At 42.6% G+C, this 113,110-nt stretch overlaps 7 protein-coding genes across 9 annotated transcripts in view; 4 read left to right on the top strand and 3 right to left on the bottom strand.

The window, feature by feature from the left end:
- Positions 1–1,688: 1,688 nt before the first annotated feature.
- LOC311356654 (growth hormone-regulated TBC protein 1-A-like) lies at positions 1,689–9,858 on the top strand. The gene is made up of 8 exons (XM_084476455.1): positions 1,689–1,982; positions 3,065–3,216; positions 3,918–4,076; positions 4,624–4,748; positions 6,860–6,956; positions 7,690–7,862; positions 8,089–8,274; positions 8,867–9,858. Exons 1-8 carry the CDS (start codon positions 1,885–1,887, stop codon positions 8,957–8,959), a joined length of 1,083 nt encoding a protein of 360 aa, XP_084332581.1. The 5' UTR covers positions 1,689–1,884; the 3' UTR covers positions 8,960–9,858.
- A 15-nt stretch (positions 9,859–9,873) lies between these two features.
- lamp1a (lysosomal associated membrane protein 1a) lies at positions 9,874–17,755 on the bottom strand. Its single transcript, XM_084476454.1, has 9 exons — positions 17,469–17,755; positions 16,323–16,426; positions 15,695–15,914; positions 14,970–15,131; positions 14,126–14,358; positions 12,787–12,912; positions 12,617–12,683; positions 12,354–12,521; positions 9,874–11,238 (listed from the first exon to the last, which is right to left on the bottom strand). Exons 1-9 carry the CDS (start codon positions 17,518–17,520, stop codon positions 11,099–11,101), a joined length of 1,272 nt encoding a protein of 423 aa, XP_084332580.1. The 5' UTR covers positions 17,521–17,755; the 3' UTR covers positions 9,874–11,098.
- Positions 17,756–19,941: 2,186 nt separating this feature from the next.
- cul4a (cullin 4A) lies at positions 19,942–32,785 on the bottom strand. The gene is made up of 20 exons (XM_084476002.1): positions 32,186–32,785; positions 31,715–31,830; positions 31,360–31,463; positions 30,802–30,871; positions 30,573–30,646; positions 29,866–30,028; positions 29,466–29,555; positions 29,293–29,375; positions 28,967–29,034; positions 28,586–28,704; positions 28,299–28,491; positions 27,707–27,811; positions 26,914–27,024; positions 26,305–26,390; positions 22,967–23,074; positions 22,667–22,780; positions 22,460–22,565; positions 21,903–22,075; positions 21,091–21,243; positions 19,942–20,784 (listed from the first exon to the last, which is right to left on the bottom strand). Exons 1-20 carry the CDS (start codon positions 32,328–32,330, stop codon positions 20,689–20,691), a joined length of 2,277 nt encoding a protein of 758 aa, XP_084332128.1. The 5' UTR covers positions 32,331–32,785; the 3' UTR covers positions 19,942–20,688.
- A 329-nt stretch (positions 32,786–33,114) lies between these two features.
- On the top strand, positions 33,115–44,779 carry tgfbrap1 (transforming growth factor, beta receptor associated protein 1). Of its 2 annotated transcripts, none has more exons than XM_084476684.1 (13): positions 33,115–33,309; positions 33,899–34,622; positions 35,369–35,563; positions 35,879–36,033; positions 37,513–37,595; positions 37,758–37,938; positions 38,136–38,296; positions 38,541–38,598; positions 38,685–38,828; positions 39,296–39,442; positions 41,460–41,622; positions 42,137–42,588; positions 43,097–44,779. In XM_084476684.1, exons 2-13 carry the CDS (start codon positions 33,923–33,925, stop codon positions 43,331–43,333), a joined length of 2,676 nt encoding a protein of 891 aa, XP_084332810.1. In that variant the 5' UTR covers positions 33,115–33,309; positions 33,899–33,922; the 3' UTR covers positions 43,334–44,779. The 2 variants fall into 2 exon arrangements, with proteins under 2 accessions (XP_084332810.1, XP_084332811.1); XM_084476685.1 differs by having other exon boundaries at positions 33,115–33,353.
- A 1,261-nt stretch (positions 44,780–46,040) lies between these two features.
- lims1 (LIM and senescent cell antigen-like domains 1) lies at positions 46,041–56,182 on the top strand. Of its 2 annotated transcripts, none has more exons than XM_084476446.1 (10): positions 46,041–46,197; positions 47,481–47,637; positions 47,757–47,823; positions 49,036–49,156; positions 49,416–49,565; positions 50,043–50,193; positions 50,596–50,688; positions 51,157–51,205; positions 51,586–51,661; positions 54,781–56,182. In XM_084476446.1, the coding sequence occupies exons 1-10, from the start codon at positions 46,169–46,171 to the stop codon at positions 54,893–54,895; spliced, it is 1,008 nt and encodes a 335-aa protein (XP_084332572.1). In that variant the 5' UTR covers positions 46,041–46,168; the 3' UTR covers positions 54,896–56,182. The 2 variants fall into 2 exon arrangements, with proteins under 2 accessions (XP_084332572.1, XP_084332573.1); XM_084476447.1 differs by lacking the exon at positions 54,781–56,182 and adding an exon at positions 51,970–54,749.
- Positions 56,183–56,618: 436 nt separating this feature from the next.
- On the bottom strand, positions 56,619–66,180 carry nkpd1 (NTPase, KAP family P-loop domain containing 1). The gene is made up of 6 exons (XM_084476102.1): positions 66,150–66,180; positions 64,198–64,233; positions 62,707–62,823; positions 59,864–60,192; positions 58,044–59,504; positions 56,619–57,883 (listed from the first exon to the last, which is right to left on the bottom strand). The coding sequence occupies exons 2-6, from the start codon at positions 64,208–64,210 to the stop codon at positions 57,650–57,652; spliced, it is 2,154 nt and encodes a 717-aa protein (XP_084332228.1). The 5' UTR covers positions 64,211–64,233; positions 66,150–66,180; the 3' UTR covers positions 56,619–57,649.
- Positions 66,181–71,191: 5,011 nt separating this feature from the next.
- The window catches only part of LOC311356320 (protein diaphanous homolog 3-like), a 235,268-nt gene continuing 193,349 nt past the window's right edge, over positions 71,192–113,110 (top strand). The window contains 5 exon segments of the mRNA XM_084476091.1: positions 71,192–71,720; positions 77,352–77,384; positions 77,802–77,993; positions 82,114–82,218; positions 108,428–108,558. Coding sequence (XP_084332217.1) covers positions 71,613–71,720; positions 77,352–77,384; positions 77,802–77,993; positions 82,114–82,218; positions 108,428–108,558 — 569 coding nt within the window. The 5' untranslated portion in view covers positions 71,192–71,612.

Below are 113,110 nucleotides of genomic sequence, written 5' to 3'. Positions count from 1 at the left end.
CTGTGTCAACTAAAGTGTTTTGCTTTTGCAGTGAAGCAAAATACATGCAAATGTGAGTTTATTTAACATCCACAAGAAAGTAGTTTTGTTTTCCAAAAATAATCAAACACTATTAAGAACAACATCTACAGTCAGTGGCAGTCTTAACATAGAGGCATAGGTAGGCGGCCCTGGGGCCCCCATAGTAGGGGGGCTCCCAATCAACCTAAAAAAAAAATCATATTTTCTTTTAGAAACGCTAGGTGAAGACCTGTGAGAAGACTTCACTAAGTAGGACTCTGTGTCAGAAGCGTGTGATGTGGAGAACAATTTATTTTCTCTCTCTCTCTCTCTCTCTCTCGTAGGCCTACATAGGTTTGTTTGTAGAATGATTGAAATGTCAATCTCATCTCAAATGCAATGCCAATTGCAACCTCACTCACACATACAAAGTAAATTATTCATCTTGGCAATATTTGGTAAGTATATGTCTGTTTGTGATGTTTTGCTAAGTATATGACTGTTTGTGGCAAGCAAGACTACTTGTCTTGCTGGTTATATTGATATTGATTTGATCTTAAAAAAAAAGAATAAACAGTGCTGGTTTTCCTGGCATTTTGGCAAAGACAGGTGTTATGTGAAACCTCTGTTCTCTGTTGGGTTCCAACGTGACTATTGGGCATGACTTAATTTTGGAGTAAAGAAGTGTATGCAGGGTTTAAAGGGGAAGTTTTTTTTTTCTCATCTCCAACCAATATCTTATCTCTTTACTTCTGCGTAGATTAGCTTTACCTGCCTATCCACCATTCTGTTTGTACATTTTTTTCTCTGTTCTCTTCGGATGAGGTGGGCCCCATACATATCTTTGCATTGGGCCCCCAATTTGCTAAATCCGCCACTGTCTACAGTGACCTGAATGAACCAATGTACTCCCTGGCTATCTGTCCATTAAAACCCCTTCATACTGAGTAGTTCAGTAAAGAACTACTTACCCAAATGTATGTTAATGCATCCTAGTTAAGCTCCATGAATGAATGAATGGATGTATGCTATATATTCATGTGGGTCCTGGACCGTTACTAGATGTTTTCATATACATGTGGGTAAGCTGCTCCTTACAAAATTGCTCAGCATGAAGGAGTTTATTTTCCATTCCACAAGAACTTTAAAATCTAAAACCGAGCCACTGGTCCTTTAAATGCCATCATAAATGTTGTATGTGTATATCAACGACTGAACGATGAATTACCTATATAACATATTCATATACGTCAATATACGAAAACAAAGTAGGCCTACATCCGACCCAGTCGATAGGATCGCCATGCTACGTCAATCAAAGGAGGCGTGGTTCCTTAAAGCCTTAAGTTAGATTGACGTGTCCCAGTCATCGGGTTTGTCGCGCGTGAAACGAGTGTCGAAATCCTTCGGTGGAACGCAACGCATCTAGCAGCGCTTCAGATTAAATTTGGAGTGTAGTTACCCTCTCCGTCCAGATTGTTGCATTGGTGTCTAATAATACAGAGGGTTTGTAGTGGTGGGAGGGTTCTGGTTGCAGGTGAATCCGTGTCGTTTCCGCCCACCGCTCTTCCTGAACACAGTCTATCTCAGCTGTGGTTAAATCCTCAGCTCACACAGTAGCGCTTATAAATACCTGCAAACAAGGGCGTTTGGAGTGGTATCGGACGGGCGCGTTTATCCCAGGACAACAAGAACCCCCTGTGGGGGTTGAGCCGTAGTGTATGAGCCCGCATGGACAAACTAACAACAACTTCTGCAACCTTCTGCCTATAGCTCTGGATTCGGGGTGGGGGGGCGGCAGGATAAATAGGCTGACTGTAGGAGAATAAAAAAAAAACGTCAATGGAACGTGTTTCCCAGACGAAGGCTGTGTAAAGAGAAGAAATGGACCGCCGGAGGAATATTCCAGCTTCGGACGGGACCCGCTCGTCGCGGCGAGTCGCCTCCCCCGACCACGGCGGCGCCAAAGACCGCGTAGAGAGGTAAGCGCCATGCTAGAGTTGACATTTTATTGTATGTTTTATATTTATTTATTTGGATATAAACTAGGTTGTTTTTATGTACATGTTGGTATGTGGTTCTTTACTAAACTGCTCACCATGAAGGAGATTTAATGGACAGATGAGGAGTGACGTTACTTCATTCAGGTCTTGTTGTTTTGGAATCGGAGTAGTGTTTTATACTTTTTGGAAAAAACAAACCTCTTTTCAGTGTTTCGCCAAGTTGTGATCCATTTAAGTCAGGTACAAAATCAAAATATATCTCCTGCCAACATGAACCAGCCAACTAGAATGTCTGTAAAGAAAGACTTTCTTTGTGGATGTTTTCCAAATAAACTCACTTTTGCATAATTTGAATGTATTTGCTTTGGCTACAACCAAAATTTGTACTTCAATGCAAAAGGAAAAAACTAAATTAACTTCAGTTGACACAGACTAGTTTTTAGAGGTGATTTTTAAATGTACAGAGTAGTACTGGCTACTTCTCAGTAGGCTACTGAGGGGAAAGTGCTCCCCATCAGCCTCTTTCCCATTCAGTAGTTTAGATTATCGTGTTACGTAAGAGCTTCAAGACCAATCCATAGACTGAACCAATCCCTTGTTCCATGACCTCTGCATCTCCAGGAAGAAAGTTATCATAAACAAAGTGGAGACGGAAACAAAGCAAATACTGTGTCATTATTCCTTTTGAGCTCAGTTGAAGTGGTTAGATAAGCCTTTATTTTGTGAAGGAGTAAAGAATTGCTCCCTTCATTATTAATCCTGTTAGACTAACTGTTGTTATGTCTGTGACACCTTTCATGAAAGCATAGCTTTGTGGTGGCTGTTTGAGGAAGTAAACGAGTAGATTTTTATTGATGTGTTAAATCTTTATATCGTCAGGTGGTTAGCCTCAGTGAGATTGAACATCTATTTCACAATAGAGACCTGGTGGGGACCGCTGCATAGAGCTGAAAGTTTGTCTACCTGCACCTCACGTCAGGGTGCCCCAACGGCTCGCCACATCCACTCGTTCCTTTTCCACGGGGCGTCTACGCCCGCTATTTAACGGTTTAACTCTACAGGGTGGACCCGTACGGCTTCGAGCGCTCTGAGGACTTTGACTTTGGGTCGTACGAGCAGCTGATGTCAGAGTACATGGTCGTCCTCACCAGACGCTCCATCAAGTGGTCCAAACTCCTGAAGGGGAAGAAAAAGGTGGACAAGAATGTTAAATGTAAGTGTGTGTGTGTGTGTGTGTGTGTGTGTGTGTGTGTGTGTGTGTGTGTGTGTGTGTGTGTGTGTGTGTGTGTGTGTGTGTGTGTGTGTGTGTGTTCTGATCATATCATGGTTATCTGTTAAGAAATAGGGCAACATTCTGTTCAAAATTAATCTGCAACAAAGAAACTTTCGTGTGAGCTCAACCCTTGGCTGTGCTGGGGTGTGCTTTTTTAATCTCTCGCCCACTCAGTTAAACCACTGCTAGTCCCAATCACTTTAGTCACCACTTGCAATTGCGTCACATCAGCTAGAATCTTACTCAAACCAAACTTAAGTTAAACAACTAAGGGGTGGGGGGGAAATTGACTGTAATGTTGACTCAAAAAGCAACGTCAAAATCATCTGAGTCTATAGAGCGGCTATAATGTATTCGCCTAAAGTTGATTGCCATCAACCTAGTTCTGTTCAACCATATTCATATGAAAAACAAGGGCTGAGCCTGACACCAGCAGACCTGTTGAACCACACAAAAGATATCATCTCACAGAAAATGTTAATATTTCGCCGAATTTTTACAGAATCACAATATACTGTATATCGTTTCGGCACTCAGTGTGCGCAAATCTGTGTGCCATGGTGAGGTCCCTGCCGATTCCCGTCCCCTTTAACCTCTGCCAACAACGCTTGCATCCTGTGTGTTGGTGTGCTCCACGCTAGTGAAGCGCTATGTCCGAAAGGGGGTTCCCAACGAACACCGCGCCCTGGTCTGGATGTCTGCCAGTGGAGCCCAAGATCAGCTGGACAGGAACGCTGGATACTACCAGTCTGCACTGGGAGCCCAGCATGACCCCAAACTGGTCGACAGCATCCGCACAGGTGAGACCTGGCTCGCCCGTCTGTACAGCAGGAGACAGATCAGCTTTACCTGTGCAGAGTCAGCACTTCATAAAGACGGCATCCATGTGGCTGCAACAGGGACACTAAAACAAAAAAACGTTTCTGGTCCATGTCCAGTTTTTGGTCCATGACTCTTTTTGGTCCATGACTCTTTTTGGTCCTATGCGTAGTTTCAACCCCTTCAACATCTGCCCATGATATCAATGTCCCAGCAAAGGGATTAGTATGAGTTAGCTTGTAGCTATGAATCATCAGATTTAAGGTCACTTTGGATAAACAACAAAATGTAAGGCAATAGGTTAAATATCTATAGCTTATAAGTGAGTGCCACCTGTGACCCCATATGCATTTCAGGTGACCACAAGGGGGGGGGTCCCACTCCAAAGGTTTGGAAATACTGTTAGTCCATCCATCCATCCATCATCTCTCCTTCATCTAGCCCTGCAGATATTGCTGATCAGTTGCACACAAAATATACCTCAAATAATTATGTGTGTGTGTGTGTGTGTCTCTCTTCATGGTCCAGACCTGAACAGAACCTTCCCTGAAAATGTCCTATTCCGCAAGTCATCCAGCACGTGTCTCCAGAAGGAGCTTTACAATGTGCTGGTGGCCTACGGACACCACAACCCCACCGTGGGCTACTGCCAGGTACCCCCACCCCTCTACGCAACATACACCCATACCCCCCCCCCCCCTTTCTCTACGCTCCAACACACACCACATGGAACACTATTAGTGTTTTCTCCATTGGCACCGAACCGTACCATGCCGCGCTGATTTGCATTGCCGTTACCAATTTAAATTCACTGTGCTGTTGCACACGAGATGGACTTTCTCAGAGGTCGGGCCAAAGTGCTCCAAGTGCCTCCAAGTGGGCTGTGGTGACGTCAGCCCTGGTTGCTGTTTGGAGCGAGAAGTCTCTCAATTTGTATGAATATAAACCTATACAATACAATAATATGTGCATTCTTGTATATGAGACGCATCGCCATGCACAGAGAGTAAAGCTAGAGTTCTCGACAGCCTGATTCTTTATTTAGTTTGTTCCTAAAACTATATAAGCCAAATTAAAAAGGGTAATAAAGGTTTTATCGATATCCAACGCAATCTTGTCCTTATATCAAAGACATTCTCTCTCTCTCTCTCTCTCTCTCTCTCTCTCGCTCTCGCTCTCTCTCTCTCAATATTGTGCAATGTGGGACTGAATAAATGAGCTATTGAGATTAGAAAGCAAAAAAGGGGAAATATTTAACACCAAACAAAATTAATCATCGCAGCTATCATTGTGTGTCGCCGTCTGTCTGAAACCAAATATTTAAAATTAGTCTTGAATGTTTTCAATTTTATGGGAGGCTAGAATATAAATTAAATTAAATAGGCAATAAAAGTGGTTAAAAACGCCACATATATGTAGAGAACCTTGTTTAATATGCCTGTGGTTTCATGTTGATATGCCATTGCAAGCCATTTTCCAAGTCTACTCATTAGTGACATCACAGGGATTGACCACAAAGATGTATGATGGGTCAGCCTACCATTTGGTATAGTCTGCTAGTTAGGCTGGTCTACAGTGTAGTAATACAGGGGCCTTTTTAAAGTTTAGTATACAGAGTGCTATGCCCAGTACCAAAACGTGGTTGCTAATGAACTGACGGCACCAACCCTGTCTTTTAAATGTCTCTGTCAAGGTACTGAACAAGTAATGAACTGGAACCCTGTTCATGGTAGTGGTATTTCAAAATAAACAACCATAGCCAACCTTAAGAATAATAATGGCTACTCAAGTACTCAGGAATGAATGGGTGTGGATAAATGTGTCCGCAACAAAGACAACATTACGTAAAAGTAAGTCAAGTATGTGTTTTATACCGTGTGTACTACAGGTGAATGTGCCCTAAAGGTTCCCCTTTTTAGGTGTTGTAACATTCCTCCCTCACAGCCGGCTGCAAGGTGTGGTCTTATAATGTTATGACGATAATGACCGGGGGTCATTGACAGTTCTATGCTACAATTCACAGAACGTTTAAAATTAAAGTGACAGCTCAGACGTAGAGGAAGAGACTTCGGGATTGTTCTAGAGAAGGTGACTAAGTGTACGTTCTGTACTTTTGAGCCGTGTCTCTCTCTTCGTTACTCTGTTTAAGCTTCTGTTGATATTTGGCACCCTCTTGTTTTCTCCCTGGGGCCAGGTTACTAACTGGGTTGGTTCCTCTCTTCTCTTCCTCCTCCTACGTCAAACTTTCATGTACCAGCAACTCAGTCAATAGACCTGAGGACTATAAAGAGAACACTATTAAGAGATTATAGTGGTTACATATGTAATATCAATGTAATCAAGATAAGATGGTACTTTACTTTAATTAATCCCAGATGGTCTGGTGCTTAAGATGAAGTTATACAATGCAACATAAACAAACCAGACAGCTGGGGAACGCAGAATTCATTTCACAAACTCTCTACATTTCTATAGTGCTTAATCAGACACACAGTCTCAAAGGGGTTCACAGGCCCACATTATACGACCTGCCCCCAACCCTAAGCACTGTAAAGACTAATAGGAGAAACTCCTCCAACTCAGGGAGGAAACCATGAGAAGGAACAAAACAAGGTACAATAGGGACCAGAGTACTTAGTGGGGCAGACGTAGAATGGAAGCATAAAACAAGCCAAACACCAAGGTTAAGTTAATAAGATTAAGTTGTGCTCTCTCTATCTGTCTGTCTGTCTCTCCCTCCTCCCACATCTCTTTCTTTCTTTAGGGAATGAACTTCATCGCTGGCCTCCTCCTCATAATCACCAGGGACGAGGAGAGGTCTTTCTGGTTGATGGAAGCTCTGCTCGGTCGGATACTACCAGGTGGGCCTCGCCGGATAAATACCACAAGTCACATGTCTGTCATTAGGGTCACATGGTCTCTGCGTCACATGGTCACCTAGATTAAGACCTACTGTATGTTTGCCTCTCTCTCGCTCTTATTCATCCGATTCAACTCAAAGGGCTCATTTGAATGGGGAAGGTACATTTACAGAGCCAATGAAGTCAAAAACTCTTTTTCGAAAACAATCTCTTATCTTTGACTCTATTAAATTATAGTTATTTGTCAATACTCTGTGAACGACAATACTCACCTCTCATCCAACAGGGGGCGCCAGCCCTTCATGGGGATAACGTCATCATCTTGAGTTGAAGCTATGAAAATCACACCATTCATAAAATTTCTGTTCTGCTTCATATCTAAAAAAAATATTTAACCATTTACACACAATTATATGATTTAAATTATTAACATGAAAAGATGGGCAGTCTATGCATGCATTTTTCATTGCTTTGGACGTTCAATACTCATGCAAGTATAAGTACAGGTACGCAACAAATCAGCGTATGAACTGATTATGGGCCATAATTATGTATTTTCAGTACGCACTGGCTTGCAAAGTTAACCTACAGCATCTTTAAATTCAGTCTCTCCAAAAGAAATACCAATTATTCCTATAGCCACTGTGCTAGATTGTAACCTAAAACATATTTTTTTTGTAGCTAACTTCACTTTAGATGAAAGCTTGTGCTGATTATAGTCTCCCTCCATCAGACTACTACAGCCCGTCCATGCTGGGTCTAAAGACGGACCAGGAGGTGCTAGGGGAGCTCGTGAGGGAGCGGGTCCCCGGAGTCTGGGGGGTGATGACGGAGCACGGGGTCATGTGGTCACTGGTGGTCTCGCGCTGGTTCATTTGCCTCTTCATCGATGTGCTGCCAGTAGAGGTGAGAGACGCGCACGCGCGCGCGCGCACACACACACACACACACACACACACACACACACACACACACACACACACACACACACACACACACACACACACACACACACACACACACACACACACACACACACACACACACACACACACACCTGTCCCCACGATGCATCGACTGACCAGAACTGACTAAACAAATGAACAGGTCAAGATGTTAAACCTTCTTGCAGACGGTGCTCCGGATCTGGGATTGTCTCTTCTACGAGGGTTCGAAAATCCTCTTCCGCGTTGCCTTGACGATAATCCACCAGCACCAGTCAGTGATGGAGAATGCTCGGTCACTGCCAGATGTGTGCCAGAGCTTCAAACACATGACCCTCGGGCCCTTTGTGGAGGAGTGCCATCCTTTCATGCAGGTACAAGACCAGTATGCTAGGTAGCGTCAGACAGCTAGAATCTAGATTTCCCGATTTTTTTTTTTGGAGAAAGTGCCAGGCGTGACTTTTAACTGTTTTACAGTTTTACCACATGGCTTTATGTTGATTAGACATTACAAACCATTTCAAAATCGACCCTATAGTAATATCTAAAATGGGAGAGTCCGCCCAGATTTATTATGTGCTACATCAGCCCAACATTTGGTACAGTCCACTGGGGTATGCTGATCTACATCTGGTATGCCACTTCCAGATGTGATGTCACTAGTGATGAAGGGTAGATTTTGAAACGGCTCGGTGTTGACATGGGTTCAGATGCTATGGGAACTCAATGATAATTATCTATATTCACTCATAGCTTGGAGCTCTCTGGATCAATAACAAATATATCGCAGATGTGGGCCCTCACCTCGCATTCTAATAGTACAATGCTTTTTTATTTTTAGATTCTTTATTCAATTTTTTTATTCTGTTAAAAATACACCCAGAAGTTTCATGTCCTTTTATGAAGTTCTCTCTGTTCGCTCATTTCCCATCATGTAACGCTCTAAACATTCCCTCCATTCCCTAGAAAATCTTCACCGAACCAGGAAGTCTGTCCATGGCATCCATCGCCAAGCTGCGGGCCACATGCCGAGCCCGCATCCTGGCAGAGGGGTCATGACCCTACTCCTATGGATACCTGTCAATCAAACTCACTACATTCCAGAGGAGACCTCGTCGGGGACCTCACTGGACCTGAAATCCGTTTCGAAGTTTGGGACAAACTTCAAACACAATCGTTGCACTTTCTTTTGAATGTTTCCATTATTTCCAAAGTTGCTTATATCGGTCTTGAACATTTCTTCTTTGCATTCAGCATTTGATTGTCAAAAGCACAGCTACTACTTTAAAAAGGTCCCTATATATTACTAAACTGTAGACCAGACTACTGACGTAGAATCACTTTAAATCAAAATATTTTGTGGAGTATGTGTATGTGGAACAATATGTGGAACCTTTTTGTATACATATAAATTATACTAGTTTTTCATAAGAGTCAATTACAAATTGGTAAACATTGATTCACAATGAGTTAAGTCTCTAAGAAAGGTACAATTTCATTGTGTTGTTTAAAGATGAGGCTAGCACCTAGCTTGCCTAGCGCCTCTACAGCAGCAGCAGAGTTGATTGGCTGAGCAAAGCACAGCTAGGCCCGCCTCATCAGCCAAATGTTTCTACCTCCAGTGCAAATGAATGACTCCTCCAAACCGACCATTTCACTCCAACGCAGCTAGAAACTGCAATGCTGTACCCTGAATGTGGAAAGAGAGAATTTTGATGAAATGTTCCAATGTAAAATGTTGAGGTCAGGATGTTGAATGTCGCTCCGGCGCATGACTGAACCAGCCCAATAAAAATATGCACTCTGGTCCGCACAAAATGCAGATAAATGTGGTTTGTGTTTTTTGTTAACTAATAGTTGAGACACACATCCTATTTTTGATGCTGTTGTAGTCTTTATCCAATGTCTCTTTTTTTTTTTTTACCTTAAATCAAATATGTAAACCGCTGGTCTAAAGTATGCCTCCCATACACATTTTAAATGGGACATTTTTAAATCAGATAAAGGCTTTAATTGACTTCAGGAGGATGCAAAAGTCTACAAAACGATTAAAAGCATTTTCTATAAAAATAATGATCACTACACATTTCATATCAAACAGGAAGTAGTATTGAGACGATCATTGGAGGGGATAAAGAAACATGTTCACTTCTCATGGTGCAGGAATAAAAGGACAGTCTGTCAAATCTCTTTCCATGGTATTTGTTGTTTGTTCAAGAAGATATAATTGATAAACCCAGGGCAACTGAAACCAGCATGCTTATAGGAACACCTTATGTTATGTACTTTGGCCACAAAGAAAGTGGATGAGCTGTTGAATTCTGGGATGTTTATAGAGGACTTTGTGCTTCCAGGTCAATAGACTGCATCAAGGTGATTATCTTTCCCCAGCAGTATCATATACTTGTCTACTTACATAATTATTAATTAAACAACAAAAAAACCTAACACATCCAAGCAGGAGTAAAGGAGACTCTAAACTAGAATGAATAGTACAGTGTCCACAATCGGATTTCACTTTAACATCCATGAACATGAAGTCAATTTTAACATCAAATAATAAAAATACAGCTTCACACACACGCAAACAGTGCAAAGCATCCTTGATTAATTTCACTCTTTTAACAATCTTTCACTCATTCATTTTCATAGCATGTCACACACACACACACACACACACACACACACACACACACACACACACACACACACACACACACACACACACACACACACACACACACACACGGGGGCCAGGTGAAATGGACAGGTCTCTCACAATTGGGCATATCTCAAGGAAGGCTTGTCCGGCCGGATGAGAAGGTGTGGTCTGTCGGGCTAGACGAGGCAGAGTCTATCGTATAAGCTATGTGGCCTATAAGGGGAGTTTTCCATCAGGTGAGGGTTGGGTTTAATCTAGCATGTGAAAGGGGCTTTTCAGGTTAGAGGTGGGCATGGACTGTCAGGTGCGGGGGGCGTGGTCTAGCAAGTTAGAGGTAGGTGTGGTTTGTTGGGTGAGAGATGGGCGCGGTCTCTTCAGTGAAGGGGTCGGGTCAGGTGAGAGGTAGGGGGTGGTCAGTGTGTTGAGAGATGTTCTGGGCAGGGAGAGGTTGGTGGGGTCTGTCAGGTCATAGGTGGCCACGGTCAAGCAGGGGAGAGGTCGGTGTGGTCAGTCAGGTGAGATGTGGGCGGGGTCTGTCAGATGGTTTGGTATCCTGCGTTGCTCCTCTTCCTGCCGATCAGGTAGGCTATGAGGACCACAAGCACCAGACCAGACAGGGCAGCTCCCACAACGATGGGGATCAACATCTGGTCCTGGTCTATCTGGCACTCTTCCGCTGGAACCCCAGACAAACAAACACACAAACAGTTCCACCAAACATTAATGGCCTGTTTCAATTAGCAGGTTAGGATATCTTTAAAACAGGAACCACAACTCTGAGTAGAGCTCAGAGAAAGGGCTTTTCCACACTGTCGGTTTTGGATTTTCAACAAAATGAAACTAATAATAAGAAGGTTAAAAAAAGTGATTATTTTTAAAGCCTTCATTTGCTAAATTTTGTTTGCTAAAGATTGTTAGATTGACTCCTGACAACTCTGGTACTAATGCTAATAGCGGCAGCCATAAGAATCTAGAAACGAGTGCTGGGTCTTTCAGCACAAAATATTTGACTGCAAACTGAGAATATTCGGTTTGAGGGTGCGTCAAAAAACGAACGCACCCTTTTTACTCTGAAGTCCCCTTTAAAGCATTTTTGTTTTTATGGTCCCCCTCCATCCCGCTAACCCTAAAAACTGGGGAGGCGGCACTACCCCCTGTTCCCCCTTGTTGAGAAACTCTAATCTAAACAAAGTCGCCACTGCAGCCATAGATGGGGTTATCTCGGAGCTAACCTTCTGTCTGGCAGGTTAGCTCCAGGAAGGTTCACAGCGTTTGACACAGCGGTAGCTTAAGCTGAAGCAGCTCAGCTGTCCCAATCGGTCCCAAGTCCACATGGTTGCTTTACTGCTATACCGATCGTGTTGATGCTCATGTGATCATTTACATGAGCATCATGTTTTACCACCAGGTGTGTGATGTTGATAAGCCGTCACAATCAACCTTATAGTGACATTACAAGCTGGATGGATAGACCAGCCTACCAGTTGATACAGTCGACTGGGTAGCCTGGTATGTTGATCTACCAATAACATAGGGCTGCTAAACAGGTTTACAGTGATTAAGTGATTACACATGGCATTCAGTCTATAGTTTATAGTATTTCAGTCTGATGCCACTCATGAACTGACCTTTTAGTGGAAAACATATGATTCATATTCAGGGCCTTTGCAAGACCTTTGAAACCTTTGACATGATTTTTTCGAATGAAAAATGTACCATTAAATATCCATAGCTTAGTTCTAGGCAGTCTCCCGCAACCCCATTGCAGGTAAAGAGTGAGCACAGGCCTACCTGTAGCGAACTGATTGCTGATCACTGCAAACGGCTGAACCTGCACTCTGAAGGTGTTAATGGAGACCGCCTCGGTTATGATCAGACTCTGCTCCGAGTTACACGAGTAAGACCGACCCAAGACGCTGGTCAGGTAGGCCAGGTTGCTGTTGCTCACCGACACTGGTTCTGAGGGGAACCAGAGGACAACACCATCACATCCACAGCTGGTATAACGTGGGACGGTATTAAGACATCAGGGTCTGTTGAAGAGTTGGACTTACCACTCATGTCGGACCAGTTGGCCACCAGCATGAGGCCACTGAGGTGGTACTTGTTGGATGTGGTGTTCTATAAAAAAGAATTGCACGTTGATTGAAAAAGCTTGAAAATGCCCTCACACACACGCGCCTACAATCGACCACCCACACAATAAAGGAAACGTGGCGTTTACCAGAGTGAAGGTGAACGAGATGTTTGTGTTTCCCTCATGGTCCAGGACCAGCGTGGAGACGTTGGCTCCACACGTGCCCGCCGCCGCCGTCAGGTTGGGGTGGATGTTCACTATGTCCTGGACCGTCTGGCAGGATGAAAGAAGAAGCAGAGTCATAAACACTACACACTGTATGGTTAATTAAACAAAAGTTCTGGTGAATGCGACAAGTAAATATTTCATGCTCCATGAGCCCCGGTGTCAAGTCACTACAGCTACATGCTAGATAAGTGTACTGAGGATAAGTGCTACAGGTAAGTGCTACAGGTGAGAACATTTACCTGGATTTCTCAACAAACTGATTGATGATTCAGAATCATTAGTGTTTGTTTTAATATATACAATACAAAGGGAAGGGAAATGGCGAAAGTGGATATAAACTAAATCTGCCAATTGCACTGGTAAACTGGTTACTAGTGCTAATCGTGTTACTGCAGTGTACTTACTTACTTTCCTCCTTCATAAATATCTCCCATAGATTTCAAGACACTGCACTTCCTTGACTCCCCAGAAATAACTTAAAACGTACATACATAAAGAGACTCCTTTATAGGGGGATTAGACAGCTTAGCCCCTTTCTAATATAGTTCCCGGTAAATTACTGGGCTAACCTTTCATGCACTAGTGATTTCCCTACGTTCTGGAAAACTGCAGTCTTGTGCCCTTTCATATTGAAAAGCAATGCCGGAAGTGGAGCCTCCTTATTTTGGAATCTATCCAGTTTCTAGCTTTTCTTGTAAAAATGAGCTTGATTGCTAACAAAATAAGCAGTATTTTAATTGTTTTTAAATCACCTGAAAAGCATTGGTGTGTTCAGATGACACTCACTGAAAAGGTAATATGTCAGACTAACGTTACCCATTCCGTGCCTTCTCTGACAATGTTACGGCTTTAATTCAAACACAGCCGTACCGGCAGTGATCCGGAGATGTTACTAGGTCTTGAGCATCAAAGACTTCCCTGAATATCGATCCCTGTTCCCATTCAGGAAATGTTCCTGAGCATTGCAGGGAAGCAAAGCGAAATGGGTCTTATAACCTGCAATATCTCTCTCTGCCTCTCCCTCACGGTCCTCTCACTACAGGTGAAATCTACAGGTATGAACTCCAGAGAAATGCTACAGTTGAGAACATCAGGTAAAAATGCTACAGGTGAAAGCTACAGGTAACCCGAAAGAGATGCTACAGGTATACGTACTCCATGTAAGCACTTACCTGTAACAATTCTGAAGAAATGCTACAGGTATACGTACCTCCATGTAAGCACTTGATAACTAGTATAATCTAGGTCTCAGACTCACGTTGTTCTTGGACCGAGAGGTGTAGGTGATGTTGAGCTGCAGTCCCATCCTGGCCATCAGGCAGGTGTCGTTGCCCCTGGTAACGGCGTAGGTGCCCTGTTCGGGGAGACCTTGAGGGGTGGGCGCCGGCACCGGTGTCGTTGTCGGGCTGGCGGTGGTCGGGCTGGCGGTTGTCGGGCTGGCGGTTGTAGGCGCTGCCGTGGTAACCGCTTGGTCGGCTGTACAGACGCTCTCTGGCGGACGGGACACGATTGGTCAGAATTCCACGAGGTTAGTGTGATGTTTTGTGTCCAGACGCCACGCCTCACAAGGCTAACTGACCCATGGACACACATTAGTGACATACAAACACACGGGCCTCTATAGCTCCGTTGGTAGAGCATTAATACGGCCAGGGTTAGAGGTCTGAGTGCATGTCTAGCCTGACTAATGGAGCGTGGCATTAATACGGCAGATGTAAGGGGTGTAATTCAGACTGGGGCCACCCATGCTGAGAATATTGTTTGGTATTGTAAGACACTTTGAAGCTTAAACCAAATGGCAAATATATTATAAACACATGAAACTGTTAGAAATAAGAGACATCTAGCAACAGGTGCCTGCTCTGAAATATAACTTTTATATATATATATATATATATATATATATATATATATATATATATATAATTTTTTTTTATTAATATATGAATATATTATATATAGATTTATATAATTATATATAAATTAAATACATTAACACACATTACTTCACAGCAGGACAGGGGAACACGTGAATAAATGACACCGGTTTCTTATATGAACACATGGAAATATGAATAAATGAAAAACAAGAGCAGTGTTACCAACGGGGCTCAGGTCTTCTTGGGTCATGTACGCCTCCATCCTAACCCCGGAGAAGGTCACTGTTGCCCCTCCCACTGGGATGGAGGCGGGGCTTACACAGCGGTAGGTGGTGTTGAGCCACGCCCACATCCCCACAGATTCCGTCATCACCGTGACAACGTCTAATGGACCAACAACAACAACAACAGCTTACTTAACTTGTTAAACACTGGATTAAACCGATACAATGTCTGACATAATAAATGGAAGAGGTCCTGTTATATTATTTATACAATTGTTTATGTAATGTATATATGTAATATATGTAATACTATTAATATCATTAATTTAAAAGCTATAATTTTAAGTGGACCAGTTATCATCATTCAATTCACAATGTGTAAGATTGAGCCCCTTCCAGTAAGTGGGCGTGAGACTTTCAATATTTAATTATCTCAAGAACAATGTTTACTCCACTCTAACCGGCTGTGCAACTGTGTGACACGTAGCTCGGCTGTTTCTGGAGGGTCGATAATAAGATTCTTGTCAAAAAAGAGAAGAGGTAAGTGCTGGCCGGCATATATCACTTGTACTGTATATCAGTGTGATTTAATTTAGAACATTATGGAAATCATTATCGATCGACATTGATACAGATATTCTCATGTTCTTTTGCTAGGAGTTAGTCAAAACGTTAGACGTTGCGAATTCACCACAATGTTAGATATAACATGGAGTTTCTGACCTGAGCTGTTAGCGAGGGGGAACAGAGAGCTGTCACTCAGGTTGTATTGTAGGCTCAGCATGTCCACGCGGTACACGCTCCCGTTGTTGGAGAAGAAGAGGCCCAGGGTGTGGCCTGGCCCAAACACGGCCACCAGCGACACCGGACGCCCATCGCCGCCACACGAACTGCTGCCCTGGTCCACCGTAGTGGAGTCTGGGAGGTCGACCTGTACTGTGGTCTGAGAGAGAAGGAAACGGTGAGCCAGTGAGAATAAGAACGAGCAAGATATAGATAAAGAGAGATGGAGAGAGGGGTGGAACCTGTTAACAGTATAAAGTATGTGTTTGCTTTAGCTTTCTGCTAAATCTTAAATACATTGCACTTTCTACATTGCATTTTTTTTTTTTTACGTATTTATTTTATTTTATTTCTTCATTTTATTGTATGTTTGCGTTAGCTTTCTGCTGAATCTTAAACTTATCTATCTTATTTTATTATTTCATTTTATTGTATGACGATGTTTCTATGTGAAGCACTTTGAGTTTTGTGTATGCAAAGTGCTAAAGTTGCCTTGCCTTGCCTATATTCTTCTGGTTAACAGTATAAAATAGGATGCATCTGTGGGTGACTGACTAGTTTTCCTCACCGTGGTGTTGGTTGTGTTGTAGGTGATGGAGAAAGAGGCGGAGAGATCAGCCTTGATACAGGTGGAGTTTCCCTCTCTCAACTCCAACGTCACAGCCGTCAACCCTAAACACACACGTTTATTGATATAAAAAAAGACAAAAAACAAACCATCTCCCTTGCAACATAAAACCAAAAAACACAAAGTTCCTTGTGGTAAACCAACGATTTACCACAAGGAGGTTTGGGGTTCTTTGATAGCAATGATTATACTATTTTTGATGATATTTTAATGATATAATGATTTTAATGATATATTGTACCTTTGTCAGTTTGCCTAATTGTACCGTACGTGTAAGTGTGTTCAAGGAAAACATTATATATTATATATATATTTAATATATATATATATTAAATAAATATAAATATATATATATTTAAAAGCCCAAGTGCTTTTCACTCCCTGCCGTAAGCTTCTGGTTTCGATCCCCAATGTCCACAGTTTACCTGTAGTCATCTGTACATTTCCTCTAGTTGTGTTGTTGTAGCTCTAGTATCTATTTAATTACTGATACATCAATATAGCTGCGTATTGACAATTGTACTTCCAGTCAAATTGAGTGTGTGCTACTCCTGTGCTGGTTCTCATCCTGGTTATTTAAATAAAGCAGTGGAGTGTGTCCTGGATTACTGGAAACCACTGTAATTTGTAAAACAACCAATACAAGCACAATACGCCGAGAATCATTTCTCATCCAGTCTCATAGAACAAATGCCGTCCCGTCACGTGAAGGGCGCTTGCATTGCACAGTGAACAGCCCGGAGCGATCTGCGCACGCGCCGCGTGATGACCAGAGAAAAGTAATACCATTGCTCCCCATTATGGACCACTATAAATAAGAGCAGATAACAGGCAGAAGACCGATTGATACAGATCAACGCCAAGCTCTACTTATGACGTCACCTGAGCGCAACAATGCCATGGCCAAAAACTGACGAGGCAGGGCATTCCCGCACCTCTAGTTGTGAAATTATTTATGATCGTCAGGAGGAGGATTAATATAATTGAACAACCACACAACACCGATATAGCTGCCATACACAATGGCACAAGCCTAGATTGAATGACGTCGTTGGTATGTTTTGGGTGTGAAACATGAAAACTCACCTAAAATCAAAGAACAGGCGACGAACTGGAACAACAAGTTGGACTTGTTCATGTTTCCAATCCAGAAATGTCACTTTAACGCGATATAATAGCGCAGAGAGTCGCGGATGGAAGCAGGTCAGTGCGCATCCGAAAATAATAAAATCCTTTGCCTTTGATACAAGTAAGACTGATTACGTCCTGGTTTCTCCGTATGCATTTATTTGTATTCATCCATTAGGTATTGTAGGGCTCCGTTAGTGGCATGTTGCGCAGGAAAGCGACAGCAGACGTCAGGACGCGTTCAAGTCCCGGTGCGGAATGCCGAGTCACATGGAACGAGACTTTTAGTCAGCCAGTAGTCACGTGAGAACCCGCCCACGCCTCCCGCTCACCGAAAAGTTCGTTATAGGCAATACCAAGCTCGGAAGCATGGCAGATATCCGAAGTTAAGTTTATATTTTGAATAATATAGGGGTCGACTCGTCATTCATCGAGCTAGAAAAATCACCAGCACCACCACACCAGACTAATGTCACACCTGCACACAGTGAGTCATAACGAAAAAAAACATACAACACAGGACTGCTCCCACCCTCTCGACAAATAGTTTCAGCTTCTCCTATCTGCTCGACGGTACAAGGGCACCCTGACCAAAGATAAAGACCAATACAATAGTTTTATTCCCAGTGTCAACATCTCCAAGAAAAAAACGTAGCCTACCTCTAAAAAAAACTATTAACATGCACTTCACCCAAATCAAACCCGGTCTTATTCTATTAGTAGCGTTAATTTTATTTTTGTAAATAGTTTAATGTATGAAAAATCTTATGAATAAAATATAAGATCAGATTCTGAATAGGTTAACGAGTTCCAATGAAGAAGGTAGCAAGAAAGTACCCACATAAAAAAAATAACAGTGGCTTCTATTATTGTGTCTCTAACTGTTTCTCTGAGTACTCATCTTGCTTCTGGAAACATTGGACCCGAAGCTAGTAGGCCTATATGTTTGTGTACAATTGTTGATGCCTCATCTACATTCTTCTCAAATGTTTTGTATTGTTTTATATATATTTTTTATTTTTTGGACCTTCCTGTGTCTTGAATAAAGTTGATTATTATTATTATTATTATTATTATATTCATATATTAGCTACTAGCTGCTGAGAGCTCCAAGAAGCTCCAGTGCAAGCCATATGTTTGTCAGTGTCGAGGTACCGACCTGCTGTGCTACGTAACCTGATGTATAGATTTATTTGTAGGGCATCTGAGTCAGAAAACGACTTAATCGCTGTCTTGGTTTCCAGACTTTGGAACCATTGGCGAACATGTCTGTATGCTAGACATTGAATATTGTGGAAAGCTTTGTATTTTTGTTACTGTGTCTTTTCTGTTTGCATATACTACTATACTACATACCTACTACTGAGTTTGCGCCTATGTAGAGCCTAATTTCTCATCTGGGATGAATAACGTAAATCTCATCTGAGTTTCAGCGCTGACGCCTGTCCTGAAACGTCCTCGAGTGCTTACCTCGAAAATAACCGCTGATCGTCACCAGATGAGTCGTGAGAAATCCCGCGGCAAAACCGATATCATGTGATGTCACCACGCGCACCAACGTGTGCATGTCGGCTCATGACTTCTCATTTCACCGGGCGGTGAGGAAGAAGGCGCGCGCTGCTGTCCAAGAACTGTCACCTCCCCGAGAGATTCTTTCAGATTTTAGGCCAACATAGAATAAATAAAAAATACATAGGCTATAATTGGTGCTTTTCAAAAGTAACCTCATAAGTAAGCATGTTAATTCATATCTATTATTTTGATGAAATCAATTATTTTTCCTTGGCAGTTTAAGAGGTCGGGAACGATTTAGCACGTTTTTTACAGCAGGCTTATGTAAAATCTCGAATCTTAACTTTGACATTTCCAAAGCCAGCATCTACACAGTGCATGTGCTGCTGTGACCCCGACATTAGAATACGTTTACCTTGTCTCATACCGTATCAACATTTTTATCAAGAACTGTTTCGTTGTTGCTCTCCTTCATTTTTTGCTGGACTTCATGACAATAAATTAATGAGTTTTCAATGGCATAGCTGCTTCCATATACAATACAGCTCACCCAAAACGTTTTCTCAGTGATTGAAATCTATTCTACAGCCACGATTTTTGTTTTAAGTAAGCTTGCCTATAAATTGTCAATCATGTTTTGTGGTCTTGTTGACGGGTTGTTTCGTTAACTTGCACAACTCATGGTTGTCTTTTAGCCCACAATCAGCTTAATGGAGAGACAATGGGTGTCTTTGTCACACAGCAGTGCTGGTCGTCTCCAATAGAAAAAATGTGTATTTAAGTAATGAATTTAATTGAAGGGATGGAAATCAAATTACCATTTGAAGTATATAGTAGTAGCCACTAGCACAGGAATCCTAATAACTACTTACTACTGAAAAGTTACAAAATCATCATCATCACAATCATCACGTCGTCATTCATTAAATAACCATTTATTCAGGTTAACTTTTCCCACGCTTACAAAGAATACAATCTGATCTACAAAAACTCTTGTCTTCAACCTACTGGACATTTTGCTGGAAACGTGTTGAATGGCATTTCTCTCCTGTGGTTTGTTTCTGGCTGGTGCCTCAGATTAGAAACCCACCTCTCTCCCTCCCTCCCTCTCTCTCTCTCTCTCTGCCCCTCCCTAACCTCCACCCTCATCCCCCATCTCTACTCCCAGACCCTATATCATCTCCTCATCTCCAACACCCAGCTCTCGACAGTGGTCTCTCCACGCCACAGGGCTCCACGCAGGACGCATTTCTGAAGTCAGGAAGTGAACTGACTGAATCCCCCAAAATAACATAACAAGCATCCGCAAGAAGAAGGCATTCTAAAAACAACATACACCAGAAATCGTCTCCTGGGTCTCTCCTTGACTCCGCCGTGACTGTAGTGAGACAAGGATTGCCAGAACTTCACCCAGAGAAAAAAAACAAAACGGAAACATCACGCCAAAGTGCTTGTTTATCTTCAGTTTAAAAGTGAGTCAATGATCCGGCCAATCAGGGACAGAACTTCCAGCCGGCTTGGACCAATCGCGTCCAGAGTTTATCCGTTTGTGTCCGGAAGTACGTGAGAACTGGGGATCGTCAAACATAACGAGCCAAAAAAGGGTCTTTCAGTAATACAAGCCCCCACCCCCCCCCCCCCCCAATAGTCCCTCCCTCCTCCCCAATCAAGCGACATAGTGGTACTGGGTGGGTGTGTCCTTGTCACGCTCCATATAGTCTCTGTCTATCAGGGACTCGATCCTCTTCTTCAGGTCCCCAGGCTGTGGAAAGACAGGCGAGATAAGCATTTATATTATTATTAGAATGATGTGTTTAAGAGTCCCCCTACACACAGACATGTTGGCAAATCTACCACCCTGTAGAAAAATGAAAAGTCCCTCATATTTGTTCCACAAGACAGAACAAAATGTTTAGAATTTTCTTGTTTTACTTTTTGTAACTTTTATCATTACTGCAGACTGGTCTTGTAATGGTGACGTCAGACTTCAAAACAGTGACGTCAGGCAAAATGTCAGCCCCTGCCGTAGTGTAAAGTCACAAGGAGGGAGGGCCTGTGATTAAGTCACCTTGACGGGGAACTTGAGCTGGTTGTAGAGCTCAGACACTAGCAGGTTGTGGCTCAGAGTCTTCCTCATCTTCATGATGCGCACGACGGCTGCGTCGATCTGGTACTGCCGGTCCTGGAACACGCGCTCTGTTGTACTCACCTGCTCCTCCACCTGGTGGGGCGGGCACAAGCACAGCTTCCTGTCAAATACTGAGCCTAAAATACAACCTCCTGTCAAATACCCAGAGCCCAACATGAAGCTTGCCGTCGAATACTGAGCCACATACACACTGACTACTGCTAAACCTATGTGGACTGGTGAAACCAGTTCCTCTTTTTTCCCCCTGCTGGCATAAAAACAACATCATTAGTGAATTGTGAACGAATTACGAATGGACCTGTACCATTCATATGGTACAACTGATACTAGAATGATTAATTGCTACCTTTCATGATACGCTAATTAGATGGGCCAAAATTGATTCATAAACAATTCATTGTGTGTCCCTGGGTCAGCTGAGAGTAGAGATCAAGGCTGAGAGATAGAGATAGAGATAGAGAGATAGATAGAACTTTATTTATCCCTGGGGGGAAATTATTGAGGAAAATACAGCATAACATGAGGAGAGGGGAGGAGAAAAAGAAAAAAGAGGAGGTAGATAGAGGAGGTAGACGGGGAGGTTGGAAGGTGGAAAAAGAGGAGGTAGTGGTTGGTGGAGAGAAAATGGGATAAGGAGAGAAAATGGAGGAGGTAGAAGTAGAAGGAAGTTGGGATAGAGGGGATGGAGGAGGTGGACTGTGGCTGATGTGACAGTTCCAGAGCCTCCGTACCGTTTCTTTCATCTGGATCTGGTTGATCTTGATGCGGAACAGCTTGTGTTTGAAGTCCTTGTTGAAGTTGAAGCGGTCTCCGTCTTCCACGTCCTTCCCCCGGGGGTTCTTGTTGAGGACACGGGCCTTACCGCAAGCCAGCGACTGGAGCGTACGCTTCAGCTCTCCCTCCTCTGTAACCAGGACGACAAACACCACCGTGAATTCCAATAACTTGTCGATTTCTTTTTCAATTTTGTTATTTGAATAATTTCACATTAGTCATCCTATTTTATCTCAGAAGAAAACAGAAAGTAGTAGGACCAGGATCCCCTTGGTAGAGGAAGCCAGTAGTGGGGCAGGATAAGTTGGAGGACAGGGGGTTTACTCCCAGCCGAACAGTACTGGGTTCGAACCCCATAGTTGTCGGTCTGCCTGTATGCATCCTTGGGCAAGATGCTCCATCTGCCCTACCTACTCGGTTATTCCAAAAATCCCTGACAGTTGCTTTGGATAAAAGCGTCACGCTAAACGAGCGATTAATAAACCCAAGTAGGAGACAGGAAGAGAGCGAGCACCTATCCCAGTGGCGGCGCGGATCTCTTCCACGCTGAACTCCTCCCCCTCGTTAAACATCAGCAGCACCAGGGTCTGGAAGAGGGACACCTGCAGCTCCTTCTTCCCCTGAAAGACAAGTTGATTTTAGTCTCACGTTAAAACCCACCATATTAAAACATCGTCGCTCCAGAATTTGACCTCTAAACCAGTTTACCCCCTGGTCTCACCTCTTTAAACTCGGTCTTCAGGACGGCATGGCCCAGAGTGGGCTGCCACTGGAGCTTCCTTCCACTGTGTTTCCCCAAGTAGAAGACCTTGAACACCTCCTGCAGCTTCACCATCTACACACCACACACACATATTTTAGTACCCAGCTAGAAGAACATTAACACCTCATGTAGCGTCACCATCGACACAGCAAAAAGACGACATAGCTTAGCTGTTACACAAAAAGACATTTGACCATACAACACAGGCGGGATTCTGACACCGAAAGGCTGACCCCTGACCCTGAAACAAAGACTGACCTCGGCGGGCAGGTGGACTTCCATGGGAGTGTAGGAGGGCCAGTAGCCCATGGTTAGAATGTTCACCGTCAGCTCGATGTTGCTGGGGCCACTCTGGTTCTGGGTGTACTGCAGGGGAAACAAGATACACATATACAATAGCCATACATAGACGCCTCCTGAAGATATTCAACCAAACTATTCCATAGACACACAGATTTATCATAGCTGTTACACCGTGATATTATACATAGATGTATATATGCACATCTATACCAGGGGTGCAAACTGGTGATGGCCCAAAAAGGTGACATTTTTTTTGCCAGAAAATAAAGAATATACAATACGACTTTATTTGTCAGTTTGCACTGAAATTCTTTTTGCATATGAGCAATGTACAGCGCCTAGGCCCCTTACTATGATCAATGCTACCTTTTCTAAACAAACTCTGTTGAAGTGACACATAAAACCCTGTCAGTGATTCAGACCTATTATATGAAGTAGTGCTGACAAGAAGAAACACTCAGTTGCAACTATTAGCATTTTTTAGGTGAAATTACAAATAAATAAAAAATAAGTGACGTACAATAACCATTTATTTTTTAAATCTCAGTGTTCCAGAATTCCAGCTAAAACAGTAGATTCACAGGCTCTTTAAATTCACACGCTAACCTTATTCCCCGCATAATTACATGTTGCTTACAGTGAGTAAGTTCTCCACACTGCCTGGAAGTGGAGCTAGCAGTTTGCGAGAGCAAATGAGCGCCACAAGACTATCTATCTTGCTATCAGCAGCAGCAGAGTTTATCAGATGGAGGGCGATCATAACAACCAGTTTAACTACACAGAAATGTGTACAGTCCATAGCTGCTTTCACATTTGACCGCCGTCTTTTCTCCGCATTTGTGGAGCCGGAGGTTCGACAGTGAGGGTCATTCACACTTATTCACCCTTGATGCCCGATATGCGGAGATCGGTGTCAGTAGAATCTCCGGCTGCTTAAGGGGGGCGGGCTTGCAAGGGGCGGCATATGACGTAGGGTCGCAAGAGGCGGGATCGGGTTTGTTTTGGTTTGACCGCAGACAGCACGCAGGCAAAACGGGCAGAACTCATCGCGATCATGTTAAATGTTGCTGCAGCGATGCATATATTCCGTTGCATCCACAACATCCGCATCGATCGATGAAAGATTGAGTTACAGACAAATAGAAGAAACGACGAACAAGAAAGGGGTCGCGACCGACTGCGTTGCCGGAGGAAGAGAGCGTCTTCTTTGGCTTCATTTCACATCTAACAAACGCTGGGACAAATGTAGTTGATTTCTGTGTTTAACTGAGAAAACAGGGAATGGAAGGACAGGCCTTATAATGTTCAGCTAACTGTTGTCAATAATAATTGTTACGAGAGTAGCGCATGTGTGTGGACGAGAATGGCTCTCTGTGTGTGTGTGTGTGTGTGTGTGTGTGTGTGTGTGTGTGTGTGTGTGTGTGTGTGTGTGTGTGTGTGTGTGTGTGTGTGTGAGCGAGTGTCAGTTTAGTGAGGTAATGAACGAGTCTGGTTGTGTCTGTGCAAACGTGTAGGCCCTACTGTAAAGTTAGTGAAACTAAGAATAAAGTACACAGCCTGTCAATAATCGGTGGCCGCTTCATTCCGACCATATTCAAACCTATAAGCAGACCCACTGCCGGTCAAAGTGAAGGGTGTTACTCCCGAGAAAATCGGCGGGAGAATTTGGGAGCCGACAGCAGTGGGGTATACTACGAACCTCGCTGAACATACAGACTTTCTTGAGAAAACCTGGATCGACAGAGACGCAACTCGCGATCAGAGTTAAATGGTACTACGACACTCACTTAGGATTCGATTAGTCGAGCCAGGTTTTCCGCTTTAGGTTCAACACGTGTTCACGTGAAAGGGGTGATTATCGCGTCATTTTACTCAAGAGGAACAGATTGTCATAATTAACACCTAGGAGTTCAAAAATCTGCACATAGGCTACTGGCTAGGGAGGCATGCTGGCAAAAAATTGTGTAAATTCGATCATGTAAATTCATACAAGTGAAAGGATTCTGCATTTAGTCTATAAAATAACGATGCCAAATGATGAATTGTTCGCCATTAATCCCAATAGAGTGATGCTGATTTCAAACTGCATAAGCAACGTCCAACCTGCCTTGTTCTATAATTTAGGGAATTCACTTTAAATACACCCTATGTAAGAAATGTATTGCATATGTTTTCGACCGCTGTGAGGTAGCGGCGGTGGCGTAGTGGATTATTATAAGACCCGAACGCCAGCGACCGGCGTTCAAATCTCGTCGGTCCATCATCATGCCTTTTACCCCCATACTTGTGGTGCCAGCACAGTCGTGAGAACATGGATTCAAGTTTGAAATAAGTACAAAAATATAATTCCATAACCTTCAGTAAATTAGTATTCCATAAGACTTATGACTTTTTAAGCTTCACACAAATGCTCATCAATTGGGAGACGAACCCCGCACGCAGAAATTCAAGATTGACACGCTACCTCCACTCTACCACTCTCTCACGGAGACACACTGCGCAACAGTAAGCACTGTCTCCATAAGGTCCAACAAGGACGATAAAGTAGCGAATACCCTCTGATGAGAACCTGTATCTCTCATAAAGAATAATTCTCAGGCAATGCCAAGGGATCGGATCTGTCCCGAAAGACCCTCTGTCTCCGGAGAGACCCCTGTAGGATACGGGCTCCGAGGTCTACGGGGAAACCCACAAATGGTGACGTCATTGTCAACGGAGGGGCGAGGAAGCTGCGCTTATCTTAGCTGAAAACCTGCTCCCGACCAGGTTTGGTTGACAGCATAAGTCACCATGGTGATACAGCGATGCTAAAATAGATCGACTTTCGTGTCCAAGCTAACCCAGGCTTTGAGCGCAACATACCTCGCTAACCCACTAATCGAGGTTCGTAGTCCAGGGCACAGGAAAGGTGTAACATAATAATATATATTTTTTTTAAACCATTCAGCGAACAAAAGGCAATAGGCTGATTATCAATTGGGTTGAGTGCGGGTGCCACTCAATGACATGCAAACGTAGACCGAAGCGTCATCAACACGCCCACTCAACTGGTGTGAAATGCCGACATCCTACTGCTCATTCACATATAAGGTAATTAGCATTTCCTGCGGAGAACATACTACCTCGGGGGTAGTATTTTTTCAGGAGGTCCAACGTCAGGATATGTCATTCACATATACGGCACCTCCGTAGAATAGACGGAGAACAGACGGATGCACGTCCATAGGTGAAAGCAGCTCATGTGTATCTACAATCTTATAGCTTGTCGTCCGTACGTTTGTTTGTGTGCGTACCTGTTTGAAGTGGATCATGATATCTTTGGACAGCTCCATGTCTTTGAACATTCCCTCTAGTTTACTGGTGAAGGCTGCACCACATTCTGTAGAGGAACCAGAAATACAACAAACATCAGGCTAGTAAGCAGTAACAAACAGTAGCCTAGCCATTACTCCATTCACTTTGTATAGCCTACGGGAGGTAGCATGCATGCTAAACAAAAACAGCAAAACACAATTATGGAATTTGCTGGAGAAGGAAACGGAAAAGTTTGTCTTAATCAGTAGTGTTAGATGACATGCTGTAGTTAAGATCTGAATGTTTTAAAGATTGATCAGAAAAGAGCAGAAAGGAATTCTACAATCCTAAAAAATGTCCCCTCCCCTCCCTCCCTATGGTACTCCACCATTGAGTGTTGCATTTATGGACCTCTGATTGACCCACAAGAATAAAGGGTTGGTCTAAAATCAAAATAGTTTTATACAGAGACAGGTCACAATCAATCGGAGCAGATATTTCACTGAGCACTAAGCACCATCAAACCTTACCTACAGCACGTTTAAACCTTACCCACAGCACCATTAACATGGGAGCCAGGTCAGTGTTGGATATGGAGGAGGGCTCACCATGTTTCAGTTTCGACAGCATGGACTTCTCTGCGTCTACAGAAGCGCTCTTCCCCACCAGCAGACGCTTAGCCAGGTCCTTCTTGTAGAAGGCCTCAAACACATCCTTTCCTGTGGAGCATGTCAGTCTCATTAAAATACTGTTTATTTATACTGACCTCTCGGTCGTATGCGGACTCCTACGCCGGCAGAGCAGCCGGAGGAGTCCACATACGACCGAGAGGTCAGAACAATGGAGCGTTGAAGAAATGATATGGACCCGAAGTAAACTGACAGCTGTCTACTGAAAACATATTCTCGAATGCCGCAGTTTGTTGTTGCTGGTGATGTAAAGAGGTCAGCCGGTGGCTCTATTACCACTAGTTGAAATGGGCACAGTGCCACCTATCGTACCGGGGCACGACACGCTTCGGCCAATGGATCGATTTACTCAGCGCCATGTATACCTGGACAATTGCAGTTGTCCAATTGCGGCGCATAGTCGAACTATGGCTTTAATCGGATTAAGCTGTGCATGTAAACGTACTGACTGTTTCAGTCTAATAGACTATGAAACAGTATTTAATAGGTTTTAAGTCACCCCAGAGTCTGATTTAAGTCCCATCCTTCCTTATGAAAACATACTATGTAAAGCCACAAGTATAAACAGCAGTAGAGCATGAGTACTACCATGTATTAATATAAGTAGTGTATATTATTGTGTAAAAATGGCAGGGAATGTATTATCCTGTATTGATAGCATTAGAGTATTAAACTATCAAAACATACAACGGAAATATAAACAGTGAATTACCATGTATAAAGCGGAAGATAATCATGATCTTGTCCAGGATCCTTTCCAGTTCCTCCTCCGTAGCTTCCTTGTTTCCGGCACGCAGCTTAGAGTCCACGTACTTCGCTGGATTCACAAAAAACATGGCAAGACCAATAACCACATGGACCAAACCACCACCAGTAAATAATCTGTGAATAATCATCCACCAGTGAATAATCCTCCTTGTGCATGATGCATGCACAACACGGATGATTATTGACTTTCAAGCCACTTGATTCACTTTCAATTCTAGGGTTCAGTCCATCAATCAAACCTTATTTATAGAGCAATTTTCCTGCAAATAAGCTAAATAAATAGCTTGACAAGGGAAACCACACCACAAGGGATATGTTGTTTAAAATAACCGTAAATTATGAATCTGTAATCTATAAAACAGAGATTTTAGAAATGGATTTTTAGAATACAAATATTAAAGATTTTCTTAAAACATCTACAGCTCATTTGATTTCAGGCCCAATACATCAAATGATGTAAAAACAAATAAAAGGATCATTAAAATACTATATAAAGCTGCCCGGTACCAGTAAGGGGACTTCCTCATGGGACCAACCTATGAGTTCTGCCGGCTTGTTGGGCCTCTTGTTGATGAAAGCCTCGAAGGCCTCCTTCATGGCGTTGATGAAGCTCTCGTTGCGTGCGAAGCAGGTGTGCACTACATTGTCCATTTTGTCCTTGTAGTCCAGGAGCTCCTGCACCATATCCTTGTCCTTCTCCGGGGTCCCCACAATCTCCCCTCCAAACGCCTGGAGGAGAACAACAACAACAACAGCTGGGAGTGTTTTCTGAGCTCATGACATGTCTCCTCCTGGTCACCATGAGCATGTGATGGTGGTATACCTTGATGTAGTCCCTCCAGAACTGCAGCAGTGTGTGTAAACCTCCCTTGACCTTACTGAAGAGCTGGTAGAGGAGGGTCAACTCTGTCACCCTGTTCTCATCCAGTAGAACGGTCAGACCTGACGGTACACAAACGCCTGGATTAACATCAAGAACCTGACAGTACAGGTTAGACCTGGGAACATGCTTCGGTCACACTTGGCACACCCACACAGCCTTAACAACGGCCAGTGACCTGGTTATTAGTCTTCCTGCATCCTCCATGATGCATATGTCTTCTTCTTTCTTTATTTTTGATGTAATTATTGATTCAGTTATTTTACACCGATTTGTGTATATAATACATACAGTATATAATATCAATGATTTTGCCTGGCTCACCCTTCTGGAGGATAGAGGTCATGTGTTCGCCTAGCAGTTGTTTCTCCACACAGTAGACGAGCGGTTTTCTGGAAGAAAGGACACGTAACGTCACCATGCTGTGTTCAGGGGCAGCGGCCCAGAGAGTACATACAAGTTCGAGTTCAACTGTATCCACTTGGAATGTTATCAATATTCTGATCATATACACTGACCGCTGTGTGTCTGACAGAAAAAGATAAAGACAGAGAAAGAGAGAGAGAGATATATAGATGTATCATCGCAATAAGCCCTTCACATTTGAAAGAAAGATAAATAGAGAGCGAGGGAGAAGAAGAAAGTCTTACTGAGTGCTCTGGTCAAGGTAGCTGATGACTCGATCGTTTTCCTCCTCCAGCCGACGAGCCACATGATGCAGGTATTCAGGGACCTGGAGAGAGAGACAGAGAACACACACATCATTTAGTGACAGGACACAGTCGGGTAGGCAATGTGACTGCAATTTCATGTGACTGCTTACATCTCTCTCCTGCATCAGCCTCTGGCCCTCGGCTGCATACAGGCGGTTGGTCTCCACCAGGAACCTCTCCTCAAATGACTCCTTATAGACCTGCAGGGACAGCAAGACGTTATTACACACCATCACAGGCATGCAGCAAATTAGAGGGCCATGTGGATTCGGATGCATGACATTAGGGGCAGGGAGGGTACATTGCTCAAGGACGCCGACAGGTAAGCTGCAAACCTCGGGGATCAAACCCAGAACCTTTTGGCTTGGAAGTCGAACATCCTAGCCACCACACTATCCTGGCCCCCAGTTTGACCTCGAATCTAGACCTTTACTATCCGTTTATTTTTGTCATGTAGCAAACAGAAACATCTTCCCTCCGTTCCTGTCTAGACATCCTAACCAGCCTTACCTGCAGGTCTGACAGCATGCCAAGAAGACTACGCAGCAGGCTACGGTCCACCGTCTCCCCACTCCGCTCCAGCTCAATCTGTTCCAGGATGCCGTCCACAGTGCGCTTTTGGACCCCGCTGTCGCTCACAATGTGGGTACGAAACAACTCCAGACCTGTGTCCCTATAAACCAGCCAATGATTCTGTCAAAACTAGTACACAATGTTATATTAAAACTACATCCTAGTGTCCCCGTTAACCAACAAAGACTTTATATTAAAACAAATACAGCCACAAACCAGTGGTGTCATACTTGTCTTATTTGAGTAAAAGTAAAGATGTCCTTGATGAAATTGACTGGTGAAAGTTAAAGTCCTCCGTAAATAAATAACTTAATAAATAACACTAGACTTAAGTAGTTATCTGGGTTAAAATGTAAGTAAAAAAGTAAAGCAGTATGTAAGGATAACCCATTAGCACGACAAGACAATTAACATATTTTATTTGTAGAGAGCAACAATAAGTCCATAATATCAATAAGTCCTCCTGAGCAAATGTATTAAAATATAAAAACTAAAGTAAAGTACAGATACTCAAAAAACGACTATTGTTACTTTACACCACTGATGAAACCTAGAACAGCTCAGTGTCCCAGTAAAACAGACACTGGTATCAATTTCGAGACAGACAAACGAGACAACTTGAATTGTAATGGTAAATTTCCTACCAGATAGAGGGAAGCAGGGAATTCTGAAGGACGTAGGTTCTGTCCAGAAACAGGAAAATACTTCGGATCATAATCTAGTGGGAAAATAACAAAAAAAAAAACATTAAAAAAAGTCAAAGGGGTTTTCAATATAATCTTAACATTACCATATCATAGATGTATCTTCACATTTTAAAAAGATTCACCAAAAAAGTAATGTAAATGAATTGTACAGTGAAGCGGAAGTTACCGTTTGCCTGCAGTGGTCTTGCCAGCAACGGTTCATCCTCTTGAGGAAGGACAGGCTATCCACAGACTCTGTTAGCTCCATGTTAAGGAGAGACCAATACTCACCACCGCTAGCGCCATCAATAACTGGTGCAAGGTCACCCTTTCAGATGACATGTTAAACCGAGTTCCTGACTCCCTGTGGTCCCTCAAGATCCCATTGAACTCGTCACAATGTAGGGGAGGGGTGCTAAGTGCCCTGGCTCTTTACTAACATTACCAACTAATCACCCCCTGGTCTCAATCCCCTGGTTTAATTCCTCACCTCTGTACTGATATGTGTGTGGTAAGCATTCTAGTGCAAACTGCCATCCATACATCACCTAGGTTTGGTACTGTAAGTGAATGAGGTGTGATATCCTCACACTCAGCGTTTTGGAAAAGCACAAATAAATTTGATTAATTATTTAGTATTATAAACATTAATATAATACAATTATTTAACTAGACTAGCAAACTAGAAGAGACTATGAATGATGATAGTGAAGTGCAGCCAAGCAGTCATGAGTGTAAAGGATATTCTCTGAACTGTTGGATCTGCGCCTGTACGTGGTCTTCACAGAGCTGCCGCAGCTGTCTGTACAGGGTAGGGGACACCTTATAGGAGCAGAGATTCTCTACCGCCTGGACATGGGGCAAAAAATATTTCAACATAAAATTAAGCAAGCTCTTGTTCATGGATCATTATAGATGTAGTGGGTGAATTTGTGAAGTAGATAGAGTGTTTGACACCTTACCTTCCAACCAACTACTTAATGATATTACTCTGAATTCACTTTATGTCGCTCTGGCTAGAAAGGGTCTTCTATATACACCAAAAAAGATAGTTCTTATATAGTTGGTAAGTAAGGTATAAATTAATAAAAGGTACACACCTGGTAGAGCTCCTCCAGGTTGTATTTAATGGAGGTGCTGTTCTGGATGGCGCCCACAGCATCGCAAAGCTTCAGCCAAGTATCCTCCGTGTAGTTCTCAGACAGCTTGGGCTTGTCTGTTATGCAGGTTCAACCAAATATAGATGTTATGTAAGGTGCAGAAAAAGAGATGCATTTTTGACTATTAAGATGGCTTTTGACAATTCAAATAGTTTGGTAAATTATATACATGTGTATACATAAAGGTGTTGGGTATAAACATGAATTACCTATGACGTATTTGAAAATATGGTAATGTTGAACATTCTAGAAATTATACATATAGATGTTGGATAATGTATCATTTTGGAACCCAGAAGTGTTGTATTGTTGTATAGTCGTGTATTGTTAGAATGTGTGAGAACAGGTGAAGAACAGATCGTTTCTGGTACATTGGACATAACGGTAGGTGTTCATAATGAAATGCATTACCTTTGAAGTTTTTGATGACCAACTTCTTTGAGGCGCCAGTCTTACTCGCAGCCAGAGCCGAGGACCTAGTCACCCCGTTGCTGTTGTGCTCCATCAGGGCAGAGAAGTTACCCTTCTTGTCCTGTCGGATATCTTCTGCCATCATATCACAAAATGAAATCAACTGATCTTGAAACAAACTCAGGTGGAGTTAGTTAGGAGAGTAGTGGCTGCAGTGTTTTGATGGCCAGTCACTGCTTAATTACTACTCAACTGAATTAAAAGAAAATAATGAAATCCGAGTAGAAACGCACCAAGAAGCAAATTCCAACTTATAAGATACAAAATAACACCTTAATATCTTAGAGAGACCATTTTAGTAGAAAGCTATCACGCTAACGATGTGTCAGCTTCAAGCTAGCCGCATATAGCTAGCAGTTATTCTTTTTTTTTTTGTAGCACCTGAAGGCTAATGTTCACAAGCACGTCCCCATGTTAAACAGGGACAAGCGTCGTCTAGTATCCATGTTTGGTATGGAGTGTAAATGCAAACTAAACAATAAAAACAACATTTTGCCACAGACCTACAGGAGCAGTGGCTTTAGCCACTTAGCCAGCTAGCATAACAAAATGGCTTTTCTCGCTACTGTTCAGTTGCGTTCAGGGGCACTCAGGAAATGTGCGGTTTGATGGGAACTTCCAATGTTGACGTCAGATGTTGTCATTTTAATCATTATTATTTTCTGAACATTGTAAATGGTTCGAATAAGGTTAAAAGTCATTTAAAAAAATATATATATTTACCGATTATTCATATTATCACAATTGTCATTTGGCGAGTCAAACCACAGACCGTAAAAAAAACGTGCGTTTGGACCCAGCATCATGCGCTGTAAAGTCGAGACCACGCCCATCAGCGTGACGTCTGGACGCGCGTCGTTAGCCACGCCCGGAGCTCTCGGCTGAGCGTAGACTTCTTAATTCGTAGTCTATTAAATCATTCACCAATGTTTTTTTTAATGTTTTTGTAAAAATGCAGACAACATGGATTTGTTAGATATAACCATGAAGAGTTCGTGAAGTCCAGTGGCCACGCCCATCCCTTGCGATCCGGCCTGCGCTGTGTCAATGTGGACTGCGCTCCGGTAACGTAACGTTGTATTTGCTGCAAAACCGCTAAAGTGAGGAGGTATAAACTGTATAACAAATTACGTTTTTTTTTAGGTAACAATAATAAGTTAGCTGCACACTACTTCTCAGATGCGTCTGATTGTTAAATACATTAGCATTTTAGCGCAAGGGCTACCATTAGGTTTATGCTAATGCTAGTCCATTTATTACTAGCTAGTGTGTAAGGTGGTAGCCAATGCGTTATGGGAGAGGTTGGTTTATAAACTTGAGCCTGAGTCAAGTGTTTAAAGAAAATACGTAATATTATTAGTTTAACTGTCGCTCTAAGTGATCATCAGTAAAGCAAGCCCCTTGATTATCCAGTGTTGTTATTGCAGCTAATTGTGGCTAATGTTGAATTTTAATGTGATTCTAATTCTGGCTAGCAGAAATGGATGGCTGGGAGATGGCATTCCCTTACGTCAGTAAACATTGACGTCGTCTAAGTTTCAATCAGCCTTTATCTATCATTATGATTGTGCTGGCAATGCAAGCTTGACGTCATCTGTGATTGGTAAACAATGCTGTCCCTGGGTGTTGTTGACTTCTTTCCTGTCTTTCCAGGCTTCTGGTATAGATGCCATCGCGATGAGTGTGAAGGCTTTTGAGCTGGTGCCTGCCGTGGAGCGGGACCTGCTGATGGGGGACAAGGCTCGCATCAACGTGGAGTGTATCGAGTGTTGTGGGAAACACCTGTACGTGGGCACCAACGACTGCTTCATCCACCACTTCCTGCTGGAGGAGGTGCCGTCTCAGAAAGGCGGGATAAAGTACTCGGCCCAGAAGCTGCAACAGAAATACCTGGGCCTAAAGAAACCAGTCGCAGAGCTCCGTGCCGCCTCAGCCTTGGAGCGCCTCATCGTTCTCTGTGACGGCGTGCTGTTCCTGGTGGACATGGCCACGCTGGAGACGGTTCCCTCGGCGACGGGCTCGGGCGGGGCCAAGATCAAAGGCGTGACGTCTTTTTGCATGAACGGAAACCCGGTGAACGCCGACCCGTTCTGTGTGGAGATCGCGGTGATCTCGTCCAAGCGGCGCACCGTGCAGGTGTACACGGTGTACGAGGACCGCGTGCAGCTGGTGAAGGAGGTGACGACGGCGGAGCAGCCCAGCGTGGTGATCCTCGACGGCTACTTTCTATGCCTCGCGCTGGCCAGCCAGTACATGATCCTGAACTACACCACTGGGGCCTCGCAGGACCTCTTCCCCTACAACAGCGAGGAGAGGAGGCCCATCGTCAAGAGGATCGGCAGGGAGGAGTTCCTCCTGGCCGCGCCTGGTGGCCTTGGTGAGTGGAAACGCAGCGTTTGGTGTGGGGAACCTAGCAGATAGATTAGCAGTCCTTGTCCCCATAGATCAGTAGGTTCTATGGGCTCAATGGCTGCTAGTTTACTCTACTACTTTGCCCAGGTCTTCCATTTGTGCCAGGATGAAAGTTAAGGCCATAACCACTGAAAATAGTTATTCCCTCAAAACTCAAGATTTCTTTATCCAAGTGCTTAAAGGGAATGGCGAGTTATTTGTAAATTGTTCCCGTCTTACCCAGATGGATAATTCAACAGTACTTTTGGCGCTGTTATTATTAGGGTACCTGTTATGCGCCGCTGGCACATATATATTGTCAGCTGCTCCTGTCTGGGTAGTCTAGACGGAGAATAACCTGTCAGCGGTGCATCATGGGCAGCGCTGAAAATAGTGCAGAATTATCTATGTGTTTTTAAACAATCTACAATCTTTTTGTGTGGTTACTGACCCTCGTTTTGAATAAGCTATTCAGAACACGTAAATCAAACTGTATTCCCCTCACATGACCAGGAGCTAGGCAAGTCAAATATCTTGTCTGAATCTGGGAACACAGGCAAATGCCAATTTACTGATATTTCGGCGTATCCCTTTATAGAAAATATTAATATATAAAACACAGACCAAGATGTGTCGATGCCTATAAGTACTATCTATTTGATGGCGATTTAATGTCTACTAGTAACGTACAATTCTACACTATCTCATGCCTTGCTTGTATTCTTCTTCCAGGGATGTTTGCCAATGCGGAGGGCATGTCCCAGCGTGCGCCAGTCAACTGGTCTGAGAGTGTGATTGGTGCAGCCGTGTGTTTCCCATATGTGGTGGCCCTGGACCAGGACTTCATCTCCATCCATAGCATGCTGGATCAGCAGCTTAAACAGAGCCTGGCCTTCAGGGACGGACACATCCTGCAGGACTTTGAAGGTACCTAACCTTTATTCTCTATTCTCTCTTTTTCTTAATTTTTGTCCATGCAAGTATGAGTGAGGGAGTGGAGAATGCTGGAGAGGTGTGATGACATGAGGAGAACCAGTTGTGAACTAGTTGTTCAATGATTGAATGTTCAAAGTGAATCTGAGAACTTGTTTATCACTTAAGATTTATCCCAACCAAATGTTTGCATCATCATACAGTTCTGCAGAGATGATCAATATCTTATCGTGCATTTCTGTCTCTGTCTGTATCCACACATGTATGTCTGTGTGTCTATCTGTGCGTATTTTTGTGTGTGTGTTGTAGGTAAGGTGGTGTTGGCCTCCACCAAGGCAGTGTATGTGCTGGTTCCGCTGCCCCTGGAGCAGCAGATCCAGGACCTGCTGTCTGGAGACCGGGTGGAGGAGGCCCTGGTGCTGACGGAAGGAGCCCAGCCCAACATCCCCAGGGACCGCTTCGAGGTGTGTGTGGGTCGAAAAATAGACCAATGGTGGGCCGCTCTAATGGATTAATTGCCAAGTGCAGGCAGGACGATGCTTTCCCCGACTTCCTTAATTACCTCTGCATGATACACCAACAATCATTATGTGCTAAAATGCTAAACATGAAAGAGATAATGGCAACGGAAATCGCCTGTTTTATTCCAGCGAGACCTCTTTCGTGCACATATGGAAGAGGCTGACTGCAACTACTCAGACCTCTTTCTCCACAGTTTTGTGAGATGGCTTAGTAGGGGGAAATCCCTGCAGAGATTTTGAGAACTCCAGAGAACTGTCCAGAGATAAAGGACTTTCTCCTTGAGAGTAAACTCACGCAACTTAATGACACTAAATGGCTGCTAGACTTTGCATTTTTTTATTGATTTGACCAACAAGTTGAATAAGCTTAATTTAGAAAATAAAAAATCCTGGCCAATATCATCCACTCAGTTAATGCTTTCAAACGAAAAATGCAACATATATCCTCAAAGCTGCAGCGCCATGATTTTTGGACTTCAAAAACCTTGCATCAGAGCTGGAGACGCAACAGAAGGCATGTGCGAGCAACCTGAGTGTTTCAAGACTTTGCTTTACTCAAGCCAATCGCTGCAATTTTGTGCGTTCCATTTAGGGAAGATGTTGAGGTTGATTTACTCGCATCAAGAATTGCAGCACTGTTTCACCTCATCTGCAATGGAGGATGAGATTTTGATCGTACAAGCTGATATTGAGCTTAAGTCCGGGTCTCATGGACAACTTTGGAACTTACTCAGAGGAAAAAGTATCCAAACCTAAGGAAATTGCTACCTCCTAGACTGCATTATTTGGCTCTACTTATTTATGCAAGTCAGTCTTTTCCCATATGAAGATTATTAAGTCCAAATACCGTTCCACTACGACTTATGATCATTTTGAAGCCTGCTTGAGACTAGCGACGCAAGTCATCAGAGTATGTACTCAGTATAAATTGATATGTTTTTTATATGCATTTTTGTACATCATTTTGACCTTTTTATATGCATCTAGGTAGATCATTTTTACCTGGTCATTTTGAAAGTAGCTCGCAAGCTTAAAAAATATTGGAACTCCTGTTCTATGTCAGCCCCTCTCGACACGGAGAGTAGCGGACACCAAGACAGGTGGTGTGACCATATAGCAGACATGGGTGTCTGGTGGCAAGCCTTCAGGTGTGTTTTCAAACAGACATCGCATTCAACACGGTGTAGGAGTCGCTGTGACAATGAGGTCAAGGCTTACCAAGCTTTGTTACAGAGAAGAGAAACTGAGATTTGAATTGAAGTGGATGGAAAAGGTGCAGTGTAGTTCTCCTTTAACCAGCCACTCAAACAATGTTGTTTGTCTTGCACTTACAGGAAACGTATTGCGTCTATGTTTTAAAAACCAAAATTCAAATTCAAGGCCATGTGATATGTTGTCATAATATTGTTTTTGTTGAACCAGATCCTGCATAGACGAATCCTACAGCAGGCCGGCTTTATCCAGTTTGGGCAGCTCCAGTTTCAGGAAGCACAAGAATACTTCAGGTGGGATCATCTGGTGACGTGTCACTGCAACACTTGGTGTTTAAGTGCTGGGAGCTCTGTGGACTATTTACTAGGATACTGCCACCCCCCCCCCCCCCCAAATTGTATTCCTTGTACTTTGCTTTGGCAAATATATGTTCTGATTCTGTGGTCTGTCCCCAGGAAGGGAGAGTTGGACGTCAGGGAGCTAATCTCTCTCTACCCCCTCCTGCTGCCCCCCACGTCCTCCTTCACCCGCTGCCACCCCCCACTGCACCCCTTCGCAGACCTCAACCACCTGGCCCAGGGCGACCCGGAGAAAGTGCTGCGCTGCAAGCGGTTCCTCATCTCCTACCTGGGATCGGTGAGGAGAGCCATGATTCATGTTCCACCTTCATGTTCCACCTTCACGTTCTACCTTCACCTTCCTGTACCTGTAGATTTGTTTTGGAGCAGCTCCAATTTTGATAACGTGCTTTGATAGTCATCCATCTGAATTGCCAAGTCACTCTGGATTCAAGTGTCTGCGAGATGAGTGTGAGTGTGTGTTTGTGTGTACAGGTCCGTGGTACAGAGGCCTCCAGGGCGGCCCGGGAGGAAGTGGACACGGCGCTGCTGAAGCTGTACGCTGAGCAGGACCACGAGAGTCTACTGGACCTGCTGGCCTCCGACAACACCTGCCTGCTGGCTGACAGCGCTCCCTGGCTGGAGAAACACGGCAAGTATGTATAAGCTTTGACCTTGTATTTGGACTTCGCTCCGCCATAAAACAACTTGTGTTTTTCGTGGTCTATCAAAACAAGAGTTTTTAAGGAATGGATTGTGTGAAAGCTCTGGTGAAGTGTAGTGTAGCCGGAGGAAACTTTTACATTTAGCCAGTGTCGTGTTGACATGACCTTTGATGTGTCCTTTGTGGTTTTCCCGCTCAGTCTTTCTCCAAATGCAATATATTCGGTCTCTTCTCAGATATTTTGCCCTGGGTCTCCTGTACCGCTGTAATGGCCAGGACTCTGCTGCTCTACAGGTATACCCCAACTCTCCTAGCAGCAGACGGTTGTGCACTAGTTGTGGTCTGGGTGGTATAAAATGTTTCTATGTGTTGTGGTCCAGTTGTGGATCCGTGTGGTGGATGGGGAGCTGCAGGACTCGACCAGACCGGACCTGTACGAGTACATAGTGGACTTCCTCACCTTCTGTCCTAACCTGGACCTGGTCTGGAGGTACAGCGACTGGGCTTTGAAGAGAGACCCCAAGGTATGGACCTACAGGACCTGGAGAACTAAGACCTATAATCAGGGCTGATCATTTTTAGGGCCGATGCCGATACAGATTTTTTTTCAACATTTTTTTTCTTCTTTTTTTTAACAACCGATACGCCGATGCCGGTTTTCTTGAGCTGATATTTGGAGCCGATACTGCTTTTGCTCCCTCAATTTACATCATAAAAATGACACAATGATGATAACAAATGTTACAAGTCTCAATTTAAAAAAAGGAACATTTATTGAACTGTCTGTCTGTCTGTAAATCATGCCGATCAGCCGATGGCGTTACATGTAAAAACGCAAATATCGGCCGGCCGATATAATGGTTGATCACTACTGCTATATCAATAATACTTTAATTCGACATCGACGTGTACAGATACATTCCCTCATTTTTCGAATGCTAAATCAGAATTATTTGTCTCAAATGAATCATTCTGACTTTATTGTTCAAAGGTAGGAGTCCAGATCTTCACCAAGAGGTCTTCTGGCAAGGACCAATCGGGTCAGCCAAAGCCTGACGATGTCATCACTTACCTGGAGAAGCACAGCCCTGCCCGCCTCTTCTACCTGGAACACCTGGTGTTGGAAAGACGCACTAAGGTAACTCTTCTGTGCTTACCTTCTGTTAAAGGTCTAGTGCATAGAATATAGTGGTTGAAGCAAATGCAGGAGAAATGGAACATTTCAATAATCATGTATAATCCCATGAAAATATGAATAGTTGGGTTGTGTTACCTTAGTTTGAGCAGGCCGCCTTTATATCTACATGGGGAGTATTTCAGGGAGGCCACCATGGTGCAACGCAGTGGTTCTATAGTAGCCCTGAACGGAAAAGAATGCTGTAGGGGAACGCATTTACGAAAATGCATTTTGGACTAAGAGTTGTAGGAATGAGTTTTGCGTGTTATCCCAATAGGTATGACCTATTTGTGATTATGTGAAGTACAGTCAATAGGAGGAGTAAAGGAGCTTTATAATTATAATGAGGGATGTTGTATATAAAATGCGCCAGACAATGTGGCGTTATACTCTGTATCCAAGAAGCTTAACCCTCTCGGACGCGGACATCAAAATCAGCTGCTGGCCAGGAGCTCCACACATCTTCAAACACGATGTGGCGTTATACTCTAAGGGTCCTAGACGCTTAAACCTCTCTCATACGTGGAAATCAACCGCTGCACAGACATCAAAATAGTGTAGCGAATGGCGGATCAGAGCGATAAGGATGAGTGGGTGTGCATTCTTTAATGCATCCATGTTTTGGAGATTTTACCTATCTCGGTAATTTCCCTATTTTATGTAAAAATGGAAATTGCGGCGTATGCGTAAAGTCCCGTTAATCTCCATTAATTGTAATTATTTTATTGACGTGGGATAAATATGGCAATGAACAATCGCGTTTGTATTATAAGGACCTATAGTTTTACATTTACAGACTAAGTACAACTCATAAATCAAAGACCCTCATCACCCGGCTACTTGATGCTGATTTATACGATTACATCATATTGGAAGTACCTAACGGCACCTTACACAATAATGGCCAGTTCAGGCCATGGTAGTCGTTGGAAAGGGAAGGGTGAGGGGGGTTGGTTGAAATCTGCAACCTCACCGCTAGTGGCCCCCTCAATTTTACACAATGCAACTTTTAATCAGAGGGAATTTATAGGGTATTACAATTCTTGCAACTTGTTTCTGTGTTTCCTAATACATCGCTTTCCTCCCTATCCAAATCTGCCGATAATACGGCACAATATCCACTGGGCTAGGTAGTAGATATTAGTATCCGGGTCTGTGTGTACAGGACTGTTCAAACCTTTTCCTTTTCCTTTTCCTTTTTCTTCAGCAAAAATACAGATTATACTGATTATAAGTCACTAACCTAGCCTGGTTCTCCGAACCTTTCCTGCAAGTTCTTTTAGGTGAACCCTATGAAAAGAGTCTGACCTTTTGCCAGAATCTATACGTCACCAACGTATCAAGCTTATAAATACAGCTTTATCTGATCCCGGTCAAAAGGACAGTGTACACAGCTCACCTCTTTTCCTCTATTACAAATCCAACTGCACATTCATGTCTGTGTTTTATTGCTTTTGTTTGATCTTTTTATGGTAAAACTGCCATCGCTGCATTGATGCGACCGTCTTATACAAGCCGATGCTGAAATGAGGAATATGCGCAATACTGCAGTGCCTCACAAAGCTTTCCAAACCATGGAACCCCTTAACCTCAATTTATTTTCCAATCCAAAAAAAACAGTTGAAATGTAGTACCTGTAGGTCAAATGTCCACTTCCTCTTGGGAATAAAATCTCCCTGATACATTCTTCCTTGTGTTGTACGATAAATACCTTCAGCACACAGGCTATCTGATATTTTTAATCAGGCGATATGAATTGTACCTGTGTCGGATTGCAATTTTTTTTGTTATTTGTGTATGTGGTTGATAGATGATACTCAGGACCCCAAATACATATTGTGTGTATCAACATATTTCCTGCATATTTATTATAGTTTATCATTATTTAAAATGTTGATCTTTTTAATGCTTCAACTTTCCTTCACTTTTTACACTGGGTCTGACTGGGTGTGTTTTCTCTTCTCCTTGTTGTGTGTAGAAGGAGAAGTTCCACAGCCTCCTGGCCGTGCTGTACCTGGAGCAGGTGTTGTCTCTGCTGGAGGGCTCTCCTCCCCCGGCCCCAGACCAGCTCTCCCTAGCCCGGGAAAGGCTCCAGGCCCTCCTCAGGGAGTCCAACCTCTACAGGGTCCAGCTTCTACTAGGTCTGCTGACCATGCCACATCTCCCTCAACCTCTTCACCCCGTCCTCTTCCCCTTCTTGTCCTCACCCCTCCACTCCTACTCCTCTTAGCCCCCCCTGCTCCTCTCCTCCTCCTCACCCCTCCGCTTTCCTCCTCCTCCCCCCTCCACTCTTCTCCTCCTCCCTCTACTCTTCTCCTCCTCTTAATACCTTTGCTCTCCTCCTTCACTCCTCTCCTCCTCCTCATACCTTCACTCCTCCTCCTCATACCTTCGCTCTCCTCGTCCTTTCCCCTCCACTCCTCTCCTCCTCCTTATACCTTCGCTCTCTTCTCCTCACCCCTCCACTCCTCTCCTCCTCCTCCTCCTTATACCTTCACTTTCCTCCTCCCAACCCCTCCACTCCTCTCCTCTCTGTGAATGTGTGTATGAATGGTTGTAAGTTGCTCTGGACAGAAGAGTCTGCTAAATGCCCTAAATATGAATAGAAATATAATTGGTGTCAAATATATAATAAATGTGTTATAATTGGCCCAGGTAAGATGGAGGGCTGTGATCAGCTGCTGCTGGAGCGCGCCACGCTTCACGGGAAGCTGGAGGATCACGGAAAGGCGCTTGACATCCTGGTCCACCAGCTACAGGACTACAGCTCCGCGGAAGCCTACTGCCTCTGGGCCTCCTCCTCCTCCTCCTCACAGGGCCCAGCCTGCAGACAGCAACTCCTCCACCTCCTCCTCGACCTGTATCTCGGCGAAGGAGCCGGAGAGCGACGAGGAGACCTCGAGATGGCGGCCGTGGACCTGCTGAATCGTCACGGCGAGCAGTTTGACGCGGTGCGCGTGCTGAGCATGCTCCCGGAGGGCTGGTCCCTGCAGCTGCTCAAGCCCTTTCTGGGCCGGGCCGTGCGGACCAGCGTGCACGCTAGCCGGACGTCTCGCCTGGCGCTGGGCCTGTCCCGCGCTGAGAACCTGCAACTGTTGCACGACAGGGTGAGCACCGCGTCGGCGCGACCGTGGCTCTCTCCACGTCATTATCATCCGGTGTGCCCACACTAACACTCCCGCTAAGGGGCTAAGGAGTCCAAATACGAAGGGTCAAAATACGACGCTGACTTGTCCGCAGTACAGTCAAAACAGACGTAAAGCTAGAGAGTATTGCTGTTAATGCTAATGCATTTACAACTATAATACTATGATTCATGTTAGAAACTACCCCCTCAAAACAATCAGCATGTCCCCCTGTTTATTCAGACTATACGGGAGGGAATGTTGGATTACTTCTGGTTCTACATCTTGACAAATAGCATCAGCGTATCATACCTCATCTGTGAATAATTCAGAATACATCCCGTGTTACACCGTGAAATAATAAAGGTGAATTTGATTAATATATCGCCTTTTAACAGGACCCCATGCACGTTATGTGTGGGAGACAGAAAATCAATGCAATGAAGTAAACACCAACAAATGACTAAACATTGTTTTTTTGTTCATCTAGTTGAAGGAGCGGAGGATGCCCATCCTGGTGTCTGAGAAGCGGGGCTGTCACCTCTGCCACAACACCTTCAGCTGCCCCGACGTGGTCTGTCTGCCCGGCGCCGTCCCCGTTCACACTCACTGCATCGCACACAGACTGTCAGACTCCGCCCTCAACGCGCACGCCGACTCCGCCCCCAGCAAACACGTGGACTCCGCCCCAAACAAACACTCGACGCAGAACAGCAATCACACGTAAGACTCCCGATAGTGTGGAATCTGGACCAATCAAGGATCTGGGATCGCCGGAACCAGAAGGCTAGCCCAGTCATGCTATGTGCTACTGAGACACGCGGAGAGGGAGCGCTTTTACGTGGGTGCGTGCTCGTTCACACGTGCCTAGGAGAAATGGTTGATTTGAAGCTATTTATTTCAGTGCTGCTTTTACACTAATTTCTTTTTTTTTTTTTTAACTGGATGATGTTAGAATTGACTAAACCAAATCATTGACTGCCTCCTTCCTTCCCTGACCAAGTCTGTGAGGTGCTGTTTCCCCCACTGACCCCTTGCTCTGGGAAAATGCAGCCTTATCTGCACCCCCCCGCATATGTATCAAGCTGATGTCCACACCAAACAGAACTCTTTAACTTGAGCTCCACTTCTTTGGAGCAAACGCTAATACCAGAGGGTCAAAACCTCCACTGCTCTCTTGAGACATAGAACATTAGATCAGAGTTTGTCATTCAGCGCGTTATCTGGGGAACTCCTTGGCATCGGACGCATAACCACCACGGGACTCATTTGTACGGTTTGGTATTCTTGCACAACATAACGTCTTGCCAGGTTAGGAATCAATCTGACACGAGCTTAGCTTGGCTGTTGTCCCCCATCACAGTCGGTGTTTTCATGCTACTGCTAGGCTAATGCTAGGCTTATCCTCCAGGATGCACACAGCTTGCTAAGCTTGTGGCTATCTCGATGGGACTATATGTGATGTATCAACAGCTGCTTTCGAAATAAAAGTGTAATTTGTAATTTTGGTTGAGGGGGTGGTACTGGTTATTGTTAACATTGGGGTGACAAATGTACTAGGGTTGTCCTCTGCTGGTTTGTATTCTGGTCTGAGGTGGTCCTGAGAAGGTGTCTGTCAAACTTCATGTTTCACAATCGGCAAATGATCTATCATCTGGAATATCTGCAGTAATATTTGAGGTTCCAACATCTGACCATTACAGGTGAATGTGTAGTTATTTATATTTTGTCCCATTGGGACTGACCGAAACAGCCCAATATACATTTTGATTTGACTAAATGTTTGATGTTTTTCCTTCTTCAGTTACTTAATGAACTTTCAGAAGTTGAGGTCCCACAGAGTCATGCAGCTGTCCTCAGTTGACCCAGCACTGAAATTAGTGTTCTTGTTTTGTGTGTTTAAGGAGTGGTCAGAGAGAAATAATGGTGGGACCATTTTACATTTCAACACCATGAACACTCTTTTATTTGTGTGTGACTGTCCTATAATGTTATAATGGCATACTGGACACATCCCTCAGGGTTACTACCGAGACAACATTACCAACTAGTGAACACTGTTAGATAATTAATTCATAATTTATTCATTTATTTGTTCATGGAAGGGAAATTACCTCTATATAAATATAAATAATTAGACCCAGTCCTGACCATATCTAAATCCAGTATTGGCATCTTGCACAAAGTATTTATATTATGAAATAAATAAGAACAACGCTTGTGTAGAAACATTGACATGTATAAATATTCAGTATTTATACTGCTTTGTAAATCACATCCAAATGGAATGTTGACTGTGAGCGGACCATTTTAATAAAGATTAACTAATATTAACGTTCACATGATATTCAGTCATAAGCTTTATTATATCTGAAGGATTGTGGAATCATTTAATTATCAAATGGTTTCACATTATAGGTAAAGGACTATGGTTTTGAAAACATCACCTTAGTTATACTGGCAGGACGGCAGTTTTGAAATAAATGAGGTATAAAATAAGCCTTATAACAAAACAGGACATTTGGGAAGATGTAAGAAATGTATCAAGTGGCAGACAGGGATGGGTTTAGTCTTTTTTATGGCAAAAATGAATTTGCCATATAAATAGCGTGTCTCTTGCTTTCCACTAGAGGGCCATGTGGAGATGTGCGCCCATCTCTACTTGGCAACGTAGGCGGAAATTCCGACAACCGTTAAAAAACCGTGCCAAATGAAACGAATGCAACAAGCCAGACATGCTATCTAATAAATCACGGGTGTTCAGTAAACCAAAATGCTAACAGTATAGTTGACGATAGTGTTGTTTCAACGGACTCTGTGTGTTGCATTATGAGGGTTAAAATCACCGTTTGGCTTTAGTTTAGACCCACCCTGATGGGTGATTTCTCTGTTTCTACTTGACACGGGCCACATCGCTCCCGCCGTTGTGTGAGCATGGCTAACTTTGGACGAGTTGCTGCTTCAAGACTCAAATGGCTTTATTGGCATTGAAACGTACATGTGTGTTGCCTAGGCATAAGTAAAATAAGATACAGAAAAAAAGGGTGAAACCTCCCCATTTGCGCTTCCCATCTGGCCGCGCGTCAAGCATACACCAGATTTGGGAGTGGGCGGAGCCTCGGCCGTAGCGCTGCGGCAGGGAGTGGGTGGATGGAGGATCCTGAATTGTAACGTTACTCCGGTCTACTCAACGTAATATCCGGTCTCGTACTTGGTGTCTTACTATGCATGATGTACGCCGGTTTAACGGTCCACGGAGGAAGAAGAATAAGAACATTACAAGAATAACAGTTGTAACGTCAACGGCTATACCTTTATCGTATGTCCCTCCCTCTCAAACGCCTACAGGCGTGTAACCTATGTAACCTAAAGTCCCGCCCTCTCTCTTGTCACTAACGCTCATTTGGGCTGTCTCACGACGGCACGCCTTGGGGCGAGCGTCAAAGAGCGACTCTTCCAGGACGGGTCTTCCAACGAGTCTTCTTCTGTCCCGAGTTTAGAAGAGTAAAAGTAACCAAGTCCGGGTGGCGTTAATTTAAAACGTCGCGGTGTTGTAGTGGTGATGCTTGGGGTTGTCGGAATGACGGGCAGGTAATGTTGTATTATCTGCTACATAATTACATTTAGGAGTAACATACTCCTAATGTCAGCTAGACCCGATAGCAACGTTAGCTTAGCGTAGGCCCCGTTATATTAGTTTACTTATTCAATGATAATATAGACCTGAAAAGATGCCAACAACGATGGGATTTTACGTTTAATACCTGGAAATTGTTCATAAATAATCCTGTAAGAATTCCATGCTGTCGTCTTTATGAAGCAAATATTCAGGGAAAGTAGTGATGTTATTCTATCTGGAGAAAGTAGTAACTTGTATTCAATTAGAATGAAAGCTACTCAATCATTTACAAGCATTTTGAGATCAAGTTAAGCTTGTCCTCATTTAAATCGATATAGTTAAGTTCATCCTCATGTTATTCTGTAAAGATAATTTCATCCTCATTTTATTCAATAAAGTAAAGTTCACCCTGAAGTTATTCTGTACACTTCGTTAACTTAGTCAGCATCCTTTTAAAGTGGAAAGCTTTTGAAAACGATTTGCCATATTCCATGTATTAAGCCTCACATGTCAACAAGGTGTAGTGTACTCTCATGCCCAAATTAGGTTATGACTTGTGCTGAATATTTCATCGCCGTCTCAGTATTGGCGGAGGAGTTTTGTATAAACAGATTTACAACAGACCCTCTAAACGTTGTCATTCCAGTCGCCACGTTTAGGATTACTTGTTGGTCTTAGCCTAATCAAATATATATATATATATATTACATGTAGGCATACAAATAATAAAGTAATGTTGTTCCCTGACTATTGTAGTTTTAATTGTTGAGTAGAAACATCCTGGATACTACTAAGGTCATTTTTTTCCAGGGCTTGCAAACTCGAATTATTGTCGCTAAGAGAAGTATATTAGCCACATTTATGAAATCAATACCATAACTGTAGTTGCACGGTCCAAAATGTACTTTTAGAATGTTGTCTTTTTATCTGCCAGAGTGGGAAATCTACCAACCAAGCAATTGTTTTAATATATAACCCAGATAATCATTTTTTTTTACCTGTCAAAGCTATCTCAGTGCAGTGCAGGTATTCATTTTAGACCCTGGGCTAAGGTGTTTGACTCCCAACCGAAAGTTCCTGGGTTCATTCTCTATTTCCGCAACCTAACCTGTCCCCTTGGAGCAAGATGCTTTTAACCCCTACCTGCTCCCTAATTATGATGTCATTACAGTTTCTGAATTCACTGCCAATTTATTTGGATTGAAGCGTTGATCAATTACTAAATAGAATTCCAAATGTTTTTTTTGATTGACAGCATGGCTAACGCCCTGGCCAACGCAGCGTGTGAGCGCTGCAAGAGTGGCTTTGCTCCTGCGGAGAAGATTGTGAACAGCAACGGAGAGCTGTACCATGAGCAATGCTTCGTCTGTGCTCAGTGCTTCCAGCAGTTCCCAGAGGGACTCTTCTATGAGGTTTTTCTTACTTTCTTTCTTTCTCTTTCTCCCCCCCCCCCCCCAACAGTTTTGACCAACAGGAAATGCAATATTACCCTCTCCTTATCTCTGCTAACAGGAAGTGTGTTGTGTTTTAGTTTGAAGGCAGGAAGTACTGCGAGCACGACTTCCAGATGCTGTTCGCCCCCTGCTGTCATCAGTGTGGTTAGTCCTACACAATAAAACACACTTGGACATAGGGAACAACGATGCGAAACAGACAAAGCACACCACAGACACCACACAACAGAGGTGAAAAAAACACAACATAAAAACACACTGAACAATGCACATCACACACAGTAGGGGTGGGCGATATGGCTAAAATATCATATCACAATCAACAATCTTATCACAATTATTTTTCATGTTTTTCAAGTTACTTTACAGTACAACAAAATGGATTTCTTTGTTCAAAAAAAATATGGCCTTCAATATATGTTATTGACAGGCTAGATGGATCCCCAAAAACATTCAGAGAAGAGACGTCCTGAATGGTCAGAAATTAGTCTAAAAACTAAATTGTCTCATACAACACACATGCATGAGAGCATTTGGAACAGATATTCTTAGATTTCCCACACTAATACCTGATGGATGACAATGCCATTTTGAACAAATTCCATTGCATTAGGCTTACATGGGTTATTGACCATGGGTAAGAGAAAATAACAATAATCATAGTTATATTTTATGTTGGATCTAATGATAGATCAAAAATGAAATACTTTGATGGTGGTACTCTCCGCAACAGTGAAAAAGAAAATGAAAAGAAAGTCTCTTAATACAGGCTGCACATGTTTACTCTACATTCACGCTCAGTGATAAGGGATCTTAAGCAGGGAAGGAATGGGACAATCCGCGGTCCAAGTCTGGCGGTGTTAGCTGCAAACTGAAATGCTGAATATTTTCTGTTTAAGCAGGGCTTGAAGAGAGGTGACAGACGGTCAGGTCCCAACGAGACCTGTGCCTGGTCTCTTAAGATCGTGTCATTGCGGTCTTTGTGCACTTGAAGAACATGAGCGTACACGAAAAACTCAACCCACTCACTCTGGTGAAAATGATTCTGTGGGCACTCGGCAGGGCACTTTGTCTGTTCTGCTAAATTAAATGGTGCCATTTCTATAGTACACTGAAACGCATTATTGAGCTCTATTTTGAATATGTAATCAAAATGCTTCTTTATTCTCATTATCGATGCAGGTTCTGTCATGATTGCATGTGAATTGCCGTGCATTGCCATGCAGAACAGAGCTCTGCGTCTCCAAAGAGGCCGGGAACTATTTGATATCATAGACTAATTATGGCCCCTCTGTCCACCTGTCTGATTGCTGAAGATCAAACTTGATGACACCGTGATGCAACATGTGTTCTCAGGGGAGTTCATCATCGGCCGTGTGATCAAAGCCATGAACAACAGCTGGCACCCTGATTGTTTCTGCTGCAACATCTGCCAGGCAGTGCTCGCTGATGTGGGCTTTGTCAAGAACGCCGGCAGGTCAGCCTCATCTATACTGTGTTGAATTTGTGGTCTTTAATGTAGAACCACGGGTCAGCCCCATATATATATATACTTTGTTTAATCTGGTCTTTAATCTAGAACAACAGGTCAACCCTATACCCTATCCTGTACATGTCAGCATCACTCCGCTGTACTGAACCACTGCATTAGTGTATGGCCAAACACAGCGCGAGTCCCTGCGCGATTGGAGGTGTCACTTGTTGAAGGCATATTGTTCTTTCTTGTGTGTAACCAGACACCTGTGTCGTCCGTGCCACAACCGAGAGAAGGCCCGCGGCCTGGGGAAGTACATCTGTCAGAAGTGCCATGCCATCATCGAGGAGCAGCCGCTCATCTTCAAGAATGACCCCTACCACCCCGACCACTTCAACTGCAGCAACTGCAGGTTGGTAGTACCTCCTCTCTGCGCAGTGATATACTGCCATGTTACCCATGCAACCGGGTTGATGACGCAGGGCAAGGTGCTCTGAAGACTTTGCACTGAACGCAGTAATCGCCATCTCACGTTGCGTGCAAAAATCGGTTTATCGTGGTGACAAAGGTTTAACTTCAGTTAACCTATGCCGTTTCCTGATGACGTCATGTATTCTCATGTTGTTTTCATGATGACGTCATGTGTTCTCATGTTGTTTTCATGATGACGTCATGTATGCTCAGTTCTCTCTTGCGTGACAATGTCTATTAAGTTCTCATGATGTTTCCATGATGATGTCAAGATGTTCTCATGATGTTCTCATGGTGCTGTCATGATGCCCTGCGTCATGATGTTGTCATTACCATGTTATCTACATTCTCATGATGATGTCATGGTGTTCTCATGATGTCATTACATTCTCATGACGTCTGTGGTGTCGTGGTGCAGTAAGGAGCTGACAGCTGAGGCCAGGGAGCTGAAGGGGGAGCTGTACTGCCTGCCCTGCCACGACAAGATGGGCGTCCCAATCTGCGGTGCCTGCAGAAGACCCATAGAGGGTCGCGTGGTCAACGCCATGGGAAAGCAGTGGCACGTGGAGGTCAGTGGTAGAGAGGGTGGCCAGACACTTTATAATTCAGCGCCTCAGTGGGCATATTTTAGATGTAACACTCCTCCAGAAATGTAAACTACACACAGGCCGCCAGATTGCCCATTCAGTATTTTTTTTGGTGTTTTTCCTGTTCATTTATATCATGTTCATTTGTACCACACATCTTCTTCATGTTATTAAAGATCAACAGAAGTCACGGAAATAGGACAGATTGGTCAACTTTTAGCGAACTACACTCTGAATAACAGATGCAGGAGGATAAATGAAAGCGCAGATTACACGGACTGCAGGGATTGATCAGATGATGTTATTATGTCTGGTTCTTTCAGGCGAACACTGTGTTATGGTGAAATCAGATCTTATGCCAAGTGTGTTTATGTGTCTCTGCAGCACTTTGTGTGTGCCAAGTGTGAGAAGCCCTTCCTGGGTCACCGCCACTATGAGAGGAAGGGGCTGGCCTACTGTGAGACCCATTACAACCAGGTACACCTCGCTCGTCTACACATTACCCCCATACAAATGATGCAACTGTACACAGGGTTGCCACTCACAAAAATCTTTTGGTTCAGTGCGATGGGCAAAATGTCATAAATAACACCAAATGCCATCACAAGTTACCAGAGTTCTTCTGAAGCATTAAGCAGCAAATGCTTGGCCGGTATATGTAATTGATAAAAGACCTACACAAACCAAATATTTTTTTAATCTATCATATTAATTTGATTTGATTAATTTTCTTATCGATTAGTCAATTATTAACCATTAACTAATAAACAACAATTAATGGTTCTAGCTTATGTACACACCATCCTGTCCAACACACCACCCTCCTCTACCTTCATCGTAGGGTGGTTCTCTGGTCATGAAGTATCATGTCTATTCAATGATTGTGTATTGTAGTTTGCTACTTCAGGAGCTTAGTTTAACGTCTGCTTTGTGTCCACTTACCAGCTGTTTGGAGATGTTTGCTACCACTGCAACCGTGTGATCGAAGGCGACGGTAAGGAATAATACTCATAACCATTACCTGTTCAAGATGATGCTTGTAGAATACTTTTAGTGGTTTAACTAGTAACAAGCAAGAATACCTTACAGGTGAACCTATTGAGAGATATCTGTACACTCGGTCACTTAAGGGGGTTTGCTGCTTCCTAGTGGTTAAAACATGCTCTGCTGACGGTGGAACCTCTTTGGAAGACGTGTTACACATAACATCAAAACGCTGCACATTATCTCACAAATATTGTAAATAATGTAGTTTGAGAATTAAAAGGTTACTGAACCAAATACTGCCAACCGTGCTGGAAACGTATGCACTCATGTCCTGTTATTGCGAGATGGAAGGTATGATTTACGATCCCTCTCTCCTGGTCTCTACAGTGGTCTCGGCCCTCAACAAGGCCTGGTGCGTCAGCTGCTTCTCCTGCTCCACCTGCAACACCAAACTCACCCTCAAGTACGTCCCTGCTCCCGTCCGCTCTGGGTTTACTGTGTGTGTTTAGTGGGCATCTAGTGTGTGTCTGCTGTGTGTGTGTGTGTGTGTGTCTACTCACTCTGTCTAGGGATTCTCACTCACCCTGGGGTCTCGGTTAACAACCCCCCAGTCTAGTCCTAATAATTCTCTTTCAACCTTTTCCTTCCTTTCCTCCTCCCTTCATTTCTTCCTTCCACGGCTTCCCTTTCTCGCGTCCTCCCTCCCTCCCTCCCTCCCCGCCCTCCCACCCTCTTGGTTGCGCTGCCCCGTGGCTGGGGGTGTGCGTCAAGAGATAAGTTTGTGGAGGTGGACCTGCGGCCGGTGTGCAGGCGTTGCTACGAGCGCATGCCTGACGAGCTGAAGCGCCGCCTGGCCCGCCGCGAGCGAGACGCCAAAGAGGGCCGGAAGAAGCCCTCCGTCTGTGTGTAGAGGTTCCTCTCTCTCTCTCTCTCGTTGCTCTGCAAGTGCCCTTCAAGGCACCCGCTTCCCCCCCCCCCCGCTGTGGTGTCCCTGTGATGTCGATGGCATGCTCGCTCCCGCTGATGCTTATAGAAACGCTCTGTGTTTTTGTGTTTTCGTTTTGGTGTGTTTATTGGAATGCTGTCTGGTAAATATGCTCTCGTCTTACACTCTGTTGCACCACCAAGTGTGGTGTTGTCTAGCCATGGCCTTTTCAAAATCAACCCATTAGTGATATCACAAGTGGCTCGAGGAGGGTCCCCCCCCCCCCCCTCATGATGTATGATGGGGATATATCTGCCAAATTTCCGACGTTTATTATTACTGTGTCAAATATTAATTAGTCAAACCGTGATAATAATTTAACCGCAGTTTACCGTTAAAAACGAGTCAACTTTACACCCCTCATCAGCGTCAACCAAAGTTTGTATTGCATTGCATTTGTATTGCATTCAATGAACAAGGCAGTGACAGCGCTCTGGAGATTTTTCAGCCTTGGAAAAGGCCCCATTATCTGTAATGTGAACCAAGTCCAGCTACCTCAAGGTCACATGGTGCCGTATTTAATGTTTTAATTCATTCCCAAGTGTCTGGGTAATGCCTACCCGCCACAATCGCAAAGACGAAGGAGTGGAATTTAAACAAATGAGAAAGCACTGATGTGAGACACCCATCCAAAGATCAGATTGTCAACTTTAAAACTATCATAACCATTGTTAGCATGATGACAATTCCAACCCCAAACAAATAAGCATGGGATAAAAAATGTTATGTACACACTGAATTAAGGGCAAAAAACTATCAAGAACAAATTTCACTTCCTTTATTCAACCAAAAATGATGTCATACCGATTTTGTCATCAAAGTTCGAGCACCATTTTGTAACTAAACATGGTGTTAACAATCAATAGGCATTTTTATACTGCTAAGCCGGTTCCGTCGCGGCTTGGCACGCCTAGCAATTTCACTGTCTTGCCTGTGTAAAACCAAGGGGGTAAAATCCCTCGTCGTCACGGAGCGGGCTTTCTTTGTTCACTGGAGTAGACCTCTTTAGAATGATTTGCATTCAACTAATGTTTTGAATTTTTTATGATTCAAGAAACACGCATGCAAGAATGAGTATACATCTGAGTGTAGGCTAAAAACACAATTAACTATTTACAAGTGCAAAAACGCCAACGTATTCTTTATTTAGCCTTTTTATCCCGACAAAAGCCTCGTAAGGAAAGTTCCTCTGTGTCTCTCTCGCAGTTTGCACCATCTTTCCACGTCTTTGTTAAATGTGACTGCATTACCTTCTCTCACATGATCAGCAGCTTGCAGAGTTAGAACTACTCATGTTTATATCGCTGCGTTGTGTCTGTCTAGACAACGCAGCAACACCTCTACCCAAGTCCTGCCCCTGGAACCGCGGAGCCGTCTAATCGTATTTACATCGGAATTAAACCGCCAATGTGTGTAGGATCCGGATTTACCTCGGGCAATGTAAACGCGCGGACCATGCAGGGAAAAAGACATGCATAAGACGGTCATATTTGGCAGTGTAAAAAAGTTTTAATGTATTGTAGCTAAGAGAGGGATTCAGAGGAAATGGGTATAGCCTTTAATCAGAACAATGTTCTTTATCACCATCTGATGGCCGTATGGTGCAATTGCATTTGTTTGCCTTGGTGTCATTCAATTATATTCGCCCTGGACTTTCAACAGGGGGTCAAGTGTCAAAATTGTTCATTGTGGGTTCTTAAGATATCTACCTGTTTGTGTTTCATCAAGTTTATACTGTCAACATTGCATCGTATTATTTTAATGTTTATGTAAACAAAAAGTGAATAGTGCTGCCTTTTTGTGGTTTTCAATGTAAACATTGATGAAGTGATTTCAGTGTTAATCAGTACTTATTGAAAAATGTCAGCACACAGCCTAATAGTTGGTACAGGATAATAACATAATAACATCATAACTTGTGGTATAATAGGGGCCCTTGATTGCACACGTCCATGTCTACATTTATGTCCATTTCACTGTTTAATAGTTTTATGAAATGTAATCATTCCCATTCATTAAAAAAAGTGCAACTTAACAAAAGGTATAGTGCAACTTGTAGGTTGGCACACCAAAAATAATGAGCATAGTGGGCAAGTAGTATTAAGGATATCAACGTGAAGACTATAATTGTGTTGTGCAACTTATTTTAGTAACGCAACATGCATGTGATTGTGCACCAAATGACTTAATTTGATACAAATGTGGAAAGTGGAATACACCAGTGACCCACCAGCGCTAATGGAAACATTGGGATTGACATCCTCATGCAGAATGAAATATTGACAGCTGATGGAGATCCTCTTGCTGGTTTGTAATAGAGTGCCTACGTAGGTTTACCCCTCAACAGTAAAAAAAATAATTATATATTTTTCCTAATGAGCAGACCATGTGAATTAACACAAAAAACGTACCTGCGTGTTGCTCTTTCAGTGTTTTCAACCCATGGACCCCCAAATCATAAAGAGGAAACATGCACAGCCAATCAGAGCATGGCTTCAATCAGCGCTGTTTTCAATTGGCTCAAATGAGGATCAGTTGGGTGTCTGGTCTGTCTGGTGGTTTCATCTTTGCTTTTGTGTTTCTCCTTCTCTTTGCAGGAACAAGTTTGTGGAATTTGACATGAAGCCGGTATGTAAGAAATGTTATGAGAAGTTTCCCCTGGAGCTCAAGAAGAGGCTGAAGAAGCTGGCTGAGGCGGTGGGCAGAAAGTAATGTACAGCCGGTCGTCCCAAGCCCGGCCGGTGTGATATTACCTTTGACCTAAGACGAGGCCTACTGTGGTGTTGACGAATCGATTTCATATTCCCCCTCCTGTTTGACCCGCCTTAAACTATCGTATGTTTGACCTTATGGTGACCCCTGCTGTAGAATGTTAGACCTTAAGGTAAGGCCTACTGTGGTATGTTGACCTTAAGGTAAGGCGTCCTGTAGTGTCACCTGAAGGTTAAGCCTACTATAGTGTTAACCTTAAGGTATGGCCTACTGTGTCTTAGACCTTTAGGTAAGGCATGCTGTAGTGTTGACCTTAAGGTAAGGCCTACTATAGTGTTAACCTGAGGCTGTTGTTTCCTTAAGTCTTAACTTGATTTATTTTTCCTGTTTTTTTTAATGCCCAAGGTATTTATATTCGCTCCTTATGCCTCACAGTGGATTTTGCATCGCAAAGAGCTCACCATTTAAGATTAGCCATTGGTATATTAGTGTTTCTATTCTGGTTAAAGTGTTGCCAATGTACTTTGGTTCTTATTTTACCTTCATCATAGCCCACATGAGAAGCTATAGTATGATCTTTTATTTTGTACATGTAATGCTTAAGGCTGGCACTGAACTGCAATACCTTTTTATTGTGGTGAGAGATAGATTTATTCCACTAGGATACTACTTTGAAAATGTAAATCCGGTGGATTGATGCAACAAAGAATATATCTGATTGGCTTTTGTATTGTGCCTTGAATATAACCCATGTATCCTGATATGCAATTCATTTTTTATTTTTTCATAAAGCTCTACCGGTATGTATTTTCAGATGTATTATGATGCATTTATATGCCACAAATGTATTTTTCTTAATCGCAAATGCAAATATACCTTTAATCAATATTAGACCATGTGATTTCACTACAGTTACTAATGCTTAATATAAATGCACACCCATCTAATGCTGTCTTGATATTCATACCATCACTATGAACCTTCTCACCTCAGGCGTGTGTTTTTGGGTAACAGTGTAATTTGGAATTGGAGAAATGAAAGGAAAAAAAACTAGATAGTTAGAACTGCCATTATGTGGGTTCCTGCTTGTTGGCACCTAATGATCAGCCCAATAATTAGCATGTTGGAAATTCACTGATACAGACACCTTTCATTTGAAAGAACTTAATAAAGATATCACAACGTAACACTGAATGGTGTTTCTTGTGTTGTATTCACAGCTACACCTTACAGGCATGCAAACTAGTCACCTTCCGGCGAAATTCGCAGTTTTTTTTTAAACAAAATTGGCCACTTGTGTGATTCGTGGAGATCCATTGAGAAAACATTGGGGGTGGGTGGGTGGGGGGGGGGTCTGCAGTCTGACAAAAACGAGACGATAACTAAATAAAAATCAATTTAGGATGACAAAAACTACGACAAAATCTTTTGACACTTTAGTTAACGAACGAGACGAAAATGTAAGCAGGACGATTTGGGAAGCGATCCAATCAGAACGAAGCTCTTTATGTGGGGAAGTACTGATCGTCCCGCCCGGCAGGTCAACTAGCAGGCGCTTGCTGCGTCGCAAGAAAAAAAAAAAGATTAAAAAAAAATTATATTAAAAAAATGATCTAAAAAAAAGGATGCGTGCGCAGGTCAATTTTATTTTATATATTTTTTTTATTATATAATTTTTTTTTTTTAAATTTTAACTCCCCGGAGTATAACCCTGGAACCCAGTGGGTCTGTGTTTTCCTTGGCTCACGCATCATTCTCACCTTTTTCACCCCAAACCAGTTTGCATGCCTGACCTTAAGATCAACTACCTTTTCATGTCCAGTGGATGTAATAACCCTGGGCATATGAACACATGGGCCATGTCTACTAGCATGGGGAGACCGTTCTGATCTGGCAAGGTCACATAAACTTTAATATCTGGATGGTTTTCCAACGATACATGTTTGGTTTATCACCAGAGCAAATTGTTTGGTCAAGAAAGTGTCAAGTCATAACAACAGTACATGAATACATTTTCTCATGCAATAAGAATAATGTATGTACAGTGATAGGACATTTCTGTACAGCCCTGGTACAATAAAATAAGTACAGTACAATATGATAGTTCAAGATACATACAGTATATGCGCTTTTTAAGTATAACATTGCACAAAATGGAGAATACTACCCGAAATTGAACCCGAAACCATGCACTTACAACCAGGATAGAATAAACAATACATAATAAAATGGTGTTTCCCAAAGTCCTTGGTAATAAATACGGTCACTACTCAGGAGAAAACAGATTTTTCCAGAAACATAGATTCACAGCACAATGATGAGGATGGTTTGCATGTTAACAAACATACATTTCTTAATTCAAGCATAACAAACTAACTATAACATGTCCATAAATGGTCCAATGAAGTGGGTTCCTTTACTTCACTAATTAACATAACATTTTAAGTGCATAACATAACATAACATAACATAAAACCGTCCATCTACCAATACTGCTCTGTATATTCCATTTAAATTAAATCAATAGATTTAATTTATATAGTTACATAGTTATACAGTGTTCATATAGCATTTTAAGCTTTCACATTGTATGTATAGTACTGTTAATTATGTAGCCTGTGACCTTGTGTTCACAAAATACCATATATTGTATACTTGGCACATTTAAACATAGTATACAATACTGGTGTCTATCATTGTTTCACAGCTTGTATATCATGATTACACATGTATCCGTGTAGCGTAGCATGAAGGCTAGCTAGGCTGTGATTGGTGATGGTGTTGTCTGAGGCAGGGTGACGGAGATGAAGTTTGTCGTCGGACTGAGGGAACGCCCCAGAAGCGTAGCCGGAAAGCAGTCCACTGCCCCAGCGTCATCGGGAAGAGCAACTTGAGTTGGTCAACGTCACCGAAGACCAGCGCTGAGCCGTTAAGGTCATTCTCCCTCACAACCTTAGCATAATTAGAATCAGGGTGCATCCTCTCCAGCTTAAAAAGAAGAAGGGGAAGAGTAGAATAAAGGGTTTGTTAATTAATTATTGAGAGCTGATACAGTGTATGTGTAGTCAGTTTAAACCATTAGGTTGACTATGCCATTTTTTCCTAATGATTTGTGGGAATTGATCCGAACTCAGTGTTGGCAGCTTACCTCTGAACAAACCTCCTCAACGCTCATGTTGATGATGGTTTTGGTTGGCAGTGGGATGACGGTGCCGGTCCAACCGGATTCCTTGAGCTTGGAGACCCCTCTGATCTGACCCAGCTCCTTTCTTATCGTGAGGTCGAGGTTCACCGTTGCCACCGCAAACACCTCAACGTCCTTCATGGTGAACGGGAAGTCGATCTTCAGAAGCATTTCAAAGGTCTCAGGGTCGCTGTCCTGCTCCAGGAGGTCTTCGATCTGTTCCCTGATCATGTAGAGCTCCACCCTGGACTCCTTGAAGACCTGCCACAGGGTCTTGGAGCCCTCACTGTACGACACCTTGCCCCCGTCGATCTCTAGTCTCTGCTGGTCGTCTTCCATACAGTTGAGGAGCCAGCTGAGGCGGCAGGGCCAGTAGTTGGCCAACACCACCCAGGCCGCAATGTTCTCTGGTGGAGGAACCTCGGTTTGCAGATATTTCATGATGGTCACGGTCATCCGGATGGAGTTGATCACCCGCCTCATGGACATGCTGTCGTCCAAGATGTATTTCTTCAGCCTGCCCTCGGCACTCATGAAGCTTTTGAAGGCAGAGGTGACGAGGTTCTCTATGTCCTCTTCCACAACCTCCGTGGACGCCTTCATCTTACCCATCAGTGGCATGTGGATGTCCTCCCCTCTTTCTAGGGAAGATTGGTCTTGCGTTGACTTGCCGCAACACGCTCTGTTTTTGCGCTCGTGTGTCTCGGTCAGAATCACGTCTGATTGGCGCGTGAGGCCGAGGAACACCTTGCATTTGGAGTCCTCCGTCAGCGGTGGGATGGTGAAGGAGAGCGTAACGATGCGGTTCAAAAATGCATACGCTCGGTCCTCGCGACACAAGTAGCCATCAGCAAAGTTTACTTTCTGCACGATCACTTCCGGGTTGACAGCCAGGATTAGAAAGAAGGGGCTCTCCTGGTCCGAGAGCAGGATGTTGATGGCTTCCAGGACCGACACGATCTTTTTAGGGCTACAGCGGTCGAGGTTCGTGATCCTCATCACAACGCGGATCCGCCGGCCCTCGAACAGCTCCATGAAGTGGATGAAGTTGGACAGCAGCCATATCTCCTTCCGCACCTCGTTCATGAAGCCCAGCTGGCGGCTCACCTGTACATTGTCCAAGATGCTGTTGAGCTTACTTTTCTGGCTGTGCAGCAGGTTCTTCACCAGGTCCACCATGAACTTGCCCGCACTTGCAGCGGGAACGCCCAGCGCCGCCAGGGCCACACCCTCGCCCACACCCATTTGCTTGGAGGTTGTCCCGTTGACCTGGCCCATGCCCTCGTCCCCAACCTCGGGGAAGCCAAACAGCACCAGGGCCACGCAGGTGATCACCATGGAAATCAGGACAAAGAGGATGAGTTGCCACAGTGGGCAGCAGCACAGCATCTTGGGTTTAAGGCCACTTGGACCTTCCTTCACGAGCTGATGGTTTGGAAGAAAGGGATGTAAGCAACATTCACGTGCAGACATTTAAAGAGCACCTAAAGTTTCAACACCAGGTATAATTTTGGCCATTTTAAGCCATTTCAAGATGCACCCTCTATTGACGTCACAAGTGGTAGTGTTCACCTAGATGTATGCTATGTACCCAGTGGACTGTACCCACTTAGTAGGCTGATCTACCCATCAGATCATAAATCTGCGGGAACACTTAATGTTTAAATGTCACACATGGGTCGATTTTGATACAGCTTGTAATGACTAATCAACCAAAAAATTGGGTAAATTAGGGGTATTTTTTACTATTGTGAAAGATCGCCAAAAAAAAAACACCCAAAGACCTTCTTGCTGATCTCATCCTCGTCGTAGTGCTGCACGGTGCGGTACAGGGACAGCGGCAGCGTGCCAAAGTGGACCTGCATGGCGTGGCAGAGCCTCAGCACCAACCCGGCCCAGAGCAGGTCGCTGCCGGCGAAGTGCCAGGCGCTGAAGTGGACGTGGACGAAGCGCACGTGCTCCTGGTGATGGTCCTCCGCCCAGGCGGGCCGGTAGAAGAGCAGCTTGAAGAGCAGCGAGACCAGGCTGCAGAGAGAAGGCTCCAGCGAACGAGGTCTGGAGCTGCTGTCAGCCGACCGCTGCTCTCTCTCCTGCGCCTCCCGGTCCATGTGCACTGGAACCAGCGCGGTTAACCACGTGTTATGCACATGTTAGAGGAGGAGAACCGGCCCGGTGGAGGAGAACCACGTGTTAGACGTTATACAGCTTTAAAGGTGCATTAATCATGAATGCAATCAATAAATTAAAAGGGAGAGGAAAAAAATATTCAACACAGGGAGATATGCAAACACATCATTCATAAGGCCATATAATGACTTGGTGTGTAGGATCAAGCCCTGATTCTTTTATAGGAATCAGGGCATTCGGCTCCACTAAGATTATTCATTTGGAGGCTCTAGCCCCACAGGAAGTGATTTAATTAGAAGGTGACACTTGGGAGTGAGCTTGGGACCTGGGGACTCGTTTATATGAAATAGCCCCAAGGACATTTGAAATGACCAATTTGGAGGCTCTAGCCCTACAGGAAGTGACTCACAAGGCCGCAAATGCTCCATCTCATGATGTCTCAGGCTGTGCCCTGCGTCCAAGTATTGAAATTGAAACTGTATTTCTTCCCAGACATCATTTGATACTGATCTACCATGCTCACCCGAGAATCACACCATAAAAGTGGTGAGAGTTATGAGCGAGTTCTTTCCTCTCCCTGTCTTTCATTTTTCGGACCACAAATGTGGCTACTCTGGAGTTCCTTTTGAGCAAAAATCCCAAGCTCAAAAGCCTTGTCGATTCCATCTGCCTCTCATGCTCTCTCGTCCGCTCTCATGCTCTCTCATCTGCTCTCATCTGCTCTCATGCACTTTTATGCGTTCTCATGCTCTCTCATACGCTCTTATGCCCTCTAATACGCCTGCCTGTTAGCCTTGATTTGTTAACATTTTATGGTTTGGTGCCACTGTGGCCATTGGTCACCTATTTTGTTTAATTCAGCCTTGTCTAATTGTTGCCATATTTGGCCTTGTGCTTTGGTTAAGTTGTATTCAAGTTTTGTTTATTCCTGTAGGATGATGGTAGGCTTCGAGTGGCCTTTCATTTGGTGCAACATTTTCTCTTATTATTTGTTGAGCTAAGGAACTAGGCTTACCTCGGGTTAGGGTTAGGGTAACCCTAACCCTACTTTTTTTTTTTCTGTGGAGCTATTATAAAGTTGTTGTTTTTTCATTATTCATTATTCATTATTTTGTCACAGGCGCACCCTGACATCTTAAAGCTTCTCTGACCTATTTCATATCTGCTGTTATTCCAATAAATCCTTTTTTGAATTGTGAAACCCAGTGTCTTTGTTTGATTGTGAAATCCAGCATTATGTTACCCCCTCTATCCCCTAGGCTATAGTCGTAACATAGGGTTAGGGTAACCCAAGGTGGCCCCTGGTTGATGGCTAAATTCAATCTCATTCAATAGATGTTTTCAATGCGTTTCAATGGCACACAGGCTTTGTAAATCACACCCTGTAGGGCTAGACCCTCCAAATTGATAATCATAAATGTCCTCGAGGCCCTCTTTATATAAAAGAGAGCCGTGGTCTCTAGCTCACTTCCAGGTGTCCTTGACCCCTGGGTCCCCTATTCATTTGGACATCACTTACTCCTACTCCATAAGTCCCTGTAGATCTAGAGCCTCCGTATCATTTTTGTCAACCTTAATGCCCTGCTTAATATAAAGAAAGAACAGACAGAGATAGAAAAATAACTAAACATACACATTTGCTGCATGAATATTATTATTATTCTTATGAACACATTTCTTGTTAGAAATACATTTCCATTTCAATGGAGAAACTATCTCAAAACATTATTTAGGATGTTGTTTGAGAATATGTTGGAGACATAATGTTCAAAGTGAGTAGTCTGTAAAGGCATGAAGTCAGTGTTGTTCAGTGATTTGTAGTTCAAAAGGTCCTTGGTGGAGGAGCTTTCATGATCTCTCCACACCACAACCACCATATGGGCCGTATGCCTTCTGTCTCTTACGGTTTATGTGATATCGGTGTTATTATGAATACTGTTGTAAAAGAAAATCCCCGGCAGGGACATAAAAGTTCTACTTTAACATCGCAGTCTAAAGAGGAAGTATCTTGTTACCTTGCCGTCATTTTATTATCATTTTAATATTGACATTAGTCTTTGTTTGAGCCTGCAAATGATAACACTGTGGACTGTGAACTATAACACTCTCTGTGTCCCTCTTTAACAGAGAGGGTGTTTCATTTCTACAGTTTAAAAACTGTCTGAAGAAGTTACAAGTCCAGGTGCTTTTTATTGCCATCACATTCAGTTGGTGAAATTCAGATATTTAATGTTGGTGATGAGGTTGTCAATATTTGCTCTGCTTAAGAGTTGAATGTGAGATTGAGGAGATCTACCCTGCCCCCCAGAGAGCTTTACCTGCTTCTATGGCACAACCAATCAAATTCAGTCGAATTCCAAGCCTATTCAATCACGTTAGTTAGAGGCCAAGCAGTTAGAGTTAGAGGCCAAGCAAAACCAAGTACATACTGTTACGAGACTAAGCCTGGCCAATCAGAAACAGTTCCAGTTAAAAGCGTGCTCCCTTGGAGTAGTGGTACCTTGTGTGCGTTGGAGGATGAGATTGATGCGGTCGGGACATGAGGAGTAGAGCCCGACGGTGGTGGGGGAGGACACCGTGGTGAGGGTCTTGGACAGGGCATAGGCATACAGGTCATCTGCAGACACAACACACTTCATGTCAACATGATATCAATACCGTGGCTGGGTTGCGATTGGTTCACTTGTTCTCTCCCTACCCTAATCCTAATCTATACTCAACACTAAAAAGTAAAATATTTATGGAATAAGTAAGGTAGGGATTAGGGGGAATTCTGACTTATATGCGGGAAGCTCTCAGCATGATGTCGATGGATCACATGAACAAGCTGATATGTGTTAGATCTCACCCCATAACAGCTCATTTGCATAAATAAATTGTATGTGCCTTGCCATGTCTATTGGATCATTGGCTGAAAAGGAAAAATGTGATGCATCAAGTAATGCACTACATACGGAACCAGATTTGTACACAAAACTTTCAGACAGCATTACAGAATGGTCAGAACGGCCAAAAAAGCGTGCTATGTAGTGAACAAATTTGGACATAGCCTGTAAGTCATCAAAGAGCGTAATTATCATGGTGTTATCAGTTTATCGCCACAGTTTATAATGCCCGCTCAACCTCCTCCACACTTTTGATAATGTAATATGTTGGTTGTTACTATATCATTTGCATTTTATATATAGATATATATATATATATATAATATGTGCATATATATATAATTAAATATATCAAGTCAATTTTTTTTTTTATAAAGAACATTTAAAAACAACCAGGGTTGACCAAAGTGCTGTACAGGAAATTTAAACGATAACAAAAACAGTGAATTAAGGATATATATGTAACAGAATGTATACACAGAATAACCAATATACAGACAGCATGAAGGATGAGGCCAAACTCAGCTGGAAGTAAAGGCCAGAGAAAAGGTAGGATTTAGGTGAGATTCCAAAGGGACAGCATGCCTAATGTGGGAGGCTAAGCTAATCCATTGATAAGGGGCAACAGTGGTGGTCGTAACCACATTTGAACTGAGCCAGTGGGACCGGGCGGAACTAACTGCCCTAGAGGTAGAATGGGGACAAAAGACATTTGATGGTGATCACCCATTTGGAGGTTTAAAAACAAATAATAAACCCTTAAAATCCACTCTAAACTTGACTGAGAGCCAGGGAAGGCAGGTAGTATGGGTGAGATGGGGTCCCGCTTACGGGTGCCAGGCGATATTCTGGTGGCAGCACTTTGGTCAAGCTGGAGGTGAGAGAAGGACGGGCTACAGACTCTTGAGTACAGTGAATTTCAACAAGGCACAAAGCCCAGCTGGTCGTTCAATGGTTAACACTACTGTGTTTGCGCGTGAGTGTGGTTGTATGTTTGTGTATGTGTTTGTGCATATGTTTGTGTGCATGTGTGGGTGTATGTGTGTGTGTGTGTGTGTGTGTGTGTGTGTGTGTGTGTGTGTGTGAACATGATAGGGTGTTCTTACCTTTAACAGACATGACAGAAGGGTATGAATGGTTCCCTACGGAGAAGAGGTCAGAAGAACAGTCAGCAGACTTCAGCCATGGAGAACAGGATGCTCAGAGTAATCAAAGTCATAGGCTTATGTGTCTGACTATATTTTTCTCTTGGCCCCCACCAGAACCAAGTGCCAAGAGGGGACAGGGTCCTCTCCGTTTGTGGCTCCTCCCTCTAGAACTCCCTCCCTAAACAAATATGTGACTTCACCTCTTCACTCAATCACTCAAACCAAGCGAGTAGCAACAAGCTGCACCCCTGGAGGGGTCTGTGGTGTGGCAACGGGGTATATATATCTATATATATATAGATAGATATACTGTAGATATATTTTTAAAAAGCTGAAAAAACCGGACCTACCACACCACAGGCCCCCTCTGCCAACTGCCACACACACACACACACACATATATATATATATATATATGTGTGTGTGTGTGTGTGTGTGTGTGTGTGTGTGTGTGTGTGGCAGTCAGTAGTGAACCTCAGTAGGGGTTGCGAACGCAGCCTTTCCTAGCTCCTCCCCCTGCACCCAGGTGCACTATAAAAGGGCCAAGATGGCTGAACCCAACCTCTGCTGGTTGCCTACCAGGGTGGTGAGTAGGGTCCCTGCTTTTTAACAGTTTTGAGTTCCAATTTTCCCTTTATATTAATTTGTGATTCTTGTTTTTAGGATCCCCTGCTGCTGTTCTGTATGGTTTTGGTTCTGTTTTGCTATTTTGTTTTGTTTGCTTTGGTTAAGTTTGCTTTTGTGTTATTTCCCCTTTTCTGTTTCATTGTTTGACAATTGGGTTGCTGGTTTACGTAACTTTTGTTTGGTTTGGTTTTACTCCAGTTTTCTTTATTTAGTGTTTATCATTGTATTAAAATAAACATTTAATATATATGTCTCTGCCTCTTTTAGATTTTCGAACCTGTGTCCTTATAATTTCTGTAAGGTAATAGTTTAATTTTCTTTGTTCTTTATTTCCTGGGGTGCAATTCCCCAGGTGGTGTTGTCGGTCCCTCTTTAGTTACTTCCCCCCATTTATATTGAGTTTTACAGAGTCCCGCCACATTTATTTATTTATATATATATATATATTTTTTTTTTTAAATATATAATCATTAAAATTGTTTGAGTATCTAAAAAAAGCGCTATACAATGTCTTGGCCCTTCACCATGGATGTCAATTTATTCACTTCCCCAATCAGAGGACATGAGGATCTAGTGCTGAACAGATGGTTCAGCACTAGATCCTCAAACATTCAAGTATTTCATTATGCTTTCTCCATTCATTAGTTTGAGAAGTGACTATGCATGTTATATTTTACACCTTTTTAACACTAACATAACACTTTTTTTTTTTTTAACTTTTTACCATTAAAAATATATATATTTTAACTGATCAGACATAATTCAGTTACATAATGTGATATACCAGCGATACTATGACACTACAGACAATGTCATGTGTTGTCTAGACATATCTGCTGTTTATAAAGCCTCCATTTCCACCTGTACGTCCTACGACCACTTGGTTGTTCCGAGTCCCCCTCCGCTCTGAATGGGATAATCGACAACATCTTAAGACCCGTTCTCCACCTGTGTTTAACCGGCTCGAAACGTGACCCAGGGGAGTTTCAGTATAGTAACGGCACGTTTTAGTCCATAAAACAATTGCATAGGCCTAATGGTTATTGAGTTAAAAATCCCTAGCTTAATAAGTAGAAGAACACTCCTAGCATTGTGTACGTCTGGCTCCTTATAAGCTGTCGTGATAGAAAAGCGTGTATGCTCTTTGTTTGCATGCTATTATTATACCGGTAGGCTATGTCCTGCATTAAAGTTATGGCTGCGTGGCCTTCTGGCAAGAACTGGTCCTCAGTTGTATTACAGTTAAAAGATGCATAACGGAGCATATCTGAGCAGAGACTTACCAGCTGGACACCCTTTGGCCTGCTCTGCGGATCGTACTCCACTCAACTCCTCTGACTAACACCCAAAACACCAGAGAATGGGAATGAACTTTAAACCACGCCAGAGGGGGCTGTAAATCACTGATAACAGAACGACAGGTTGACTTAGACCAGGCAATTTCCTGGGTAAGGCTTAATACAAAATTACTTTCGACTGCAGAAAACCTTTACGGTTCTCTATCTGCACTTTCCAATGGCCATCTCCAAAACGCCGATAACACAGCTTGGCTATGCGTAGGTGTGTTGAAATTAATGAACCTTTTTTAATGTCCTTTATAAAGACGTGTCAAACATGGTTTGATCACCAACTAATGTGGACGAACGGGTTTCTGTTTCCTAGGTACAACGAAAAGCAGACTTTGCTTTTGCCTGTTTTGACAGGCAGATGTAGGAGAGATCCAGGAAAATCACAAATTCACATACCAATGCTATCGCCTACGGCTACTCCTCCCTGTGTTTACCTGTACACCTAAAATGCTGCAGACTAAAATACTTGAGCCACCTGATCACCCCCATAAACACACACACACATGAACGCGCACCTGGGATAATGCCACGTTCACAGATGCTTGTCTGATTCTGAAGCCTAGTCAATATATAACATATATAATATAACATACCTTCTATTGATTATGCTACAGAAACAAGCAAATGACACATATTGCATTTATAATTCCAAATTTCTATCCATTTTATTTTACTCTACCAATTAATCTTGCCTATTTTTGTTTTACACCTACATTTTGCGTTCAATGTAGGCTGTACAACTTTTTTAAATTTATTTCCTTGTCCCTGTTTTCATGATTTTCCTGTGATTCTCAGGTTAACAGGCTTCTATCCTGTTAGTATATTGTATCAGAACAAGTTTGTACTGTATAGCAAAAATAAATGAAGTTGGCCAGAGAAACAGCATCATTAAACCTTTGTGCAGGCCTTCTCAAATAACTCTAACTGAGACTTATTACTTACTTATTCTATGGGAATTGAGTGACAGAGAGCCCCTTCCCCATATATTTAAGGGACAGGAAGGTCCCCCTCATACCTATTGTATTCTGCAGAGAGCAATTACTTTAATTGCTTTTTATTATCTACATGACCGGAAGGTCATGATCCAAGAATGCTGCAATAAGTACTTTAACTGTAAGTATTTGATATTTGTGTTAATATGAGATATTCCTATCAGATGTCAATCATCATTCCAACTTGAGTGCAAATATCACTTTATTCACAGTTTCCAATCATTTACATACAATACAGATACAATCATTCATATAAATATTGTGTGGCATTTTCCCATGTTTGGTCACAAACAGTACCTGTTAAACACTCCTAGGATGCAAGGTCAGTCTCTCCCAGGGGCGGTATACGTGGCGTCATAACCAGGTATTGAAATGTTTGGCAGAGGCTGTTGATGATAAACGGAGAGAAGCTAATTCATCAGCCGCTAGTAAAGAGGGTAGGCAAATTAACTTAAGCGTCAGGGGGAAAAGGATAGACCATTTAGAGGCAAGCACAGAGCCGGGCAGCTAAGTAATGGAGGAGCCTGGGAAATTAAGGTGGACCTTATTCAGCAGGTTGTCCCTCCACACATTGTTAGCACTCGGCTAAGACCGGATATGCTATTGTGGTCGGACTTGGAGAAGATTGTTTATTTCATTGAACTTACAGTTCCTTGGGAAGACAGAGTTGAAGTAGCCAATGAGCTTAAGAAAGTGAAGTATGCTGAAATGGCTGGAGAGGCAGCACAGCGAGGCTGGAGTACGCAACTATAGACAACTAACTTCCACTGTTATTTAGTTTCTTTTTCAATAAATACTACTGTTTTAGATTAAGCAGAATCTTGTTGCTGTCTAATACAAAGAGACCAATATTCATTGGATGTTACAGTGTATTTGCATGAAGACAAAATAGCCTAGTCTCATATTACAAGGTAACCTGAACCTAACCTGAAAAATGACACTCTCTCTCAAGCTATTTATTCATAAATGTCCAAATGAGTCCAACTAATGCAAACATATTTACTAGAATGAAAAATGGATTTATTAGACTAAGGCTAAGCCATGTCTCTTAAATCATGCACAACATGTCCAATTGTGTGATATGTGGTTCTTATTTAGTAACATACACATTTCATACCATGTGGACCAGCTCAACTTGAGACAACTTGTAGTGGTTGGTTGCCCTTCACTGTCTGAGCTCAGCACGTCATCTTGTTGTCTGTCGCTCACTCCCTCTTGCACCTCATCTCTGTGATGCTCTCCCTCTTCCATCTCTTCATCTCTGCGTTGTTCTCCTTCCACCTCTTCATGTCCCTGGTCATCTCTGCCTTCTACGTCGTCACTGACACTTTCCTATTGCTCTTTTCCTTCTCCTTCCACCTCGTCATGTCCCTGGTCACTTTCCTGTTGCTCAGCCTCTCTTTCTGTCTGTTCTTCTGATGATTGATCATTCTGTACTACTGGTGTCTTTTTAGTTTTTGTTAAGAAAAAACTGCTGACGTCACCCTTCCTCTTCATTTCTATAAGATTCAAAGTGACTTTACTTTGTTTTTCCTTTTAATATTAACAGCAATCATTATTAATAATGTTGTTCAGCTTAAAACTGAATGATGTGTGTCAAATGTGGTTTTTTTACCCACTTCAACAACTGCAGAGTGCTTCCAAAGTTGGAACAGATTTCTGAAATAAGGTTCAAACGTATTGGGTCAATACAAGCTTTGTTGTATTGTTTTCTTTTAAGTCGTTCAGTGCATCATGCTCAATGACTGAAGTATTATATAACATTTGAGCATGCATGACAAAATCAATGCAAGCCTTCATACGTTACACAGCATGCACAGTAAGGACAGAGTTGCCGTTAACTTTGTTCAACAAGAGTTGTATTGTTTCAAAATCAGCCTACACGTTATAAACAAATGGACTACATTCTCTCTATTTTTTCTGCTCCATGTTGTGAGTTAAGCAAAGTTATCTTTAATGTCAGGCTGGGTTGAGAGGGAGAGCATAGGTTGAGAGAGTACGTTGAGACGAGTAGCTTCGGTTGCTAGGCAACTGATTGAGCCGTTAGGCATTTCTACTAGTGTGTAGGCTATGCAGCTATATTATAAGGCATTTCAAACTTAACTTAGGTCTCAAACTATGACGTTTCTATAATGCACTACCTGGAGAACAGAGGACGTATGTGAAATAAATTATTGTAGTTTTTCCGAAGCATTCACGAGTTCCTAACGTTATTATTAACCTCTATTCATTGTCACCACAGCATAATAACTTTATACGAAAACTACAACTCCATTAGCCCTGCTCTTTTCTACTTATTATCATTTCTTCATAGATAGACAGTTCAGTAATACCGCAAGAGTGTAGTCTCTCTCCCGTGCCGCTTGCTTTGTTCGTTTGGAGGTTTGGACCCGTCCCGCGACTTCCTTGAATTCAAAATCAGTTCCTTTTGCGAGCGATTGCGAGTCTCGGGAGTGGGGGGGGGCGCTCGGGGTGTGGCAGTATTACCTGGCTGCATTCATTTGCAGTCGGACATCTGAAACTCGCGCTCATAAATATATCGTAAAAGCCGATTTTTTTTTTTTAATTCGGGTGGGGTGGCAGCTGGGGTGGCAAGGCTTTTTTTTTTAGGCCACCCCGGTAGATCCGCCCCTGGTTACAAACATTTATGTTCAACTCCGCTTCTGCTAAAATATAAACCATTTTTATTTTTATTTTATTTTATTCAAATGTGTTGTTTTCTTTTGAATCCTGTTTTATTTTGTGTATTATGTATGACACGTTTTTACGTGAAGCAAATTTAGTCTGCCTTGTGTATGAAACGTGCCATATAAATAAACTTGACTTGACTTGACTAGGATCCCTCGTTATTACCTAATAACGTGTTTCACAGACATCAGACTGTTATTTCGTCAGAAATTATGGCAAGACAGCAATTCAGTAATAGGATCTTTACCAAGCCTTGTGTGGTACTTGGACACTGCCCCAACAAACACCAGCACACAATTACAGAATATTGGCCAACATTCAGTATGTGAAATCCTATAGCGTTATACTATATGCCTATGTGCCGGGAAGCCCGGACGCGGACATTAAATGCATCGCTACTCAGACGGAGCTTCACCATCTATACGCTTTGTGTTGTCCGAAAAGCCCAACTTTCTCGTGGACACCGCAGTCAACTGCTGCACAGACAGACGCGTCCACACAAACCTGTCTGGTGCCACTCGGTCGTGTCGTGACGTCAACAACTCCACCTGCGTCCGCAGCAGAGTGGAACGTTCACACAAGGTTTTGGGGAGAATGGCAAAAAAATAAATAAATAGGATTTTACCCATTTATCTCTAAATTGGGGACTTATTTCAATAAGTGTGATACAATTGCATAGATAACTATTTTCACGTTCAAATAAGACAAATTATGTTTAAAACAAACAAAAAAAAGGTTTTGGGTTCACTGGTGAATAAAAACCATGACAACAATTTCCAAACATTGCACATGCTCCACCCCAGAGGTTCTATATTTGTAGTATCAGTCATGAATCCTCATTGCGCTTCCCGCGCACGTCCAAGCATACTGGGGTGCGTTTGTTTTACTTACACGGAGGTGGCCGTTGCAACACGGAACTGGTATACATCAGCTTCATCGCCAGCTTTACCCATAACTTCTCGCTGAAATGTGATTAAGTTTAACATGTTACATATACTACTGTAAAATAACATGTCACGCATACCTCAAGTAATAGCTGGAGTTAAAGACATACCCACTCTTGCAATCAGGATAACGACGGAAACTAAACCAACGTACCTCACAAAGTCATACATGAGTGACAAGCTCACTGACCAGTCACCAGCCCTCTTGGATTACAAAAAGTGTCCGCCCGACCAATAGCCGTAACCGCCTTCAAATGGTGGAACACTATTGGTCGGATTGAATACGACAGCTGAGCGGCGCGGGTTTGTAAAAAAAAAATACAAACTCATTGGAAAATATTACAATACGAGATATGTGCGTTATTTCATGCTAGCAGGTTGCTCTTCAGACAGTTACTGTATTCGTTGCGGAAGAAATCAACTTTTATTCGCTTAAGCCTTCTGTGTGTTAGCGAAATCAAAACTTTACTAGAAAATCCATTAATTGGATTAGCAAAAGCCACTTTGATTAGCGTGCCGGACCAATGTGGGGTAGGTAGCAAAGTGCTAACAGCAGCTTGTCTTCTCATAGGGTTTGGATGACAGCAGCCAACCTGGCACTCAGAGCTGACGGCCGAGGGTTTTGTAGTCAACAGTGCATTTGTTGTCATTTTTTCGGTGTTTTTAAGGACAGTTTCGCTAAGCTAACGTGGATACGCTAGCTGTCACCTGTGTTCACTTATTGGGACGCAGGCGTGATTCAGATCATACTGGTACGCAGCCCTACTTAAATTATGGATAGTTATTCTTCTGTACGAGAAGGTAAACACCAGAAGAAGAAAGGCTCCACCTCGCAGCTCAGCACACCTGGCAATGACGATGGAGACCGTAAGCCCAAGTTTGTAAGTATTCACACAATGTGACGGTATGTGTGTCTGTCTCTCTGTCGGTTTGATATGTCGACATATCACATTCTTGTAAACGTGTTTTCAACAAATAGTGTAATACAGTGAGAAGTGGAAATACCAGTATTTGAGAAGTAATGTAAAGAGGTGGTCCCTCTCCCTCTCTCCCTCCCTCTCCACCAGGATGACTATCCCTCTCATGACAGAATGCAATGCCATTTCAACTATTCCTTGTCAAGCAAAGCATCAACCCAGAATGCTTTGCACTATATACACAAATATGATACGATCTGAATCTGTTCAGCTTATTCTCAATTTCATAGTTGGTTGATTATTGACTAAAGTTGCAGAGAACTGAACCAACTGATGAAGGGGCTCCATCCTCCTTCCATAAGGAAAAATAAGTAAAAAGTCCACTCTTTAATTACTGACCTTCACTGTTGCTGGTCTGTTGACTTTAGTTTGCTGGGGTGAAATCAAAAGGTTAAAATTAGCACAGAATTAACCTTCCGGGCTAATCCCATTGCTCCTTACTATTGCACATCAACGGTTCCCTAATAAGGGCCAGATCGATGTGTCCAGGGCGGTCACTTTAGGTTGTTGTCTTCTAAGTTCTCACTCAACATAATATTTCTATTTAACATAAATACTGTACGGCGTGATGCATAAGCAAAGACAAATCACCATCAATGTGTGTGTGTGTGTGTGTGTGTGTGTGTGTGTGTGTGTGTGTGTGTGTGTGTGTGTGTGTGTGTGTGTGTGTGTGTGTGTGTGTGTGTGTGTGTGTGTGGGGGGGGGGGGGGGGGGGTTAGTTGGAGGGTCATCTCACCTGGGGTCTAGGGTGTACTAGCCTTTGGCCCCTGGGGTGTGGTCTGCTGGCAGGTTCTCCTGATCCGACCAGCTCCACTTCATCCATGTGACCTTAACCGTGGAAATGCAGTCTGTATGCGCTACATGCAGTTTGTTTGTATGTATCTTTGAAAAACAGAGGGGAAAGAATTAATAATTTCTATTCTTCCCTGTTTTCTTCATACATGGTTCTAAAGTTTTTTTCTATTATCTTAAGAAAATGTAAATCATTTTCATTATTTACATATATTTGTTTTATATGTTGACAATGTCAAATGTTGACATATCACATTATCTATTTATCAGAGTATGTTAACAGGCAAGTCTATATCTTGATAATTTGAAATAGTGCAGATAAATCGAAATTGATAATATTAGTATAATATTACACATTTATTTTATAATTTAGGCAACCATCTGGTGCATTCAGACTGGATGTTTTTCCTCTGTAAACACTTGGAATAGATCACCTTCATCTCCCTTCGCTACCTTCTTTGTTATCTATATGCTTTAAGTGACCTTTAAGCTTAGCTGCACTGTGATTTCAATCCATGCAGATATACTAATGTGATACACTTGTAGTAGCAGAAGAGGACCAGCAGGGAGCAATGCAGGACCAGCAACATCATGGAGAGGCACCACGTGAACTTTTGCCTGCAGGGCTGAAATCTTGTTTTCAGGGTTAAAATCAGCCATAGAAAAAAGATTGTCATGAAATGTAACAGGCGACATGTGCTAATGTAACGTGTGACAACTCTTTTTTTTTTTTTCTGCATGGCATGAATGTGCTCTGAAAGTGTATAAAATAAAAGCTTCCGTAAAGGGCTGTCACCACGAAATCTTTGTGAGTAGTGAAATAAACCTTATTAAAGTAATGGATGGTTGCTGGAACTTTCTGTTTTGACTTCACATTAAGAGCGTGACTGAAGGGTATGAAGCCTAGTCCAGCGTATTCTAATACTTATTTTCCTCTTCTCACTCACGGCTCCACTCCCAAATATTCCTCAGCCCTAACATTTGAGGGTAGGCGATCAAACAACTACCCCCAGTAGCTCCCGGTGCCTCTGTTTACTGCATGACTGCAGGATGTTGCAACTGCGCTAACAGCAGCAGGGTACCCCGGCTCCAAGGGAGCTGGAATAAGCTTTGTCTCCCAGGCCTAGTTCACACAGTGTATGGCCTGTGTTTACTTACTTGTTACTCTCCTACCCGGGGAAGTACACACCTGGAGGTCTGAAGTGAGTGTGGGCAAGGAGCAGTACCGTACTGCTTCTACGCGGCTGGCTAGTCCAATCGAGTCAATATGATGTATGTGTCAGTCCCCTGTCTCTCCCTTATTCCACCGAAACCGCTATTGGTGTTTGCTGCAAATTCTCGGCTTTATTGAGATGTGAAAAATTTGATGAGATTGTTGCAGTGTTACATCCTGTGAATTTCAATTTCCGCTCAGATACATGCTAGGCAGCGTGTTTAGTTGTTTGTGTGTTGAGAATGATTCTTAATTATCTTTAGTCTGCGTTGAGCAAGGTGATGCATCTGTTGCTATTGATTGTCTCTAGCAGATGGAAGAGAGTCTAACTGCTTTGGGAGTAGATTATGCATCTTGCATTAAAACAAACACACAGAGGCATTCACATGCACCACACACACACACTACACCATACATGCTAAGAAAATGTGTCTACATCAACACTCGGTTAAGAAAAGACCAGCTCACAACCAGTTGGAATCCTCCGGCACTGTTCTCTTTACAAGCTTGGCTTAAACTGATTTGAACAGGTGTTCCTACTTGAGTGCTTTTCCTATTCTATATTCTCTGCTAAATGGGTCACAGTGTGTGCAAATATGTATGTGGTTTATTATGTTGTATATTCAATGTTAACGATACATTCAGGACTCGTGTGGTTACATTTTCTATTTGACGTATAGAACTTTACAAAAAAACACCCAATAGTGCAGCCCAATAGGCTTGTTGGCAACCCACATACTTACAAGAGCTTTATCCTGCTGTCTGTCATTAATGGAAAGTAAACCACTCAGTAGTTTCAGGTAGGAGTATTTTATCTATTTATCTGACATTTAAGATTCAGCGTTGGCCTAAAACTGCCTTTCAATGTTCTCTTTCTTTCTTTTTAGAATTTCCTTGACCCCCTAGTCCAGAGTCAAATGTTATGAGCATATTTTCCTAGCAATGGTATAAGCTATTCTGCTCAATTCCAGTATCAAAAAATGTATATTGTGTTTTCATGTTTTAATAATGGTAGGTTAATCAGGTGAAAGTAAAAGATAGCAGAGATGTGCGGTCAAAACAAAGCAACCATCTCCTTTACCCTTTCTCTGCCTGCCAACCAAGTAGGGGTGGGGGATAAAAACCATTAATGTGAGTGTGTGGATTCTATGCTTCCACAATACTTCTTAGTGGAAACATATTAAACGTTCTGTCCCACTGAGTTTGCTTAACCTTTTTTTACAGAATTGCAATAGTTACAGAATTGTAATACATCATATCGGCACGCAATAATCTGTGGAATATTGTACCATGAGGTCCCTGCCGATTCCCTTTACTAATGTTAAAAAGCCATTTAATTTCAATCCACTTGTTCACTAATGGGTAGAAGTGTCCACCCAGATCTATGATTGCTATTTCAGCCTACCTGCATGTTCAGTGTGCCAGTAGATCTAGGTAGATAATGGCTAATCAACATCAAACCTAGTAGATGTATACTACAGTATGTGACCTCTTACTCCCCAAAGCTTACAACCTGCTTACAACCTCTAATGAAAAGAGGCCACCTGCACTCTGAATGCCCCATGCACTTCTAAAATCTGCTGATGGGGGCTTTATTTGGAATGCTTCACTGTCACCTTTTTGTTTTTGGAAGTGTGCCATTAATTTGTCCACTCATTATCTGAATAATTCTGGATTTGGGCGGTGCATGGCGCTTGGCTAGTTGTTTGACCTATTGAATCTGCTGCACCATATGGCCTGGGTTGGGATAAATTATAGACAATCTTGAAGAGACATTTTTAGCTTCCACCCTGTGGTTCAAGAGCAAGGGCACTAGCAAGTATAATTAGGTAAAGGTCAAAGGTGAAGGCCTGAGTGAGCTCGGTTGGACTATTTTATTGATCTCTTGGACAATAATACATCTCATTAGTGTTATTATTACACCTTGGTGTAATAGTTTAGTGGTGTTTAGTGAACCCCGGGTCACCACAGAGGTGGACATCATCTAGTGAGCGTAACAAGCGTCTGCGTCAGGGTTTACAAGGCCTGGCTTGAGAAGCCAGAGGTTCCATCCTCTGAAGCCTGTTTTATGGTTGACTATTCAACAATGACCCAAACATTTGAAGATTTGAACACATGCAAAAAAATACTCCCTATTTTCAGACACTTTGCAGACGTATTTATATTTTTAATCATCCCTTTCTTCCCCTCCATGAGACAGGCGTGTGCAGCGGCAGTAGTGGGGAATGTTAATCTAGGACAACTCATTAGAGTGGTGCCTGGGTGACAGCTTGACGTGTCGTATTCCTGCCTGCCTTGTACATTTTATGATAATTAACGACAAGCATATTGATTGATGTCTCTGGGGTGCAGGCGCCGCAGTGTGTGAGGCGGAGACCAAACAGATACTTCTGCCAACCGGCCTCTTTTTACGCGAGATGCGACTTTCAAAAGACCTAATCTTTCTACTGTGTATATAGCACGGCGTCATTCTGAAACGTAATGGTGTAAAGAGTTCATTTTGACAGGAGGCCTCGCGAGGGTTGACGCGGAGGAGTTTTGGGTGTTTTTATTTTTTATTTTTTTACTGCGGTTGCATTAATGAGTTCCGGTGTTGCTACGTTAGTGACAGCGGTGCTCGCTGAAGCAGGACCATTCATTACAAGAAAGAACCCACCACTTCTTAGAAATATTATGCATAATAGAGTGTCAATAGAGTGTGTCTGCGTGCGTGCGTGCGTGTGTGTGTGTGTGCGTGCGCATGTGTGTGTGAGAAACATTTATTTCAAACTCTGAAATAGATTTATTCCTAACCTTATGAGACCATTTGAGGTCTTCATTATAGTGGACCACAAAACTAATGCCTAATTCCACTACAATACCAGCCCACTGATCACAAGACAAATTGGTAATTAATGACCCCTCCCACTCTTGTATACATTTTATCCGGTGCAACGGGCCCTTCTTGTTTATTCCTGTCCCACTCTCTTATGTTGATGCCTTAATATTCAGGGCTGGCCCTGGGCAATAAAAAAATAAGTTATCATATTGTGATAGACTTTTGATCAATATCAATATAAAACATGTTCACTGTATATTGATAAGAGACTGGACCACTGAATCTAGCAGCTGGGTTTGTTACACAAACACGGTTCCATACTTATTTACAATATTTGAGTGTTTTTCATTGTTGTATCGAAATTGGAGTATTTATAAATGAAGAACAGTGGAAGGTCATATTAAGTGTTAAACAGAAGTGTTTAAATCCAGCATGGCAATTCCTAGTTTTTTTTAGGTCATTCAAATTATCAACAGTTATCGATATCGATCAATATGATGAAGTTATATCGTGATATGTCTTTTAGCCATATCGCCCAGGCCTAATTCAGGCTGTATAGTTTGAGTTACATTTTTTTGCAGTCTCCTCTGACACATATTATGTAGTCTCATTACCATCGTTTGTAAAGGTGTTATATAAATTAAGCTAAACTTGCTCATTAGTCACCTTTTTTATATTTCCTAATGCTATATTCTTCCTTTTTTTTTTATAGAATTTGCACTTTAGAAACCTCACGGATGATGTGGTAGGTTCTTTCAACTGCTGTCTTTACTTGTTACTAGCTAGCTAACTAACTAACTTTTTCAGGAATGGATGCTGACTTACGTTAACTGAACTCTCTCACTAACCCTATTCTACCAGAATCGATGATGGTCGATAACTAGCAGTACAGACTGCTAGTTATCGACCTGAAAAACCCTGCACATTGTTCACCGATGACGAAGCGTTTGCCTTGCATAGCCTGTACAGCATGGAGTTGTGTGTTTATTTTAATTTTAATTAATCAATAACCCTTCATTTGTTTTAGGCTTCCGTATATTTGACATAACTTTGTCCCATAAGGCATGGCCATGATGCTTTGGATACGTTGGTAATCCTATGTCATTATATTAATGAGCATATATTATCATCCTGACTGGTCTTGTTATCTGTCCCCGTACAGCTGGACAGGTTTGCCAGTATCCGTATCCCAGGTAGTAAGAAGGAACGCCCCCACTTGGCCCACGCAAAGCACGGCTCCACGGATTGGTCGACTCCGTCCTCCACCTCCTCCTCCACCACCTCCCAGCTAGAGGAGTTGTCCTCAAAGATCACCTCAGAGAAGGAGATCCTGGCCCTGTTTGAGAAGATGATGGTATGTTGTGCTCTTTGGTTGTTGGTCTCTCTCTCTCTCTCTCTCTCTGTCTTTTTCTGTTTCCCTCTCTTGCTCTGCTCGACTCTGCTCTGGGTGGATGGATGGATGATGGGTGAATAGGTGGGTGGATGGATGGATGGGTTGGTGAATGAATGTGTGCGGGGGCTAGGCTGTTGCGAGATAACAGGTGTTGTCATCACACAATTACGTCTCGGCCTGATGTATGTGTACCCGAGCAACCAAAAGGCTGGCACATGAAATGGACGTATCAAACTTGATGACTTCTTTGACGAAGGCATGTATCATTTTGATGGGCTTTGGACATACACTGATCCAAAAGCCCATCAGACTGTGTGTGTGTGTGTGTGTGTGTGTGTGTGTGTGTGTGTGTGTGTGTGTGTGTGTGTGTGTGTGTGTGTGTGTGTGTGTGTGTGTGTGTGTGTGTGTGAGATAATGCTTAAGAGAGCACTGCAGTTAGTCACCACACCCGGCAATACCATGAAAATAATGGATGTTTTAATATCTACACATCAGACCCGAAGGACTAAAGTGTGCTAAATGTTGACGGACATCCAACATTTAGCTTATTATTAGTCCCCTTTTTATTAGGCGATAAGGGGGGAGCGATAAGGGGGGAGAGGACTGGTGGGGCGGGGGGGGGGGGAAGGCTGTCAGGCGGACGAGACGGGGGTCTTTAAAGTAAGATCATTTACGTACGTAGCATTTAGCTTCTACCGTAAGTACATTGGATATGTAAGAAGCAGCTAACCTCTAGCCATATAAATGGAGGTCCCCACACACAAACGCCCAATTCATAATAATCATATTTCCAAATGATGAATCAGTTCAATCGATTGGCCATCCGCGACGTCCGAAAACGGTTAGCTTTTGTGATCGCCGAGCTTGTGGCGATCACGACAGCTGTGATCCGCTCCAGCCGAGGCAGCAGGAGCGTGTGACGTGACGCGTGACCGCGCTCTGCAACAGCCGAGGAGAGCCGTGCAGCAGCAGCAGCAGCCCAGGCCCAGGCTGTTGCATGGCTCTCTTCTTCTTTAAGGTTGAAACACAGCCACACATGCTGACAGGGCTGTTGAACAGGTAGCTCTCATGCGCCAGCTCTCATGCGCATGCGACTAATTGACGACTACTGTTGTTACCGCGTGACACGCTGCGCGGATCATATTTATTTATTCTCCCCTCCGATATCCGATCCCGCGTAATGGGCCAATATCAGACCGATGCCGATGCGGTGGATCGGATCGGGACGTCCCTAGTTCACGTGCTATGTGTATGAGGGTGAAGCTCTACTTCAGGAAGGGAATGAGTACATGAACGTGGAGGGCAGAATGATTGGAGGGCAGAGAGCAGCCGTTATGCGAGTGTTTTGCATCCTGCCCTGGCACAGCCGTGAGTCAGACACCCAGCTGTAGCAGGAGAACCATCAAAGGCAGCATCCCCACCACCACGTTTCCCTGGGAACCGGTGTGTCTACTACTGGCTGTCAGGCTGAACGCAGACTCACATTACTTTAAAGATCCCCGTCTCGTCCACCAGACCCCCCCCCTCCACTCCGCCCCAGTCATCTCCTTTAGTCCTAATTCCTATTGCCCCCACCCCCCCTCGATTTTGTCTATTGTTATTGTTAGTCTATCTTTTTATGAAGAGGTTTTACATGTAGATCAGTCGGGCCAAATCGGGCTCGGCTGTGGCTTGGACCTGGATATAGAATTATGACGTAGCGACTTAAAAGCCGTATTGAACTCTTCCGATGAGAGGTGGGGTTCTTAAGGTGCGGTCACCCCAAAAGCGAAGAGAATTTTTTTTGCACGCCGCAAATACATACAGTACAAAGATGTGAATAGATGTCAATTGGCGGTTCACGCTAATTCTGATCACGATTCTCCTAATTTCACTGGATTTTAAATATTTGAATTTTGCCGCGTATTTCACTTGATGCTCAATCCCTCACAGAAGTAGAATATTCACTTGGTTTTTGGTGTGAACACACCTTTAATGAATAAGAGGCTGGCTGTTCATGCTGTAGAGGAGTAATACAAACGTAACTACTCTAGGGTAGAGTAGTAGGGTAGACAGATGTTCAAACTTTTCTGTTAGCCATAATAGTTAAATTATTGGTACACTACTACTTGAGACTAGTTGGTGAGACCATTTTATTGGATTTATTGACTTTATTCTTTTTTTGACTTGTAAAGACCATTCAAGACAGGCATAATATTCATTTACCTTTCACTGTTCCTTGGCAAGCAAGTTATGCAAATATAATCCACTGTCTATTTGTCAAACTGTATTATTGTGAGAAATGAATAAACTGGTATCCTTCAGTCGTTTTTCATTGAACAAAGATTATCTGACAATGAATTCATTATATTTCAAAGAAATATACTAAACAGTAATAATGCTGTTTATTTTATTCTATAAATACCACTATTGACAACTCGTCTACTCATTGAAGCATTTGCTTCAATGGGTGGAACAAGGGAAAACCATTGGCTGTGTTGTTTTCTCTGACGTTATCGCTAACCCTTTATTGTATAGTAACTGACCTAGCCATGTGTTGTAAAATTTAATTCCACATTAATGGCATTTAGACTTCACTTTAAAGATCCCATGGAATGCTACTTTATGAATGCTTTTATATAGCTGTTCGTGGGCCCCTAATACAGTACTTGAAGACATTTAAGAAATTCAGCCTTGGTGTAGAATTACAGCCACTACGAGCCAGCCACACATTGAGCTCTCCACAAACATGCCGTTTTTTCGAGGCGGGTCAAGGTGGAGGGTGGGGGCATGGCCCTGAGCAGCTTGCGGCCACGGTACCATGCGCTAGTGTTTACAGTGGATTTATCGCAATGGCGAGGCACACACAGCCTTTGGCCGTGTTCTGTAAATATTCCAAAACACTCCGGGTGCTCTGGCGGTAGTCCTGGAGCTCTATATCTAAATAATATCATATTATACATATATCTATCATATAATATATGTTATCACGGCCAAAATCTGTGTGCGCCTCCAGACGATATTATGATACTCAAACGACTGCTTCGGGTTATCCGACGTCTCTGGTTCTTCCACATCATTCTGAAGTAGACTGAACCGTGACATGGAGGAGATAGGGATTGTTGCCCGCGATTGTCTCCCGCTGGAGCCCCGGTGGTGCCTCGGCGCTGCCCGGCGGTGGTGCCTCGGCAGCGGGCAGCGGGCAGCGGGGCTCTGGCGGGAGACAATCTCCTCCATGTCGTGGTTCATGTACTTCAGGGATTCAAAGCCAAAGTTCCTTTCCCCCAATTCCTTCTCAACCATGGCTGAGATAACCCCCACTACGAGTCTCGTCGTGGAAATACCAGAGACGTCAGAGAACCCGACGCAGTCTAGTCTTTTCACCAAATGCAAGCTTGCCTTATTGTGTTGCGTGTTATGCGCCATAACACCAACAGCAGAACGGTTATCCAAATAACAAAGAAGTGTACAGCACTTGCGTTACAGTGTGTGTATTGACACACACACACACACACACACACACACACACACACACACACACACACACACACACACACACACACACACACACACACACACACACACACGGTCGTAGCTCATTGTCTCATTGGTGAGCCGAATTCTCTGAATTCCAAATAAGCGCATATGAGCTTTGTTTTTTCAAAGGCAGCGCTCGTTTTACACCGAATGCCATTTCTAGCTACTGGGGGAACATAGGCAGGCTAGGGGAACTCATATTTATGTTAGAAAACCTGATAAAGTGAAATTTTCGTGCCATGGGACCTTGAATGTATTTTCGTCTAATGATTAATATTCAATCCAAACCATTCCACCTTTTGATGCATTTTCTTGTTATTCTTGTTTAAAATGACCTTTTATTTGGAATGCTGTCCTGTATGTTCCACTCTGACAATAACATTTTTAATCTGGTATACAATGAAGTCTCATCTAATCTAATCTCTTGCAGCCTTCATGGTAAATGCATTAGAATTATATTCAAACTATTTTACCATGAAGTTGTTAAACAGATGCTACCCTGTCTTTTCCCCCAAACTTGAAATGCAATAGTCAGTGTTGCTAATCCTTGTCTCTCACCTCTCAGGAGGACATGAACCTCAATGAGGACAAGAAGGTTCCTCTGAGGCACAAGGACCTGACCATGAAGAGAGAGATGGTCATCCAGTACGTCTTCACAGCCTCCAAAACCGTGAGTCCTTCCCCTCGCCTTATCTACACACCACATGCTTTCAGCCCAATAACTTATATTGGACATGTTTAACATTAACAAAATACCAAGTGATTTATGCAAATTGTGTTTGTATGTTTAAGATAATGTAAGGGGTCAATGACTTGTGGCGAACCAGCAATGTGTAGTGCTTCATATAGTTGTAGCCACCAGAATATTTTTAAATGTAACTTTTATTCAACGGAAAATGACAAGTTCCATTCAAAATTGCAAGTACATAAGTCCTTTTTCATATAAAATATTCGTGTTGGTTCAATTTGATAGTGGATCTACCTTTTGGGCTGAGTTTTAAACAAACCACACATTAGAAATGCTTTTCCAACTCAATGTGTGAATTCTGTGATGTTTATCAACAGTTGCCATGGGAACCGATATCCTGGTTGAAAGGGGTTCAAACAGGAACTTGTGCATCGTGAATAGATTAGCTTTTCATATGTTACTAATGGCTATGGAGTACGCTTATGCGGCTATGCTAGGTCTCTGCTAATTACGCCTAGATGAGTTACTTTCATCACAGCCGTTTCCAGATTCTGTTAAACTGTTCTGTGGAAATGGAGAGCGTGATAAAACAACATCATTTGGAACACGAATACATTTGTGCTGGCTTCACATTCTGCTGCATCCGTTTTTGTTTTGCATTCATCAATGGCAACAATCATTAGTTTTAAGTGCAGCAGGATAATTGATTTGTTTTTCACATATGTCATTTTAGTTTAGTTTCAATGTTGTTGATTTTGCTTGCCTTTTTAAAGTGTTGGTATCACGCCATTTTTCACCCCCTCTAAAAGCAGACTGCAGAAGACCTTTGAGTGTGTTTTGATAAAACTGTCAAAGTTTGTTGGAAAACGATTGAGTGTCTAAAGAAAAGATTACTCTGCACCGCGGTTTTCTCCCGGAGAGAAACAGAAGGGCACACTCGCCACATCGATTTCAATTATCCAAGAACCTATTTGAAATTAAAAATAAAAGCCTTGCCATTCAAAAGGCACATGGCGCTATGAAATATCAGCCCTACAGCAGTTTTATCTCATTTGTGGCAAATGTTCGATGTTTCTCCTTAATAATGGAGCAAATATAAATCAAGGAGTGAAAAATACATTTGTTATCTTCTCAACAAAATAAAACAAATTACGAAAAAAAATAACTCTTATTCTTAATTTAAAATTGATTTTATTTGTTCAGATGGCTTCCTGTGAACATTGGTATGAATAGCCCCTTTGAAAGGGAAAGGACATTGCATGTTGGCTTGATTCGTGCCTATTGGTTTGGCTGTTAGTTCTGCCTTGTTTGGTGTACTTCAACAGAGACTCCGGCTGGTTTTCCATCACGTCTGTAAAATTAATACTAACCCTAACTTGGATTAAACTGCTATATGTAAAAAAATAATCTGTCCATCGCTCGCTAAATATCTAGCTTTTATAACTCTAAATAAATCTTTACTACAGTGTTTATTTTGAAACCTTTACAGGCTCTATTTCTGATAATGTTGGTGTTCAGACAGGGTGTTTTCAGGAAAAAAATGACTAGTGCTGGAACAGTTGGTTTTCTCCCTTAGCCAATTACGTTGCCTCCAGCAACAAGATTGGTCGAAAGAACCCCCCCCCCACAGGTTCTTCAACTAGACCTAAGCATCAAGAGAGGCTGATCAGGGCTAAATAGGAGGAGCACCATCTCAAGGCTCCATTTGTTCTTGATCAGTAAGAGAGGGTTGGTGATTTGTTGATAAAAACGAAGAAATGGGCACCGTGGTGGCTTGCTCGCCCCCGGAGTAGTTGCAGCCACTTAGACACACTTAGACACGTTGCTAAGGCCAGGCAGTCATCCTTAACTCACATTAGAATAGCTGGAGCAGGTTCCATTTATTGGTAACAGCCTTGTTTTGCTTTCACTGATAAAGAGAAGAAACCAGATTTAATCTACTCTAGCAAAGGTATCTCTTCAGCCAATTCATTTGTCCGCCAAATGGGACCAGGGTTTCACACATTTAATCTGGAGGACATTGTTAGTAAGGTTAGCGGAAGATATTTGCTTTCAACCCGACGTGATGGGAGAAGCGTCGGCTGTGTGTGTGTGTGTGTGTGTCTGTGGGGATAAGAGTAGTAACGTGGGGGGAGCTTGTGGGTCTGACGACGTGCTGCACCAGGATCCATCTATCAGCAGTCTCTTTGGCCCCCTCGCTCCAAGGGCCACGGGGTCTTTGTGCTGGACTTTTAATTTAGCCGGAGCAGTGGGGGGGCGCGCGGGGGGCACAGTTGGACATCGCAAAGTAATCAAAAACATATTTACTTGTCAAAACCCCTTCACCCCACACGCACGGAAGGTGTTTTCAAACTCCTCCGCTTGCAGTCGGGAAAGGCCAAGTGAGCAGCAAGGTGTGAAGGATGAATACAAAGCAATGAAACAAAGTTCTTGCTCTCGTCGTCTTGCTGGATGTGTGATGTCTTGAAATCTGTACCGTTTTTTTTTGTTGTTGTGCCGGAATGTTTTAAACTTGAGTCACCCAAACTTTACTGGGGATGATTTATGGGTTATTATGTGATTCAAACTTTTGTTGGGACTGTAATTGTTTCCCACTGTAATAAAAACCTCTAGGGCTGCAAAATATCAGGAAAAACATCCATTGCAATATTTATTTTTATCTGCGATATATATTGCGATTATGAAAAATACATAAATTCCTGTAGGATTCCTTGATTAACAGCCCTATTTAAGTGCCTACTTTCAAGGCAACCATTGCTGGCAACTCACTTGTATTGTCGTTCAAGGGGTGGGGCACTTTTTTTTATCAGAAAAAACCATTAGGCTGGCTATACCATAACATTTTTTTTTTAAATTAAATAAATGGTGGTTATAAGGAAAAACATACATTTTGAATACAGACTATTAATGTCCAGTTTGGTTGATTTTAAACGGCCCTGTGTATTACCTATTACTTGGTTTACTTACTGGTTGGGAATCAGTGCTGCTGCGGTTTGTGCCCAGAGCTCATACTATTTAGTATTTTATGCATATATGGGTAGATATATTCTGTGCCCGGAACCCATATATATGGCTTGCCTTGACATTGTTCTACGCTCGCCTTGACATTTTCCTACACAACGGCATATGCTGCCAAATTTGCAGCCTTTGACTCTGACATAAAAAATCTTGCATACCATATACGCAGTGTGCTTGTTGCTCGCTGTGTTTATTTCATTACTCTCTAGTTGATCATATTCTGCTCGCCTAACTGTGGAGACACTGCTAATGCGGGCCATGCTAATGTGTTGGGTTTGTGTTCCCCGCGCCAGCCCACTTGTGAGGGAGCAAGAACACTCCATCTATTAATTTTCAATCTGGTGTGTTGTTCACGAGCCGTCGTTTGATTCATTCGCATTTCTTTTTTTTTTTTTATTACTTTAAAAGTGGGTGAAATAATCTCACTGCAGAGCCCTGTTTTAAAAGATGGGCCTTTGTAGATAGATTAGTGGAGGCAATCGAGATTTGTTTATTTTTTTTAAATTTTTTTTTTATTATCTATTCATGAAAAAGTGAGGTACAAAGATCCAGGTAATTTCCATCCGTCACCTCACGTCTCGTTGCCCTACTCATGAAACTCTTTTCAAGGGTGTTGGTGCTGAAAATATCCCCTGACATGGGGGAGCCTTACCTTCTCGAAGCCGCTTCCTAACCCCGGGTTTAATTATACAACAAGGTTGACCTGCCTTTGGTGCCGTAGGCCGCGCTGGGACCGGAGAGATGGGGAGCGTGTGTACTCATGTACTGCACGCACGTGGATTCTTGACATGTGCACGTAGGCTTATCTGCTTATACAGTTGGCTTTTAATTCTCTTATTGGAGGAGAAGTGAAGGGATCTATTAAACATTTTCTTTAAATGTCAGGCTCATTACCTATGCTGTGTCCCAAGATTTCATCTGGCAATTTATCTGTGGCGGCTGCTGCTGCTGACTCTAGGACAGCATTAACTCCAATCCATCACAGCACCCCCGTCCTGAAGGCTGGCTCTTGCCGTAATACTTTAATGCCACAAGATAGAAAATCTTGCACCACGGGCAAACCCGGCCTAGGATTTTATTTCATTTGTCTATCCCTTCATGAAAGCACTTCACAATTGTACTATTAAGTGCTTTTCCCCGTCTCATTTGAAGTTTGCTGTAAAGCTTACTCCATCTGAAGTTCTGCACATGTTGATGTGAGCTCTCCAGAAGGGGAGCAGCTTGAGAACACGTGTTCAGGTGTGGAGACTGTTCCCCTCTGTTTGCTCCAGCGTCTCTAATTTGGAGATTAGACCCCAGTACATCCAGTTCATAATGTAGCTCTTATCCTCTGTCTTAATACAGTGTTTGTGACTGTTTAAGACTTTATCTACTAATTAAGACACCTGAACTTTCAGAGTTAAGACTAGCTTATCTCCTACCTGCCCTCCCCATTCGTCTGTCTTTTCCTATTGTGAGCCAAATACTGTGCAATTGTGTCTCATCGAGCCAAATATTTTACAGCCTGGTACTGCTTGAGCACAAAGATTATTCTACCTGTGTCTTATGTGAGGCCAGAGTGCTTTACATTAGCGAGGCTATGATGCTGCTGGTGCATATATGCAGCCTATAAATGTAAAGAATACAAGCCAGAGCACAGGTCAATGGGTGTGGATGGGATATTGATTATTATTTTTTTTTTAAGAAACGCACACAGGAACCATTACCATGTGATTGGGGTGGATGGACGTTGTCTATTAACTAACAATAACGCTTTCATTCGTACTGTGTTCTGTCCAGCTTGCATTTATGTTGGCTATTGTTACCAAGTATTGTACTTCGAGAGATGGAAGTCGTTAACCAGTGAGATCACGGCAACGTTCTAATGAAGATTTAATATGCACTCATTACTATGATGTTTATTTGTTAGGGTGCGGCTGTTGTTTCACAGTGTAGTCTACAGAGTGGGTGTATTTATACATACACATCCTTTAAAATAAACAAAGGGTATTTAATTTAGTAAACATATTATTATGGTCATTTGCATGGCAAGTGATAAGGATTTGCATCCCTTCCACGTCCTTATTGAGATGGCACTGGCAGAGATGTCAATTGATAATCTTGCAATTCTGCAGTTTTAAAATGTAATTTAGATGGCTAGTTGCCATCCAGTCTCCTCCCTGGCCCTTTCATTTTATTAGCCGTATATGATCAACATTATTGCTGTTCAGGAGGGCTGGCACTCAAGCCTATTGTGATTGTGCTGGGGAGGGCCGGCCATGTTTAGAAAGCCTTGGAAACGCCTCTCATTCCCATACTGTGAGTGTGTACCTGTTGTGTTTTCGGTTGTGTCCGTGTCCCAATCTGATAATAAGCGAAACAACCGTAGGTTTACGCCGATAGTCAGGCTCCCCTAAATCTTGCGTTTCAAGGCGAACAACATACATTTTAGGTGTCCGGACCAAACAACCTAACTAACAAATGATGATGTCCATGAGTTATGTGCTGTTCAGCAGTCACTCACTTTGAATAGGCCTCTCAAGCAGTTGTAATGTTCTGATTGTTGTCCGTCTTCCCTGTGCTTGTTTTGGCTGACGTAGCTCGTGTGGTCCTGTGGTTTTGTTTCCTGTGCTCGCACAAGTATAGAACATATAAACATTTAGTAAACAGCGACGTTTTTGGTTTATTTTTTCCCTGAAGCAGTATATTTAGATAGCAAAAAAGCTTTTGTTATCAAGTAATAGAGTAGGTTGCAAGGCCCATTGAAGTGGCAGTTTAAAGTAGTATGACAGCAAATCACATTGACATTCGCTTTGTCATGGGTACTGCTGAATCTGTTTATTTCATGTATTTATTTCTATTTATTGGTCTGTTTAAGTGGAATCAACATTAATCCTTTTTATATTATATATTTCTCTTGTTCTCTTTTTTCTCTCTCACTCTCTTTTTTTCTCTCTCACTCTCTTTTTTTCTGACTCACTCTCTTTTTTGAATTGTATGAATGTGGGTCGTGAATTAATGGCCATGGGAAAATGTGGGTCCCAAGGCCAGACCGGTTGAGAACCATTGTTCTACAAAGAAACGACCTTGGGCAGCTTTGCCTTGGGGCACACAGTAATGCATCGGTAATGCAATGCATGGTTTTTTTAAACATGACTCTGCACAGACTATGTATTATGTGTAGCATCTAAAATGAAGATGGTAGTGTATAATTTTTCAATCAACACCGCTCTTTCCTGTGTGTTGGCGTCTTCCGCCTGCAGTCCCTGCGTTGTGTTTTCTCTATAATGGCCGCATCATCATCGATGCAGTGATACAGAACTGTTGGATTCTGCCTGCTAATGTGTATTCTCACAACTAGGAAGGGAAATATAGAATTTATAGGAAATAATAAAAGGGAGTCTTATTCCATGCTACTTAATCCAGTTTTTAAGCTCAGGAAAGGAAGGGAAGGCTAGACGTCTTGTGACATATTCCTAGTCCCCTTGGATGAAGTAAACCCCATTAGAACATTTTACCCTCAATATAAGCAGCGACTGAAAATAATTACTCTAATTTGAATTTATCTGGCGTGCTTTGCGAGTAAAAGTTGCATTAAGCAACACATTTACAACCAAGGTCGTGCTCTGTCCTTTTGTGGCTGAAGATAAGTAAACCTTTTCTGAAAAGAGCAAAACAGTTCTTGCCCCAATTATTGCTTGTGGCTTGCCCTTTCAACAGTATCTTGCTACCAAAAGGGAAGGATTTACCACCGCTCTGTATCGTTACATCTGCCTGTGTGTTCCTGCCCATCTGCACCATTACCTAAGTCCCCACGCTCTGCTTCATTCTCTTGTTAATGCGATGGCCTTCAATACATCTCAGATTGTCAAGGGTAAGATGGCCCTCAGCAAACCACTCTTTACTTGTCAGTTTGCCGCAGGCAAAAGCTGCCTTTTGCAAAGCAATTACCTTAATGGAAAAAAAGACACAACCGTCATTTTGATTTTGCATTTCAATACTTATGATAAATTTGTTATCTTATAATTACAAGATAGGTATGGTAATGAAATGTGTGTTAATGAAATGAACACGGAATACTAATAACGTTTGTAGCCACAGTAGATACAAATGGAGGGAAGAGTATTTTTTTTCTCTCGCCTTGGTTGGAATTGATGGGACTGCAGAAGAAAATTAGCTTTTTGCTAACTCTGGCACATTTACATTTTGAGTGTAAACTAAATTGATGTGCATTATCCCTATTTAAATAAACAAATAAACAATCTAGGTTTGCAAGCGCAAGTTTAGACATTTTTTGTACATCAATGAAATTGTGACAGAGATGAAACTGTATAAAGTATATCACTTATAGTGACCAACATGATCAGGGTTATCATTATTTATACACTTTTTCTTTGCATAAATATTTAAATAATACAATGCAATGTTGAAAATATAAACTTGATGAATCACAAACGTAGATATCTTGAGAACCCAATCAACAATTTTGAAACTTGAACCCCCATTGAAAGTTTACGGCGACTATAATTTAACGACACCAAGCCAGACAATTGCAATTGCACCATATGCCCTTCTTGGCTAGAATACATTGAGTGTAAACACCAGGTTTAGTTAGAAAATGGTGCTCGGACACTGGGTTGTCAATTTATGGTGGTTTTATGCGATCAAACACAACTTTTATGAAAAACATCCACGAAAAGACATCATCGGTTTTAGTCATAGATTGATATGGTTTGGACTGTTGGTATCAGGGGAGTCTTAGCTTTCATATGATATTTAGTTTGTGTAGATCAAATGATGTGAACATAGTTAAATAGTTCTATATTTTGCTGTGCATGTGCAGTTTTAAATTCTATAATTTTTCTTATTCACTTATTTTGTTTCAGACCTTTCTAGGGGGGTCTAACATTACTGCTTTCTCATGCGTTTAAATTCCTTTAACCGGACACTTCGGAATGAATTAAACATTGAATATGGCACCATGTGACCTTGAGGTAGCTGCACTAGGTTCACATTACAGATAAGAGGGCCTTTTTGAAGGCGGAAAAATCTCTGGAGCGCTGTCACTGCCTTTGGTCATGTTTTTCATTGAATGCAAAACAAACTTGCGTTGCATGCTACCACTCGGTACCTGTGTCCAGGACACTGTTGCTAACTTTGGTTGATGAGTGATGAAAAGGTTACTGGTTTTACGGTTAACCGTGGTTAAATTATGATCACGATTTTAATGATTGTTTATTTTGACACAGTAATAATAAAATGTTATATATATATATGTAAAAGCGGTTTATCATAAAACCGGTAACTGTTTCGTCCCTAATGTGAAATAATGCATCTATGTAATACTTATACTGCTTTTACACTGACAGTACCAGCTGAACTCGCCACAACTTAGCGCGGCACGACATGGTTTGGTTCCAGGTACGTCGCGTTTCCATCTAAAATAGTACCTCTTCAACGTGGGCGGTCGTAGAAAAGAACCTCTCCAACGTGGGCGGTTCGACATTCGATTTTAATCCCGGGAAATCTGATCTAGACTATTTCCTGATTCCCCGGAAAGGTTATGATAGGCAATAAATTAAAAAATGCAATGAGTGTGCGTCTATTGTTACGTCATATGGTAACGTTGATGGAGGCGAAACTCGAGCCCTGGGAAAGGAATGACACAAAAACGAAACAGCGAAACGCTGATCCGTGTCCCCCTTGGGAGCGGGTCCGTGGACTCCAGCCACGCCGGACACACACAACCACGCTGGACACACACAACCACGCACAGCCTAACTCTACCTCTGCGAAAGGAGTGACACACAAGGCGAAACGCTGCTCCGTGTCCCCCTTGGGAGCGGGTCCGTGGACTTCAGCCACGCCGGACACAACTTAACTTCAAGTGCTTATTCCAGTTTGCAGCCGCTGGCCAATCAATTGCCAGCAGCCTGTGTACGTCATACAAAAGTACCAGCTCAGCTCGCTTGGAACCTCGACGGAGGTGCTACTAAAAAAAGTACCCGGTACCAGGTACTTTTTTTGGCGATGGAAATGCAAAAAAAGACGGGGCGAGTTGAGCTGGTACTGTCGGTGGAAAATGGGGCATTAGGTGTGGCTCCATCTTGGCCCTTTTGCACTCACATTTAGAAAGTATCATACAACTTAAAACAGTAGTTTTTCGTTCATGCTACCTTCAAACAGACAAACAAAATGTGTTTTCGAATTGCTAGCTAGCCCACAAAACACCTGAACTCAATAGTATAGTTGGGCTTGAAGCAAGTCATAGCTTGTGTAAGCATTTTTCGTGGATTGTGCGTTAGGTTGCTAGGTTAGGCGTTGTGGTGATAGCCTGTTGCCAACTGGAACCCTTGCTAGCATGTGTAGTCATTTTTAGAATCAGATTTGTTTTGCAGCAGTAGTGGTATTAATGAAAATAGTGCATATAACCCTGAATGATTTACACACAAAGAATATGCTGCTGTCCATCACCTCCATGGATTTTTAAATTATTATTTGTATCCCTGAGAAGAAGATTCACAATGCGTGTGCCTTGATCCACAATTATTTGGTACTTTATCTTCATAAAATCTCATCCCCACGGTTTAATTACGATCCACAAATACAAAACACACAGTAAAAATGTCTTAAAATTTAAAAATGTATCCACACTCATTACATCATTTTACAATGTACAATGTAATTTGACTTTACTAGTCTATACGCACTAGTGTATCTCGTTGAGTTTTGTCCAATGTTTGGCGCAAATGTGCAATCTGCAGGTCATACACCTGTAGATGGCGATATGCATAACAAAGGAAGTATAGGTATTTATGGAAGTAGTGCATAATGAATGATTGCTTTCCACCACATGAATGGACTTTTTATTGGACATTATTATTTATTATTTGTGCATTGTAAAATGATATCCATGCAAATATTTTACGATCCGCAAATGTACTTGTGTTTTGTAAAATTATATCCTCACTCACTTTCAGAACAGAACACAAACAAGTCAATACGCATTTGTGGATCACAGAGCTGTGTCCATGGGTTTTACCACAGCTGATGATGTGGCTGCGTACATAGCATACACCTAGATGGAGATATGCCGTTATAAGTGAAGTTTGGTGGGCCTTTAGACCATGGACCGGCGTAGGATATAGCAATTTGAAATAAGTTATTCTTAATGATAACGTATTTCAATATAACTTATTTAGTTATCTAGTTTTTATGGACAGATCAAATCATTGAGTGAGCAGGCCTCGGGGGCGAGTAGGGTGTAACTGTTAGGTAGAAAAGGTCCAAGAAACCCTAACCCCTCACTTCCTACGACCATTGCATCTGCCGCACAAGGTTAACACTAGTCTTGCAATATTTCTAAGAGTCAAGATTATGAATATGTTTTTCATTAAGGTGAAAAATATTTTTTTTACTAGCCTGTAGGTTTCTAGCTTTTACATTAAAAATGTACTATTCTATAAACTACTTAATAATCACTCGATATAAAAGTTTTTCTCTTGTAAAATATTTGTAAAATAAAGCTATGAAACACACATTTAATAGTTTTAATAGTCATTACTAGCAGCATTATTTTTCAACACTTCTTTTTGACCAAGACATGAAGGCGGCAGTACTTAAATCTGCTTACCGCCGAAAAAAAACGTAAAAAAAAAAAAAAGAGTAAAATAAGTAACAGAAAATGTAAAGTGATCAAGTGGTAGTGGTACCAGCCACGGTTGATTGTACATGGTGAGAGGTGGTTGCACGCGGTATCCAACTGTGTCTCAAGTAAATTGCACTTTTCCAGCAGGATCGAGGGGGTAAAATAAGAGGTCAAACGTAACAGGTCTCATGGGTCGTATGCATGATGGCAGCGTGCTCATCTGAGGGAAACATTAGCTCCTATACATGATGACCTGAGGATTACGAGAGAGTGGGAGCTTGTTGGCTTTTCCAGCAGAGTGCTTGCGTCCTCGTTAGCAGCTCGTCTTATTAGCCACAGAGGCGTTTCCTCTCTTCTCCGACTACTTGCTAAAAATTATCGCTGGAGTAGTGCAGTGAAGTGGAGCTGTAGGGTACAGCTTTTACTGTTGGGAAAAAGATTCCAGGGTAATATGTAACCTCTAGAGCCCCTAACAGTTTCTCTTCTGACAGAGTTCCACTTAAGTTTTCTAAAGTCTCTTCAGAAGGAAAGAGTTATGCAAGTTTTGGAATGTCCCTTTATCCCTTAAGATGGAGTTTATTTTTTTTAAAATATTTTATTTATGATGTAATCATTTTTTGTTTCCTTTTTAAAAATGTCTAAAGTTACAAGAATCACAATTCTTTAGGTAAAACTTAAATTTCTCAGGTAATAAAAACTCCAAATTACAATACAAAAACTCAAGGGAAATTGTATCTTAAGCGTTATCAAATCACCATCTTTGCGATGGTGCTGATTAGGCCCTAAATGTATTGGGGTCTAATCGTGGATTAATCAAATGTCACGTCGGAGGGGAAGAGGGCGGGAGGTTTTCCATGCTTGAGGGATGACCTGTGTGTGTGTGTGTGTGTAGGTGCTGTTGGTATGCAGGGCTTCATCTTCCCTGCCTGTTCTGGTTGGCGGGAGGCTTGGGTAATGAGGCTGATGTTGTTTGATGTGAAGCGCTGGGCCTCCGGTGGTTGTTGGCGGGGTGTTGGGCGCAGGGGGTGTTAGACAAAGTAACAGAGCCGGTACAGCAGCTCACGGTGCCCACTGTGCCAGGCCCTTCCAGCCTCTCCACACAGACTCCCAGCTGAGGAGCTCAGAGGCTCCGTTTCCATTTCCTCACTTAACTTCCAACCATCGCATCTCCCCATGGCCTTGCCTCACCAGGGGCTCCTGCGCTGACTGCACCGCTTTAGGTGTCGAGAGCTCCGTAAGCTTAGGTGCTGCTAAGGTTTGATAGAGGAGAATGTCATATTTTTATCCCCTTTGGGAAATTTCCAGAACTTCAACAGAACAGGTTTCTGTTCCTTTTGAATATATGAAGTGCAAGTGTAAGTCTGAATGGAAAAAAAAAAAAAAAAATTATATCTTCACATACAGTCTATTTTCCATAGAATGTGAATTGCTTGTAAAAAAAATCCTGAATGACGCCGACATGGAATGTGCTTGCAGCTTCATGGTAACACAGCAAGCTATTTTTGGAAGCAAGGAGATGGCAAATGGCTTATATAAGAAAATAGGATGTTGATTTTCCGTCTTTGACATTTATCATATTTCCCCTAAAGAATTTAATTGCAGGTAATTTACTTCTAAATTTGAATCTTTGTTGAGACTGCAGTTGGATCTCTTGATTTATGAATTAATTAATCAGCCTCAGACACACTAGACTATTGCGTGTTGCCATCACATATGGCTAACAGTTTGCTACACGTTTCTGTCATCATTGTCTTCTGCTCATTCATTGATTGGTTATGGTTAAATAAGTGTTTATGTGGTTAAATTGACTTCTCAGGCCTAAATCACCAGTGGTGGCACTGTAATATGTGGCAGCTTGGCAATCCCATGTCCAATAACAATAAAATGGCTATTATTAAAGAATTGAGTGGCGTTCGGTAGTGGCAGAGCCGACAGACGGCCGTCACTGTGAATAGTAAATGTGAAATGTTCAAAATCGCTGAAAACAATCGCTGGGGTCCTAGCGATTGTAAACGGGTTGCAAAAATGAACCACAAAATATAGACAGGCACAAACTGCAGAAGCAGATATTATGGCCATCAGTCCGAATACGTTCCCCTTCAGCACAATTGATTCTCCACTCTCCTCTTGTAAATGTGTTCAGTTCAGTCTCAGTCCTTTAATTGTCAAATGGCCAACAAAATCAGGCAGTTACAGTCACTGCTAGCAATTATGTTTTTGTTTTCCAAGCCCTCCTCATTAATGCAGGTAACGTGCATTGGAGCATGGTGTGCCAGTTCAAGAGTTCAGATGTCTTGTGGTTTGTGGGAAAAGTTTTCCCTGATCCTGCACAGTAAATTTCACAGTAAACTTGCCTGGTTGTTTTGTTGCGGATTCTCCGGTACCGTTTGCCAGACCGTAGCAGAGTATACAGTTTGTGACTATGATGGCAGCCGTCCCTGATTATAGTCCAGGCCTGTTCCTGGTCCTCCACCTCTACACTCCTCTGAGTGACAGAGCTACCAGTAATTTACCCTTAACAGCTCCCACTGCCCAGGAGAACACAGCCCAACACCACCACAACACATAACTGCTATAAATTGTTAGATCATCATAGAAAAGGTTTTAAATGCCAAAAAGCCATCCACTAACCTTCTCGTGGTTTGGGTCTAATTTATGGCAAGAAAGCCTTAAGAAATGTCATACATTCAAACGTTTTCTAACGTGTACCATTGTTTTGTGCTATGTGGAAATGTTGCTATATGTTCCAATTCTACATGAACTCTGTTAGATGTTTCATCACAGGTAGTAAGGCAAGATCAGAATGTGTTGTGGATATAGTATGCAATATGTATGTATGTAAATGTAAAAAAAAAACTGCTAGTCTACTTCTTCCTCTTCGCCTTGCACTGACCAATCTCCTTATATGGCCATCTTCCGTTCTTTCTCTCCTGCCTTAGCTATAAGGTATAAAGAGTGCCCGTGCGACAGCAGCAATGCTTGAAAGCCTGTGGTTTCAGATGCTCTGGTTGGCCGTGCTACGCTTGCACCGTCCTCTTAGTGGCAGTGTTGGCTCTGTTTTGCAGAAGAAGTTCTGCCCTCGTGTAGACCCCAGCAGTGGAACAAAAGTGAACATATTTGGTCCTGCAGACAGCCAATGATGTCCATGTTCCTGTCAGAGCTGTTTTATGTCTGGCATCTCCACTGCACCAAGGCTTGTGTTAACCTTTATATAACCCCCTGACAAGTTTATCTCACAACAGGTACAGTTTTAATCACTGGCGGTCAAACCAGCAAATATGCTTACCTTACTAAAAAGATTTTTACATTGTGAGGAAAAAAAATACATTTTAGTTCATCTTTATTATTCTGAAATTAACCTAGCAAAATGGCCACAACTAATATGTAGACGCATGACCACACACGCATGCAGGCACACTCTGGCTCTCCTAGACCTTCCTCTGTAGCCCAACCAGAGGGCTTGTGAACGTGAGCTGGCTCTGTGCTCGCCTTGATTGAAGTCTGGGATCTCTTGTGTACGTCTTCTCTCAGGGTCCTGGCTGGGCTCCTCCACCCCTAGGATCATCCACAGCTACCATCTCCATCTGCTCAGTCTCTGCAATTCAACTCGGTTCAATTAAAAAAGGCTTTCGTGCCATGAAAAATAAACATTTGCTCCAAAAACGCAAAAGAAAAGTAAGGAAATATTACAATGGAAAATATATTAAAAAAGTAAAAATAAATTGTCCACATGCTTTATATCGCTAGGTGGTTATTGAGGGCCAAATTAAGCCTGTTAAGTATACAAACTTAATACTTGAAAGATTTAGATACTGTTCAGTGTAAATCCTGAAACAAAAAATATTTGCATTTGTATGCAAATATTTGGATATATCTTTGGATCTTTTGTTGGATATGCTTCGGATCGTTCTACAGATGGTGGCTTTGTTTTAGCTTGACATTGTGTTGTATAGCTTCGCCATTAAACGCATAAATTATTACTACCTAGTCAGTTAGACATGTATCACATGATTTTATCCAAAGCAACTTGCAATGAATTCAGTTGCATGTCAGTAGTAGCGGGTGGGGTTGCAGGGTTTGTCCTCTTGGTTAAGTCTGCAATACGGTCAACCACTTAACTTCACCCCCCTTCCTTCATTATTTAACTAACTGATAGGGTATCTCATTGGCTATTTTAATTAGAATATCTCATTTGTAAAGACTGCAACCATATGGTGATGTTCAGGCTCCTAAATGAGTTTTTTCCTACTACTACACATTAAACATAGACTGACATGTGGCCGATCTACGCTCACAATAATTCACCTCAAACATTGTTTTATTTGTGATGCATCTTGTCTCAATGAAAGTGCTGAGACACGTTGGGACAAAATGGAGGAGAAGCTAGAGGCACTCCATCATGTGTAGCCCTGGACTCCTACTAATGCTGCTGTACTGCACATACAGATCTATCATATGGAAAGCATCGCTGATAGCTCTGTTGCTGTATGTTTACCTACCTAGCCGCTAAATACCATCCATTACATTTTATTTGCAATATCTCTGAAAAGTGGGCCTTGCTACAGTTCTGCATACCACCATTTGATTATGTATCGCTTGTGTAAAGATGCAACCATTGAGCATCACAATTGGACAAGTTTTATAATATAATACAATTAAATGTAAGTTAAGTGGATTCACTAAGGCAGTGGTTCTCAAATGGGGGTACGTGTACCCCTGGGGGTACGTGAAGGCACTCCAGGGGGTACGTGAGATTTTAAAATATACATATATTTAAAAAGTAGCATCCATGCAGAAATCCTTTAAAAATAATTATTTAATAGATATTTCAGGAAAATATAAGTATAAGTTCATAAAATGAATTTTATATTCTGTAGGCTATTAAATTTCATTATCCTTAAAACCCAGAGTCTCCCCCATACCAGGATGGTTCGACCCAACCTGTCATATGCCACCTGGCATCACCTGTCAATCACTTGGATCAACGATGTAGTCGTGGTTGAAGCGTAGCAGCAATTCTTTTGAAAACACGGAGGGACAAGTGGCAAAGAAGGCCAAACCAAAAACCTTTTCGCTGGTTAGGGGGTACTTGGCTGAAAAAATATTTCACAGGGGGTACATCACTGAAAAAAGGTTGAGAACCACTACACTAAGGAATGAGCATGATTGTAGTCCATTACCTAGTCTCAGGATATATTTAATAACTAGGAGGTGATTTTTCCTTTTTAAACCGCATTTAAACAAGCTTCTGTACAAGTTCAACCTTTTTACTATACTAGTTAGTGTTTAGTGAGGTCCTCCCCATCACTGTAAGCGCTTTGAGTTTCCAGAAAGAAAAGCACTATATAAATTAAATGTATTATTATTATTATTATTATTATTATTATTATTATTATTATTATTATTATTTATTATTATTATTAGTGAACTTGAGAATATAAGTTTTGGTTGGCACAGTCACGTCTGCAATGAGTAGTCGGTGGGTAATGGGTAGTATGGGTTGTCTACAAATCAGTCAATCCAAATCTTTCATTGAATCAAATGTTTTATTATTTCTCTGTCACAATGATAATTTTTTTGCAATGATTTATAGGGCAAATTGCAGGTCGGCATCTTCAGTTAATTAGTTAGTTTATTCCAAGTAACTTCCCCACGCATTACTTAACCTGTATGTTTTTCTTGGATTGATGCTCTTATTGGATGCTTGAAACACAAGATGAGCCATGGTTGATTGGCATTCCATCTTCTCCAGGACTAATACCTGTACCTCTTAACCCAATCTGTCTGTTCACATAACTTCTGCCCCAGCTGGGGCAGAAACCAGCCACTCTATCATCATATGCTACCCTCGCTAACTCAGAGGTTACTGTAGTTTGCCTGGATGCTGGCTTCCCTACTCACTAACTCAGTCAGTGCGTTTACATGACATTCAAAAAAGTCTAATTATTGGGTTAGTCCAACTATGATTGGATTATTAAGATGCATGTATACACCTTAGTCAAGCTAAAATCAAATCAAATTGGGTTTCTCATAGTCTAATTAAGGATCCTAGATTATTCAACTGTTAGTTGCATTAAGCGTGCATGTACGGATTTGGATAGGATTATGCGTTCAGCGCATGCTCGAGATCTTTCTCGGGGGCCGTGAGCAGGAAGTAGGAGACGACAGTCATGATGTTGTCGCCGTCGGAAAACGAGAAACAGCTATTTATTTAAAAAGGTGGCGCAGAAGATGGAGGAAGCCGGTGAATGTAGCCCCCTATAAGAATTGTATCCCCGGCCGCGGGAGCGTGCATGGCATGCATTCAGTAAAGGTGGAAGCACACAGACACTACTCTTCGATTTCACCCAAGGCTGAATTAAAAGTACATTTTAAAAGTACAGTTTTTCTAAATGTGGGTCATCAATGATGTTGTAAAGTAGTAACTTTGAGCACATCTGTCAAAATAAATGTTTTTTTCCTCCCGACGTGTTTACGATCTTTATTCATTCATTGCACCGCGGCCAAACTGACAGGGGGGATATTCTCTGATATTATGAATCTTAAAGACTGCGTCGGGTTCTCAGACTCTCTGATACTTCCACAACAAGTAAAGACTTATAGTGGGGGATATCGCCCATGGGGGAGAAGGAATTGGGGGAATGCCGTATACAGACGGGCAGCGGAGGGGCTGCTCCGGCGGGAGAAAGATGTTTTCAGGAGAGCTGTCAATTCACTTTGGGTCCATGTTATTTCTCTGACGCTCCGGTTTTGAGCACAATTCACGTGTTAGGGTCAAAAACACATTGTTGGTCAAAAAGCACTTCTCTCGCTTTGAAAAGCATGTTGTTCCGACATCTCAATAACCCAAAAAATTCCCATTGGTCCTACAGCCCACTAGTCCGATGTCCCTTTATTTCGAAAAAAAAAAGAAACCCTCTGCTCTGACATCCAATTGTTCCGACTGGCTTTTGGATCACCTATGCGGCGGAGCCCGCATACAACAACAATCCCTTTCTCCTCCATGTTTGGTTCAATCTGTTCCTTTCCCCCAATTCCTTCTCTCCCATGGGTGAGATAATCCCCACTACGAGTCTTTACTTGTTGTGGTACCAGAGAGTTGGAGACCTGACGTAGTCTTTTAAGATTCATAATATCAGAGAATATCCCTGTCAGTTCGGCCACAGCGCAATGAATGAATAAAGATCATTAACACGTCGGGAGAAAAAAACATTTATTTTGAGTTGACATGGACCCGAAGTGAAGTGACAGCTGTCTACTGAAAACATCTTTTTGAGTTTGTTGTTGCTGGTGACGTGAAGAGGTCAGCCGGTGGCTCTATTACCACTAGTTGAAATGGGTACAGCGTCACCTATCGTACCGGGGCCTGACATGCTTCGGCCAATTAATCGATTTACTCACCGTCATGTATAACCGGACAATTGCAGTTGTCCAATTGCGGAGCATAGTCGAACTATGGCTTTAATCTGATTAAGCTGTGCATGTAAACGTACTGAGTGTTTACTGTAGTTCTCCTGGATAATGGCTATCCTCACTAACTCAGTGAATACTGTAGTTCGCCTGGATGCTGGCTTCCCTACTCAGTGAAATTTTTTTGATTAGTATTATTTTTGTACAGCCCCTTGGTAAATGTAATTACTAGTACATTAAAAATAATTTCTGCTCAATCTAAAAGGTTTAACAACTGATTTCTCCTCCTCGACTGTATGTTTGTATACAGCACGCAGGCTTGATGCACACAGGCTTGATGCTCTCCACCTTTCTTTGTGGAGAACCAGCACAACACAGTGGGCTTGAATATGTACTACAGCGTTTCTCCAGCTCGATGCGTTTTCGCAATGAGTCCGTCTTTACGGAGATATTCCTGAAACGCACCAAAGGAAAAAAGACAGTTTTCGCCCATGTAGACTAACTCAGTGTTTACTGTAGTTCTCCTGAATTCTGGCCATTCCCACTAATTCAGTGTTTACTGTAGTTCTCCTGGATGCTGGCTTCCCTCCTAACTAAATCAGTGTTTACTGTAGTTCTCCTGGATGCTGGCTATCCTAACTAACAGTGTATGAATTCTGTTGTTCCCCTGGATGCTGGCTATCCTCACTAACAGTGTATGTATTCTATAGTTCTGGGACATGTTTCTGTGGTGATCGATGCCTCTCCTCTCTGGAGGACCGCACAGTCTCAACACATCTCCTTGTTGAGCCAAAATAAAAGCGCCAGCACTCTCCACTGAGATCGTGTTTTGTCGACTCCTCATCCATTTCTAACTTTAAATTGTTTTCAGAGTGTGTACATCTGGGGCGTGGAGTGCGCAGGACAATATTTTGTGAGATGCTGTGAGTTTGCTGAGACATACTGGGCACAGATCCACACCTTTTTATTTTGCAATAACAGTTTATTCTCTCAAACAGTAATGTAGTTTGATTCCTGAAACCTTTGATGAAACTGGTCCAGTGGGTATGGCATTTCCATGCAACTGCTGGGTCTGTAAACACACAAAGTACCCACTCCTGCATGAAATCCATAAACACACGTCCACACTCCTCCTAGTTGATATTTTCCCACTACCAGAGCAACATGTATCAAGTTAATAGAACTGTGTGAATCCATAGCAAGTATCCATGCGATCATAATTAGACAGGTCTTTAATGTAGAATGTGTGTGTTGATCAATTAGCCGTGTGGTTGACCGATCGCCATGGATACCAGGGGCTTGGCTGGCCTTTTGAGTGGTGGCGCTGACCTATGCCTTTAAATGTCTGATCAATAATTGGTGCGTGCCTGACATTTGAATTATTATTATTATTATGATATTGTTATTGCTATTTATGCTTTTAATGTCTGGTGTATTTTAGAGGAACATGAAGAGAAGCTGCCCTTGCTTTAGACAGCTCTGTTTGTCACAGTGGCTCATTGAGTTCACAACCATTTAATCGGTTAGGCCAACACGGCGTGGTCCAGTATCCCGGTGCCGGGATGGCTAATCAAATCAAAGCGTTGATCACGGCTCCTCGCCCCTCAGTGCCGTGCTTAAAGCCATCTCTGGCCTGCATTGCCCTGGGTGTGGGAGCCCCATTCCCCCGTCGAGACCGCGTGTTATTTACAATACACCAGCAGTGTCAAACATTTAGCGGTTTGGGAGCCAATTAAGGGACTTGGCCTGCTGTCAGGCTGAAGGGTAGCACAGGCCTGGCTGCTTATTCACTCCCCTCCGGCAGGCTGGAGGGGGTTTGGTGCTCTGCTTAAATCCTAAAACACACCGGAGGTTAGACGGTCATATGGAAGGTTTTTGTTGGGTGTTTACTGACCCTAAGTTTACTGACCCATTGTACCCTTTGGGACACCCTGTCATCCTGGAGAGAGGAGGAGTCTGAAGGGAAATTGGCTGGTTATTGTGCTTCATCGCACTGGTGGAAGGTACAGCCTGCGGGTACTCCATCAATTGGTGACTGCAGGTACACCCTGGGTCTGTAAACTGGTGCTTGCATTTTTACGATTTCTGCTTCGGTGCCCACTGCCCGCCAAAAGTCACAAATTCTGTGATCTTTATAATGTGCAGATGACGTGTCGTATAATTTAGCTTATTTTGATCCTAGTTCATATCCTAGATCATAAGGAACCAGAAGTGATGTGTGAGGAAGGATGATGCGGGCCGTTTGTTGACCTCACGTGTAGTTTACATTTGGAACAGGAGGTGCCGGTCACCAACGGCGACCACCTTTGTGGGCTATAACGGTGAGGTAGAGACCTGCAGATGCCGTACCTACTGCTGCTCTCCTCCAGAGGTTTAATTTGGTTAGTGAAGTGTATTTGGATTAAATAGTCGATTGTAATGACCCATAATGTTTCCAGAGAAGATCTGGCGACAGAACAGTCTTTGATTGAAAGAGATTTAAATGAGACCACCAGTTGTTGCTTGATGTAAAAATCAGCTATTTTGGACAAGTATGCTCACACATACAAGGAATTTGGTCTCTGCAGTTATCCCATCCGTGAATTAGTGAAACACACAGAGCACACAGTGAGGTGAAGCACACACTAACCCGGAGCAGTGAGCCGCTACAGTGGCGCTCGGGGAGCAGTGAAGGGTTAGGTGCCTTGCTCAAGGGCACTTCAGCCGTGGCTGTGGGCATGGGAGAGCAGTGCTCAACCACTTCCCCCGCCCACATTTTTCCTACTGGGTCGGGGATCGAACCGGCAACCCTTCGGTTTAAAGGCCGAAGCCCTAACCAGTAGGCCACGGCTGCCCAAAATGAAAGTGGGATTAATTTAGTGATTTTTAGGGACCGAGCAGAACCTGCAAGGTCCCTATTGTTTTTGATCCGATTATTATTATTATTATTATTCTTTTTTTAGGCCTCTTTGACTGCATTTTTCCCCCCCTGAACATATACGAAAAGCCAATTTTACTTGGTGCATTTGTGGGGACTGGTGAAAAATTTCATATTCTAGCCGTCAAATTCACATTCGCCCCAAGGTGGCGCTATACCAACTGTTCAAAAGTGCTAACTTCGCACTAGCAGCACGCATCACCGGTTTGACCTACACTCATGAAACTTTGCACACACATGCAAATCCTCATGATGAACAAAAAAGTCTCTTCAACTGAACATTTCCGGGTTGCCAGATTTTCCGCCATTTTCAATTATGTTAAAAACAGCAAATTCCCCAAGGATCCCAGGTTTTTCGACTTTGACAAAAATCCTTTGGCAGATATAATCTATGGCCCATTATCTTCAATCTGACATAAGGATTAGTCTGTACAATAAAGTTTAAAGCTCCCATGAGCCTTTCAGTTCTAAAATGGGTGTGGTTAAAAATTACTCAAAAGTTAATTGCTCATATCAACACCAACTTTCACTCCTATGATGTTGACCCAGATACAAAAGTTGTTCCGAATCAAATTCTGAACAAGATAGAGTAAAAAAAAAAAATTATGGGGCGTGGCTTCAAAATGGGCGTGGCCTGTTACTAAAATAGCCACAGTTCATAGACGCAATGTTTGATTTGAGCGGGACCAACTCAGTGGCCTTTGGGGACCAAAGTTCTAACTGCTCAAGTAAAATGACGTCGATTGGAAAAACAACATGGCCGCCAGAGGAGGGTAAATCACACTGCGGAGACCGTCATAGTTATGAATATGAAATTCACAGGACACGTGTAGACTGTTGCCTGTAGCTCACATACCAAAAATCGTGGTTGTCATGTTTGTAGCGCCCCCTACAGGAACTTTAAAAACCAGCCCCTGCGTCACGTTTCACCAATATGTATGAAACTCGGTATGCACGTACAACATGCCAATACCTACAGAAAAGCCTCTTGGAACCATGCCCCAAAACCCACCGGAAGTCGGCTGTTTTCTTTTTTACTTTGCACTTTTACCGGCAAATTTCACTTTTTTACCGGCAAATTTCACTTTTTCGCCTTGTATTTGAACGAACTCCTCCTAGTGAATTTATCGGACCTGCTTCACAATTGGTCAGTACAGTCATGAAATGGAGCTGAACCAACGCCGTGTTATTTGTGACTGTACGTTGAAGGGCGTGTCCGTGGCGTGCCGTCAAAGTTGGCCCTTTTTCATGGAATTTTTTCACTTTTTCGCCTTGTATTTCAACAAACTCCTCCTAGGGAATCAATCTCATCTGCTTCTACAGATTACAGAAGTTCGCAAAAAGTTAGAATTACATAAGTTCGGGAAAAATTAAAACTGCGCGCAGTGATGAACGGGACCTCGTGGCAGCGCACATGTTACGAGGTCCCGTTCATCACTGCGCGCAGATTTAAAAAAGCGCACATGTTACGAGGTCCCGTTCATCACTGCGCGCAGTTTTAAAAAAGCGCACATGTTACGAGGTCCCGTTCATCACTGCGCGCAGTTTTAATTATTATTATTTTTAAGCCTCTTTGACTGCATTTTTCCCCCCCTGAACATATACGAAAAGCCAATTTTACTTGGTGCATTTGTGGGGACTGGTGAAAAATTTCATATTCTAGCCGTCAAATTCACATTCGCCCCAAGGTGGCGCTATACCAACTGTTCAAAAGTGCTAACTTCGCACTAGCAGCACGCGTCACCGGTTTGACCTACACTCATGAAACTTTGCACACACATGCAAATCCTCATGATGAACAAAAAAGTCTCTTCAACTGAACATTTCCGGGTTGCCAGATTTTCCGCCATTTTGAATTATGTTAAAAACAGCAAATTCCCCAAGGATCCCAGGTTTTTCGACTTTCACAAAAATCCTTTGCCACATATCATCTATGGCCCATTATCTTCAATCTGACATAAGGATTAGTCTGTACAATAAAGTTTAAAGCTCCCATGAGCCTTTGAGTTCTAAAATGGGTGTGGTTAAAAATTACTCAAAAGTTAATTGCTCATATCAACATCAACTTTCACTCCTATGATGTTGACCCAGATACAAAAGTTGTTCAGAATCAAATTCTGAACAAGATAGAGTAAAAAAAAAAAATTATGGGGCGTGGCTTCAAAACGGGCGTGGCCTGTTACTAAAATAGCCACAGTTCATAGACGCAATGTTTGATTTGAGCGGGACCAACTCAATGGCCTTTGGGGACTAAAGTTCTAACTGCTCAAATCAAATGACGTCGATTGGAAAAACAACATGGCCGCCAGAGGAGGGTAAATCACACTGCGGAGACCGTAATAGTTATGAATATGAAATTCACAGGACACGTGTAGACTGTTGCCTGTACCTCAGATACCAAAAATCGTGGTTGTCATGTTTGTAGCGCCCCCTACAGGATCTTTGAAAAGCAGCCCCTGCGCCACGTTTCACCAATATGTATGAAACTCGGTAGGCACGTACAACATGACAATACCTACAGAAAAGCCTCTTGGACCCATGCCCCAAAACCCACCGGAAGTCGGCTGTTTTCTTTTTTAATTTGCACTTTTACCGGCAAATTTCACTTTTTTACCGGCTAATTTCACTTTTTCGCCTTGTATTTGAACGAACTCCTTCTAGGGAATTTATCGGACCTGCTTCACAATTGGTCAGTACAGTCATGAAATGGAGCTGAACCAACGCCGTGTTATTTGTGACTGTACGTTGAAGGGCGTGTCCGTGGCGTGCCGTCAAAGTTGGCCATTTTGAATGGAATTTTTTCACTTTTTCGCCTTGTATTTCAACAAACTCCTCCTAGGGAATGTATCTCATCTGCTTCTACAGATTACATGAATTCGCAAAAAATTAAAACTGCGCGCAGTGATGAACGGGACCTCGTTTTTAATTGGTGTTTAGTTTACACATTATCAAATTTACACATTATCAGATTTTATATTTATTCATGACAAAATGCTTTATTCCCCATTTCCGCAGTTTTCTGCAGTCGGTTGCACCAGCAGAACGTAAAGCCAATCATACGTTCGGTTGTAAAGTTTGCCTTAACCCTACGCTCGACGTAGCTAGTTTCAAACTAAAGGTGTTCTAAATTTTGGTTGCACCACCATAACTTAAGTTTTAACGTTACTAGTAGTGCGTAAATTGTACCAGTGTCGCATTTAATGACGTTTAGATAATTTCAAGCCAATCATTGACAGCAAACAATGTAAACAGGAAGTAGCTGCTACCGGCAAGTTTCCACCTTATCCGAGTGAAGACGCGTTAGCACCCAAATGAGAGGGCAAACAAAACAGTTCGACAGTCATTTATTCTCTAAAATTTACTTCGGCGGTATAGGTGTGAGGTTAAGCTATTTGATGGCAGATTTTTCTAATAAATTGCAGCTCATTGCTGCTTTGTATGCTATTCGTTGTGTGAGTGTCGTGAGTTTTGGTCTGAGTTAGCCTCTACCTGGCTATGCATTGTATGGAATAGCTGTAGAATATTGGTTTGTACGTGGGCCGAAACCGAAATCGCGCATATAGATCTACATCATCATACTGATGAAATGGATCGATACGGTCACAGACAATCCGTTCCCGACGCAAACCGCGTTGAAACTCCTCTTCCCATTGCTCAAAACGAATAGCCATCTTTGGTATTTAAGTCTTTTAGGCAAGGCAAGGCAAGGCAACTTTATTTATATAGCACTTTTCATACACAAGGCAGACTCAAAGTGCTTCACATATAAACATTGTCATACAATAAAATAAAAATAATAGATAAGTAAAACGTAAAATAGATAGAAAATAAAGGCAAAGTTTAAAAAAAAACATTTTAGAAAGGCAGAGTTAATAAAAATGCATTTTAGAAAGTGAGAAAATAAAGGCAAAGTTTCTAATAAAATAAAAAATAGAAGCATTGTAGATTTAAGATTTAGCAGAAAGCTAAAGCAAACATAAAAGTCTTCAGTCTTGTTTTAAAAGCTGTCAGAGTTGGGGCAAGTCTTAAATCCTCAGGGAGTTTATTCCAGCTATTTGTTGCATAGTAACTAAATCCTGCTTCCCCATGTTTCGTGTTGACTCTTGGGATAATTAACAGATTGGTCTCAGAGGATCTTAGTGGTCTAGAAGGCTTATGTAGTGGAAGCATATCAGTTAAATATTTTGGCCCTAAACCATGTAGGGATTTATAGGTTAGCAACATGATTTTAAAATCAATTCTCTGACATACAGGGAGCCAATGTAATGATTTAAGAATTGGTGTAATATGTTCACATTTTTTGGTCTTTGTTAGAACTCTAGCAGCAGCATTCTGAACAAGCTGTAGTTGCCTTAGAGTTTTTTTGGAGACCTGTAAGGAGACCATTGCAGTAATCAAGCTTGCTAGTGATAAAGGCATGTACAAGTGTTTGTAAGTCTTCGGTAGACATGAGCCCTCTAAGTCTTGCTACGTTTTTAAGGTGATAATATGCAGATTTTGTAACTGATTTGATGTGACTGTCGAAATGTAAATCTGAATCCATGATAACCCCTAGATTTCTGGCTTTGATTGAGGTTTTCAGGGACAGAGAGTGAAGGTGTTGGGTAACTTTGCCTAAAGCCTTTCGGTTTTAGCACCAAATACAATTATCTCGGTTTTGTCCTCATTTAGTTGAAGGAAATTTTGGCACATCCAGTCTTTGACTTGCTCAATGCACTGGCACAACAGATCTATGGGCTGAGTCATTTGTTTTAACGTATTTACCGGTCTTTATCGTTAGAATGGAACTTACACCAGCTAGAGGGGAGGTGTAAAATATAAGTTATAACTTAGTGTTACGTTGAAACCATCTGCTTGGTGCAACTGCTATTTTTTTAGTAAAGAGTAAGAGAGTGTAAAGTCGAACGTTTGGGCAATTTACGTTCACCGTAGCCTAAGTGGGACATTACGTTCTGATGGTGCAACCAGCTGCAGATGATTTCTAATGCATGAGGTTGTATTCAACGTGAAAATATTTTCAATGTCATTTTAGTGGAATGGGAGTTAAATTGCTTGAAGTTGTGTACGTATTATTCTACTCATCTCATCGTCTGTTTGGGATTGTGTTTTAATACGCTGTCTCACTCTCCCCTCTCTCATTCCATCTCCTCCTTCTTCTTCTTCCCTCCCTTCCCTCCCTCTCTCCCGGCCTCCCTCCCCTCTCTCTCCTCCCCCTCCAGGGCAGTTTGCGGAGCAGCCACCAGATCTCACCGCAGGAGTTCCTGGGCGAGTTGAAGTCTGGGGTGATGGACGAACGGCTGCTGGCCTGTCTGGACTCGCTGCGTGTGTCTCTCACCAGCAACCCAGTCAGGTACGCCAGCAGAACGCTAAAAAGCCCCCCCCGTGCTAATCCCTTTTACTGTTTTAAATAAATACATCCACACCTCATGTGGTCCCCGTCCCGCCTGTCGGGCACTGGCTTTTCATCTTTGATGTGCCGGTTCTCCGTGACGCTACCCCCCCCCCCGCGGTGCCCTCACAGCCCCCAGCCACAGTGGCCCACTGGGGGGAGCTATTAATATGTAACACAGTCCCCTCTGCCGGTCTGTCTGTCTGTCTGTCTGTCTTTGTCCCTCCCTGTCTGTCTGTCTGTCTTTGTCCCTCCTGGTCAGTCTGTTTAGTCTCTCACTCACTCACTCACACACACACAAACAGACACACACACACACCTTTCTTTGATGCCTCTCGGCCGGGGTCCACCGCTGCATCTGTCTGGTTAGGTGACAGGCACAGGGGGCTGTCCTCGCCCTCTGTTTGCAAATAACTTCCTATAATGTTTGTTAGCCTATAATATTTTTAGATGCGGGTCACACACACTGATGGAAAGCGCTTCAGGCAACCAAGGGTAGTGTGGTGGAAGAAAGTCGTTGAATTTAAATGTAAAGAATTCTGTTGCATCACTCATGCCCTTGTCCTTGTCGTTTTCTTTGTTTCTTCGACATCTGTTCCCCAAAATGAAAGTCTTATCGTGTTGACGCTGTGCGCACAGTGGACTCATCATTGTATCCGTTCTCGGTGGTTGTGTCATTGTGTTTGTTGTTTCAGATATTAATTGCCTTGTTTGTGATTGCTCTAGAGTCAAAACAAATAGGCAGATTATACAATAATTCACCATGCAGGGCTGTACGCTTACGTTTTTAGGTGGTAGCACTGGTAACGACAAGCTAAAGATAAATTTGTTAGCACCCAGAGGAGTGTTAAACACAATTTGAGAAATGCATTTTTTAGTTTGGCATTGAATGTTGAGATGAGGAAAGCCAATGTATAATAATGATAATAGCCTACTAATAATAATAATTATATTGAAATAAATAATAATAAATAACAAAAAGAGGGACAGACTAGCCACATTGGGCCAATGTGGGCCAGGGCCACTATTATTGACAGCTGGCCCACCCTATCAGAAGTGCAAAATTTGGCAATTTGAAATTCAAGGAATAAAGGAAAAAAATAGCCCATATTATAATGTCACACAAAAATGTGTGAGATCAATTTTGTTTCAATAAAGTATCATTATGTTACAAATATTTACAGAAATGCAAATTTTGTTAATTTTTTATATTCTTAATTCTGCTTAATTCTGATTGGGTAAAGCTATGTAGGCGGCTGCAGGGTTCTGAGCCCAGACACCCAAAACAACTTGCTGGAGGCTGTCGCAGCTCTGCTGTTGCGTAAAATAAGAAGGGTGTTAAATGAAAACAACAAAACATACTATGCGTTAATCGCCGATTAATATAAAGATCAGGCAAAACGTGAGCTTGTAGCCGTCTGCCTTTGGTATATTCACCAGGGCATAATTAAGCAGGCAGTGGGTTTTGTTGCGACTGAAGACATGAGTGCAGCTGGCATATCTTGCAAAATTCTGGAAGTGATCGAGCCTCTGCAGCTCGATCCATCACTGATGATTCAGGCTTGTGATGGGCATCTCTCTCCCTCTCCTACCCTCCCTATCTTCCTCCCAATTCAATGGCCACCAGGACGGATTTAGCTCAGAGTTCATTTCTCTCTCTTTCTCTCTCTCACGCACTGCACTCACTCACCACACACGCACGCACCGAATTGAAAATCCCAAAATGTTTGTTGAACTCATTATCCTTCTTGGTCAGAACTTGTTTTGTTATATTTTGTTATTTTGAGTAGTACCTTCTTCATAATCAATGTTTTGGGTTCAGGCTGTATGGACCGGTCTTTTTTTTTGTTACATGGTTATTATAATAACCCTAATTATATTATTTTATCCCCGGGGGGAATTACCCCCCGGGGATAAAATAATATAATTAGGGTTATAAAAAAAGTATAATCAATTATCAATTGATTGCCTATATCAAAATAAAATAACCGTTGTCATGGTTTCTTCCTGATTGCAATCACCGTGTAATACCGTTACTCGTTTTTAAAGGGGTTCTATTATGGCCATTTTCCAGTTTATTATTTAATTTGTTTGATCTCATAGAATTGATTTACAACAATTATGGTTGTTGAGCACATTATTATTATTATTATTTTTTGTATTACAACCCCTATGTGAAACTGCCAGTTGCTGAGAAGGAGGCACTTTCCCTTTCTCAAGGGAGATGTCCCTTCACAACGAAGAAAACACCTTCTAACTTTGTGATCATTTGTTAGCATTTTGAGATCTTTTGTTTGATGAAAAGTGTGTTATAAATAAAATTTATTATTATTATTAGTAGTAATAACCATTGTTAACCAATACTTGATGAGAGTAGCACAATCTAACTGTTCTTCTGACTGATAAGAATCCCAAAGTTTGTAGAGAAGCACTGTGAGTGCTGCGCTGCATGAAGCACTCACCTAATGAACCCATCCTGACAATTCTTCATTGTTTATTAGTAGTGAACTCAGTCTACGCTTTAAGCACGGGCATGTTTCTGCACGTGAACGACATCACGGCCGCCTACACTTTATGCTTGTGTATCTTGCAGAAAATATGCTAGCGCGAGCCCTGATGTCACACTTTATGATGGGTAACTGAATACGGTGTAACACCAGTCCGCGAAAATGTCTGACATAGTACCGGTGTAAAAAAGTTGGGTGACGTAAGGGACAGGGAAGACTGTTAGAAACACAAAGTGTAATCCGGGAAAACAATATACAGGAGAAATGGAATATCAGCAGGGGGGTATGTCAGTTAACATTATATCGATCGAATGTTTAACATGCTACCTAATTATTTTGTGTAATTCCTGCATTGAATTTCTTAAAAGATATGTAGACGTATAAAGCATAGTGACACTCTAATCGACTAACCAATTGATGAAGTAATTGCTGTCCAAGTTCATTCACCGGTTTCCAGTCTTCAATGAGCGGACGTATCCACTTGAATTGCATTTTATTAAGGTTATTTTTTAGGTGAGGGTCATTTGCCTATTGTGTAGAAATTTGAACCAGAGACTGGCCCTAAAGAGGATTGCTGCTGCCTGACCTTCTCCTGGCCTGGTATACACCGCTATGCACACAGCACACGGGGCGAACTCGTCTTTATTTCCCTGCGTCACATCACATATTCAGAGTGTGAATATCTTTTGAAGAGGGAGTGAAATCCGAACACAGATCTGGCCACAGCTTTTGCTTTTCAAGTGTCAAGTGTGGCCATCAGACCTGTGTTCTTACCTGGTGCATCCGATCACAAAAGTGTCATTGAAACGTCAAGGGGTTAACATTATATGCTGTGGTGACAAATTATTCCTTAACCTCCAAGTCTTTTTAGTGGCTGGTCAATATTCTAGCTGGTTGAGGCAACGCTCTTAACTACTATTAGTTTGGTTTAAGTTCTGACTAGTTCAACATCTTGTAGCTTCTATGCTAGCTGTTCGGAGTAGTATTTGGTTAATGCAAACACCAGTAAAGGTTGTTTTTTAGAAGTTGCATTAGAAAGTAGACCCGTGGAAAATATTTTTCCCATGAAGCATTGCTCAAATAAGTGGTAGGCCCTATTCCCGGATAAGAAAAGTAATGTTTTTTCGCAGAATTTAAGAGAGAGGATGACAGCCACATGCTCATTGATACATATGCATTTTCGCACACAATCATTTTTAATAGCATGTGCAATCAAGTGTCTCACTGTACAGCCCTGATACTATGCATATTGAACCAGTTTTGTTGCCTTAGTTGTCTTTGTAGTGTTGTATGTCTTATTTGTGACCTTGGAACAAGCATTCATCTTCTTTCTTTTTGCCGTAGTTTGAAAATGATTCTACCTCGCCTCTCCTTGAAGAAGAAACACTACAAGGTGGTTCCCTTGTTCATGAATGAATAACCTCCTGATATTACACACACACACACACACACACACACACACACACACACACACACACACACACACACACACACACACACACACACACACACACAACTGTAATTCACCAAGCAAGCGCTACCTTGTCTCATTGGCAAAACCTTTATTGGCATAATTCATGGAGTCATGAATTCCATTTGATGTACGTGCCTGAGCTATTTATCTGAGGTATTTTCTCGCAACGTCTTGGTGAGGAAAAAAAAACGACTGCCGTCTGATTGGATAACTAACCACCTGTGTGGTACATTATGCCAAGGCCGCTTACACGCCTGACGCCACAGGAGGTTGCCTTAGTAACGGAAATCTCATCTCTCCAAACATAATCTAGCCCTGCCGTCCGCCAAGCGCGTACCACAGCGGAACGTGTGGAAATGTCCCCGTCGAATGTTTACTGGGAAGCGTGCGGCAGCCATTGTCCTTCCCCTCTCCCCGCGGCGTGTCTTCCTAATGGCCGAGACCGGCTCATCGCCGTAACACATCCTGGGGATAAAACGTGGTATTATTTCATTGCGGTTAGTCTTTGCTGCGGGGAGAGGGGAGCGGATCG

Source organism: Micromesistius poutassou (assembly GCF_964030765.1).
Source record: "Micromesistius poutassou genome assembly, chromosome: 12".
NCBI lineage: Eukaryota > Metazoa > Chordata > Actinopteri > Gadiformes > Gadidae > Micromesistius > Micromesistius poutassou.
The sequence above is the reverse complement of the archived record's forward strand: the minus strand, read 5'-3'. Positions and strand labels throughout refer to the sequence as shown.

Excerpts from the sequence above, each read along its gene's own strand:
- tgfbrap1 (XM_084476684.1), top strand. The coding sequence starts at position 33,923 with ATGAGTGTGAAGGCTTTTGAGCTGGTGCCTGCCGTGGAGCGGGACCTG. Across the intron at positions 36,034-37,512 it reads TCCCCAGGGACCGCTTCGAG|ATCCTGCATAGACGAATCCT; the intron begins GTGTGTGTGGGT and ends TTGTTGAACCAG. Across the intron at positions 41,623-42,136 it reads CAGGGTCCAGCTTCTACTAG|GTAAGATGGAGGGCTGTGAT; the intron begins GTCTGCTGACCA and ends TAATTGGCCCAG.
- cul4a (XM_084476002.1), bottom strand. The coding sequence starts at position 32,330 with ATGATGGCAGAAGATATCCGACAGGACAAGAAGGGTAACTTCTCTGCC. Across the intron at positions 22,566-22,666 it reads TGAAGACCGAGTTTAAAGAG|GGGAAGAAGGAGCTGCAGGT; the intron begins GTGAGACCAGGG and ends CTTGTCTTTCAG. Across the intron at positions 21,244-21,902 it reads AGATCCAGATGAAAGAAACG|GTGGAGGAGCAGGTGAGTAC; the intron begins GTACGGAGGCTC and ends CCGCCCCACCAG.
- LOC311356654 (XM_084476455.1), top strand. The coding sequence starts at position 1,885 with ATGGACCGCCGGAGGAATATTCCAGCTTCGGACGGGACCCGCTCGTCG. Across the intron at positions 6,957-7,689 it reads GCTCGGTCGGATACTACCAG|ACTACTACAGCCCGTCCATG; the intron begins GTGGGCCTCGCC and ends TCCCTCCATCAG. Across the intron at positions 7,863-8,088 it reads TCGATGTGCTGCCAGTAGAG|ACGGTGCTCCGGATCTGGGA; the intron begins GTGAGAGACGCG and ends ACCTTCTTGCAG.
- lamp1a (XM_084476454.1), bottom strand. The coding sequence starts at position 17,520 with ATGAACAAGTCCAACTTGTTGTTCCAGTTCGTCGCCTGTTCTTTGATT. Across the intron at positions 12,684-12,786 it reads TCTCGTTCACCTTCACTCTG|AACACCACATCCAACAAGTA; the intron begins GTAAACGCCACG and ends TCTTTTTTATAG. Across the intron at positions 11,239-12,353 it reads CAGCAATCAGTTCGCTACAG|CGGAAGAGTGCCAGATAGAC; the intron begins GTAGGCCTGTGC and ends CTGGGGTTCCAG.
- lims1 (XM_084476447.1), top strand. The coding sequence starts at position 46,169 with ATGCTTGGGGTTGTCGGAATGACGGGCAG. Across the intron at positions 47,638-47,756 it reads CAGAGGGACTCTTCTATGAG|TTTGAAGGCAGGAAGTACTG; the intron begins GTTTTTCTTACT and ends GTTGTGTTTTAG. Across the intron at positions 47,824-49,035 it reads CCCCTGCTGTCATCAGTGTG|GGGAGTTCATCATCGGCCGT; the intron begins GTTAGTCCTACA and ends ATGTGTTCTCAG.
- nkpd1 (XM_084476102.1), bottom strand. Across the intron at positions 60,193-62,706 it reads CATCCTCCAACGCACACAAG|TGCACATGGACCGGGAGGCG; the intron begins GTACCACTACTC and ends CGCTGGTTCCAG. Across the intron at positions 57,884-58,043 it reads TTGAGGAGGTTTGTTCAGAG|CTGGAGAGGATGCACCCTGA; the intron begins GTAAGCTGCCAA and ends CTTCTTTTTAAG.